Here is a 144,179-nt window from a genome sequence, read left to right on the forward strand (position 1 = left end):
GTTTTATGTGTACATATATGTTCAGAAGATGTATATATCCCTAAAAAGTACATGGCATGCTCTCATTTGAAAGCTTTCAGACTGCAAACACTTGGTATACCATTTTTCTGCAGCTTGTGCATTTCCATATAGTATTTGTGAATTCCAGCCACGATAGTGTGTGTTGCTTTAGCTGCTGCCCTGTTATTGCCAGAGTCCTATTCCAGTGTGGGAACAGACATAACTGACTTGCCTGGTTTCTTGTTGATGGCATTTCCCAGGTAGCACATAGGAAGATTTTGTCTTCCCAGAACAGGAAAGGCTCTTTACCACTTTCAAGTATAGCTAAATCTTTCAACTGACCTGCAGGACGTCCTCCCCAGTGCACCTTAGAACTTCCAAGGACAGAGACAGCGCGTCCAGCATTGAGATGTGGACCGAGGATTCCCTCCGAGAGGCTAGGGACACTCAGCTCGCCACTGTCAGAATGGAAGAGCCAGGACGGGCTGGCATCTGCTAAGGAGGATGGGTGGCTCTAATAGTTCTCAGGCATGGAGCTGGGGGTCACGGGCCAGGAGAGGTCAGTCTGACTAATTTCCCAGCAGAGCCTAGAAGACAGCAGGCAGGTCTAACTACCTAGAACAGTTTTGATGTCAAAGGTGGTGAGCTTGGGCCCAGACAGATAAATATCCTTTTTTTTTCCCTCCACAGAGAAAGGAAGAGCCTGTCTGGAAGCGGGGACTGGTCCCAGCACAGGGCCAGAAAGCCATCAGGGCCGCCATGCAGCCTCTCCGCTCTCTCGCACCCCCACCCACAGGGCTGGAAACTGTCTGAGGCAGCAGTAGCACACTAACCATAGTTTACCCTCTGCTGGGTACAGGTGAGAGAAAGGGTGGGGTTCGGGGAAGATAGACGAGCCCAAGGTAGCTTTCTGTGGAGGAAGTTTCCACTCTGTAGGAGGGAGAGGGGCTGGTTAGTTATAATCAATACAGTAATCAAAGTAGGAAGAGAAGGTGGTGGCCCAGGGCTGGGGCTTGGGGAAAGGAGGCTGTGTGGACAGCAGATCTGAATTTTTCTCTCAAGGCAAAGAAAATCCTTGAGAAGGCCCTCAAACCCCTCCCTGGGGAGGATCACAAACTCCTTGCTTACCTAGACAACATAATGATTTCTTTTTAGGAGTCGAGAAAACAGTCTTAAAATCCTTAAAGGCATGACCTAAATCATGCAAATATAAATACTTAAATATATCAAAATATCTCGATTATGAAATTATTCTTTTTCCTACAACTTGAAATGCAGGTCTCTACATAAAAACATAATTTGAGAATTCTATTTGAAAAGCTGTTTTCAGTGCTGGGAAAAACCTCCGACTGGACTGGCTGGCACTTATTTCTCGGAATGAAGACACATGTGGGTGTTTATAAGCTTTAATCCCTACAGAACCAATTGAAAGATTTCTATAACTGTAATTCTGGTTTTCTATGCAAGCTAAGCTATGCCAGAGTCAGTCACCACTTGTCTTCTCACAGGTAAAGTTACAGCAAGAGGCTGCAGGCTCAGTGTTCTCGGGAAGATGTCTCTGCATGATCTCAGTTAACCTGACACTATCTTCAGGACCTACCACAGGAAAGGGAAATCCTAAGGAAAACCAGTTCTCTTCATGTCTTTAAACATCAACCGTGGATCTGGGACATGTAGATCTGACGCCTATAGACCAGCACAAACAGGAGAACCACAATTTCTGACCACCTCTGTTGAGGTTTCAGTGTTAGAAGTTATGATTGAACCATAATAAAATTGTGTGTTAGTCAAGTGTAAATTATCAGTACAGAAAGGTGAAGAGCAGCTGGCGAAGACACTGACATCTACCTCAGGCTATACACAGGGATATGTACACCACACATAACCCACACTGCTATATACACAGGGGTATGCGTGCACACATGTACACCACACACACACAGTTACATGCACATGTATGCATACACACATACATGCCACATGGCCACATACACATGAATATGAATACACATAGGTACACCCCACATTACACACATACACACAATGATTATATGCACAGATATGCATACACACATCACATGACCACATACATCAAAAAGTGCACATTTACAATATACATACAACCTCAGAGAAAACAGTAAACGATACAAAGCAGAAAGTTACTGGGATATTTGAAACAGACTGGTTGGGTGTCTCTCCTATTCTGTCAACTTTTCTGTAAGGAACATTAAGAAGCAAAGTCAGTGGCCAGTGTTTGGAACTGATGGAGGGCAGAAGGCAGGGCATCAAAGGTGCAGAAGTGAAATACCTAGCCAAGCACACAGGAGCTCCCCAGGGCCTAGGACAAGTTTCAGTTCTGACACTGGTTAATGTCCTCTTGTGTAGGGATAAGCCCTCCCCTTGGGGGCGGGCTGCCCTCGGGCGTATGTTTACTGATAAATTGGGCATTAATTATACCGTGTTTCCAGAGCGGAAAGTGCCCTCTTTCTGGTCTGGGTTCTGAGAGCAAGGCCTCCTGCTAAGACACACCCAGCATCCAGAATTACAAGTAACGCTCCCGTGAGGCTGAGAGTCAAAGGGAGAAGTTTGCCCCTCAGATGAATGCAGCACAGGGCAAATCACAGACAACTGATCAGTGGGACAGATCTGACCATGATCAGATTCAGTCTGTCCAAACTGGGTGTGAGATTTTATTCTGCTTGCAGGCTGAACTCCACAGAGCTAAAAGAAGGTCCTGGGACACCTGGGACACAAAGGGCTACTTACGGTAAAAGCAGCAGCTACTGGCAGATGACTGTGATGGTTTCGGGAGCTCCAGGCTGCACATGAGTGGGGACACAGACAGATGGATTAGCACGTTAGTGAGCTGCACGCACCAGCGAGCTGTTACAGGAGAATGACGCTTTGGGTACCTGCTGCTTAGAGCAGGAAATTAGCAAATGCTTTGCTGAGGCTGGAGATTCTTATCTCCTTTCCTCATGTCACCCGCTGTAAAAACATCAGTGGAAAATGACCACAATGAACAGCGGTCAAGACCCGGAGTCAGGGAGGACTCACCCGGTGAGTCCTGGTAGTGCCATGCCTAGCGAGCGGTATCGTGCAGGCTGCCAATCATAATCCAAACACATGGGCATGTATCTAACGTGGGCAGGTTGCAAAGGAAAACAGCAGTTAGGAACAGATGGGTGGGTAGGGAAGAGTAGCTCATTCAAAATCTCATCATTGCTTAAGTAGAGGGTACAGGAATAAAGCAGGTCCCTTCCAAAATGAGACTGGGCTCCCAAAGGAACCTGGGACATGGGGAAGGGCTCTCCTGACGGTGTCGTCTGGTGTCCCCCTTGGAGCTGTGTCTTCTTCCCCAGATTGTCCTTTTCTCTTGCCCTCTCATGACACACTCCTGGCTGGTTGGGCAGCTTGCCCTTCTCCTTCACAGGCTTTCCTGTGCTAGGGGGTGGCCATTTGCACCTCGCCCCTCCCATTGCATTCAAGGCTTTACCGACAGTTCCACGTTGACAAAACTTAAACAAAGACCACTTTAAAAGCCAAGGTTCTAAGAGCCAAGCCACGGTGTAATGCTTGAACGTACACGTTTTTATTGTATTTATCTATTTATTGACTGCACGAGGGCACGAATGTGCAGGTCAGAGGATGATCTGCAGGACCCAGCTCTCTCCTTCCCTCATGAGGGGCCATGGAATTAAACTCAGGTTTTCAGGCTTGGTAGCAGGCACCTTCACCCACTCAACCATCTCACCCACCCAACCTTGGCTATTCTTAGTTCTTTATTTTTCTAAATGAATTTTAGGATGAGTCTAACAAACCCCATGAGTAATAACTTTCTTAAGGTTTTTTAAATGAACCCCGGATAACTTTGTATGTTACTATCCATGCAGTTTACATCAATGGGGTAAAATAATCATGAGAAAAACATCCTGCTGCTGCAGAAGTATATGAAACTACCCCCAGTGCACATTCACACGTGGAAATGTGACAGACGAGAGAGTGGCATTATGATTCAGTGGAGATAAGATCGTTTTTATTCATAGGAACAATGGCTAGATTCCCTACTTAATACCCACACAAAACTAAATTCCAGATGGTTAAAGACCTAGCTGACTTCATATGCAAAGCTAAGCTGTAGAGCTTCCTAGAGAAATTGGATAAGAGCATCTTTATGACCTCGGGGTATAAGAGATGCCAAGCACAGGCCAGAAATGAAAATAACAGTAAATCTGACTATTAAAATTCAATGATGAAACTCATCACGCTCAAAGTGAAAAGGCAAGCTACAGATTAGGAGACTGTATTTACAGCTCGTATCATTAGGCGACATAAATTAGCAAGAACAAGAAATGTTCTTTCTGTAAGAAAATGGCAAAGGACATTAACACAATACATAGGGAAACTTAAAGGGCCAGCAAACGTGTGGAAAAATAAAGACAAATTATTTCATGGTCAAGAGACTTGTAAGGATTATCAGGCAGTGCCTGTATTTGTGGGAACTACCAAAAAAGGAATTTTCAAAAGGACTTCCATTTAAAGGCTCTTGTGGAAAAGACAGGTGGCATGCATGAACAGAGAAGGAATTCCAGCAGAGAGAGAACTGCAAGAAAGAAACAGAATCGCTACAAGTAAGAAGTCTAGCAAGAGAGCTAATGAACTTCTGAAAGTAGATTTGCTACAGTTGAAACCCACACAAAAGATCCCCAGTGAGCTTCAGAGACAGCAACAGGAATCATCCCGACCTGAAACAGAGAACAGGGGGTGTGGGAAGGAGCCGAGAGGCAGACCAGAGCATCAACTGAGACCACATCCTGTTCTGGAGCATACAGACAACTGCAATCCCAGGAGAACACCAAAGAAGAAAAATCTGAGAAGATAAAGGTTGTGAAGTGTCAGAAGGGACCGACGACTGGCCAGATTTGATAAGCACTGGGTAATCGGTGGGATCTTCCTCCTCACTCCTGAACAAAGAACGCAACTAAAGCCTGGAGAGGGGCAAGGGATGTATCAAGGGATACATCACACTGGAGGGCAACAGAAACAGGATGCATAAAAGATACTTTGTTCAGTTGTCAGAAGCTTCCCGAAGTGACCTTCCAAAGAAGGACCTGCTGGCTATACACACTTCACGGGAAAACGGGAGGTACCTTAGCTCTGCCATTCTTTGTCTCTGCAGACTGTCTTCTGTCTGGTATGTCAGTAAATCTTAACTGGGCGATGAAGCAATGAACAAGAAAGCAACATTCAAGTGTAAGGCCCGCCAGCGCTGTCCCGTTAGCTTCATAGTGTAATAAGCCCCCTCGATTTCTGCTTCTGTACTTTCAGCATTTCACAATAACTAATTCTGATAATAATGATGTTAAATCATGCATTTAAAAGTTATTTTAGCAGTCATTTACTGACGGCCTATGAACTTCAATCTAGAGAGACTGAGGATAGCAAAGTTAACAGGATATATAATTCTTAAGGTTCTGGGGTGGGGAGATGGTTCAGCTTGTGCCTGCAGGGCAAATAAGAAGACTGGATATTGTAGTGGTATTTTATTTATGTTTTAATAAATAAAGCTTGACTGAAGATCAGAGGGTAAAAAAAAAAAGCCACTAGAGGCCAGGCAGAGGTGTTAAATACCTTCAACCCCAGGATTTGGGAGACAGAGGAAGAAGGATCTCTGTGAGTTCAAGGACACCCTGGACTACACAAGATCAATGCAGAAACAGATCCAAGTAGTGGCAGCTCATATCTTTAATCCCAGTACTAGGGAGTCACGTGCCTTTAATCCCATCACCATAGGGGAATATAAAACATTTAAGATGGGAGGAGACCGAGGCTCAGGGCTCAGTCTGCAGTTGCCCAGCCTCAGTAGAGGTAAGACTTCTCTAGTGGCTGGTTGATTTGCTTTTCTGATCTTCAGCTTGAACCCCAATATCTGTCTCCGAGTTTTTAATAATCGTGCTAAAGGATATGACAGTGTACACCTGCAATCCCACGAAGGGATTACAGGAGGTGGAGACAGGAAAATCCCCCAACTCTTGAGGACCAGGAAGCCTGGCTTACACAGCAGCGAAATGAGTGGAAGATGAGGACCAATGCCTAAAGTTGTCCCTTGAAGCATGCACGACTGCACACACGCACACATGCATGTAGGCAGGTGCACACACATACACTCACACAGATTAAGATTCTCAGAGTCTAACAGAAGGATAGTAACCTACACTAATATTTCAAATGGATGTGATGTTGCCCACATTTCTTAAAGAGCAAGTAAATGCATAGTAGCTTCCAGAAAGAACAAGGATTTTAGCCAAGTTGTGGAGCTGGATGAAATGCAAACCTAGTCCTTACAGCACATGAACTGTAATAAGACGCAGGCCAAGTTGCAGCTCGGAGCCTCAACTCCTTCATCTATGACATGGGGATAATGGATGTCCCACCCTGTTCTATCATGAGACAAATCAACAGAAAGAAGTCATGCAAACTGCTCAGAACAGCACCTGCCACCAAAATAAGAGCTGGCTGGTGGGTCATGAGGACAGCGTGTATAATTTTAGGTCCCAGAAATCTTAAAGGAGCTATATCCAGAAGGGGAAGGATTCTAGACCATTAATATTGTATCAAATATGCATTGGCCCAGGAAGTAGCAGGAGAAAGATGGACAGCCATGGTCCATGAGTTAACAGAATGTTACTGGAGGAGACAGCCACAAGGACAGCATTTGTGAGGTCCAAAGATGTTATCGTTACTCAAGTTAAAATAGCACTGAACTCCAAAACATGTGTCAAACACACAAGTGCCTTTGGAATTTAGTTATAAGGCTGTACAGCTCCAAACAGTGCCCTCGAAGACCTCAACAATAAACTAGTCACCCGACAGAACTATACATTTTTCTCAGTCCTCAAAACACTGGGCACACTCTCTCCATCTCTCATGTAAGCCTCTGTATCTATGCTTTGGAGCATTCCCCTTCGCGAGTTAAAAATAGCCTAGATGTTCACAGCCTCTTTTCTGTTGCCGTTGTTTTGACATGTCTTAAAATGCAGCTGCATGCAACAAACAGTTTAATTGTAAGTTTAAAAAAACTCTGTGGAAACTGCATTTTGGGTTACTCGCACTCAAGATGAAAAATGGCTACTAACTGTCTTTATAAGTAACGAGATGGGCTTGACTTTAATTTCAATGTTGATAACTGAGCTAGCCAATGTCTTCGGATAATAGTGGGGTTGGGAGTGCTAACCTCTTGCTATGGACAACTACAAACGGTGGACAAAATATTAAAAATACTTGAAGTTACCTGGGAGGTAGGATAATAAAGAATTATCAGGTCAAGGTGGGGTGGGGGGGGTTGTTGATGATTCCATGCATAAAAGTAAAAAGAAAAGTGACCCTAATGGCTCCTGAGGAGCCATTAAAAGGAGCCATTTCTCTGTCGTGAGAAAAAGCGGTACTTCTGCCAGCCTCGTGGTGTGAGGAGGCGCCAGCCGAGGGGGAAGCCAAGCCAACTTCCCTATTCTAGGCTGAGACTCTAAAGGGCTAATCCATGGGAATGCCACTGATCCCGAAGATAGGTCTTGCGGAGATGGCTACGCAACCTTACTGAATATGAGCCTCTGGTAGGGGAATCACCAGTAACAGGCTGTGACACGGCTGGAGACAGTAGAGACATCCAACACGAAGGTAGCTGGAATTCTAGGGGGGGAATGAAGAAAACCAGGCAGAAAATGTCCCAAACCGATTAAAGATACCATAACACAGATCCAAGATGCCCGCTGGATCCCAAGTACCATACATAAAATGAAACCATCGTATGGAACAGATTCTGTCATTCAAGGACAGTAAGTAGGCCAACGAATTCAGTGCAGGTGAAATGAACACAACTGGTGTCTAAGGAAACAACCTACTATCTATTAACAAAGGCAGAAAGATTTTGCTTAAAAAAAAAAATCCTGTGGGGAGTAGCCAGGGCTATCTATTTACCCAAATAGGTTCAAACACTTAAAAAAGAATGATACAATGTCAATCTTACCCAAGTTGAGAACATATTTAAGAGGACAGTGTAAAATCAATGGAAAAACATTGAGGAATTTTGAAACTGTTATTTCTCCTGATCAGCAAATACAATAATCTCTTAACCAAATGTTAACAAATCAAATCCAAAAGCATATAAAAGAGGTGATGATCAATACTCTTTTAAATACTACATTTAATATTACTAAAATAAAGAGAAAACCGTATCGAATTGATACAGAAAAAAAAATCTGACAAAATTCAACTCCAACCCAGGATAAAACTCTGGAAGAAAGCGCCTTAGGTGGCAAAGGGCGCTAGGAAAGCCTTATAGCCTTAGAGGGAAATATGGGCTTTCCCACTAACGAGGCCAATCCATGGACGCTTGCTTACTCTCGGGCCCTTACCACTCTTACTCAACGATGCACTGCAAGTTCTAGCAAGGAACAGAAACAGATGACACGTAGGTCAGAACGAAAGCACAGTAACTGCTCCCAGGAGACTGAGATCTGCTCACTAGAGGCACAGTTTTTGAGACTATATGTCTGTCTGAAGAAGCGGTCTTGTTATGTACCGTGGTACTTCCTTATGGACCAAGCTGGACGCAGACTCGGGACTCCGCTGTCTGCCTCCAGAAGCTGAGGATTACTGGTGGGCATGTGCCATCATGCCTGGCTCCCAGAGATATACAACTGAGCCATTTGGGCTACACCAGGGGCCAGGAGCACACAAGGCACACAACAGCAGCAGAAAGAAAGGCGTACAATGATCATATTCTGCTGCTTCTCAATGTCTGTTATCTGCCCTCCTGATTCTAAATTTATACAGAAGAGCAAAGGACCAAGGTCACTGAACACGATCTCACGGGAAAACAGGGGGAGCAGGCTGCATTCTGGTTAGCAAACTGATACAAGCCGGGCAGTAGTGGCGCGGGGCCTTTAATCCCACTCGGGAGGCAGAGGCAGGTGGATCTCTGTGAGTTTGAGACCAGCCTGGTCTACAAGAGATAGTTCCAGGACAGGCTCCAAAGCTACAGAAAAACCCTGTCTCAAAAAACCAAAGAGAGACAGAGAAAGAGAGAGAGAGAGAGAGAGAGAGAGAGAGAGAGAGAGAGAGAGAGAGAGAAAACTGATGCTATTATGAAGATGTGGGCGACCAATATGCAGGTATTCATCTATCTACACTTTTAGCACTACAGTCTACACATAATAATTAATCTCAGATTATAATCTAGACATAATCAATGAAAATAGTTATAAGAAATTCGTAAACAGAACACACATACACAAACACACAGAATGATCAAACAAACTTCATTAACATGAGTAACTCTCCCTCAATGGGCCCCATCAGAGACATACACCACACAAGGAAGATGATATGGCTAGCAGCCACATAAAAACATGCTGAGTCTTTTCAGAAGTCAGGGAAAGGAAAACCTATGAAAACTACAAGGACACATTGTCACATATCCACACAAATGACTGAAATGAAATAGTTTGACCCCCAAGGTCAAGCCAGGGTGTGAAGAAACAGAATCATGATTACTGGTATATATACAAATTTGCCAACTGTTTTGGCAAAGAGTTTGGCACTATCTTGTCGGACTAAGGGGATGAGTGTCCTGTGACTCAGTTCAACTTCTCTGTAAACGTTCCCAACAGCAGAATGGATAAACTGTGACATACACAGACACATACAAACATGGTTAAATCTCACAAAATTTTAAGATGTCAGATACACAGAGCATATCTGCATAACAAAAGTATCATTTACTTATGCATGCCTCCAAATTCAGGCAAAATTAGACAACAAAAATTAGATTAAATCTTCCCATTGGGGAACAGTTACTCTGTTTAATGAAGTTCATTTTATCCTTTTGTGTGTGTCTGTGTGTGTGTGTGTGTGTGTGTGTGTGTTCTGCTTTACGATTTTCTTATGCTAAGGTTAGGGTGATTGTCCTATATTGATTAGTCGACTGTGGTTTTCATTTTTTACACCTAGATTGTAATTTGATAATTCGAGGTTGGAATTTGGGGAAAATTGGCATTTGGAGGTATCGGGAGAAATGTCTTTGGAGTAATGACAGTATGCTACTCTGTGACCTGAAAGGGCCACCTTGGGCGCCATCTGTTGAAATAGGAGCGGCGAGGATGCGTCCCCAGCACCCCAGCCGCCTGCTAGCTCATGCCCGAAATAACAACACACAAATTGTATTCTTTTAAACATTGCTTGCCCATTATATCTAGCCTCTTCTCGGCTAACTCTCGCACCTGGACTAGCCCATTTCTAATAATTCGTGTAAGCACCCCAAGGTGCGCTTACCAGGAAGATTCTAACCTATGTCCATCTTGGGTCGGAGCTTCATTGCGTGTGCCTCAGAGAGCAGAGCTATCGGGAGAGCGGAACATGGCCTCTCTGCTCCAGAGCCCAGAGCTGTTGAGTCTCTCCAGGAGCAGAGCAGAGTCTGCCTGAGGAGTCTTACCTCACTTCCTCCTGTTTCTGCCTCCCAGGCATTCGGGATTAAAGGCGTGTGCTACCACACCTTGAAGTCACAGAGGTTAATCTCCCTCAGCCTCCCAAGTGTTGGGATTAAAGGTGTGTACTACCACACCCAACTACTCTCTTTCTTCCTTATTTTTACTTTTAAGAACTTTTAGCTGACAGATTATGGAGCTGAAATGAAATGTTACGTATTTTCTATATACATTGCTCACAATGAAAATATTACAGAGAGAAAGCCTGGAATCTGATTAGTTGGCCCTTCACTCTGAGCTATTTTAAAAGTAATGCTAAGCAGTTTACATAGAATTACCCACATTCTTCTGCTTTTCTGAAATAAAAAGGCTATTGTCAAAGGGCTGTGGAAAACCAACCAATTCAATAGCTAAAACTTTGGTCCCATCTCAACAGGCTCTAAAGGTAAAATTAATCAGACCACACCTAAGTTATTACCCGAGCCAAGGAGACACCATCAGAGAAAACAGAGTAAATTGGGCAGACAAGGTAACTCAGACAGGAAAGAGGCAATGGCCAAATCCTGAAGGGCTTCCCTCTGCTCTTTCTAAATGACATCACCAGAGCAGGATCGTCTCTGACAGGACTCTAAGAAGGAAGACTCTAGACTGGAAAGATGACCATGGAAAGGGCAGCTAGAGCTGTTTAATCTGAAAATAAGAAAATTCTGCAGGTGAGACAGGAAAATGGGGGTATGTCTCCTAACCTAAGAGAAGGAAGCCGGGTGATGCAGAACTGGGGAGGAACGAAGACTTCCAATGGAGACTGACTGGCATGATCTGACAACTCCAAAGAGGAAATCAAAACAGCACTGCAGCGGAGCGTGTGAACGCTTCGACGTGGAAATTTAACCATGGAATTAGGTCAGGCTGCTGGGAAGCAAAACAGCCAACCAAACCAGCTCCCGTACAGGCTGCATACTGGAGCCACTGTAAGCTGGTGACTAGCAACCTCAACAACTGCTTGCTGATAATTTGCTATTGATAAATTTTCCATAAAGCTCTCACCCTGTTCACACCCATCCTGAATGAATCCCCGATCTACCTGGAACTTACACATCCCTCCAAACCTGCCTCTCCCTTGATACTTCCTTATAGCCTGGACCCTAGAAGTCACCTTGACTCTTTCCTCTCCAATAAACCAGTAGCATAGCTAAGCCTGTGGTTCTCAGCCTGTGGGTCACGAACCTCTGAGAGCCTTTTCACAGAGGTCGCATAGCAGATAGCCTGTATATCAGATATATACATTGATTCCTAACTAGCAAAATTAGTTATGAAGTAGCAATGAAAATAATTTTATGGCTGGGGGGTCACCACAACATGAGGAGCTGCGCTCAAGGGCTGCAGAGTTAGGAAGGTTGAGAACCACTGCTCTAAGTAGCCCCATCTCTCCTGCCAGCAGCCCACTGCCTGTCACCTATGCTACCCAGGAGTGGTTCTAGTTGTCTGCACACACAGTGCTAGCTCCTTCACACTCGTAGTCACCGAGGTTTTAAAATTATATTCTAATGTCACCTCTCCAGTTTCAATGCCCATGGAGCAAAATGCAAACTCTTCTGAGAAGTCGTTCTGAAGACCCCTCATGGCTCACCCCTCCTACTGTTTTGGCCATCGCACCCCATGCTCCAAACCTTTCCTGCCATTCACTGAGACCTTTCAGGTGCAGGGGAGATCCCTCTCTTTCTTCCCACACTTGTCTGCCAAGGTATACCTCCAACCTTCAATGCTTTCTTACTTCTCTCTGGATGCTTGTCCTGACTTCTTTAGTTTGGTCTCTCTGGTGGTTTGAATGGTGGTTCCCATAGGCTCATATACTTGACTACAAAGTTCTCAGTTGGTGGAACTGTTTGGGAAGAACATCAAAGCGTGGTCTCAAGAGGAAGCGTTATCACTGCTTTGAGGTTTTAAAAGCCATTCCCAGTTAGCTGCTTCCTGTTTGTGGCTCCAGATGTGAGCTCTTAGTTACAGTTCCAGTGCCATGCTTGCCTACCTATTGCTATACCCCCGCCATGGTGAACATGGACTCTAACCCTCTAGAGCCACGAGGCCCAAATTAAATGCTTTCTTTTATAAGTTGCTGAGCTGGATAGTTTTACATCAACTTGACACAAGCTAAAGTCACCTGAGTGGAGGGAACCTCAATTAAAAAAATAGGATTCAGTAGCAGGGAATTTTCTCAATTAGAGATCAATGGGGGAGGGGCCAGCCCATTGCAGGTGGTGCCCGTCCCTGGTTTGGTGGCCCTGGGTGCTATAAGAAAGTGGGCTAGCAAGCCATGAGGAGCAAACTGTGGTCCCTGTATCAGCTCCTGCCTCCAGGTTCCTGTTCAGACTTCCTTGGATCAACAGTGCTGTGGAAGTGTAAGTCAAATCAACCCCTCCCTTCCATACTTGCTTTTTGCTCATAGTGTTTCTTCACAGTGATAGACAGCTGCCTTCTTTATGATGGTTTGTCACAGCAATAGAAAAGTAACGAAGACAGAAGTTGGGACCAGCGAGTGGGTGGGCTATTACTGTAACGGGCCTGATCATGTATGTGGCTTTTTGGAAGAATGTCAAAAACTTTGGGACTTTGTTCTAGGAAAGTATTACAATGCTGTTAAGTAGGGGCTTAAAGGGCCATCCTAGTAGGAGCCTGGAAGACAACAGTACTAAGATTAATGTGGTCTATCTATGGAGGCCCAGCTAAGAGGTTTCAGAGGGGAACACTGGCAACTCAGTTAGAGACCATTCTTGTGATATTCTGGCAAAGAATATGGTTGCCTTTTGCTTTTGTCCTAAGAATCTGCCTGAGGCTAAACTGAAGAGCTTTGAACTAATTTTGCTGGCAGAAGAGATTTCAAGGTAGCCTGATATTGACTTCGTCACTTGGTTATTAGTAACGATCCTTACGCAGGTGAAGAGCGAGCAGGGCACAAAGAAACACAAAACGTACAGTTTGAGGAGAAAAAGAGCACCAGGAACTTTAATGTTGTGTAAAGGTTTGTGATGAAAGAGAAAAAGAGAAAGGGAAGAAAGGGGGTGGCACCTTCAGGGCAAGATTCCATCCAGTTAAGTTTCCAACTTGCAAAAAAAAAAAAAAAAAAAAAAAAAAAAAGAAACCTTATGCAACAAAGAAAAGCAACAACAACAAAAATCAAAGTTTTTGCAAATCGTAACATAAGGAGGGGGCCCAGTTTCTTCCTCAAGTCAGCAGATAAACTGGGCAGCATCTGCTTCATGGTCTGACTTTAGCCTCATGATGCAGAGGGAAAAGGGTAGTGACCTCTTCCTCCAAATTTTTTTTTTTTGATTTTCGAGACAGGGTTTCTCTGTAGCTTTTTTTGCTTCCTGTCCTGGAACTGGCTCTTGTAGACCAGGCTGGCCTCGAACACCCAGAGATCGCCTGCCTCTGCCTCCCGAGTGCTGGGATTAAAGGCGTGTGCCACCACTGCCGGCTTTTTTCCTCCAATGTAAGAAAAGCCTCTGAGGCCAGGCCTGTGGCAGGGGAGTCCCTGAGAGGTCACCACGTAATGCTGTGACAGTGAAGCCTGGGTTGCGCTGCAAACTCCAGATGTTGGAGATGCTAAAGAGGTGGGACGGCCAAGAGGAGCTGCAGACAGGGAATGGAAGCAGCCCAAGGAAGAAAAAGTATGTTGCAGTCAGCAAGACTGCAAGGGTGGAAGCATCTAACCACCCCCCTCTTCCCGACATCAGACATGGAGCTTCAGAATTTGGAGTTTGCCCTACTAAATTTTAGTCTTGCTTTAATCCAGTGTTCCCTCACTATGTCCCATTTCCTTCTTTTTTGGACCGGTTATTTCTGTGCCATTGTATGTTAGAAGTATGTGGTCTGCTTTTTTAATTTACAGGGGGCACCCAGAGGCTCATGTCTGAATACTCAAGTACTCCCTTGGTGAAACTGTTTGGGAAGGATTAGAAGGTGTGGCCTTACTGGAGGAGGCCTGTCTCTGGGGGTGAGCTGTGTGGTTTCAAAAGCCCACAGCACTCCCAGTCTTGCTATCTCTGCCTCATTCTTGCACATCGGGATACAAGCTTCAGCTACGGCTCCAGCATCATGCCTTGCCCTTCTGCAGCCACTCACTGCCACAATGGTTGTGGTCTCGCTTCTGAGACAGAAGCCCCCAGTAAACTCCTTCTTCTACAAGTAGTCTTGGTCATGGTGTTCTGTTACAGTAACTGAAAAGTAAGCTAGTCTCTGTGCTGCAAGCTTCTCTAATATAATGTTCATTGTGCTTTGTCAATTTATTTGTATGCTCAGAAAGGAGGGCTCTGTTTATTCATTGTTATGGCCCCAGTACCCAGGCATCAACCCTGCGGCATAAAAATAAGTCATTCAATAAACAGAAACAGAATAAAAATAATATAAAATAAAAACATCTCTCACAGGAATGTGCTTCTTTTTAGAGTGATTAAGTATCTCCTATGTATTTTCATTAAAATTAGAAGTATACTTCATGTCCTTAATGAATACAAATAAAATATACACTAAGGAGCACTGGAAGATGTTAAAATAGAAAACCTTGTGATTGAGTAACTCTTGTATCTTTTTTGTCGTTTCAGGTTAGAGAGGTAGATGGGGAATTTTATTAGTCATGAAAATATCTGTGTTCCATATCAAAGAAATAGTATTAGAAAAGCTAGCCTAAAGGCAGGATGGATAAACAAGAAAACTATCAAAGTCTTCTGAGTATAACACACACACAGCATTCCATAAGGACACACACTAAAATATTCAAAATCATTACAGGTTTACAAAACAGAAAGTATACCCCCGAAAAGAGACTTCAAGACATGCTCAGTTGTACGTGTGTGTATTTCCTCTTAAAGAAAAAAAAAAAAAAGCCAGAGCAGCTGGCCTTACAATAATGAGAAAAAGGTATTGATAACTAGTCTTAAAAAAGGGTCTCAAATGCTCATTCAAGGCTCTATTCATTCTTCACTCAGAGCCTGGCTGTCAGGCTGAAAAGCGGCAGCGATTATGGCCGCATTCTACAGTCCAGTCATGGAGAACATAAATAATGTGTTCTTCATACCGCAGTGAATAAACAGGGTGCATTATCTGTATTACAAGGGCCTATGCATTCTTGACTTCATTAAGTTGCCTTTAATTAATTACAATTATTTATATCCAACTAAGAAATTTCCTATTTGTCATTTTATTAGTGCAACACAAAACCCTATCTTTCAATCAATTTGCACAGTGCTTTTTTTGTTGTTTTTATTGGTATATATACAGTATATATATATATATATACTGGTATATATGCAGTTCTTACCAAGTAAACTTAGCTGACATCAGGCTCAATAAGGAATTTAACTATTTGAAAGAGAAGCTTGAAGTAATTTATCTTATAGTTACTTCACTTTAGGAAGGTGGTCTTGAAAACAGATGGGATCATCAAAAGGAAACATAGTGGGGGTGGCAGAGATGGCTGAGTGGTTTGAGCTGGCGAGATGGCACCTCAAGTTCTTGCAGAAGATCCAGGCTCAGTTCCCAGCACCCACATAGCAGCTCGCAACTGTAACTCTAGTTTCAGGGGATCCGATGGCCTCTTCTGTCCTCTGTGGGCACCATGCACACAAGTGGTACACATACAAAACTACAGGCAAAACGCCCATATGCATAAAAAATATCTTTAAAAAAAAAAAACCAAGAGCAACAGTGCCACGTTTACTGAGGATGAAGTCAAAGCTGCACTTTGAAAGTAACTCAAGAGAATTCCCATTAAAACACAATCAATTTTGCTTTCTATACTTAAAAAAAGACTTCAGAAACTCAGATCTGAAACTTCAGAAACATTAATGATTGCCAGCTTTTGGCCAGAGCCACTCCTATACTTTCCATTTACCGGAATACACGGACATAAACACACAGACGTACACACACGCACACACACACTGATGACATCAAGACACGTTTCCCACCAACTGTTACTGAGATTAACAGAGAAAGAAATTTTAACAGGAAGGAATACCTTAAGAGTCGTGGGTAAGAGAACAAAAGCAAGGGCATTTCTGAAATGTTTATAATAATAATTTGAGTTGCCTATTGGCACCCTGCTGTCCTGTGAGCAGTCTATTTGACAGGCTCAATAGGTAAGAACCTGCTATGCAAAGTGTAATGAAGGAGAGCCGCAATGAAAGAATCAGAGGAACCAAAAGAGGAATATAGTTCTAGTTGTGACGACCAGAGAGTTCATAGAAACAGGACGTGAGACGGATGTGCAAGAAAGGGTAGGACTTCCCAAAGATAAGCTCAGGGGAGGCACTTCATCACTCACACAACACAACCCACATCAACACCGTTTGTCGTTGGGATTCATCTTGTCTGCTCACATTATTGTAAGTTATGGCGGACTATGGTGACAGCCTGACATGCCTTGTAAGCCTGAAGCTAGTGGCTATCCTGCTCTTAGGAATAGCTAGAGGGGAAGCCCCCTCCGCTCTACAGGCAATGGCTGCCCTCATGCCAACGTCACCACTGCAAGGCAGCACTTCTCCCCACCTCCCGACTCACCATTCCTGGGAAGAGGAGGGAGCGTCTACAGATGCCAAAGGGAGCTCAAGTTTGAAGCAGGTAACTAAAACTGTTGGCTGGATTTGGTGACATTGTAGGAAATGGGTGCCCCCAACACACCTCATTCTGTCTATGGATAGCCCTGCTGAATATGGAGACCAGTTCAGCCATAACAAGTGGTCCTTAGTAGCTTTCACTCTTCTTATGGAGACAGAGCTGACCTCAGACAATCTGCTTAAAACACTCTCTCAGTTAAGTAAGCTGAATGCCCTACACTAAAAGTTTGCTTTGACTCTACAATATAAGCTATACCTGGCTTCTTCTGTCAGGGTATCTCCCAGAAACAGTCTCAAAAATAAAAGAGGAGACTCCGTAACTATGATCAAATACACCTCTAGACTTTACTGACAAGCATGGCATCTACTCTACTACTAAAAAAATCACCAAGTTTTTTTTTTTTTGAGTTTCCCTTAACTGTTCAAAGCCCACACCATTATGTTTTGGTTAGCCAGCTATAGTTGATCTGAGTTTGGTGCCAAGAACCTAAGTAAACCTTGACGCCGTGGTCTCATCGGTGACCCTAGCACTTCGACAGAAGACGGGAGAAACTCTGGAAGCTTACAGGCCAGTGAACCTGGCACATGTAGGGCAAGCAACAAGAACCCGCCTTCTAAACAAGGTGAAAGAAGAGATAGACACCTCAAGCCATCTTCCGGCTTGTACTCCATGTACTCCACGGCATGAGTGCCCCCATACACATGCATACATGTGTGCAAACATATACAAAGACTATTTTTTTTAAAAATGCAAGTTCTAATTTTTTAATTATAATCACACTTAAGAAGACAGACTTTAACTGCCATATTTTAAGTTAAATTTGATACTATGTTTTCCTAAGGCTGGAAAGGAATCTTCAATGGCTTAAACTCTTGTCCTAAACCTGTGGTTCTCAATCCATGAGTCACGACTCCTTTGGGTGGGGTTGTTGAACAAACCCCCCCCCCAGATTTTGCACATCAGATATTTATGATTTACGTTAGGATGCATAACAGTAGCAAAGAAAATAATTTTATGGTTGGGGGTCACCACAATATAGGGAACTGTATTAAAGGGTTACGGCATTAGGAGGGTTGAGAACCACTGTTCTAAACAAAGCTATCAGAAAGACTGAATCAAATTTTTTATTTAAACCATTGGGAATTTTTTATACACAATTGGGAATTTTTTATACACAAACTGCACTGCAATAGCAATATACAATGATAAATTTAGTTCATCATTTTTGTTTTATAAACACCACAGGTCACTGGTTATTTGTTATATACCTCCCATATTATCCCGCTAGCGAGTGACTACGAATCACCACTTAGTTCCCAAAGTGCATCATGAAATAACTCACGTCAAAACTTAGATGCAAGACAATCAGCACTCACTGTTTGCTCACAAGCTCCCATGTCTGCGGTCAGGCTTGTTTGCCTGCTTACAATGTGCCAGGAAGCAAGCGACCCTGGGCCCAGCTGCTTTACCACGGTCTCTCCTTGGTGTCATTCTCTACAAGGTTGCTGATCCACAGGACAGCCCAGAGATGTCCTAGGAGGGAGGGGGGACGGGCATGGGGAGGAGGTCGAGGTGTAGGATTGGTAACTTCATTTTAGCCACATGCACCTTGTCAGAGCAAGTCTTTGAGACTCCCAGACTCGAGGAACACAATGCACCACTTGATAAAGATCTGGAAATTGAACTGCAAAATGTAGATACAAGCAAGGCCCAAGAGTGAGGCCACTTAAACAAAATAACTGACTTGCCTTAACTCCATTTGGTTTAAAGTTTCTGTTTGGTTTTGTTTGTGTTTTTTGAGATCAGACCTTACCGTGCAGCCCAGGCTGACTTCAAACCCTCACCTTTGCCAGTCTTCAAGTGCTGGACTGCGCTGCAGCCAAGCAGTCACAGCTGGTTCTCTCAGCATCTTTAAGACATTACCGTGCCTCCCTGTCACCTTGAACTGCTGCAAACACAAGCAACTCATCCTTACACAAACCTGTCAAGTGTGGTGATAAACCGACAATAAGGCGCATAGGGGACAAACAGCAATAGGAATGTCAAGATAATAATGAGCCGAATTATAATTGTATAACTTCAGAAAAGTATGGCATAAAAGTTCCCTTGCTTAGTAAGAGACAAGTTATATTTTAAAAAGCCCAGAGGACGTACACAGCTGAAGTTGTCCATGAACTCTTTCGTACACCACTTATGCGTTTAGAAGCAGCCTTATCAACAGATGCATTCACAGAGCGACACTGGGAACCTTTAAAATGAACCATTTATTACATCAGATTGTTATTCTCACATTATGTAAGTTACACGTATGCTTATTCTGAGTATCTCACATGGAAAAAATTTAAACTTCTATAGGCAAGCAAAACTGTACCACACAATATATAAGTGGGAAAGGGGTTCTGCTAAAGGTTCAAATAAGGCAAGTATTTAAAACAATAAAATGATAACCAAAAAAATTAACCATTCCTTAAGAGAATTCAACACTACAAGCTAAATGTTCTTTCTGTGTATCCATATAATCGAGGCAGTGTTCTTCACTGAGAACATCAGGAAACGGAATAAGGCTCATCAACAGACACAGCTGCCCTCGAGGTTTCCTTCTCAGGTGCTTTCTTCAAATTTAAAAAACAAATCACAAAGTGCACAATTAAGGTATATCAAAAACTGAATCAGCTACTCTAACAACGGCTGCCCATGCTTAATACTTAGTGGTTTATTGGACCAAATTATATTTTTTCCGGGAGTGGGGGGGAGAGAAGATAAGCCACTGTAAAATATTTAGTTTGAAATATATGCTAATACTTTTCATAGAAATCAGAAGTTATGGAGGAAAAGGGTTATTCATTATGAGGAAGAGGAAGCAAAACACTAGAATGACCAAACATCTTCAAAGAACAAGCGCCACAAGGACATGTGCATTCAGTCCCGCAGTCACAGCAACACGAGCAACCTTCTTACTCCAGCCAGTCTACTTCGTCGAACTCCGAGTCGTCTTCCGAGTCACTGTACTCCACGGCAATGCGGCGAGACAGGATGGTGGCAACGTCGTTCTCAATCCGCTCATGCTTAGCTTCCTGCTCACGCTGCTCTTCGACTTTGCGTAGCTGAATACCTGAAACAGCAAAGCCGAGCCAGTCAGTTAAAATCAGAATGCGAAAACCAGACACAGTCCTTAGCGATTAAAACTAAAGGCGTCTGAGGAATACTAATGGGAAAAGAAAAAGCAAACTCCACTGAAAATGAATCGGAAGGAACTGGGTTGGAGCTTTAAGTCTTCATCTGTAAATCAGGTCCTGAACCCCCAGCTATTCCTGGGGGTATCTGTACTTCTCTACCATGCTGTCATACTTCACGCTCATCTGTAACCAGATGACACACTTCTACCACCTCGAGGGGCAAATCACCTGCTGAACATGTCTTCTGCGGCCTTACTGTCCCCTGTACTTGAAGGAAAGGCGCTATCATTCTCTATTTTCTTGATTCCCGCTTAGGAAACGCTGAATTAACAAATGAATAAACATGATTGTCCTTGCTTCTAAGTGAAGACCCTTAATCCTTTAGCGGTATCTGGCGAAACAGATGTCAATTACACCCCAAATAAAAAACTTCTGCACTGAAAATATTTTAAGGAAGTTATTAACATACAGAGGGGGAATTTTTATTAAAATTTCTATATCACAGAAGTCCAATGCTGTAAGTTTCTTCTTTCTTTTTCAGACAGCCTCATGTAGCCCAGGCTGGCACGGGACTAGCCACAGCTAAGAATAACCTAGAACTTCTGACGTTCCTCACACCTCTAGCTCCCCAGTGCTGGAGTACAAGTGTGCGCCACCGTGTTCAGTCTTGTGTGGCACTAGGGCCAAGGGCTCTGTGCACGCTAGGCAAGACCTCTATCAACCGAACCACATTCCCAACTCCATGCTTTCTATTCTCATTCATCTTAAGAAACCTTACCAAGTATCAAAATAAAATAGTTAAATGTTTTATTTTTCCTGAAAGTCACTTAAAATATGGAAGTCCTGCTTCTAAAATCCCATTTGTACAAAAACATGGCCTCCTAAAAGTGTATAAACGAGGAACCCAACACTGTCCTAAGCATCCAGAAGATTTCCAGTGCTACCGTGACAACGCTTCCCACGGCTCTGAGGAGATTACCTTTCCATATCGCTTCCAGTAGCACGCTCCTTGCGTCACTGATCACAGGTAGGGTGGATGGATGACGCTTTGGCTCAGAAGCAGGTATAACTTGTGATGGGGGAGACGGGGGCATTAATGGAGCATGGGGACCTGGGGCAGTAGATGGAGCTGGATGTAGCCCAGAGGGAGGATGAGCAAGAGCTGCAACTGTGACAGGTGAGGATGGCCGAATGCCAGGTGGTGGTAGAGGAGGCGGCGGTGGGGGTGGAGGCAGCCCCTGGACTTCGCCTTGTGGGAGTGGATGAACCGGTACAGTCTCACATACTGGGGCAGCTCTAGCTACTGGTGGAGAAGGCTGGACTAGAGGAGGAGCAATGGGAGGAGGAGCTGGGTGAAGAACGCCAGGGGCGATCTGCAGAGGAGCTGGCGGTGGGGGCACTGCTGGGGCTGGCAGAGCAGTGGCTGGAGGGGGAGGTGGGGGAGGGACTGGCGGGGGAGGAGTTGAGGTCATCGAGGCTCTCAAGGAAGAAGTTGACAAGGCGGATGGAAGAGGTGGTGGAGGAGGTGGGGGCGTGGGGCTCACAAACACCGGTGTTCTGCCTGCAGCTGGTGACTGGGGGCGATTCTCTATAAGACCTGTGGCCGAGCTGAAATGACAGAGATCCTCAAAGTTACTGAGCCGGAAGCTAAAAGGAAAACAGCTGTAGGAACTGTACATGAACACCAGCAGCTCCACCAATAGGCCCATTTTCACGTTCCTATAGAAATTTTACACTATTTAACACTATTTCTAAAGACTGAGAGCTAAAAGTGTACAAGAATGTGTATCTATTAGAGAAAAGGAGATTTGGTTTATAATAACCCAACTTTCTCAACACCTCAACACTGTATGCGGCTTTCACGTCCACTCGGGAATTTTGAGCCTACTTTAGTAAGTAGTGTCCAACGCTGCACTGTGACAGCATTGTAAGTCTACAATGCAACCCTTCCACGCTCGGTGTCTGCACGCATACTTATGGCAATAGTGGCCTGCAATACTGGCTAATGTGATGACGGTGCGTTTGTACGCAAGCTGCTGAGGCTCACTGTATGTCATTTCACTGAAAGCAATGCCAGCTCATTAAAACCCACAAAAGGAAATTTACAGTCCCTTTTCTTCCTGAGGCTGGTATACCAAATAAGTCAAGTGATACGAGGCTTTTGTGGTCTGTTCTATTTTAAACTAAAAATGGTAAAGCTGGGCTGTATTTCGATTAGAAAACTTCTTTAATATGCCCATGTTAAAAATGTCTAAGTGTCTAACTGACCACATTAAAGTTCAAAATAGCTTTACTGAAATATTGCTGTAAGAAACTGCCTATTCTCTCTGAAGTTAATAAAATATTTTTCTTAATATCAAACTAACATCTTTGGCCTCCATATTTTAGACCTTTATTTTATGACGTTGTAAACATTCCTTTTTTCTTAATAAACTGTGTAAGATAACGCTAGTTAACAAAGCTGCAAGTACATGAAAACACGAATCTTTAAAGCAATTAGCTAAATGTCCCCAAGAGAATGAACCTGTTCTCATCAGAGGAAAGCAAACACATTTTCTATGCCAGAGGCTCCTTGTTTATGAACTTGTTTTGTTTCAAGCGGTCATTTATGGCCAGTCTCTGGCTGCTTCCACACAATGATAGCAGACTAGAGCTCTTGTGACAGAGACTACTTGTCCACAAAGCCCGAAATGTTTACCATTGATCCATTAAAGAAAAAGGGCCATTGGTGCCCAAGACAAAGTATGAAGAGGTTGCCCTGCATACCTGATACAGGTGGGTATGGGTTTTGCATCTCCTGCCCCATGCATTGGCGGAGGCGGAGGTGGCTCATGGGGTCTGACTAAGACCCTTTCCTCCGCTCTGGTCAGAAGTTCACTCATCTGGCTGAAGGGCAAGGCAGAGAGTGAGTAAGATCCGTCCATGTGATCCACGTATGTCTGAGGCCTTAAAGAAAGAGACAAAAGAACAGTGCTCTGTTAGAGAAATGAAATGTTACCTGAATGGTTTTTCTTTGGAGTGCCAGTAGTTTATTTCTGTGAATAATTTTTAACCAATGATTGACAAGTAAAATATAAAAACTGGAATTTATTACCACTTGGACATTGGTTTTCTTAAACTAATGGCTTCTAAAGGTTTTGTGAACAAAAAAAAACTTTCTCTGGTTCTAGCGTTCAGCAACATGAGATTTAGACAAAATCTTAGCTGAGCAACCAAAGATCTGTATTTACCAACCGCAGTGCATTCTGGGAACAGAACTGGATTAACAGATGTGCAGAGCGTGTCACAAATCAGTCCACTAACACTGGTACAGGCCAGACAAACGCCTATGTTTAACTGGAGCAGAAATGTGTACCTACAGACTTTTGTTTGTTTAATTTCCTTTCTTTCAGTGTCTTTTAGTAATATAGCTAATATTTCAGTTATGCCTCTAATACTGTCCAAGTGTTGCTCGTTTCTAATAAAATGAGAATGATAATACATATATAAATTCCGACAGAAACTTGAAAGCAGTGTGTTACGCTGGCATGTCACTTAGCTAGGACCCCTGGCCACTGAGAAAGAAACAGGACCTAGTGCACATGTCTGTAAGAGAAGGTAGCAATTCTGTCTGAAATTCCTGATATATCTGAATTTGGGGACTTGGAAAAAAACAGAACTGGTTTCATATGCGATAAATCAATACTTCAGAAATATTCCAGACACACTTTACTATGGCATTCAACAGAGTCTACCTGAAATATTGGGAGGAAGTCTCAGATAAAAGCTAAAACAAATCATAAAACTATCTTCTTTAAACATTTCTTTCTATAAATGGCAACATGAAGTCCACCTGTGGAAAGGACCTGCCGAAGGGGGTTGGGTTTCAGCAGGTTCAGTGGTTACGGTTGAAAACATTTCTATTACAACAGGGCCTTCTTCCAACTCCACAGCTTGGGAGCCAAGACTTAGACATACAGAGAGATATTATAAGTAAATCCAATGTTTAGCATTCATTCAGAAACAAAATAAAAGGAACCTTGTTTCAAAATGAGAGGCCGGGCCATTCGCAACTTCAATATGCTTGTGTAAGAGGTCAGCGTCGTCTTCGGCCAGCTCTGGACCCTGGGCCAGCTTCTGCCATTCTCTCCGCCTGTCATGAGGAGCTCTTGGCACTTTTTCGGGTTCATGAGGACGATCTAGATTTTTCTGCTATAACAGAAGTAATGAGACAAAGCCAAGTGGTGAAATGCCAAATACTTAAAAAGGGGTTATAGTAGTCAAGATGAAATTCTAGGGTCAATGCTTAAAAAGGCAACGCCAACACGATATAGAAACCTAGAGCCATGCTACCTGTACGTTCTGAGTTAAAACCGACCAGATTTCGCTGTAATCCCAGTTTCTCACCACGGTTTTACAACTCAATTTCAAGTCGAGGGATTAGATACAAAATGGTGTGTGTGCCTAGACTTAAGGCAGAAAATCCTCTGGGCGCAGACAAGTCCCTAACCCTTACTCCCATACCTACTATTAACAAGGGTCAAAGTTTACCACGGGTGACAGAACTATCAACTCCTGGTCAAATAACTAAGACGCTAAATTATCTGTATGGGAAGTGGACAAAAATTACAGTCAGGGGACACAGCATAGGAAAAGGAACAACAAATATCAAATGCCCAAAGGGACAAAGCAGGTAACACGTATGGCGAAGCCTGTCAGGTGTAAGACGGGGCATGCTGTGAAGTAGATAAGCAATGATTCACAACCCTTGTGCTTAGCAAACAAAACCTGTGTTCGGGAGCACTTTAGCTTGCCAGTCACCGGACTGCAAACTCCAGCTTGAACACAAGGGTACTGTCCAGCACGTAAGACTCTAACAAGAGAGTATTATAGCGACTGAGGAAAGCAGAGATAAACAAAGGCATAATGCAGACAGCCACTGTGCCAAGATACAACTTGTTCCTTCCTTCTTTAAAAGTCATTAGCAGGAAATAAGGCAGATTCAGGAAAATTTTACCAGACAGTGGAAGACGGCAGCACAACAGCCTGGCAAAGGAATTTAGTGAGGGCTCAACAACCTGTTGGAAACAGTTAGCACACATGGTGTTGCAGAAAGTGCTGGCTTGATTTCCCGCCTTTACTCACTTCTACATAATGTTCCTTTGTTACCTGTGCGGTGAAGGACTTTAAGGCAAGGGCCCAATGAAACAAGACCATCAAAGTGTGGGTTAACCAGGTTTCCCATGTGCAGCAAGACACGAATACATAAACGTAACGCCAAGCTTTTGAATCTCTTTAATACCTTTTGCTTTCTCTTTTCCTTCCTCTTATCCTCTGTATCTTGCAACATCTTTTCTTTCCACAGATCAAAGAAATACGAAGGATTGGTATAAAACTTCAGCCCTTCCTTCCCATCGTCCCTGAAATACAATATGTCCAACACCAGGTGTTAGGTGAGAGAGAAGACAATCAGACAAATTTATCACCGAAACCTGCTTCCCCTCACACCACGCCCATTATCCAGACTGTGACACATAGCAGGTTTCTGTCCTAGGCATGGTGCAGTGATCTTGACACTCGAGGCAATAGGGTCACGAGATCGTGTCTCAAAATGAATAAACATTGCCAAAACAAAGCACTGTGTATTTTTTATAAATAAATCAGAAACGAAAGCACGGAAGATGAAAAAGCAGAGCTTTCCAGAGCTGATACTGTAGTTTAAAGTGCTGCTGTGCAACAGCAAGGCCGCCTTTGCTGAGTGAGAGACTCCTAAGTCCTTTGAGAAAGGTTAATCATCAGAAATGGTTCTGCCGGAAAGCTAAGTCTGGAAAGCAGGCGCATAGCTTAGAACAGAGACCTCTGCCGTGTCCACCAGTGTTCTAACGAAGTTAGCATCTTACTAAACCCAAAAGCTGCTTCTCGGTTTTCAGTTCGACGTGAGCACTCACTTATATCCGTCAACCTGCCTACTGAACCGCTTCAAATGACAACTCGAATGTCATTTTCTCAGGACATGTTGTACATCTCAAACTGCCGAGTTAAAAAATCCTGTGAGAGAAGTCCCAAGAAACACTAATTGCGGACTTCACCGGAGTACGTGGAGGAAGGCATTAAACAGATACAGGAAGTGAAGAGAGACATATCAAGAACAAGGAATGCAACAAGCATGGTTGTGAGTACTGCGGAATTTTTAGCTTCTTTTTCCCAAGATTAGGAATAAAACGAGAAAGACAAGGGCAACTTTACTGACACAGTTCCACGGCAATCACTTTGCTGGAGGCTCTTCATAACAATTACTTGTACCTGTTGACCAGGCCCTGTCTTCTGTATGTCAGAGCCCGGGAAGCTCATCTAAAGGATAAATAAAGGTTTTCTGAAAGTAACAGGTAGATACGCCATTCTGTTGACTCGAACCAAGTGAGATTAAAACCATGTGAATCCAGCATTTAAAGCTGAAGTAGGAGAGAGGCGGTGGGGTTTCTGACTGATATTCTACTGACCTGTAGGGAGTGAGGATATTGAGCGGTGGAGGCTGCTCACAGACATCGTAAGTCTCCTGCAATGGGATGGGCAAAGTCTTGCGGTCGAAAAGCTGCTGATCTTGAATTGTGGAACTTCGGAAAGCCTTTCTCATCGTGATATCTTGCAAAGATACTAAAACAAAAATCCCAGATTCATTTTACTTTCCTAAGACAACCCAGCTGAATGACGTCTCAATACCGCATGTTTATTGTGCGCCTTCGGTGACGTCACCTGTCAGGAGCCAGTCTAAATATTCTATCATAATTATCCATAGCTTGCTCTGTCCGATCTTCTAGGGGAGTCTGGACACAACTTTTGTTTTCTCCAGCTCGGAGAGTCCTAATGATAAATTTCCAGTATTTCTTTTTCTTTGCTGGCCGTTCCTGCCCACCCCCACCCAACTTAAACTCTGTCCTTTTCTCTGTCATCTTTCCTACCTCTTCTATTCCTCACTAGCTTACAGTCAGAAGTACTAATCAGTGAAGGAACTAATACCCAGTGACAGTCCAGGCTGAACGGTGTTGACTTCTTGCTATGTATACTATAATATCACACGTGTGTCGTCTATATTAGTTTGACTTTAGTCTTATTTGTACTATAATAATTTCTACCTATGCATAAATTTTCGGGAGATTTTAGACTTTCTTGTACCTTAGTGTCCCCAGTAATTGGTACAGCACAATCACACACATGATGATTTAAAGCTAATTTCATTAACTTTTGTGCTGTCCAGCATATTAAAATAAGGTATGCACCAGAATACTGCAGTTCTGACACCTAGAGTGACTTCTTCACATTAAAAAGCTGGGCAAAGCCAGTATGATAGCGCCCAGCACTTGGTAGGTGAAGGCAGGAGATTTTGCCCCAAGTTCCGAGACAGTGTAGTTTATAGAGTGAGATTCTATCACAAATCAAAACTAGAAACAAAAGATGAAGATATCTGATATGCTGAATATGTGTGACCGTGAGTATACAAATGCTGTATACCACAGCAACGCCAGTAAGCAATCACAATTTACAACTATAGTCCCTAAAATACCATACCGTTTCTTACAAATAAAATCTAAGAACATCTGGATTCGTACAGCAGCGGTCTGCGGTCACAGAGGGACTGTGTTTTCAACAAGTCCACAGTCCCAGTTTGCGACAGACGCCATTTATAAACATCAGAATACAGTTTAGAGACAGGGGAAAGAAGCTTCCCCTCCTGCCATCAGAGAGTAGATCCTGTGTGGGATGGAGGCTGCCACTAATCTTCATTTCAGTCAACCTTGCCATCTCAGTGAACCCAAAATTGCTTTTCCATCTTTAAACACAAACAGCCAAAGCCAGAAAACACACAACAGGCTCAGCAAATGAGGCTAAGCAGAAACAGGACTGATCTGGTTTCGAGGCTAACTTCCCACAATCCACACACTGTTTCCAGGCAGGGCAAGGAACAGGGATCATTGCTGCTGCTCCCTCACTCAATTCATCAGTTCTAACTGGTGACCAAACAGAGCCTGATGGCAAATGCCCAGAGCCATTCTGGTAAAAGGATATAAAAACCATGCACAACAGGAAGTCCCTTCCTACCTCCAACTCTTCCCCGTCATATCGTACTGATAAACACAGCGCTGTGACAATGTCAGTATCTTATACTACCTCAACAGTGTTATAGACACAGTAAGTATGTCAGCTCAAAGTGTTTGCAAACAAAATTGGATTAAATATCATTGCATTCATTTTTATAGCTTTTTAGACATTTTCTTAATTACTTGGCAGTTCCATGGTTGCTACCACTTAAAGATAATTGAAAATACTTTTTTATCATACTCTGTAGTTTAATTATATGTTCATAATGTTATTTTCTTTGAATTCCCATTGAATTTCAAACCCCAGATTGAATCACAAATCTCCACAAAACAATTCCAATTATTCACATTCCAAACAGTTAAGTGTTCAGCTTTTAGATTCAGAATTATTCGCCACGCTTCAAATCTTTTAAAGGGGCTACAGAGAAAATAAAGGAAGCCATGTATAATCCCACCATGCTCGCACCTCCAGTCACATACTGGCATTGGTACTTTCACTTAATGATGGTGTTCAGATATTTACTAACATTTAACAGCATGAGAGTAACCAGAATGCAATAATATATGCGACAAACTGTCAGGGAAGAAAATCAATAAATGCAATACTTAAAAAGAAATAGCATTTTGAAATTAAATGTTATTTTTTGCTACACATGAAAACGGAATTTATACAGGAATTATTACATGACATACATTTGTAACTAAATGTTAAAAAAGAAAATGTTGATATAAATTATACTTGAAAGTATGTACGCTTATAATGGATTTCTCTACACTAACAATTAGATATATTTCAAGAATTTCATGAATGTGATTAATGTACACAAATATACTTAAAAAAAAAAAAAAGCTCTAAGAAAGACAACTTACGTGCAAAACACTCATGGGACAGAGAATTTGGACCAAGAACATAGGAACACTCTTACAACTTCACAATAAAAAGATCATCCAATTTTAAAACGAGGAGTTGAAGGAAAACAAATAGGGGGAAAGAAATGAATGGCTATTTCTCCAAGAAAATCCACACAGGGCTCTCAGCTCGGTGTCGTCAGTCCTCAGCGGAATACAAACAGATCTAAGAACACAGCGGAAGACGCTGGTCACTAGAGACCACTTCCTATGCCATCCACTCACAGGACATGCCCGGAATAGGAGACTCCACGGAGACAGTAGATTAGTGATGAGACTCAGGCGGCGTGGAGAAGGGATGTGGAGTGGGGCCTCTTTATGGAAGGTAAGAATGGCCTAAAACTGGCTGCAGTTACAGAGCCTGATTAATATGCTAAACAGACCTTGCTGAACTGTATCTCAGTTTTAATGAATGATGTGCGTTAAGATTAATAAATACTCATTACAGTATGCCAAAAGGAGTTGTTCAAGATATCCATCCTAACATTCTACTCTTTGCTTTAAAAAAATTTAATGTTCCCAATGTTTACATTTAGATCTATAACTTGAATTGATTCTAAAAATGTTGTTGAGCAAAAAGTTTGATGAGTATATTATGAAAAATTCACATAAATAGCTCTCTATAGTATATAAATGAAAATTATATTCTCAGTTTCATTTCTATTTATGGATTTATAAAAGAGCAATCTGTGCAGTGGTGGCATATACCTTTAAACCCAGCATTCAAGAGACAGAGGCAGGCGGAGCGCTGAGTTCAAGGCCAGCGTGGTCTACAAAGTGAGTGTACAGCTACTACCACCACCAGCAAAGGAACTTGTGAATTTTCAGTGTTTTGAGGCATCTTAAAAATTAACATGCAAGGTATCTACAGAAGCATAAAGCATTTTTTGTTAAACCACTAAAATTTCTACCATACTAAATAGCAATGTTTTTTTTTCTTAAAATAAACCTTATATTTCCATTTTATTCTTGGCATAGAACAATTTGGGGAATGTTCATTTAAAGCAGACAGTAGCAGCCAACTAAATATCAAGGTCATAGTTCAGCAATACTACAAAGTCACAGTAAAAGAAGTTACATCTAAACCTTTAGATTTCAGAAACTTTTTGCCGGAAGGTGGTGGTGTACACCTTTAATCCTAGCCCCTGGGGACAGAGGCAGGTGGATCTCTGTGAGCTCAAGGCCAGTCTAAGGAGCTAGTGCCAGGACAGGTTCCAAAGCTACACAGAGAAACCCTGTCTCAAAACACAAAGCCAAATAGTAATTTAAAAAAATATTTCAGATACTTTTCAAATAATTTTAGTTTCTCAGACAAAAAGCACACAAAAAAGAAGGGAGAAAGAACTTAAGAAAGTCTGATCAAAATAGCTTCATGCATGTCAAAAATCAAGAGATAAATAGTATACCCAAAAAAGTGTTTTATCTTCATTCATTCATTCATTCATTCATTCATTCATTCATAGAAATGGAAGTCAAGCTTACAGCGCGGCAGTGAAGGTCAGGGATAGACTAACAGATTCACACTCAATACTGTTCCTAAACGCACACTCATCTCCTCTGTTTCCATACGATGTAAAGGAAAATGCACCAAGAGCAGACTTACATTCTTCTTCTTTAGGGTCCAGCTGTGTGACACTGACAGACAGACGGTCCACGCGCTCTTGCAACGAGTTAACTCTGAACGAAAAACTATGTGCTTCATTGAATAATTCTCCAAATATGTCTTCCGCATACTTACCTAAGCAAACATGAAACACACCACAATGTAACAAACTGTGATCTCATTCACAACAAGCAGTTTCAGAGTTAAAAGTGCTGTCCTGTCACACAGGGCATTTCTCTGGGGCTGCCTAACACCTTCAACCCTACCCTAGGGCTCAGCAATGCAGGGGGGAGGGGCCGGGGAGAGGGGCTGGGACAACTGATTCCAAACCGGCCTTACTACATATGCTTGGTGACCTGAGTCTAAAATAGGAAGACTATTATGCAAAAACACATACAAATAAGGTATGTTTTCATTCCATAATCAGGGTAAATATACAGACTCTGCTAGAGTGGGATTTCAAGCCAGAGGCAGAATACAAGGCTATACTGTCTTAGGAAACACAGAAGCAACACTTTGGAGAGAAACATTATCTTCTCTTATTATAAAGTCTTTTAAAAATCAGCAAAAAGCTGAAATTCTTTAACTTTTCTAGTCATATATATCCTTATTACAAAAAACTAGAGGCCAAACGATAACCAGAAATCCCCTGAAGTTCACAAATTTTAAACAGAGGATGATATTTAAACAAATATGAAAAGCAATTTAAAATGCAGAGTAAAAACCGGGTGGTGGTGGCGCACGCCTTTAATCCCAGCGCTTGGGAGGCAGAGGCAGGCGGATCTCTGTGAGTTCGAGACCAGCCTGGTCTACAAGAGCTAGTTCCAGGACAGGCTCCAAAGCCACAGAGAAACCCTGTCTTGAAAAACCAAATAAATAAATAAATAAATAAATAAATAAATAAATAAATAAAATGCAGAGTAAGCTCAAATCTGTCCTTCATTTACAGTGAGGCACTCGTATCAATTCCCTCAACTGTCAAATTGGAATAATAAATATAAGATATATGTTATTACATGGCAGTTATATTTATAAGTACATTCGTATAAATAAATATTAAAAATAAATTTTAAAAAATCTAGCTCCAAAGAAGTTTTAAGGAAAGACGACACAGGCACCAAGAGTAACCCGGCACAAGTAAGATTCCGCAGCATTGGTTTAAGAGCCTATAAGTGAGAAAGGCGGCTGTGGGGTGGGACAGGGCTCAAGGTGTCCCCAGTCAGCATCCTGGCAGGTGAGAGAAGCATCACCAATGGGATAGAGATGCAAATGTTAGGGACACAGAGATGTGACTTACTACTTCATCTCTAAAAGTCATCAGTTTAAAACCAGGAACTTTCATAGATTACACGCCTGAAATTATAAGCAGGGTTTTGGATGAAATGCTGGCCAGTTTCTTGTTAGCTGGACACAAGCTAGTCATTTGGAAAGAGGGAGCCTTAAAACAGCCCCCCCCCCACACACACACACCAGATTGGCTGTGGGGCATTTTCTTGACTGATGATCAACAGGGGAGGGCCACACTCTGGGTGGTGCCACCCGTGGGCTTGGTGGTCCTGGGTGCTCTAAGAACGTGGGCTCGGCAAGCAAAGAGAGCAATTCTAGGGGCTCTGCATCGACTCCTGCCTCCAGCTTCCTGCCTTGAGTGATGGATAAAGTGTGATGCCATCTGGTAGAGTTGCGGGTTGCAACGAACCCTTTCTTCCCCAAAGTTGCTTATGACCCTGGTGCTTTACCAGAGCAACAGAAAACCTAACTACAACAGATACATTCACATTTTCCTGGAGAAAGGATCCGTAGCTTTTCAACATTAAAGAGTCCATGACACTCTCCCCGAGAAGCTTAAACGCCGTAACACTGATTGATAGCATCCCATCCATTCTCTATATTCCTCACATCTCGTATCTATGTCCCTTCCGCTCCTAAGAGGTGACAGATCTGACGTGAAGCTGATGTGTCTCTGCAATGTCATGATCTAGGGAACTAAGCACAAACCTGGACTCTGCCCCCCGTCAGTCGTGAGTCACCCATGTCAAGTCACTTCAACTCTCCCCACGAACACAGGGTTTTTGCCTATAGTCTTTTCCTTCTCAAAATATTTCATTCTTTAACGACCCATTTCAATCCGTACTTTAATTAGGAGGCCGTCTTAAATCAAAACCCACCTATGATTGCTTTTTAAAGACAGTTCCTGCAATCTACAGTTCATTTGAACGTTAATTATATGCCTTCTACTCAGAATGGTTCCTATACATATTTGAGATTCTTCAACTAAATGAGATGTTATTTTGGGACAACAGCCACAAATTTTTAACATTAAACAGAGAATTCAACTTCATCTTCCAATGGTCTGTCTACTTACTTTGTCTCACAAATCCAGCCTACCCAGTCCCTCTTCTACTTTCTAGCCTATATTATCTACCTAGAGTCTGTGGTTTAGACAGATGGCTCCCTGGAGGTTTATGTGCTGAAGGCCTGGCCTTTGGTGCAGTGGCAGTGAGATGGTGGAACACTACAAACTGGAGACCGGTACAAGGTGATTAAGTCATGGGGCCATCTTTCAGAAGTTAGCGACCCCTTCTTCAGTCAGCTGGTACCTTCCGTTTCTCCATCATATTCGGACACAACCAAGTGGGCCCTCACCAGAGGCTGATCATAAGGCTGCTCAAACTTAACTTTCAACTTTAAAAGGTATGACCTAAATAGATCTTTCCTTATAGGTATCCAGATTCAAGTATTTTGTTATAGCAACAGGAAAAGAAGTAATACACTCTGTTAACTTATTTCCACATGAGAGCAAAAACCAGACTTTATTAGCTCATTTCAGCAGTATGGACAGACTGTTTATACTGAACCACAGGAAGGAGAGCAAGACACCTCTTAGGTGATTAGAACTGTAATGGCTAAGAGACAGCAAAACAGAGAACAAGTTTATAGAAAGTGAATTTTAAATTTTCATTAATTATCTATTACAAAGCATAATTATTTTCTAATAGGGAAATATACACTGTTTACTGGAATAGAGATGTACTTTCATTGAGAAGTCAGGGGATGTCCCTAAACCACGTGGAACACTATAATTTATGGTCATTGCTCTGTTCACAAACAGTTTTTGCAATATCAGTGGTGTAAAATGGAAAATCAGAATTGTCAAGAGCTATTTTAGTTGCTTTTTGTATGTTTGTCTGCCTACCAGAAGCCGAGTTCTCTCACATCATGGCATGTTTAGACTCTTGGTCCCACATTCTGACGTCCCTAACACAAAACTCACAATACTGGCCTAATCCTATCGCTGGTGACAGCCTTACCTTGCTCTCTATATCTCTGACAATACGAAAATATTTTCTTATGTTAGCAAAACATATTTTAAAAGAGATTCTAAAGTCCCAAAACATAAACAGCTGAACGCCCCAGAAAAAGAAAAGAGAAGCAACAACCAAGCCAAGTCCGACCCTGGCTCTATCTTCCGCCCATCAAAGGCAGAGACAGGCGGATCTCTGTGAGTTGGAGACCAGCTTGGTCTACAGAGCGAGTTCCAGGACAGGCTCCAAAACCACAGAGAAACCCTGTCTCGGAAAACAAACAAACAAACAAACAAACAAACAAACAAACAAACCACATTTCCACAGCACTTTCAGTGACTCTAATCACCATGTGATGTACTGTTTTGAGAGATTCTGTTAACAGGAAGAAGAAATTACCATTAAAACTCTTGACTTTACACAGTGATTAAGTTCTCACGGTAACGGTAAGATCTCTGTATGAACGCCCTTCCTGCACAAGTACATTTTCTGAACACGGTAAGTCCAAAGCAAATTCTAGTCTGCAGTTCTGAAGTTGATATAAATACTTACTTAGGCTACTCAGCTGTCTAATTATATTTGCCAGGGAGATGTTGGTTACACATTCCAGTTCATTCTTAATGCCCCTGGGCAGCGCTGTATGGCACAAGTGCCTAGGATCAATGTTTCTTTTCACCAGTGGCATCTTGAGATCAACCGCTGTACCAGCTCACCTGTGACACACACAAAGAGAAATTGGTATTATTCTGCTGCAAGCGACACAGAGCGACACATTTAAGACTGAAGTTAGGCACTGTATGAAGACAACGTAATAGGTCACCTGACCCGAAGACACCAAACTCATCTGTTAACTATTTCTTTGCAATTATTAGAACGAACACACACACACACACACACACACACACACACACACACACACACAGAGACAGCATCCTTTTAAATCCTCAGATCAACACCCGCCCCGCAGGAATTCATACTGTTGTTATTTACCATCTGTACTATGTAAATGGTGTAAGGTCCTTGCTAAGGAAGTCTAAAAAAGCTGAGAACAGAGCACCAAGTTTATATTTCTACATACTGCAACTGTGCTTAACAGCTCACCACCTGAAATCTCATCAAACCTACCAAATCTTAATTAAAGTTCTGCTTCTTTGAATCAGTCTGTCCTCACTTGGCTGACTCCTATGTGGCGCATAAATTTAGCATGTAAGGGCTCGTCAAACATCGCGTCTCCCGATACAGTGGTTCATATTTCACTGACCAGAGAATATTAACTATGAATGTATAAAACTCGAGCATCATTAAGCAGTCTAGGTTACAAATCAGTCACTAAGAGATGCATCGTGATCAGTGTGAGCAACCGAAGTCAGTTTGTTGCGCTGTGAATATTGTTCACTCATGGACAGCAAAGCTTTTAACTTTGACGCCTTCTTGCCTGCCATCTTAAACACACACAAAGTTTTACAAAACGGTGGAGGAAAAGGGGAGCTGACAAAGACAGCGGAGCAGCAAACAACACGAAAGAAGATAATGCTGAAAACGCAATTCAAATATAATCTAAATGGCATAAAAGAACAAATGGCCAACTTGAAATGTCACTGCTGCCACTGCCCGAGAGACTCTGCAACTGGAAGAACTTAGCAAAGGTCAATTTATGGTCACAAATGAGAAATGTCTCTGTGACAAAGGGGAGGGAGTATGTTCTGCAGAGAGCAGACTCCGAAGAATTTCACATTAAGGGAGGTCTCAGCGCCGTGGCACTGAGGGAAAGGATCATCCACGGGAGGCTGATTCAAATGCAGCAGAGAGAAGCTGAGCATTTGCCAAGGCGCAGAGAAAGACGCTCACTTGGCTAACTGTGCTTTTGTGAGCTGCACAAGGCTCGCACTGTTCAAAACACTCGCAAGATCTTTAGTAGGAAATCTTTAGTGATTCTAATGGTTTAAGTTACACTTTACTTACATCCAGTCAATTTTACTTTGTAAAAAAAATCCTTATACTTTTTAAACAGCAAAAGAGTTCTTAATGCTTTCTGGCTGTTTTAAATGTGTGGGTGATGTGTGTGTATGGACGCAGACATGCACGTGTGGCCGGCAGAGAACTTGGACTCTGCTCTCCTTCAAGCAAGGGCTATGGGGATCAAACCCAGGTTTTCAGGGCAAAGCACTTTTACATGCTGAGTCATCTTGCCTTCAAGATACTGCTTTGAAGAAAACAAAAACAAAAACCAAGGAACATTAAAACATCATAAAGAGTATAATTCTCCCTCAGATTAAGATCATTTCCTGTAGTCTCTGTTGTGTGTATCTGTGTGTACATGTAGGCCAGAGGTCAATACTGTCTTCCTTAAACACTCTCCACCTTGGTTTTGAGACAGGGTCTCTCCCTAAACCTAGGGCTGGAAGACTCAAGGCCACCAGGTGCTCTAGCCCCAGGGACTCCTCTAGGTGTCTCCCAGCTGGTGTGCCTGCTACCCTAACGGTTTATGGCGATGACAGGGAGCTGAACATAGGTCCTTGTGCTCACGGAGAAAGAACTTTACAGACTGAACATCTCTCCAGCCCCATTTTTTTAAACACACGCGCGCGTGTGTGTGTGTGTGTGTGTGTGTGTGTGTGTGTGTGTGTATACGCGTGCGCACGTGCACACGACTCAGCCCCCAACTCTCCTCCTCGGTCCCTCCTCACTGTATTCCAGACACTCTAACCACCCTCCTAAAGTCCTGTCTTCACACGCTCCTCTGACTAGGCTGCCTTCCCTCTCTCATCCTCACATTGAGACTATACTCAGCACCTTCTCTGAAATCTCACTGAACTCCCCAGGAAGTAACCACCTACTTCTGATGTCCTCAACTTTGACCCATATTTACATTTAACAGAATTCTATGAAGTATATGCTATTTATTAGATTGGGTTACGTATTAAGACTTAAATGAAAAAGTTGAGTGAACCAAAATCTTGCCTTATCCAACTTGTATTCCTACTATCTAAACAGGTGAAGATCGGATGATCAATATATAAGTGGAAGAAAAAGCAAAGTCACGGCACGTAAGTGCAGAAACAATAAACTCCTTAGGTCACTGCGAAGGCAGACAAGCACACACACCTTCCTACAGCAATTACTATTTAAAGAGCCGAGGGGTTTTATTTGCATAGGAAAGGGATATATTAAGGAAAATGTCCTATAGCTGCACCACAGGATCAATGTTTGCTTGTTTGGGCGGCAATAAAGCAGGGATGTGACTCATTTCTCAGGCACCTTTAGACTCCAGATCAGAGGCTGAGGGACGGTAAACACATACCTTCTGATGGAAGATGCAGAAAAGGTTATGAAGTAGTTTCCAACGTTACTGTGATGATAAAAGGGAAATGGCGTTCAGTGTGTCTACAAAAGCGCCTTTGCATACTGTGAAGAAGCCTGTCCCTTCCCTTTACTGCACTTTTCACGCCATACTCATTCTTCATTTCCCTGTCTAAACTGCACTGACCATCTAATTCAGCTATCTGAATCGTAGCGATAAAAATGTAAATAGCGGCTATGAAAATGTCAGATTCCTAGTTTTAGAAATCCCTGCACCACTTTCAACATAGCACCTTCTGTCAGATTAAAAATAAAAATTAATTACCAAACAAATATGAGATCAAATTTATTTAATTGTTTTTAATATACTGCAAACGATATTTTATTTAAAAGCAATACAAAATTACATAGAATGACAACGTCTTTTAACAATGTTTGACTTGACTCTGAAGGGGATCTTTTATCTAACAAGAAAGTCAAAATACATTGTGCAATAACATAAAACAATTCATTTCTGAAATTGTTACACTGTTCCCCTACATCACAGGTAAACACACTACCATAGCAACCCCTACTTTCTCACTATTATATAACCCACACGGCTCTAAAGATAATCAGCCTACTGGAGATATAAAAACCTAAAACAAACCTCAGGTTTTTCAGATATATCTCCAATGTTCTTGGCAAATAAATTATCAACTACTGATGCAAACTTAATGATATGACACCTAAATAGACCAATTCTTAAATTCTTAAAAATCTTAACTTCTTAAAATTTTAAGATAGAAATTTTAGCTAAAATCTAAGCAATGTTTTTAATTAGAAAAACACACCTTTTATGAACACGTTTCTAAACCCTGTTGTAGGCTGTAATTTAAAATTTTAATTTAGCCGCAACAATGCTGAAGATAACAGGTTTACTAAAGTAGTAGATCAAAGAAAGCACAACTACAGAAACCCAACCTCGGCAAAATGTCTGACGGCGTTCAAAACTAAAGCTGCACTCTGGTGACTACATTACTAACTTTCTAAGTTCTTTTACGTCTGTTTTCTGTTGACTTTTAATGAGGCACACCTATGTATAAAAGCATAAAGCAATATATATATAAGCATCGAAATATACAAAGATGAGATACCACCATGATGGTGAAACTTTAGGGGAAAAAAAAACCACAAAAACAAGCTATACAAACTCAGAATTCAAAAAAACTAGCCTATAGAGAAGCCAGCCACAGGCCCAGCAGGGCAGCTGGGTGCCTGAAGATGGATGCTGAAAGTTAAAACCTTCCTTTTTAATTTGAACAGAAGAGGGGAAAAGATATGGGAAGTCCTTCTGTATACGTGTTGCTTTTATTGGTTAATGAATAAAGCTGTTTTGGCCAGTGGCTTAGCAGAATAAGGCAAGGCAGGAATTTCAAGGAGATAGAGGAGGAGAGAGTAGGTGGAGTCAAAGAGAAGCCATGTGGCCACCTTAGGAGACGAGACAGATGCCAGACAGAACCTTACTGGTAGGCCACAACCACATGGCAATACACAAAGATGAAAAGAAATGAGTTAATTTAAGATATAAGAGCTAGCCAATAAGAAACATGAGCTAATAGGTCAAGCAGTGTTGTAATAATTAGTTTCTGTGTAATTATTTCGGGTTTGGGTGGCCGGGAACAGCTGAGCAGCCTCAGCCAACAGGTGTCACTACAGTGAACAGGTATGTATTGGGGAAATGGTAGCTAAGAAGTAGCAGAGCGGTTTGAGCCCAGTGGAGAAAGCGGAACTGAAGACACAACGTTGGAGAGGAACTGGCTGATAGGTGCTGTCACCTGGGGCTCATGTGATGTCGTCTGGATCTGTGGCCCTACCACAAACCAGGTCTGTGTTGATGTCCATGGCCCGTGATACTTCGGAGGGCTATGCAGATGCCCATGGCCATGGTGATGTCTGAGGGGCATGCTGCTGCTAGGGCCATACTGATCTGAGTGGCCTGAGCTGCTACCTGAGGCCATGCTGACATTAAAGCCCAAGCTGCAGCCAAGGGCCATGTGTGGATCTGTAGCCTTACTGGAACCTGGGTCTGTGTTGAGGTCTGTGGGCCATGTTATTACCAGGGCCCTCTGGGGAGAGCTGGCCCTGACCCTTGCCTGAGGGGTGGTCCCAGCAGAGGCCCAAACTGACCAACTCAACTGGCACCCAGGCCCATATCCTGGGTTTGGGTTGGCACACCCCAACACCTACCTCATCTATGAGCCGCTGGATCCCGTGAAGGGACTGGATCTGTGGGACCATAGCCACAGGATCTACAGGACTCAGGGCAGCAACAGGATACCCAAGAGGAGTTTTGATGAGGGTCCAGTATTTATGGTGTGCCAAAAGTCACAGGCCTTGAACCAGACCAACAACTTCACAAGCAGAGCTGTTTGGAGCAAAGGGTATGTTGTACATCATACTGTAGTTCCCAAGGCCATTAGGACAAACGAATACGTGAGAGAGGGGTGGGAAAGAGGAGCTAAGTGTTTTGTTTTGTTTAATTTTCTTTTTTGGGGGGAGGCTACTAGAGTGGAGGGCAGACATGGAAGGACTGGGAAATAAGTAGGATTGGGGTGCATGGTATCAAATTCCCAAAGAATCAATTAAAAAATTATTTAAAAATAGCCTATAAAATTGTTGTGCACGGTTTTATTCTTTGGGATTTTTAAGGGGCCCACCACCGAGCTCCCAAATAAATCACACAGAGGCTTACTCTTAGCTATGAATGCCCGGCCTTAGCTTGGCTTGTTTCTTGTCAGCGTTTCTTTAAATTATCCTGATACATTTTCCCTCTGGGTGTTTCTTTCTTCCTTCTGTACCTCTTACTTTCCTTCTTACTCTGTGGCTGTGTGGGTGTCTGTCCCCTGACATCCTCCTCTTCTTGTTCTCTTACTCCTCATCTTCCTCATTTCTCCTATTTATCCTCTCTGCCTGCCAGCCCCACCCATCCTTGCTCCTGCCTCGCTATTGGCCATTTAGTTCTTTATTAGATCATCAGGGTTTTTAGGCAGGTAAAGAATCACAGCGGCTTCGCAGCATTAAACAAATGCAGCATAAACAAAAGTCCCACACCTTAAAATGACATTCCCCAACATAAAATTATTTAAAATGCTGAAAGGAGCACAATGCAAAAATACCACTGCTTAATGACTGCAAAATAATTAGAACCAGCAACCACTTTTTAGTTTAAATGCAAAAGGTCATGCATATACCCATATATTTAAAGAGCCCCCAGCTGGTGACAGTATTTGGGAGGCCACAGGACATTGGAACAGGCCCTGCTGGCAGAGGTGGGTCTATAGTCTGCCCGATCCTGGTCCTCTCTGCTTCTTAGTCCTCCACCACGTATTTCTGCAGCCACAGAACTGCTGTCATCCCTGCCCCACCAGACAAAAACAACGCCCCAAACCCCCAACCTCCTGTAGGTTACTTCTGTCAATACTTTGTTAGAGCGATGAGAAAGTACCCAACCCGTCCTGCTAACGCAATTACACGCGGAGCATAAGGATCACCAGCGTTTTACTATGGCATCAGCCGTCAGCGACTAAGTTCTAGGACTCCATCAGTGATCATGTCAGTCAAACAGGCAATGACCATTTCAGCTGTTTCTTAGTTAAAAAAAAATTACCATTATAAACAGACTTAATTTGCTTTAGTTTTCTCTGAGCCATCTCCCCACCTGAGAAAACCTGGAGATTAGAATGGATTTAATTATATGTAATAAAATAATTAAATAATTTGTTAAATGAAATAAAGAAGAAGCAAATAAAACAAGCTACACAACAATCCTAACACTGACAGTCTCAACCAATTCAAGAGAGCCGAAAGAGGCAGTGCAGACAAGCAGCAACTGCATCACCAGATCCAACTTTATTGATCCCATGTTACTCTTCAAGAAAACATGGATTTCTTAGGTTAATAAACCAGTACCGAAACTTTACAAGTCTATATTATTACAACAAGGTTATTTTCAGTAGCTTAAGAGATGTTACTTAGAAACTTGAGATGTCTGCACCACCTGAGAAACAAGATCAAGCACTCTATACTAAAAAAGTAGCATCTTGAGGCATTTGAGATAGTGCAGCCCCTGCACTAAAAAGGGTAAGGCAGGTAGGACCATGGTGAGTTCAAGGCCAGCCTGAGGGACAAAAAGAGTTCTCTCAGAGATGAGCCTTGTCAGGTAAATTTATTTACCTATTATGGCACCGACACCTGGCTCAACAACTCACAGATTATTGAACACCAATGACTCAGGGGCAAGAAAAACACAGGCTCTCTTTGGATTGATAGGATCTAGTATCTAACTATGTAAGATCTATTTCTTTCTTTTTGATATCTTGAGACAGAGTTTCTCTGTGTAACAGTCTTAGCTATTCTTGTAGACCAAGCTGGTCTCGAACTCACAGAGATCTGCCTGTCTCTGCCTCATGAGTGCCAGGATTACAGATTGCTCTCTAGCTGATCTAATTTTTTAAAAAAGATTTATTATGTATATAGAGTTCTGCCTGCAGGCCAGAAGAGGGCACCAGATCTCATAATAGACGTTTGTGATTCACTGCGTGTGTGCTGGGAATCGAACTCAGGACCTCTGGAAGAGCAGCCAGTACTCTTAATCTGGGAGCCATCTCATCTGCCCCAGGGTAGAAAATTGCATGGTGTATTATCACCTTTTAAAGAGCAAAAACGTCTTTCAGACTTCTGATACTAACATTTTATGTTACTTAGATATATGCAAATATATCTTTGCAACTCCTTATACAACATGAAAAGGAGGAAACTACAAAGCCAAGAAATTCTAAATAATATTGCTTAGTATGAAGAGATTCTTGAGCTCTTAAAGCACTGCCTGCTAGAAGAACTGTGTACTAACTGCTTCAAAAATACGCTTTACTTTGTTGATGATGTATGATCACAGCCATTTCTCTGAAGAAAGTCAATTTATACAAAACCCAGTTGATGCTAGTCTTACAGTGTGAAAATACTAACACAGGAAGCTTGCCTCTATACTAGCACCATCAAACTGAAAGGTTCCAGTTAGACCATATTCCACCAAAGTACGTTACCATAATCATAAAACACACTACAGTCACATGACATGCAGCCTTCTAAAAGGTTCAGAATACGCTTTTACAACTCCTGTCAAAGTAAACACTCAAACAAAACAATAACTAAAATAGAAACCCTTGAGCATCTACGAAGATGTCCTGGGTGAGAACCATTCTAGGCCAAGCTAAGTATGTGCTCAAAGAGGGGAGCTGCGCCCCTGGAGATGAGGAGGGGCTGGGAGCACAATCCGCTTCTCTGTGCTCTTCTGACCACGCTCCAGTTCTTAATAGTAAGATGACTCATACAGTGTGCACTTTACAAAGACATTTTCACAGTTCTTTATTCAGAGAATAAGTCAAATTTCACTGAAGAAACATAATTATTCTTTTTCCCAAGCCAAATGGAAAAACATGTAACTCTAAAAGCAGCAGCGTGTGCCCTCGATATCACAGAGTACAGACTGCCCACAGACTCCTGGCACGTGACTTCTGCCCGGACATGAGAAATTCACACTTGATCCAAACAGTTTGTCACCTTCAGGCCAGATCTCCTCTTGAGATATATTTCCAGATATTGGCTGTCTGTCTTTTCTTTCAAGTCTCTACTAAGAAAACTCAATATCATGAGCCCTATTTTCCTGCAGAAAAAAATAAAAAGTCTGGTCTTTACTGTTAACAACTCCGTCAAACAACAGCCAAGGCAGAAATGCCGTGTCCGATTTGTACAAACTCTCCACCTTTCTAGAACTGGTGGCACTAAAGCTGGCGCAGCCCTTACAACTTTTCAACAGCTAGGGCTGGAGAGGCGCTCAGTGGGTAAAGCGCCTGCTGTGCAAGTCTGAGGAAAGTTAAATTACAATTCTGGAGTTCCAATCTCCAGAATCCACACAGAGCTGGTGCCTCTGTACCCAGTGCTCCTCAAGTGAGACAGGAGCAGAGGCAGGGAGTCCCCACAAGCTGCCGGTCCACCAGCGGACTACACACCAAGGCCCCGTGGGAGGTGAGAACTGACACCTGAGGTCCTTGGACCTACATGCATACTCAAAGTGCACACATCAAAACTTTTTTTTTTAGCTGACAATCTTCCATTTTCTACAAATTTATATTCCCACCTCCCTCACAAACACTGGGAACACATTTTGATCCCTGCTTTATAGGTTGTAATTTAACTTTCCTCTAGTGTGGAACAAATTTACGACTTTCAAATACTTTCGCAAAAATTAACACTGAAAGATGCTTTTGCCACGGCCCAAGTTTCTATTGATTTAAATATAAAAAAAAAAACTTGGCTGGGGGGTGGTGGCACACGCCTTTAATCCCAGCACTCTGGAAGCTGAGGCAGGCGGATCTCTGTGAGTTCGAGGCCAGCCTGGTCTAGAGAGCGAGTTCCAGGACAGGAACCAAAGCCATAGAGAAACCCTGTCTCAAATCCCGACCCCAAAAACCAAAACCAAAACAAACAAGCAAAAACCATCCTGCCTTTGAAACACTTGTTTTCATAATAGGTCCTTATGGGATAATACAGTTTTCAGCCCTCACCTGAGAGCATTTTACTGCTTTCTCAGCTCTCTAAGAACCAAGACAAGTTAACTTCTTTGGACTCCATTTCTTATCTTCAAAATGAGGATGTCATCATCTCCCTCAAGGGATCTGACAGGACAACTAAATCAGTTATCACATGTACAGGTGTGGGAAAGTCCTTAGCGCACAGTAGGCACCCAGTAAGCACCGCCTACTCGCTCACTAATAAGAGTCACCCTGATGTTAGGAGACAGAACTGGTAGTCTCTCTGACTTCTGTTCTTAAATGAGAAAATGTGTGGACACATCACAGGACAAAGATGGCTTCCAAACACAGCATGTCGGGTGTACACGGGTATACTTGGCTCTCACAGAAGAGGGCAGAGATAAAAAGGAATTGAGGCCAGATTTCAGTTATGGCAAGAAGACGAAAGGCTAAAATGTAGAGAAAAGACTCAACATAACTACATGTGAGGGATGTCTGCTGGTCACAGAGGCACAAAATTCTCAAGAACAGAGTAGAGGGGTTTAGGAGGGCTCGAGAAATAGGTCAAATAAGGAGGCTCAAAGGAGTGAGCATTCAAGAGTGTAGAAGGTAAAAGGCAAAGGCTTGTTCTGCTGGCTGACTCAGATAAACAGTAAGGTGAGTCACGAGAATTATTTCTGGATCTTTTGACAGCAAAAGGATACTCGTGTTTATGTTAGGGTCTAAAGGTACACGCTATAGCTACGGCAATAAACACCCTTTCTAACTTTACTGCACACAAAGAACATATTTAATGAATGGCATTACAGGGTTCGTGCTCTCTGCTCCAAATTCCAACTCACTGTTGATTCATTTCACTATAACCATGCTGACTTCCTCCTAATTGTCATTCCTGGACTTGCTAATTACCAGGAAGACATGACCACATAAGGATGGTTTTATGCAGTGTTACAGAGACACTCCTTCGCTATCTTCCTGCCTATTATATGTTCCTGACATAATTTGTCATCTTAGCATTTTACTACAGTACAGTATTTTCTCCTATAAAAGTCTGGGCATTCCAACATGCACTTCTCTTCCTGCACATTTCCAAAACACAAAAGAAAAGTACTACCAACTATAATCCTCACTGTTAATAGTTTTCAGTTTAGAAAAGTCCATCTCTTTCTTTTTCTTTCTTTCTTTTTTTTTTTTTTTTTTTGTTGTTGTTGTTTGGTTTTTTGAGAGGGGGTTTCTCTGTGGTTTTGGAGCCTGTCCTGGAACGAGCTCTTGTAGACCAGGCTGGCCTCGAACTCACAGAGATCCGCCTGCCTCTGCCTCCATAGTGCTGGGATTAAAGGCGTGCGCCACCACAGCCCGGCCATTATATCCATCTCTTTCAGGACAGGAAGAAACATGAAAAGCTAGGGCAGATAATTAACTTCTGCAGACTACTAGACTCTCCTGGGGAAGTTAAGAAAACAGTCAAAGTTCATAAAAGGTGCGGCAGAGCTGAGACACAGATTTCCACAGCTGCACATCTGGTCGTTCTGCTCTTAACTGGCGACCGGTTCAGCCCCACTTTGCATTTCTGACAAGCCAGCACCACCCCCCCCACCTGAAGATTCCAGTATTTGGAGCTGCAAACAACGCTTCCCAGTTCACAGATGACTGTGGCTGCCACTCATCCTGGTACTTACAGAACTCTCTGAAGAAAGCTCTGATGTCTCATGGTAGCAGGTGGCAGAGGGGAGGATATGTTAAACCAAGCACAAGAAACATAAAACACTTATTCAAGTCTGATCTCAAAGCTGTCTCCAATGTAGGCTCCAGACAGGCATGCGTGGTGCCTTTGGGAAGCCCCAGGGCACAGTGGCCAGGGTTCACACTGGCCAGGCCATCATGTCCATCCACACTAAGCTGCAGAATAAAGAACATGTGATTGAGGCTCTTCGTAGAGCCAAGTTCAAATTCCCTGGCCGCCAGAAGATCCACAACTCAAAGAAATGGGGCTTTACTAAGTTTAATGCAGATGAATTTGAAGACATGGTTGCTGAGAAGCGACTCATTCCTGATGGCTGTGGGGTCAAATATATTCCTAATTGTGGTCCCCTGGACAAGTGGCAAGCCCTACACTCCTGAGGGCTTTCACGGTGCCCTCCTATACCCTACCAAATCATGTTCAGTAATAAATCTCACATCCAGTCTGCTTAAAAAAAAAAAAGAAACGTAAAACACAGAAATTTATTTGAAAGGAACATAGAAGCGGAAGAAAAAGAAAAAAACAAAAACGTACTGAAACTGTACACTGTAATCTGTGGCTTTCAACGAAGAACTAATCATTAGAAGAGTTACAGAATTCATGAAGAATGAGGGAGACTCACTGAGTCACAGGGTCCGTACACACGAACACATACGCAGTTTTAGTAAAAATCACCAGTTTATATCCTACCAGCACCCCAGCAAGAGTCTGCTGACATCCCTGCTCACACCTGACGGACGCTAACAGTCTGGCCAGTCAAGCAAGGCCCACTTCACCTTATTACCAAGTTTCACCTAGCCTGCCGAAGCCTTTTATTGCAGGCCGGGGAGACGGCTCGGTGACTAAGCAAGTGAGAGGACGAGGACTGGTGTATATAAACACCGGGTGAGCATGGCTACCTACTTGTAATTCCAGCTTCGGAAGGAAGAGACGGGATCTGCTTAGCAAGCACTAGCCGTGTGACATCTGAGTTTGGTTGCGAGAGTGTTTCAATTAGTAAGGCAGAAGAGCAACCAAGGTGGAGTGCCTGTGCACTGGGGGGGGGGGGGCAGCACAACAGACAGACAGACAGACAGACAGACACACGGAGGGAGGGGAGAGGAAGAGAGAAATACAAACAGTACGTGAATCAGTAAGGATGCTAGATTAGGCTCCATGGAACCCTGTCCAGTACCTGGCCAAGCAGCCATGATGAAGATGAGAACCGCTGATACTGGGGTAGCCACAGGCCACCGCCAGAGCCCAGGGAAGGCCTGCTATCAGTGAAGGGTGGTGACGTTACAAGATCCTTTCCACAGCCTCAGTTCCTTTGGTCACTTGATAAGGGACTTCAAACATTGATTCCTAGTGACATAGATGGTACTGAGCAGAGCCTGGTATTGGGCTGTGGCCAGCAAAGTGAGTAAGGGCCATTATTTACAAGGGCACATACACTTGGGGAGGGGTCTATTTCTTTCAATGGAGTGTCGTCAGCAATATGATCTTACACAGTTCTGATGTATAACCAAGTGCAATAGCAATAACCTGTATTACTTTGGGGGCCTTACCGAGGGGTACACACACTGGTACTGGGACTTGTTTTAATGGGTCACCGGCATCTGGGAGCAGCTCTCTATGTATGTGCAGTGGTTTGGAAAAAAATGGCTTCCACAGGTTAATATATCTGACTTCTTAGTCATCGGGGGAGTGGCACTATTTGAGAAAGAGTAGAAGAATCAGGAGGTGTGGCCTCGTAGGAGCCAGGTGCAGCCTTGTAGGAGAAAGTGTGTCAATGGGAATGGGCTTGAGCTGAAGAGCCAAACAACCTAGGAGTGGTGGCGTGAATTTGTAATCTCAATGCTGGGGAAGCAGGGGCCAGCGAGGAACTATGTTTTAGGAAAAAGGCATGTCTAAGAAGCAATGCCCAAGACTGTTTTCTAGCCTCTACCTACACTACCCCCCCTGTCTCCCCCACCCCATCAATTCCATAAACTACATTCATGAACCAGAAGCACCGTCTGAAACTTCTCCCAGGGACGGGGACACACACACACACACACACACACACACACACACACACACACACACACACACACACACCTATTCACCAGGCAGAGATCTCATGACAAACCATACTATGGATACTAATATAACTGTATTAGTCAGGGAGTCCCTGGAGCAACAGTTCTCAACCTGTGGGCCGCGACTCCTTTCAGGGTCAAATAACCTGGGCTGTCTAAGACCATCGGAAAACACAGCATTTTTTTCCAAGACTAGTTTAATTCATTTGTGATTGTCTCCAAGTGCTCATATTTCCCTACAAATAACATGACTTCGTTCTTTATGAAAAAGAAATGCTAAGGCCAGTTTGGGCTACACGATATCCTGATTTACCAAAAGAATATCACAAGTAATAAATACAGCATTCTAAAAGTTCTTTTCTTCTAATAATGGCCCCCTATTTCACCAGTTCTTATGGTTATGCGAAAAAAAAAACACTACCAAAAACCACTACCAGATGTGTTGTAGACTAACAACTGATTCTACAGATCAACAGTTGTGGTGGGGATCGCTTGTGCTCACGGCCAGCTGCCAAGTAGGTGGTAACTGGAGAATCTATAATGGTCCAGGTAGCATGGCCATTATCATTCTCCATGACTGTGTATCATCTACTTGGCTGAGACCTGAAGCATGTAAAAACATGTAAGGCATAAAGCCCAAGCTCAGAGTCGGAAAACGTAAGCTTCACTGAGCCTGCCGACCAAAGCCCTATGACAGGAAGGACCAAGACTTAAAGAACGGAGAAGCAGTCATCAATCTGCTTCTTGTGGTTTTACAATCTCCATAGACGTCTGTATCACGTACCATGTTAATATGCAAGGAAAATAAAATTCCTATTATGTCCCAGCCAGTCTTCTAAGTACTGTACTATATACATATTAAATGCATGTAATCTTATGCATTTAATTATTGTATCACATTTAATTGTTACACAAAGTCCTCAGGAAAGAAAGACTATTCCTACTACCTTACATGTAGGGCAATGGGAGTTTCTTTTCTGTTTTTGAGACAGGGTTTCTCTGTGCAAAAGCCCTGACCATCCTGGAACTCACTAAGTAGACCACGCTGTCCTTAAACTCACAGAGATCTGCCTGCCTCTTCCTCCTGGCTGCTACAATTAAAGATGTGACCCAACTTGCCAGGCTAGAAATGGACATTTCTAAAGCTAGTAACTAACCCCAAAATAACATTATGTACCAGAATTAAAACTGTAAATTGTATTTTCTAGGTCTTACTTAGGTCAATATTTGTCCATGACATCAATTTATTTCTGCAAGATCCTGGCAGTCATATACCTTAGCTTTGCAATTCAATTCTTTGTAGTAATTTCATAAAGCAGCTTCTCAATGTTACTTTGGGAGATAAGCTTAAACCTCCTTGTCTTACAAACCACACATGATCAACTTAAATGAGAAGCTGCTTATATGCCACAGGAATCACCTTGCCCAAGCCCAACTATGGAAAGTGTATTGGCTTTTCAGTGAGTATAATTCAGCAAATCTCCACTGAATGCCTATTGTGTTAGTCACTGTGCTAAATACTGAAGACGCAAAAGGATAATCTTGTCTCATGAAATTTTTTTTCACAAGATCGCCTCCTTAAATCATAATATAAGGAAATATTAATAATATAATTCCAGGACAATTTCCGGAGCCTAATATTTGAGTTGAAGTATTTTATTTGTGCATTTAAAATCTGTAAATGCTAATAACAATAGCAATTTTAACTTGACTTATTTACTTTTTATAAGTGTCTTACCTACATGTATGCATGTGCACCCCATCATGTGGTGCCCATAGAGACCAGAGAGGGTGCTAGATCCCTCGATACAGAGTTACAGATTAATGTGAGCCACTGGGTGGGTGCTGGGAACCAAACTCGGGACCTCTGCAAGAACAGTAAATGCTCTCAACCACTGAGCCATCAAGAACAGCAATGTAAAAACATTTAATCACCTGTATATATAACATAATCCACAAATGTATTACCTGTGGGGACATACTAGTTATTCTTGATTCTTTCTTCTACTCATTATCCACATTTAGGTACCATTAAGTTGACTGTACCTTCAAAGTCAGTATCAAATTCCTTTATTACTCTCTCCCATCGCCACAATCAACTGCCCTGGATCAAGTCACTACTTCTTGCTCAGACGAGACTCAGAGCCCATTTGGCCTCCCTGAGTCCATTCTTGCCTTCCTAGAGTGGCTACCAGGAGTCTTCACAGGCTAGTTCGATCGTGTTTTCCCTGTTGTCCTGGCTGGTTTTATGCCAAAGTGGCACAAGCCAAAGTCATCTGCAAGGAGGGAATCTCAACTGAAAAAAGCCTATAGGGCACTTTCTATTTAGTGATTGAACTAAATGAGCACCCAGCTCATTGTGGGTAAGGACACCCCTCAGCTGGTGGTCCTGGGCGCTGTTAAGAAAGCAGGCTGAGCAAGCCAAGAAAGGCAAGACGGTAAGCCGCATCCCTCCATTGCCTCTGCATCAGCTCCTGCCTCCAGGTTCACATCTTGGCTTCCCTCAATGGGCAGTGATTCAGGGTGTACGTAAGGAACCCTTTCCTTCCCGAGTTGCTTTCGGTCATGATGTTTAATTACAGCAATGGTAACCCTAAGACCTGTGTTTAAAATTATACAGCTCTTGGCTGCACTGTAACGTGAATGTAATCCTTTGTTGTTGTTGTTGTTATGTAGCTTTCTTTGTTGTTCTATCTTCATTAGAGTGTAAGTTCTAAACGGGTAGAAACCACGTCTCATTCATTCCTATGCCAACAGTGAAGCACAGTTTGACTGTGTGCGCTGTGTCTCCATGTGTACAATGGAGAGTGTAAAAATAATTTGCATTCCCTTTTTGGGCAGCATCCCATAGTTTATTCTCCAAGAAGAGCGCACAGCGAAAGAAGAGAAAATTAAATTTACCAAAGAAAACGAAAAGGAAAGTTACCGGGTTAAATTGCAACCATGAAGCTATTTATCACAAGTGCCTGCACCCGTCGGTCTGGGCAATGACCTGACTGAGGCATCCGAATAGCAGATCGCTCCTGAGACCCGGGGCTCAGCCTGTCCCTGCCAGGGGCTTTGCCCATCAGGCTGCTTCTCCACGGAGTTTGTTCCAGTACGCAGAAATGGGATTGATGTGCAATCATTTAAAGAAAGAAAGTGTAGGTTCAAAGACAGAGTTACATCCTACTTCTAGCAGGGAGGTAGTAACTATACTAAAACAAAAATTTTAAGAATGGTTGTTTCCAGGCAGTGAAAAGAGAGAATTTCTAAGGTCTATGAAAGAAAAGCAAGTTTTTATGAAATGAAACTAGTTTAATAAGCCAAAATAGCTAATTTTAGAAACTTATCAAAAAATAGCATAAAATGGGGTATTTTCCTAACTTTATTCAGAAATGTGTATTTTTTAATCTTGAAATATTATTGATTACTGATTATATCTATTTTTCTCAGAAAATGAGGTACTTTCTTAAGTTTATTCAGAAAGGTATATATTTTAATCTTATGAAATATTGATTGCTGTTGATTCTATATGTATTTTCTTTTTTGGAAAATACACATTTACATGTAGTAAAAGTAAAAACATCTCATATTTCTAGCAACTCAGAGATTAACAGTTTACATTTTATCTGACAAGTGTTGTAGGTTGGCTATATTACTATTTAGATATTTGTATTCCATGGGAATCTTGGGGTTGTTGTTTTGGAATACTTTTAAACTTTGGTAATTTTATATCGGTATATAATATAACCTGATCATAGTCACCCCAAACTTCAACCTTCCATCAATCAATCCCCCACCTCCCCAACACATCCTACCTATATCTCTTTTGTTTTCTTTTGAAGGTGTGGTCTCATGTTGCTCAAAATGGCCTAGAGCTCCCCAATTAGATCAGGCTGGGCCTGAACTGCTCCTGCATCCACCTCCTCAGACATACACAGGCCATCATTCCAGGTTAGATACACATTAGAGTCAAACTAAGGACACAGGACAGGAGTAACAACACAGTAACTCTTCTAATCGTTTTGTTAAATGAAAGAAGCCAAACACAAAGCTATGCATTTCTTCTACATAAAGGAGCCTGCAGCAGCAGCAAACAGGTTAACTCCGCTTAGGGAAGGGGTGGGACGGGTGGGAAGAGCAGGGAGAACACAGAGACTGCAAAGTTCTGACGGTGCCTTAGCTCCATCATGAGGATGGACTCCTACATGAATCTCTAAGCCAAAACGTATCCAACTGTTCAGTAATTGGTCAATTACATTTCAGCAGAACTCTCAAAAATCCGTCTAATCAAATACAATCAATCACTCCAACTAAGGAAAACATTCGTGCTATGAAATACTATTTCCTATTACCTACAAATAAAAGTGATCTAAGGTTAGTACTATTAAATGCCAAGTTGACAGTGTATAAGGAGGCACAACGGTTTTTAAAGAAACTCTCTAGAAATGCAAGCATAAAATCTTGGACACAAACAGACTAAAGCAAATTCAGAGAAGCACAAGCCAACCAAAGCTTTGCTCCCCACCCTCTGTCAACACATTACAATCCTAGGCCCGGCTTGAGAACAAGTGTGGCTGTACGGTGGAAAACGGTGCGGTTAAAGCCTTTGTTATCATTACTAAAAACAATCTACGTATAAAATAGTAGGTAAGCTGCTGATCTCTCATGACACACTTATTTCAAAAGTACAACATTTCTCCTCAGACACCATTTCTTGTGGTGGTTAAATTTCAGGGCAGTTCCCCACACCTATCTAAGCAGTAAGGATTAATTGTCCTTTCTTCCGCACCGCTGCCCCTTTGCTGAATCACTGCCATCAGCATAATGCTCAAGTGATAATTTCACCCATCTCAAAACAAGAAAACGAGATTTCTTTCGGGCTGACATCTGTCCCTCTAGCCACACCTCATCTGTTCTCCTGAGCGGCAAAATTCCTTCGCAAGTCACTTGACTTCTCCAGTTCTGATTTAAATCTGTCCACTCCGACTCTGATTCCCAGGACTGTAAGAGGTCGTGTCGTGCGAGCTGATTTAGCTTCTTCTCATTTGAGATAGGTGTAGCTGCTCGCTCCTCCGGGACACTGCATGCTGTCCTCCCACCCCGGTCTCAAGGCTCCATCCCTCAGACATGGTCTAGGTATTTTATCCTTAGCAGTACCCACGTCCCGGTTTTCTTACCATCAGATACACTTCAACCCAACATTAAAGGACCTCCATGCTTTCCGTTCATCCTCAAGTATCAGTCAATGGTATCTTACGTAGTGTTCGTAAGACAGATGAAAATCAGGTACAAATACAAACAGAAAAATCAAATTAAGTGTCTTAATTTTCTGAAGCACAATTAATAAAAAAAAAAACTCAGAGAGAGAAAATGGGGTTCAACCCAAAGGTCAGAAAAGCAAAGCGTCAGCCACTGGCTCTTACCTCTACCTCAATCCAAAATGGCAGCGATCCTGCCTCCCGGAATCTCAGAATGAGACTGAGAGCTGTCTCTTCCCATTTTATATTCCTCTCCAGGGCTGGGATTAAGGGCGTGTACCACTGGAATTAAAGGCATGCACCGCCCGGTTTCTTTGGCAAACTAGTGTGGTTTCTGAGATTAAAGGTGGGTACCTCCACTGCCTGGTCTGTAAGGCTGACCACTGGGGCTGTTTTACTCTCTGATCTTCGGGCAATCTTTATTTATTAAAATACAAATGAAATGCCATTACAACTTTCAATACTATTACCACCTTTCAAGTTTTACATGACTAGTACAGAGTCACACAAACTTAAAATATTACAGTTAAGTAATGAAAAGCAAAATAAATACTTTCTTTTTAAACCGATAGTTTCTGGACCTAATCCTCTCTCGCGGGCTTACTGTCTTGTTGTTCTCACACACCACCCTCTCACAGGGCAGCCCAGCCAGTGCTCAACTTCAGTGGCTATGCCTGAGGCTGGGATTACACGTGCTGCAATTACAGGTTTGAGACAACACGCCCAGCCCATAGCAGGCTTTCAGAGAGGGAATTTAATGAGTGGGCACACACACTTGCCCCTACGCAGGAGGTTGAGGTAAGAGGAGTCAAGGAGTCCGGTGCGAGTCTGGCAACACAGCCAGGCTGTCGAAAAGTAAAATTAGAGGACTGGGGTGATGGCTCCGTGGGTGGAGTGCTTGCATCTGACGGGTCTCCAGGACCCTAAAGCCAAGCACGGAGGTGTGTCTGTAAGCCTGGAACTTCAGGAGGTCATGGTACTAGCTAGCCAGCCAGTCTTGCTGAAATGATTCGTTCCAGGGCCAGTGAGACTCTACTCCCTCCACAAAAGGCTGGGAGTGATAAAGGAAAATACCCAATGTCAACATCTGGTCTCCACAGGAGCACACAAGGGCAAGCAAGACCACACACACACACACACAATCAGGGAATTCAGAAATCCATCTCTATTATATGAAATATATGCTAAATTTCATGTTCAATTTATGAAAAAGTAATATCATTTGTCTGTACTTAACATTTTTTTAAAATTTTAACTTTTTTTTTAACACTTAAAAAAAATGTGATCTGTAGGAATATGTGCACATGAGTGCAGGTGCCCAGAGGGGCTAAAGGCCTTGGATCCTACTGGGTCTATGGATGCTGGGAACTAAACTCATGAACTAGGTCATCTGCAAGACCCGAGCTAAGTCATCTTTCCAGCTTGTACATTTTCTTTTTAATGCTAAGAAAGAAACCAAAGTCTTTATGTAGAAATCTACTGAGAGCTGGGTGGTGGTGGCGCACGCCTTTAATCCCAGCACTTGAGAGGCAGAGGCAGGCGGATCTCTGTGAGTTCGAGGCCAGCCTGGTCTACAAGAGCTAGTTCCAGGACAGGCTCCAAAGCTACAGAGAAACCCTGTCTCGAAAAACAAACAAAAAAGAAAGAAAGAGAGAGAGAGAAAGAGAGAGAAGGAGGGAGGGAGGAAGGAATCTACTAAGAGACACACTCTGGTTCATGTCCTTCTGTGACAATAAAACGGTGACTTTTATGATACTCGATTACTATATATGATATTCAAAGTTTATTTTTACAAGCAGAGAGAATATATTTCTAGCAGAGCAATCCATAGTAATGAGTGATGCTCTTCATCCCTCTATGACTCTTGTACTTCAACACGGCTGGTGCTATTTGCTGACTAGAGCACACATTTTAGCATTCAGACGAGACAAGGCTTCCAGAAGTGTAACCCTTCTCCCTACGGCTCTATGAGCACCACTTTCTGTTCTAAAGACAGAATAGCATCTTTCCCCCACTCAGCATGCCAAGTTCCCTTGTACACACTTGAACAGTTCTACTTTCCAGATTTCCATCTTAGAACTGGCCCCTTTCAACCTAAATATTCTACACTATTCCTGTTTCCTCGTCGTTAAACATCTGGCTTTCCTGTGCTCCTTTCATTCTCATTTTCAAAACACCGGCAGAGTTTCCTCTGCTTTGCTTCCTACTCTCTACTTTTGGGGTTCTCTTCAAAGATGGACATGGGGCCTTCACCTGGGTTTATGTAAGAGCAGTCAATCACAACGTAACACGTCACATCTTCTCCAACCTCTTCAAGATCCTTTTTTCCCTCCTCCTCCCATGTTTTAACCATTTACTCCCTGAGGCAAATTTTATTACATGCCAGGTCTTCATACTCTTCCCTTCTCTGTGAGTCCATCTGCTCCCAGACCTCGAACTACCAGATCTAAATTATTTGTAGAAAAGCAAACAAACAGCTCAAAAAAAGACATGTCACTATTCCAAATGAATAGACCCCAAACCAAATTCCAAATTCACCATCCCTGACTTTCCACTCTCTCCCCAAAGGAAACGTACTATTCTTCCTTTGGCATTAACTATTTATAGTAACAATACCATATCATTTAGGCTATGATTATCTTTAAACTAAAGCAAATTTAAATTAAAGCAAATATTAGATTCTCCTATTAATTCACTCAAGCTTTCGGTACGTGATGTATACGTGAGACAGGACTGGCACGTGTGTACAGCACACGTGAAGGTCAGAGAACAACTTCTGGGAGTGGGTTCTCTCCTTCCAGTGCAGAGTCCAGATCAAACTCAGGCTGTCAGGCTCAGGAGGCAAGGACTTTCCCACCGAACTGTCACACCGGCCGTCAGTCAGCTCCTGACTGTGTGCAAACCACAGGTAAAATAGCTGCAGTCTGTCACTGTGACGGGATTTCCTCTGTGACGGGATGACTGCCATCACAGTGTGAACTGGAGTTGCTCTGATGATCTACAGAACACCTGAGCCCATAGTCAGGTCAACAAAATACGGAGAACAATAGTGATGGCCCATGCTACAATACAGAAGCTGTTAGCACCATCTTGGGGGGAGGGAACTTGGGGGGGAGAAACTCAGAAGACCCTCACCTGAGAGACGCCAGTCACCACTTCTTCCTTCCCTAGCTGCGGTTGGTCCTGGGTGTCCTGGAGTATATAGGAAATGGAAGGCCGACTGGGCACTGGGACTGGGGATCAGTTTCATAAACTTACGGTTTGTCACCCACTTTCCAGTAAGTAACCCCAACGATCACAGAAAGGGAATTTAATTGGAACCCATTCTTGGGTCTGTCAGGGCTCTCCTGGGGTGAATAACTGTTTACATTTCTCCAGAACTCAAGTGACATTCTCATTTAAATCTTTTAATGGTAAACTGACCTGGTATGCTGCATATAACCTAACTCTGGAACTAATTCCTAACAACCATTTCCAATATTGCAACTGAGTAAGGGAATTAAAATAATTCTGTTTTCTTCTCTATGTTGACAGAAAGCCTGAGTCAGAAATAGATATAAGACATTGATATTTGGCAAGAATTATGAAACTTCTGTCATGGTCTATATTTAAAATTTAGTTCCTGCCTGGAAAGGTAAGAGTTCTATCTTTTCAAAGTTGTGAGGATTACATCAGCCGTGTAAGAGACGCAGCACATATCAAAACACAAGTTTTCTAGAGTCAGTGGCGGGGACCTAATGCAGACCCATGAAGAACACCAGGTACCAGGAAATCCACACCTAAGCATGTGGTCCTCAAACTGCAGAAGGCAACAGGAAGCCGGAGCTCAGCTCAGTGCTAGAGCGCTTACCTACCTTGGACAAGCCTTCAGGTGAACCCTGAGCACTCATTAATTAACTAAATTAAAATCTGAAAGGCATGGGAAAAAAAATCCTGGAGAGGAAAACTATTTGACTTTGGACAGACCGGTTCGACTTACGCTGGACATGTCTCATTGTTAGCCATTCAAACAAGAGGCAGAATCACACACTTCAAGGTTTTGTTGTTTTTTTTTTTTTTTTTTATTTTCGAGACAGGGTTTTTCCGTAGCTTTTGGTTCCTGTCCTGGAACTAGCTCTTGTAGACCAGGCTGGCCTCGAACTCACAGAGATCTGCCTGCCTCTGCCTCCAGAGTGCTGGGATTAAAGGCCTGCGCCACCACGACCAGCTCATACTTCAAGTTTTGAAAGAACAAAACTACCAACTTGAAACTTTGTATTCACTCATTCCAAAGTGAATCAATTATTGTCTCAGACAAATAAAAACCAAGGGAATTTGCCACCAGTGAATATGCCCATCAAGAAATGACAAAGCATTTCTGCAGAGGGAAAAAAAAAATATTAAAACAGGCCAGATTTACCTAAGGATAGAAAGGGTGTGAGAGACTATAGGAATAAATAAACCTTTATTCATATTTTGGTTTTTTCGAGGCAGGGTTTCTAGGTGTAACAGTACTAGCTATCTTGGAATTAGCTCTTCTAAAGCTGACCTCAAACTCACAGAGATTCATCTGCCTCTGCCTCCTGAGTGCTGAGATTAAAGGTGTGTGCCACCACTGCCCGGCAAAATAAAATCTTTATAAAGATAATTATTCTTTCAAAATAATACATCAAGATATTGTGCGATCTCATTAGAGGAAATGAATGGCACCAGCATTATAAAAGACAGGAGAGAGGAACTGGAAGCAGAAGGTATCTAACCCAACTGTTAAGTAGCATAATTGGGTTTATATGTCGGCTTAGAGTACCTCTAGATGTATCCAAAAAATCTCGGCAACCATTAAAAGAAAGTTTTAAAAAATATAACTGATATGTTAAGAATGGAGAGAAAAATAAAACCAAATAAAATGTTCAATTAATGTCAGGAAAAATAAAGAGTAAGATTCCTAAAAAGCAAAGTATAAGAGCAATGAATATAAGCTAAAAATATGATAGCCATTAACCCAAGGTCACTAATTACTTTAAGTTAACATGAATGCTTCAAATACACCAACTAAAGGAGATGTTCACAGAATAAAAAGTAAGGTCCAACTACAAACTCTTGACAAGAAATGTACTTTAGATAGAAAGGCATAGGTTAAAAATGGAAGGATGGAGAAAAATTTGGAAGAAAAACAAACTCACCAACCTAAAATTTTGTATTTATTTATTCAAAAGTGAACAAAGGACTTTTTCAGACAAATAAAGACGAATGGAATCTGGCCCCCGTGATAGACTTGATAGACGTGACAAGACAAGTTCTTTGGGGGAAGGAAAGCGCTAAGCATGGCCTGGATGCCAGCTGCGCCAAAAGGAGGCCTGAAATGCTAGACTTAACAAAGGACACCTCTGCATGAGGGGGACCCTCAGGAATTCTAAAATGTACCATCATAAGATAAAGGGGTACCTTTACTAAAACAATACAACGATCTTTTTCATGTACATGTTTTTCAGAACAGACCATCAAAATACACGTAGCAAAACTGACAGAAAGCCAGCAGAAAGGGCTGGATGTACCAGCATAGTAGGAACTTCAGCATGCCTCACTTAGTCATGAACAGACCCAATGGGCAGAAAAATAAGTGAAGATATGGTTAAACTAAATAAATAACATCAATCAACTGGATCGAATGTAAAGCACTTCGATTTGCGAACAGAATATACATTCTTCTCTAGCTCACGTGGTTCATTCACTGAGAGAGATAATATTTTAGGTCGTAAGTACACTTGGGAAAACTTCAAATCTGAACTACACAATATATGTTCTCAGAAAACAAATCAGATTAAAGAGAGCATAAAGGTAGACAGAAAATACAAAAATATTTGGAGATTGAATACCATAGTTCAAGTCTCAAATGAAGTCTTTAAATATTCAGAACTAAAGGAAACTATGTTTTCAAAAATCTTTTGAGAGACCCCCCAAACAATGATAACCGGGAAATACAGGGAGTCTGGCCTGGAGGCTACACCTGTAATTCTAACATCTTGGAAGAGGAGGCAGGAAGGTTGGGAGCTCAGGGAGAAGGAGAAGTGGGAAAGGAGGATCTTAACTCACACTTCCAACTCTGGCAACTAAGTAAACGTGCCTGCAGTAAGGGAAAGAAACTAGTGAAGAGGACAGAAATCAGTACAATTAAAAACGGGAAACCAAAGAGACAGGAATCAGCGAGGTCACAGAAGCGTGGTCTGAAAACATCAATGAACCTGGTCAATTTCCAAGTCTATCAGAAAAATTTTATTTTGGTTTCAGGAAATGGTTAGTATTTATTCTCCACTAGGATACTAATGCTTCACTTCTTTTCACTTTCTACTTAATTTGTTGGCATAAGCGTGTTATAAAAATTACCAAACATGGACAAATATAACAAATGGACAGAAGACATTTCTGTTAAGAATTAAAACACAAAACTCCTTATTTTCATAGACAAATCTGAAAACTAGCAAATAAGCAAAAGTCCCAAGAGCCTTCTTAACCTCTGTGAGAACTAAACTAGCTAATCTATATTCTGACACAAAAGCTGTTTCTTTTAAGCTGATTTAATCAATGCAGAAGCATCAGTCAATTAGAGTACTCAAGAGAAAGAATAGCAAAAAGCCAGGTGACTATTTGATACATTCAAAAAGATCTGTTGAAGGGTGGTGGTGACCCACACCTTTAATCCCAGCACTCAGGAGGCAGAGGCAGGCTGATCTCTGAGTTCGAGGCCAGCCTGGTCTAAAGAGCTAGTTCCAGGACAGGCTCCAAAGCTACAGAGAAACCCTGTCTCGAAAAAACAACAAGAACAAGAACAACAACAACAAGAACAACAACAAGAGAGAGAGAGAGAGAGAGAGAGAGAGAGAGAGAGAGAGAGAGAGAGAGAGAGGAAGAAAGAGCAGAAAAACAGCTCTGCTGACTTCATTATTCAAATTCAAGAGACATAAACATCTAGCTCCACGCTGCAGAGTTGCTCTAAGAAATGATACTCCTGACAGTCTAGAGTTGTAGGAAGTAGGAAGAGAGGGACTGGAAATCACATTCTGTTGAAATCCACTCCATTTTTATTAGTCATGTGACCTCCAACGAACTACCTTATCTAAGACAAAACACTTGGGTAGCTGGCAACTATCTAAAGTACAAGTCCAACCAATTCATGCAAAAATAAAGACCTATAACAAAGGCACGGAACAAAAACAGCATCTTTGGTGAATTTAATCTCAGGACCAAGGACAAATACACTGTCCTACAGGAAACTAGCTGCCCCTGTAAGACCTGGGTCCTGAGCAGCCATTTGTTTACCTGGTCTACATGGCAAGAAAACAGTCATTAGGTGTCTCAAGAGTTTGTATCTTATAGCCTGGACAATTGGGGAGAAAACAAATTTGCTCTCCCTTTGGGCATCAGGGACCGAGGAGAAAAAACAAACTCAACAGATTGTGACTGGTATTCCAACGGCCTCCTTCAACAGTCAGGTCGGATCCAGCCATCAGACTGCCTTAAACCTGCCGTGGGTTTAAACCACCAGACCCGAGGCCCATCACTTTGTAGAACCAGGCTCTTCTAGACTAGCTCCTACCAAGCAACACGCCTGGGCTTAGCACTCCCTCGGCCCTTGTTTTACATAAAGAAGAAATAATTGGTTTAGCAGAAGGCTAACAGCAACTACCGGATTAACCAACTGCAAGTGAGCAGAGGATAGGCCGAAAGGTCCAAATGACGTAGTTGGGAAGAACGAGGAGAAGGCAGTTCCCAAGACAACCTGGGATTCAGCTGACTTCACTCTTCCACAAAATCCTCACGAGCACCAATCTGAGAAAGCAAATGTAAGAGGCTCCATGAAGTGACTTGCATATAAAGCAAGCATAACGTACTTCCTTCCCGCTTCAGAGAAAATGCTATACGTTACCTTTGAATATCATTAATCTCCAATAAGTTCATTAAAGACCTGCAAATACTCCCGTTTAAGTGACAAACAGACAGTCCGTGATTCCTTTTCTCACAACACCCAGCGCTTTCCACTCGCAGCAGATCAGTCTGCAGAAATCACGTCCACTCACTCCACTGAGCTGAAACCAGAAAACAGGCACTAGGAACATAAGAATGAAGCAGGGGTGGTGGGGACGGACAGACAAACAACAGAATGCATCGTCTGCCTCCAACCCTACCAAACCTCTATTAAGGCATGCCATGTGATTATACTGAGCTTACTTTAAAACTATCAAAATTAATAACATAAGAACTAAATTAAACATCGTGTTTCTAAAAGGAGGCGTATGAAGAAAAGTTTAGAACTATGTTATTTTCAGAAATAGATCTAGAAGGAAGAAGCCCCTGACGAGAGCACAGGCAGAAATATTAGGAAGGGAAAACGTCTCACGAGAAAGGGGGGTTCCCCAGATTCTTTTAAGCACCTTAAGCAGGGACCCTCAAGAAGTAAAAATCACAAGAAGACCCTCTACCCCTCCACGTGCCCTAACATCTTGCCCCATAGGAGGTGCAGCAACACGAAAATTACGAAATATCTTTCTCTTCCTGTTCGATGGACGAAAGAAGGCAAGCTCCTGAAAATGCTGTCATGGGCAACGAGGGCAAAGAATCGCCAAATATCACTATAAATACTTTATTTTCGTGTATTTATAGTAGCTGTTAGCATAATTTTTATAATTTCCTAGAAATCTGTAACTACTGGCATACATAATCATGTAACTGCAGTATATTAGGCGCTGAATAGGCTATCAGTGGGCTGTGTCTCATCACTAAGCACACGGCTTCTGAGAAAGGCATTCTAAGCCAGTGGTGATTAATCCTCACCGGGAACTTGACTGGATCTGTAATCACCCAGGACACAAACCTCTGGAGGGTCCAGAGATGGATAACTGAGACCCACCCTTCATGATGGTGACTCCATTCCAGCCACTCAGATCCTGGCTGAATAAAACAGAAAAACCAAGTGGAGACCAACATTTCCCTCCCTCTTTGATACGGGGTTCCCTCTACACCTCTCGTTCCTACAGTCAGCTGCTGCACAGTCTGGCCGCCATGCTGCCCCCGCCCCCACCACGCCACCTGCATGGACAGCATCCCTTCAAACTAAGCAAAATACATCTTCCCCTCTTATAAGCTGTTTCGATTAATTCTTTAAACTCTATCTCAGGAATGAGAAGGGGAACTACTACAAAGTCTTACCACATGGTATGACTTTATAATGCAAGGAAAAGTTAAGACTACCAACCCATAGGAATTCAAGATTCAAAATTAAGAACAGGAAGTATATAGCTCAGCAGTAGAGTGCCTGGCACATAGGCGGTCCTGGATTTTATCCCAAGCACTGAGAACAAAGAAAATAAAATAATGGAGAAGAGAGAAAATTGAAAAATTATAATCTGCATGGAATAAATAAAAACATATACTGCTTAGTTTTATGAGGTTCTCTCTTGAAGCCATTTATTTTTAAAATCTGTTACATAAGCAAGCACAAGACTTCATTTATGTACATCTTTTTAATTAAGCCTCACTGGAACACTGAAGTCATAAAGAAAGATAATTTCAGAAACGAACGTGTTAATGTCCATTTTCAGGAAGCACACCGCAAGATCATTAGCATTTTCTCAAGTAGGGTGCCAAGATCCACATCATCCGGTATCTAGTGCTAGCTCTGGAACATGTGGTACGGGTACTATAGCGGACGTTACAAAACCCTCCAAACATATCTTTCTCTTTAGAGATAACACCGCTTTATTAAATAAAGTATTCACTAAATCCTGCATCCTGCATTGGGTGGCTGCTCCTTCTGCTTGCTGAACACAGATGAATCCCCTGCTATTTGTTAAACGCAGAGCTACCGCCTTTGGATTTGTGACGGTAAGCCACAGAGTAGTTCTTATCCCCAGAGCTCAAAAAAGACCAGAGCTTTTCTTTAGCCAAAAAAAAAACAGAAAAAAGTTAAATTTCAGCTCTTTATATTTAAGAAAACATGATAAAAATGCAATCAAATTCATTTCAAAAAAATAAAATCAGCTATACAATGAACTGTAAAATGAATTGTAAGATTGTAGAGACTTTTCATCTATATAACTTCCTCCCACAAAGTAACCAAAAGTCTCGATTGGAGTAAAGGCTTTAAGGATACAGTCTTTCCACAGTAGTTTTTGCTGTGAAAATGAAAGAGCCAATCACTTAATAAGGAAATCAAATATATTCTCTACTATTAAAATGAAGATCAAGCCTTGGAAAAGATAAATTATTCTTAAAACTAAACAAAAACTAGAGATTATACCATAGTAACGCATCGTCTCTTGATATACTGATATTTATGAACCCTAGTGAAAAAGCTGCCCTACAGGAGGTTATCTTACAAGTGATCACCATTATGAATCGTTAGCCAATATTTTCTAATCAAAAGATCGTCAACATTTCCTAGACTCTGCGAATTTAATTCAATATTCTACTTGTTACCAATCACTTTTATCAGTACATCTGTAATTATTACATGTAGGCGCGCAGTCTAAAATTAAAGACCACGAAGAAATAAGAAATTCCTCCAAGTTAAAGCCATCTTGCCAAAGCAAAATCAAATGTAAACCAGCCATTCTCAGGTGCCATGGAAAAACATACTGAGGCATTTTCATGATTCAGCAATGAAAATACTTAAAATGAGTTTAAAAGTATGATGAAAATATCGTCTCTGAATTAATGCATAATACCTTGTGGGATTGAGTACTGCTCCCATCTACACGTAAGGAAAGCAAGGCAAAGATGTCCATTTTGTAAACTGCAAGGTCTTTCCTAGTCAAGTAATGATTCTACACCATCAACATATATATGTATGCCGCTGATCGCAAGTGCCATTAAACAATCACTGCATCTTCAAATTCCTGCATGTATGTGTGTAACCCCATTTTTATCAAAAGAATTAACAAAATGAGCTTAAGCACATAAAGATGGGAAAGAAAAAAGGAAAAAGAGACGTTTCTGGCAACTAATTTATTTTTAAATAATAGTATTTAAAAGGTAACTAATGTTTGTTTCTTACATTTCAAAAGCATATTTCATCCTTAAGGTAAAGTGTGCAAAATTGGATCTATTTATCCATGATCAAAGTTAGGAAAAAATAAGGAAAAAATTTATAACTAGCAATAAAATATACTGTAAAAATAGCTAACTGAAAAGTAAAATACAAGTAAGTCAGGGAGTTAAGAACCTCCCCCCGATTTTAAATCCTTCCTTTCATTCAAATGAAGGCTATAGTTAATAAAATATTCTACAAATATTCAAAACAAAATTTTGTATTAAGTGTTTTATTTAAAATATTCAGAATAAATAAAAATGCTTTTTAACAGAAACTTGGATCACCAGGGATAAACTGCTCCTGCGAGTTCCAATCGGGACTGCATTTGTAATTGTGTTATGCCGCTATCAGCAATCAGAAAAATGAAAGTTTACCAAATTAAATTTACAAACATCAACGCAGTGAACAAGTAATTAAATTAATCACACCGATTACTGAACAGAAACAAGACTTCGCTAATACGTGAACGTCAAGAAAAATATGTAAATAGACAGGCACGTTTTATATAGTAAAGGACAAGGTTAGAATGAATTGTATTTAAGTACCTATCCCAGCTAGGTATTAATCAGTTAGTCAGTCACAGAGAAGGTCGAGAGTGTTCGGATCGGATGAGCTTTCTTTTCACCATTATTCTAGTTCATCATCCGCGAGTGCAAGAGAAGGTGTCAGAGTACGGAAGCTAGGGGGCACGCTGTAGCTAGGGGAAAAGAAAAATGGGAAAGGTGCAATGGATGCTGCATAGTTGAATAATTATCTGGGTGGCACAATGGGCGAGTCCTGCCGACATCAGAGCCCAGGGAACGTCTCCCTAACTCTGTCCGAGGAACCTCCCGATTCCCAGTGAGAAGAGCCGGCAACCGCTTTGCCTTCCTTTTCAAACGGGAAAATAAAGGGATGCCTGCACTCGCTTTGCCGTGGTCGTGCACAGGGAGCCGAGGCGCAAAGACCGGCAGCCAGAGCTCGCTTTTCAGACCGGCTGGCACGCAGGGCGAGCCGGGGCTCCGCGGTGGGCTGCAGCCTTGGCCGGTGCCGAGGCTAGAGGGCGGAGCGGCAGGGTGGGAGCCGCGAGCCCCGCGCCGCAGGTGAGAGCCGCAGCCGCTGCACCCGGAGCACCCTCGGGCTGGTCCCCGCACCCGAGATCCCGCGCCTCGTCCTCCACGCGCAGCCCGGGCTGCTGGGCGGCGGGCGCGGGGGAGCCCGGGATGGGGGCGGGGGCGGCGCGCCCATCATCGCCACCGCCGCTGCAGACCCGGGCTCACACGCACGCCCCTCTCGGCTCCGGCCGGTGGAGAACAGTTCCCTTGCCAGGACCCGGGGAAGAAAAGGGACAAAATCCTGACAGACTCGTGCTCACCGTGAAACCGTGGGGGGCTCGCGCCTTACCCCTTCTTCATGCTTCGGCGGCGGTCGCCGGTCCCGCTCCGCGCTGGGACTCCACCGAGAGCCCCTCGGGAGCGTCGGGCTGCGGGGTGGAAGCCGCGCCAAGCTCTGGCTGAGACGCCGGGCCGCCGGGAATGCCACCGGGGGCGCCCACTGGTCGCCCGAGCCGCGGTGCGCGCGACGCGCGAGCGAACAACACCGCGAGCCGCCGCTGCCCTGCGCCGCCCCCTCCCCGCGCGACGCTCCACAACCGGGCGCGGAGATCCGCGCCTGCAGCAGGGGGAGCCGCGGGGCGCTCTCCGCCTCGCCCCACAACCTTTCCCCGGAGCTGAGCCCGGCGGGTCCCAGGTCTCTGGACTTAAGATTTGCACTTTCCGCTTGAGCCACGCAGGTCGTAGGGCGGCGTGGCGGGAGATTCACTCTCCGTGCAATTACTCGTCCGTGGGCAAGAGGACGGAGCTTCCCCCTGTCCTCGGGCTCCGTGGTATTGTCCAATCCGCACTTTGGGGGAGGGGGCCGGAGAGAACGATGCTGGGCTAGGAAAAGGGGGAAGATGCTATCCAATTGAATGAACCATCCTTTGTGGGGCGGGGTCGAAGGCTGACCCCCCCCTCTGCCCGACTCCGCCTCCTCCCTTCAAACTACATTTCCCATGGTGCATTGCGCTTCCCGCCCCGCTGCACGCCGGGAGTGGAGGACTTCGAGGCTTCAAAGGTATCTCTGAACAGGGTCTTTAATCAACGAGGTCCTGAAAGTTATATGTAGTTGTAATTTCCTTGTGCTTCTCTAGATAAATGTTTGCAAACCTCAAGTCCTTTCCCGGTGATAGTAATAATCATTAAGTTTTTTCAAAGAGGTTATAAATGATTTTTTTATTAAAGAAGGTAAACAACGTGTTTCTTGGCTATCTGTCAGGACCTGGGAGTCGCTGCTTCTTCCGCCCTGGCCTGACCACAGCACAGAGGATCTGTTGCAGTCATGTCCGCTGCGATTGCAGCTCTAGCTGCTTCGTATGGTTCGGGTTCAGGGTCCGAATCGGACTCGGACAGTGAGGGCAGTCGGTGTCCCCTGCCAGCCGCCGACTCTCTCATGCACTTGACCAAATCACCTTCCGCAAAGCCCTCTCTGACAGTGGCGGTGGACTCGGCTCCGGAGGTGGCGGTTAAGGTAAGTGTTTTAGCCACTGCTGGGTGCAGGAATCGGTTTCAGCTTCCAAATGGCCTGTCTCCGATGAGGTGCTGGTTTACGTGGGCGCTGAGAAGTAAGTTACCAGCGCTTACACGTCTTCCCACATCTTCCTCCTCTACCCTCTACCTCTTGTGTTTCCATCACTTAAAAGTGGTCCGGTAGGGGAGGGAAGTTTGAATTTTAGGTTAGGACGTAGCCTTGTTAGAGCAGATGTAAGTTCAGATAGCTAAAAGTGGGTCAGGACTTCCTAACTAGAATTTGTGCCATCACTGGAAGTGAGCCCGTGATCAGGCACTGTTTTGGTTTTGAGAAACTAGTCTCGAGTCCTGGCTTCACCACTTGCAAATTAATTACACAGCTTCCTCTCTTGTATAAGGGAGGTAGCTGTTTAAAAACCTAACTATATTGAGAGATTATTGTAAAGATTAAGTTATAGGGTAAAGGTTATATAGCACCGAGCCTAATGATCTAAGATAACGGCAATCCATGCTAGCTATTGTGATTATCGATGCTAAAACAGTGAGTGGGGAAAGGACATACATTTTAGGAAGTAGCATGCATGAGCATAATGGAGAGCTAAACGGAAAAACCCAGCTATGTAGTTTTTGACTGAGTATGTATTATTGTCCAGAAACAACAAGCCTGAAAGTCCCAAACGCCAAGAAAACAGTGCACACAGGAATCATTCTAGTGGGTGAAGCAGCCAATTAAATGTGAGCAAATAAAGTCATTACAGATTGGATTGAACACTGGGAAGGAAAAAAACATTTTAAAGAATAATATAGAAATATGATTTTTGTAGAATGCTCAGATAAGTCTTGGGGGGGGGAGTCAGTTCAAAAAAAAAGTGAAGTCAAGTAAGCTACAGCAAGAGTTTCCAAGCTTAGGTGACTTGCAAACCTAGGAAGGCAGAGACTTGGTGTGTCTGAGGTTGATGTGTCTTAAACCCAGTGAGAGCATCCGTCAATCAGTAGTAAGCTCCATGTGGATGCTCGAAGTGGGGAGAGGGAACCTGTACAAAAGTTCCTTCATAAGATGTCCCTAGGTCTTGTTTGTCTCTTTAGTCTTCTGCAAGTTTTGACAAACCATTTATGAAACTTTGCTGTTGTTATTTTTTTTTTTTTTTTTAATAAGGACATCTGGCATGAAAAAATGCTGGGAATTCTATCTTTAGAGCAAAACAGAGCTCTCCTGAGGGCTTTTCAGCCTCCCTGGTCTGTTCCTTAGAAAACTCAACTGTGGGTGCTGTGCCTTCTCCCCATCTTTGTCGCACTCCCCCGCAGCTCAGTGCACACACCACCCCACCACCCCACCCAGCTCAGTGCACCCATCTAGCCTCAGCTTCTTAATTAACTACTTGCTGGGGATGATGTCCTGGGCCTTCCATTTATCAAGCCCTGTCAAAGGGCTTGGATCTCTGCATCAGTAACACTGTTATAATCCCTCTCTCTCTCAGTGCATTTTTCCCTGTGGTTTGCACTGTGCTCTCCTCAGCCTTTGGGCTCCCCGATCTTCCGCCAGCCCCTTCTGCTCTACTACCCTTATTTCACGTTTCCCTCCACATATTCTCTCATATATTTTTTTAACCACAACATGTGCTCTTTCCCTGCGGCTCATGGGTGACCATTACGAAGAGGACATAGGCACGAAACGAATCAAGATTCCAGCATTATTCATGTCTACCCACATGGCGACTTGGATACATTCCTTAAAAACTCGGAGCCAGTTATTACTCATCTGTCAAGTAGTTTTAGCTACCAGTGTTCAAGAATGTGAAGCAATTTTAACTGTACCAAATTCACACTGGTTAAATGCCAGCCATCCTGGTAAACCATCCTAAACTCTTTGCCAGCTTAAGCTCTAAATTAAAAAAAAAAAAAAAAAAACCCTCATCCAAGATGGTTCTCAGGCTCCTCTTGAGTGGTGTGCTAAGAGTTCACTTTTGCATTCTCAGTTCGATGATCCACACATCCTGGTTAGTTGTTCAGCTGGTACTTCCGCTTCATTAGGCTTCTGTTCTGTTTTTCAGATCAGTTTCATCCTCTCTGATTTCCTTCCACAGCCTCCACAGCACCCCTGTTTCTCCTAGGCATCATCCTTGACCTTTTCAGCCATTGCTTTCCCCGCTGTAACTGAGTGATATTTATCAGATTTCTCGTTCTGCTGCCGACGCCACCATTTAGTTCAGATTCTCATTTCTTCTAAAACAAGAATAACTTTCTGTGTGCTTCTTTCTTTTTGTCTCCTAGCTCCATACCCCCGTCTTTCTACCACAGTACAGTTAGAATGCTCATTCTAAATTCGGATTTCACTGTGTCACATCCCTGTCCGAAAGCATCGTGTTGTCTCTTAGGTAAATACTGAATTCTTTATACAGCCTGCAAAGCCTGCCATCCTCCCGTTCTGAGTTCTCTAGGAAGCCCCACAAGTCTAATTCTCTTTCCCAGATTCCCTGGCCTCTCATCTCCGGAACTGTGGTCCCCGAGCCTCAGTGTACATGTTCCTTCACCTGTCTGTCTTCTATCTGTAGTCTGTATATCGATTTATCGTCCTATATCCTTTGCCTTATCCCACTGGCATCACTTACACATTTCTAAATTTGTTTCTGGGGCCCAGAGAATGTTGTATCCCCAATGCTTTAGGCACAGGATTAAGGGAAATTTGGAAGAGACTGTAAAAACTAAAGAAAAAAGTCTTGACAAAGTATGGACATTGAGAATCGGATTCGGAGTTGAGCAGGCAGTGGTAGGGACTAAGTTGTCTTGAGAGCTTGCTTAGTTCAGTCTCTAAGGAACTGGTTCGGTAAAAACCAGGTGGAATCAACCTCAGAGGCGCCAGAGGTTCAGTCCGAGCTGGGCTAGATCCCCGGCTATCTGGGTTCTGTCGTAAGAGATGAGCTCTGTCTACCAGCATTTGCTTATATGCAGGGGAAAGAAAAGATGATGTGTAGGAAATGTAACTGCACATGATTAGCAGACGATCAGGGGAAGAACTGGGAAGCATGCAAATACACATATCTGCATTCAACTGATTTTTCTGGTGACTGAGAGTATTTGGCCAAAAATAAATGTGTGCCCTGCTGTATCACTTCTTTGGGCCAGGGAGGGGAAGGATGGTGCACATCACAGAACCCATGTGACATCAGAGCAAGTTTATTCCCCGGCTCCCTAACTCGCCACTCTGGCTGAACGAGTAAGCTCCAGGTTTAGTGAAAAACCTGTCTCCAAAAATAAAGTGAAGCAGGGTTGAAGAAGACACTTGACACCAACCTCTGGTCTCCACAGGCATGTTCCCCTGCACACAAATGTGTAAACATGTACCACACACAAAGAAATTAAAGTTTAAAAAAAAACGGTCGCGTAATAAATTGGGGATTAACAAACTTCAATAAAGGGCCAAATTCTAAGTCTTTTACATTATTGACCATGTTCTCTGACAGGCCTTTCTTTTTCCTTCACGTCTTTGTAATCAACACTTCAAGACTGTGAATGCCATTCTTTCTTTGTTAGTACAAAATATAACCTGTAGGCTAAATTTAGCCCATAGACTGGAGTTTGCCAGCCCCGGTTCTAGACCACACCACAATGCTCAGTAACAAAGTCACATGACACAACAGTCCCTAACTTTAGTGTGTCCTCATTAAAAGCTAGGCACAGAGATAAAATTTTCATGTAACTATGAACTTGCCCTTGAGCCAAAGAAAAAAGTTACAGTAAGGTATTTGGAGATATTTGGGCTTGTTTATTAGTAGGCAGGACCTCAAGTATCCCAGGCCGACCTCAGTCTAGTTGTGAAGCCACGGACGACCTTGAACTTCTGATCCTCAGAGCTGAGGTTGTAGACTTCTGCCCACACCTTGACTTTGTGTGTGCTAAGGAAGCACTCTTATCACCTGAGCGACACCCTCACCTTCTAAGCAGCACAACACCTTCAGTTTTGCTCACACCCCTTGTTAAGATGCTGTTGTATGGTGTGTGCACACATGTACCCCACAGGGCAGCCTGGATGGCAGTGGTCCTTGCATCCTATCTGCAAAGATCCCTGCTAGACTGTCTTCTAATACAGTGGCTGGTGGTGGCACGGGAGTCCACGTCTAGTTAGTGCTTTCTTGAGGGGTGTTTTACTAGGTTTAGTTTACTTAGCTGGGAATTTCTCTTACCTCACTTAAGACATTTTACCTACTCAGTTGTTATAACAGACCAGCTGTCTTTCTAAGAGTCTAGTTTTCCTTGAAAGTGCTTTCCAGAATGATTTTCTTTTCTTTTGGCAGCATGTAGATATCCACCACCCCCTTTCATTTTATTTAAAGTATGCTTTCATTGTGTTTCTTGTGGAATGGATATGTGAATTTCTTTTCTTTCTTTTTTTTTTTTTCACTTATAATTCTGTTGAGTTTCTTTAGCAGGAGATAGATTACTTCAGATTGTGAATCTTCAGTGTTTCTGGGAAGTTCACAGCTCTCTTTGCTACTTCCTTCTTTAGCCACATTCCCCTGTGGTTCTGGAACTCCATCTCCATCTATTTTTGTTCGCTGTTATGTAGTAGTGATTTAGTGTTTGTTTCTGTTAGACTTTTACTATAGCATTGTTCTAAAGCCGGCGGTGGTGCTTTAATCCCAGCACTCAGGAGGCAGACTCAGGCGGATCTCTGGGCGTTCAAGGCCAACCTGGTCTACAGAACTAGTTCCAGGACAGGCTCCAAAGCTACAGAGAAACCCTGTCTCGAAAAACCAATATATCATTGTTCTGATTGCATATTAGAAATCACCACTTTATACATGTGCTATGCTAGGTTAGGTATGGTGGCACACGCCTGTAATTCCCACACCTAGATAGGAGAATCGTGGTTCAAGGTCATCCTGAACTTCATAGACAAAAGACAAAACATAGATTGTGATAAGCCTTATGGTATTGCGAGAATTATTATGCTGGCAGAGGCAAGTTTCAGAAAAAAAAAATTATTTATTTACTTTATAGTAAAAAAAAATTAAAAACAGACATTTCAGACAATGACTATGACTTTTCCCAAGTGGATTCCCTGTTCAGCATAGACAACTTGAGTAAAATGCAAATTCTGCCTCTTACCTCTGTAGCATGGCTTTCATTTCTTTTGGGGCAGAATTTCTTATATTCATGAACTTCAACTAAATTACTCTTCCCTCTACATCTGTTAAGGGCCAAGCTCAGAAAATCTGTATATCTAAATTTGTTTTCCTTTACCTCATCCTTCCAAACTCTTAATTTTGGGAAATTTAGTCATTTCTGATTTCTGAGAGAGAAATATGTCATAAATTGATAAGAGCTCCATAATAATGACTAAAATTTCTGATGCGTTTACATAGTGTTTTCATGTCTGACTTCTTACATATACACTGGAAGGAATGTAAAGAGAACCTATCAGTGGAAACTTGTTTAGCCCGAAATGTTTACATCAACAGTGATAAACTGTTTAAATTTATTTGACCCATAGTGCACCCTTCAGTTACTGACTTTAAATCTTTGTGACTAATTGAAACTGGATGGAAATCCTTTGTGATCCTATGGTAATTCTAATTGCATGCCTAATTGGCTCTGGGCTCCTCCTGAGGTTTAAACAAGGCCGAGGGACTGTCCACATTTTTCTAGTTAAATTTAAACCTTTTTTCCTCTGGAGGATTGTTCAGTTCATTCTGTAATGTAAATGTAGCCATAATAAAAGCTTATATCTTACTTGTGATGTTTATTGTTGTTATTATAAAAGGTTAATTTTTAAAATTGCACTTTATATTTAAAAGGTACTGTCTCACCATACCGTGTTCAAAATAATTAAAGATTAGGATCTTCTATTAAGTGGTCTTAATAACTATACCATTTAAAGCCCAGCGAGGAGATGGGAGTGTGCCTAAGCCACTTGTTCTTTTAGATAGTTTGTTCTAGGGGTTGAATATTAAGAGGGGATGGTATTTAATTTTGGTTTTGTGCCATTTAAGCAATGCCCTTACCTTTCCAGCAATGGGTTTGACATTGCCTCAGTGTTAGTCTACTCAGGGAAAAGACGTATGCATTGGAAAGTATTGTCTTTGCTGCGGTTACTAGAGCTCTGATGAAACACCATGACAGAAAGCAACTTTAGGAGGAGAGGGTTTATTTCACTCATAGGCCCATATAACAGTTCATCATCTAAAGCACTGAGGGCAGGAACTCATTCAGAGCAGGAACCTGGGGCAGGAACTGATGCAGAGGCCATGGAGGGACGCTACTTACTGGCTTGTTCCCCATGGCTTTTTCAACCTGCTTTCTTATAGAACCCAGGATCACCAGCCCAGAGGTGACAGACCCATAAGGGGCTGGGCCCTCCCACGTCAATCACTAATTAAAAAAATGCCTACAGATGTTATAGAGGCGTTTTATCAACTGAGGCTCCTCCTCTCTGACAACTTTAGCTTGTGTCAAGTTGGCATAAAAACAGCCAGCACAGGTATTAAATGGTTATGTCTTTAGTTCTAGCCTTCAGCTCCTCCTGTAAGAGTCTTGTAAGGAACATTCCCACTCACACCCACCTTCAAAAAGAGAACCTCTAGCTCCCCAGCGCCCAGCTCCCTTTCAGTCAACACTCTGACTCCGGCTTGAGCCACAGGCACCTACCTACCTTCTAATTATTTAAATTTTTTCTTTTTTTTTTTTCCGTGCAAGGGCAATCTGACTGTCCTTTGTTGGTTCACTGATGGCCAGGGTTGACTCTGCTGAGCTGGCTGGCTAGGCAGTTGTCCCCCTCACACTGCACACTGGGAGAGATCCCCCTCCATCTTGGATCAAGGCTATAGGAGTAGCCGTGCTCCCTGCCAGAACCTCCAGACAAGCTCTCAAGGTCCACCCGACCTTTCTAAGGGGAAGCTCATCCACAACAGAACAAGGAGTGAGGATTTTGAGCGACAGTAGTGGCCAGCGCTTAGCTTCTCAGGCCAGCGGTTCACCAGCCAGCATCCCGTGACGGCACAGCTGTTTCGTAGTGATGTTCAGTCTCGGGAAATTGTTGTGCGCCCTGGATCGGTCCTGTAATATGATTGGCTTTGGACTGTGATTCCATCTGCCTGCTCCTCAAAGCTGAATTGCTAAACCTTTTAGAAACGCATAAGAATTCAGTACTGTTTCTCTAGTTTGAGATTTCTGTTGCTTACAGCTAAGAACCCTGACGAATACACCTAGTTAGTAAGCCATCACCTTTCTTTCTTCCTTTTTCTCTTTCTTTCTTTTTTGGCTGGGGGTTGATTTGTTTTTAATGGCTACTTTACCCTTTTTTCTTTCTAACTAACATTGGTGTTTATTGTGCCTGTCCGTTGGGGGAAGTGCGTGTGGAGAAGTTAGAGGACAGCTTGGGGACGCGGTTCTCTCCTCCTACCTCATAGGGCCTCACTCAGGATCACACTTAGGTCTTCAGCTCACCTTTGCCTTCTGAACCATTTCCTGGTCCGCCTATGATTACTGTAAACCCACCCCACCCCCATTCGTGTTAGTTTTAGTAATGTGTTGGAGGGAGAGACTTAGTCTTGCTATTGACTTAGCTCACAGGATTGATATGAAGATCATAAGAAATAAGCCGGGGAAACAGCTCAGTTAGTAAAGTGCTTGCTTTACAAGCACAGGACCTGAGTTAGGGCCCCAGAACTCACCACAAAAGAAGCCACTTACTGTCAAGCACAGGGCTAGGGAAGGACAGACAGGGGGCCCTGGGGCTCTCTAGGGCCAGCCTGGCCTGTGGGCAAGCTCCAGGCCAGTGGGTCTGTTTGACCCTTTCTCAAAACAACAGAAAGATGAGCAGCACCTAAGAAGTGAAACTGGAGGTTGCATTCTGCCTCCCACCCCAAAAGATTATCAAAATACTGTGTCTACCCCATTATTAACACCTTAGTGTTGTTAAATTCCATTTGTATGGTATTTGTCTTCTTATAGCAAACTGCGTATTTGTTTATTGTATGGGTTGTTGTCTTTCTTACCCACTAGACATAAAGTCAGGCAACTTTGTAAAACTCTGTAACTATAGACAGGCAACTCTGTCTGTTTCCTTAGGCCTAGACTGTGTCTGATGCGGAACAGGCACACGGTCAGGATCTGCTGAGTGTAAATCTGAGGCTGCCGCCCATGCCTTACCACCTTAACTACATAAAGACATTAAGAAGATCGTTTTTTGATTGCCAGCATCTCCTGGGGGTCTTACCTATTACCCAAAATAACAAAGACACTAATGCTTCCAGCCGTACCCTGGATTCTGCCTCCCTCTTACCTCTTCTTGGATAGCCATACCATTGATTATCCCCTTGTTCTTTTTTCTCTTCTTTTTTTTTTTTTTTTTTTTCTATGTAGACAGGCTAGACTGAACTCCGAATCCTGCCATCACCGCTTCCCTGTGGCCGGCGTCCAGGAGAGCTGCACCCCCTCCTACTGCTGCCTCGTTGTCCTGCTACCTCCACCCTCCTGCCTAGCCCCTTTGTCACTTCCTTCCCTCTGGCACTGGGACTGTTTTTGACTTGGTTATTCTTTTTGTTTTGTTTGGTTTTTTGAGACGAGGTTTCTCTGTAGCTTTTGGTTCCTGTCCTGGAACTAGCTCTTGTAGACCAGGCTGGTCTCAGAACTCACAGAGATCCGCCTGCCTCTGCCTCCCAAGAGCTGGGATTAAAGGCGTGCGCCACCACCGCCCAACAACTTGGTTATTCTTAAGGAAGGAAAAAAAAATGTCTTCAGGAACTCATTCCACCTGACATCCCATCTCTTGTGGGGTTTATTGTTGTTTGCTTGTTTGGGGTTTTCTTTTCTTTTTTTTTTTTTAACTCTAGAAGAGTGAGCTCATGGCTGTGTTGCTTTGTAAACCCTCATCTTCAGCAGTGTTCTGTCTGGCTGAGGTGGTGCCAGATCCAGTGACAGTTACTCAGCCTTATTCTACATAATTTCTCTGTGGATTTACATTTTCTTTCATCATTTTAATTTAGCAAATATTTATTTACATATGCTGCCTCCCCTGGACTTTTACAAGGCCGTAAGTATATAAAATGTAGCTAAAAGCCAATTGCAATAAATAATGCATTACAAATACTGTGAAAAATAAAACATTCCATAAGACTACAGGCAGAAAAAGACAATTTTCCTTCCTGTGGCAGGAGGAGGGGGATGGGTGGGAGTAAACAAGAATGTGACTTGTTAGCACATGACCAAGGCAACGCCTCTGATACCAGGTGGTCACAGTGCAGGTGACCGGAAGCATCAAAGTACTTGCTGTGTTTTAAAGGCACCCATAAATGAAATACAGCAGAAGAGGGGTATGCATTTATTAGGTGGCCTTAGACCAGGTGAGATACATAGGGCTGTGAGGAGGGACGGCTGGAGAAGTGTCCGCTGGGAGGAAGAGTAGCTCTAGGTGCCTGATTGGTTAGTCAAGATGGGTCATGGGGAAACCTCTTTAGCAGAGCATTCAGTGTGCTGACATCTATACTTAATGAAAATCTCTCGGCCAGGAGTAGGGTCTGGACTGGGGAAATAGAGAGGTGGCAACTGCAAGTCATGAGAATGGTAAGGTAAAGAACTGGACTGTGAAACTAAAGAGTTTCAGATGGAAACTGGTAGTGTTGTTTTTTCTACAGTCTAATTGTTAGCTTCAGGAAATCCCACTGTTTGCAGAATTTATGCTGTGACTTTGTGTTGTCTGTGTGTCTTGGGAATGAACGTATCCTACCCTCATCAAGAGGCCAGCCGAACAAAAATGATGCTATTGGCGTGGTCCTAGGTTGCCTGTGCGTTTGTATGTACAGAGTCACCTTGTAGCTTATGTTTTAGTTGCGGGCGGCAAGAAAGCTTATGCCAGGTGATGGCAGCTGTAATGGGGAGGGACAAAGCAATGGAAGGGAAAGGATGTAAAAAAAGAGAACAACCTTGTGGGCGTCCGGGGAAGGAACTTTCTGAGGAAAACCGAGAGCCTCACATGTGCTAGCAAGGCCCTACCACTGAGCTACATCCACAGCCTCCCTCGTGAGCTTTTACTGGACTTTCTCTAAGAGTGGAGGCTGCTTGAGTATGGGCTAGCGTAATCTGACCCGATTTTGAGGAACAGCAATTCCTCTGTGTGACCTCTGTATGGAGGCTGTAAGTGGCAAGGGCAGGATGTGGAGGCTGTTGAAGCACCCAGGTAAGTGGGTGAAAGGTGCTGTTTGGACTCTGGATGTGTGTGGAGGGAAGTTTGTTGATGGGCTTTTTATATACGGAGGGTGGAACACAGTAGAGAGTTTGGGGTAACTCCTGAACAACTGAAGGAGAGACCTAGACGGACTCATTTTGAGAGGAGGCCAGGATTTACAGGAGGTGGCTGTTAAGACACCCGAGGAGAAAAGATGCCAAACCTAAGATTGGATATACGAGTCTCTAGAATTCAAGGGAGGGGGCCCAGGCAGAGGTAGCAATGTGAGAATTGATATGTTTGTAAGTGGAGGAGTTAAAAAAGAAAGACTATTAGTGATTCTCGTTAACCTGTGATTACTAAAGAAGGTAGAAATATTGACGTGGATTATAAAATTTTACATTAGGAAAATCCAGACGCAGCCACATTGTTTCCTTTGTTTACACATCTAATAGGGTTGCTAAATTCCACAGGTATGTCTCTTGTCTCTTTTGAATGTGGAACTAGACAATCAAGAAGAGTTAGAATTTTTTTCTCTTTTCTATTTTTATTGGAAAATATTTTTCATACAATATATGGATTATAGTTACTCTTCCCAGATCCTCTCCACCCACTCAAATCCACACCCTTTCTTTCTCTCTCTCATTAAAAAACAAACAGGCATCTACGTTGTGAATTAATCTTTTTATATACAGTAAATATGTGTCACTCTGATTGGTTTACTGAAAAGCTGAATGGCCAATAGCTAGGCAGAATTTCTGGGGGCAGAGGGGTGCTGGGAAGAAGAAGGGGCTGCCACAGTATGCAGAGGAAGCAAGACATGCAGGAGGAGAAGTAGCAGCCACGAGACATGTGGCACCACGCAGAAGAAAAGAAATGGGTTAATTTAAGTTATAGGAGCTAGTTAGAGACAAGCCTGGGCTATTGATCAAGCTTTCAGAATTAATAATAAATCTCTGTGTCGTGATTTGGGAGCTGGCTGGTGGAACAGAGAAAGATTCACTATACATCTAAAATAATAATAAGATTAGATAAAATAATATAAAAACAAACCACAATAGGATGAAATAAATAAAAGCACAAGAAACATACAGACCCAGAAACACACATTCACACACACAGAAATCCCATAAAAACAAGACCAGAAACTATAATATACAAGTAAAAGACCTGTAAGGTTTTTGTTGTTACTGTGTTGGCCAACTACTGCTGGGCATGGGCCTGCCCTTAAGATTGGCATGTGTGCCTAGTGAGACTTCATTGGAGAAAACGACTTTTTGTGAGTGGTTATCAGTTGGAGATAGCGTCTGGGTTAGGGATGGGGGCTTCTCATGTCCCTTCTCAGCACTGGGGCCTCCTCTGGCTTAGACCTGGCAGGCCCTTCACATGCTGCCACGCTCTGTGAGTTTATAGTGCATCTGTCCTGATGTGTCTAAAAGGCCATTGTTCCTTCATGTTTTCCATTCCCTTTGGCTCTTCCTATCTTTCCACCTCCTCTTCCTCAGCGTTCTGAGTCCTGAAGGGAGGGATTTGGTGGAGACATTTAGGACTGAGTGTTCCAAGGTTTCTCACTATCTGTACATTGTCCAGCCGTGGGTCTCTGTTCTTGTTCCATCTACTGCAAGAGGAAGCTTCTCCGTTGACTGAGCAAGACACTGGTCTATGAGTATAGCAGAATGCCTATACATTCCTTTAGCAGAACAGCAGTATTTGGGTTTCCCCTATGACCGTGGCCTATCTAGGCTCAGGTTTTTGGCTATCAAAGCTTTGCCAGGCATGCGTCCCATCTCATAGAGTGGCCTTAATACCAAGGAGATAGTGGTTGGTTACTCCCATAACCTTTGTGGGAAAAAGTTATTAAAAAAATTATTATAGCCTTCATTTGAATGAAAGGAAGGATTTAATATTGGGGGGGCGAGTCTTAAGATACACTTACACAGTGTATCTTGTAGACAGGTCACTCACTATTGTAGATTGAAGGATTTGTAGCTAGGTTGGTGTGTACCTTCCTCCTCTGGTAGCATGCGGAGTTCCTTCCCATGCCATGAGCACTAGCCAGTAGGGGTGAAGACTCCAAGTCAGCACCAGCTCAGCTTCTCCCTGTCCAGTGAGTTGTGGTGATATTTTGTTTATGATCTCTAACAAATAAAGCTTGCCTGAAGTGCAAAGTGCGGAGGCACTGTTAGCTGTAGAGGCCTGGCAGTAGTGGCACTCACCTTTTATCCTAGCACTCAGGAGACAGAGGCAGAGGATCTCTGTTAGTTCAAGGCCACCCTGGGCTACACAAAATTGATCCAGTCTAAAAGAGAAACAGAGTTCACACAAAGGTGATCCCAGCACTGGGAATCCCACACCTTTAATCCCAGCACTTGGGAGGTGGAGACAGGAGTGATATGGCTGGGCAGAGAGAGGAATATAAGGCAGGAGGAGATAGGCGCTCAGAGCAGTCAGTTAATCTGAAGCAGTCTGAGGACAGAATCGCCTCTTTGGTCTGCGCCTTGGTAGAAGTAAGACCTCTCTAATGGCTGGCTGCTCTGCTTCTCTAATCTCTCTCTGAGCTTTCACCCCCGAGTTTTTAATTATTAAAACTAGTTAGAATTTGTGCTACAGTGAGTTATATAGGTGTTGTCTTCATCAATAGGGCCTTACACCAGTTTGTGGAGAGCAACCAGTAGTCTTGGCAATAGCCTGAGGTTTTGGGGGGATTTCATGAAGCTCCTTTCACCAATAACTTGATTAGATTTAGCCCATTCCTGGCACTGGAGGTTTCTTTTGGTGGCTTGAGATGTCTAAATTTTTTCTAGCTACATGCATTTTCCTATGAATTTCTTGATTTTTTTAACAGTTGAGTAATATTCCATTGTACAAATGTACTGTATTGTCAGTCATCTATCTGTGTCCAGTTTCTGGCAATGATGAATAGAGCAGCAATGAGCCTGGTTGAGCAAGGGGCTCTGTAATAGGATGTTGGGTCTTTTGAGTATTTATCCAAGAGAAGGGTAGCTGCATCTGGAGGTAGCTAAGATGCCCAGCTTCCTGAGGAACCGCCATACCAATTTCTATAGTGTCCGTACAGGTTTGCACTCCCACCAGCAATGAATGAGTGTTCCCCTTCACATCCTCGCCAGCAAGGGCTGTCATTTGCTTTATTGATAATGGCCATTCTGACTGGTCTAAGATGAAATCTCAGAGTAATTTTGATTTGCATTTTCCTGATGACCAAAATGCTTAACATTTCTTCAATGATTCTTAGCCATTTAGGTCTTGTGTTTTAAGAATACTCTGTTTAAGTCTGTACCCCATTGTTTATTTTTAATTGAGTTGTTTTCTTAATGTTCAATTTTTTGAGTTCTTTATATAGTTTAACTATTAACCCTCTAGTGGATATGTAGTCGGTAAGACTCTTTTCCCATTTTGTAAGCTGTTGCTCTCTCCTAATGATGGTACCCTTTGCCATACAGAAGAAGCTTTTCAGTTTTATGAAGTCCCATTGATTAATTGTTCTTAGTGCCTGGGCTACTGGTATTCTTTTCAGAAAGTTTTTTTCCTGTACCAATGAGTTCAAGACTATTCCCATTTTCTCTTCTATCATATTCAGTGTATCTGGCCTTTCATTGAGGTCTTTGATGCCTTTGGAAATGAGTTTTGTGCATGATGATAAGTGTGGATCTATCTGCATTCTTGTACATGCCTCAGTACAGTCTGACCAGCACCAATTGTTGAAGATGCTGTTCCCCTGCCGCCCCCCCCCCGTGTGTATTTCTGACTTCTTTATCAAAAATCAGGTGTGTCCCTGCATGTGTGGATACATGTCTGTGTCTTCATTTTATTGTTTATGTTGATACCATTGTTATTACTGTAGTTGTCAGGACAATTTGAAATCAGGGATGGTAACCCCTGCAGCCATTCTGCTGTCCTGGGTGTTTTGTGCTTCCATGTGAAGCTGAAAATTGGCCTTTCAATTTCTGTGAAGAACTGGGTTGGTCTTTGATGGGGATTCATTGAATCTGTAGAGTGATTGCTTTTGGTAATGCTAACCGCTATTCTTACTATGTTAATGCTACCCCCATGAGCATGGGAGATCTTTCCATTTTCTGACATCTTCAATTTCTTGATTTAACGTCTTAAAGTTTCTATCACACTAGTCTCTCATTAGTTTAGTTGGAGTTACCCCAAGCTGTTTTTATTGAGGCTTTTGTGAAAGCTACTGTTTCCCTGATCTCGTTCTCAGTCCATTTGTCATTGGTATGTAGAAAGGCCAACTGGTTTTTGCACTAGTTTTGTACCCTGCTACTTTGCTGAAAGTGTTTATCAGCTGTAGAAGTTTCCTGATAGAGTTATGTATACAATCATATTATCTGCCAACAAAGATACTTTGACTTCTTCCCTTCCGGTTTTGTCCCCATAATCTCCTTCGGTTGCCTTATTGCTCTCTAGCTAGAACTTCAAGTACTATATTGAGTAGAATGGAGAGAGTGGACAGCCTTTTCTTGCTCCTGATTTTAGTGGAATTGCTTTGAGTTTCTCTCCATTTAGGTTGATGCTGGCTTCTGGCTTTATAGAAATTGCTTTTTATTATATTGAAGTATGTCCCTTGTATCCCTAGTCTCTCCAGGACTTTTATCATGAAGGGATGTTGAAATTTACCGAAGGCCTTTTCTGCATTTAATGAGATGATCATGAGATTTTTATCTTTCTGTTTGTTTATGTTGTGGATTACATTTATCAGCTTGTGTATGTTGAATCATCCCTACATCTCTGGTATGAAGTCTACTTTATCATGGTAGATGATCTTTTTATGTATTGTATTTGGTTTGGAAGTATTTTGTTGAGAATTTTTGCATCTCTGTTCATAAGGGAAATTAGTTTGTAATTCACTTTGTTGGGTCTTTATGTGGTTTAGGTATAAGGGAAATTATGGCCTCCTAAAAAGAATATGCTTAATGTTTTGATTATTGTGTATAATTAGGATCTTTTTCTGGCTCGGTCTTTTTTGTGTTCTACCTTGATAGGTTTGTTTACCTTGATAGGTACCTTCTTCTGTATGTTGAGGAAATTTTCTTCTCTGGTTTTGCTGAAAATATTATCTGTGCCTTTGACCTGGGTTTCTTCTTCCTTGATTCCTGTTTGTTATTTATAGAATTGGTCTTTTCATTAGTGTCCCAGATTTCCTGGATTTTTTTTTTTTTTTGCTTTAACATTTTCTTTGACTGAGGTATCCATTTATTTTATCTTGTCTTCAGTATCTCAGATTCTCTCTTCCATCTCTTGTACGCTGTTGGTGAAGCCTACCTCTGAGGTTTTTGTTTGAGTTCCTAAATTTTTCATTTCTGTTTTACCTCAGTTTGAGTTTTCTTTAGTGATTCTGTTTCTACTTTCATGTCTTGTAGTGCTTTCTTCATTTCATTCAATGTTTGTTGTATTTTCATGTATTTTAATAATCGATTTCTTCATATTGTCTTTCAGGACCTCTAACATATTCATAAAAGCTATTCTGAGGTCCTTGTCTTGTGCTTCAGCTCTGTTGAGTTTCTTAGGGCTGCTGCTATAGGGTTGCTGGGTTCTGGCGGAGACGTTGTACTGGCTGGTTTGTGTGTGTGTGTGTGTGTGTGTGTGTGTGTGTGTTTACTCTGATGCCTACGCAACTGGGTTTGGAATAATTGTGATTCTAGGTGTTAATATCTGCACATAATAAAACTCCAGATGTCCAGAACAAAAAAAGAATGTTAATACCTGCAAGGGGAAAAGACCATGTAATGTAAAGGCAGAGCTATTAGAATTACACCTGACTTCTCAGTGGAGTCTAGGTGGGTGTTCCATTTCTTCTTTTCTGGATTCGAGGAGAGTATGGCAGCTGCGGGTTGATTGGTAGGGGTGCTTCTGAGACCCTTTCTGATGGCCTCTGGGAGTCCTGGGTAGAAGGTGTTTCTAGATATTGGGGACTAACCCGAAGGAATGAGCCTGGGCTAGAAATGGGGACTGAGAGGGTCCACTGTGAGGAAAACTGGATCTGCCACATTTAACATAGTCCCCAGGAAGTAGAGGCAGAGAGGACGGACAGGCTACCTTGCAGGCAGTCTCCTATAAGGCTGGAGATGAGACTAGGGACTGGAAACGGAGGATAGGAAGTAGTAGGAAGATGGTCTACCTGATTCCCAGGCTGCAGAGGCCAGTGAGTTCTGAAGTAGAGAGTGCCTCTGGGTGTTGGCGCTGACACAAGGTGATGGCACAGGAAAGCTAGATCTTCTTAGTTTAAGTGTTTGGGTAGTATTAACTTATTTAGTTAATAAAGTTAGTATGTTGAAAAATTATGTATTTTATGTCTAAAATTGTGTATATTACATATATGTTTCATTGCTCTTTGTTATGATTATTAATGCTGTGAATCTAAAGTAATAGTCATAAAGTCAGTATTTAGGTGTTCACAATGCTGACGTGATTTCGCTGTAATATACAAAATATATACTCACTTAGCAAGTTTGTAACATTCATTTGGCTTTCTTTTAGGAAGATTTGGAGACTGGAGTTCACCTTGACCCTGCTGTCAAAGAAGTTCAGTATAATCCTACCTATGAGACCATGTTTGCTCCCGAGGTAAGCAGCAAGCCTATTGAGTATTGCGATTAATGCAGAGATTAATGCAGGGTAAGTGGGTGTTGAATTCTTAAAAACTTTTCTTATCCAACTATGCTACTCTGAGTTTTAGAGAACGTATCCTTCTAGTCTCCAAAAACCTAAATAGTTTTTATGAGAATTCTTCTAAAAGTCTGCTGACTGCACATCTGCCTGCATGCAAAAGGCTGGTCATACGGAATTGTCTTTTGAAAAAGGGAATCTGAAAATATCTAAGTCTTCACTGTGCACTTGATAGCCTTCCCTCAGCAGTGATAAGGTTTATCATTAATACCCAGTGTATTCAGAAACTGTCCCAAATGCCTCTCCAGTGTCACAGTCTCATCACACTGCTCAGCGGGACTCTTCCTCCTTTCGCAATGTGAGAAATACTAATAGAGACAGTGGGGAGGACGAAGAAAGATCATCATGTCCACTCAGAGTCTTTGAACAATGTCCATTAAGAAAAGCTTATTTTAAAAAGTAATATCCTTAGACATTAAAGTGGAAAGGCACTTGATTGACTTCTTTTTGTAAGGTATGCCCTCTACCCCTGCTAAAAAGACTTGAATAGCAGGATCTTTAAGGCGCACGCCTCTAATCTTAGCACTTGGGAGGCAGAGGCAGGCGGATCTCCGTGAGTTCAAGGCCAGCCTGGTCTACAGGGCTAGTGCCAGGACAGGCTCCAAAGCTACACAGAGAAATCCTGTCTTGAAAAAAACAGAAGAAGAAACATCTTAAAGGAAGACATGGGGAGCTGTAGCTTCTTGTATCTTGGTATTAAATGAGGTCCTTTTAGTAGCTTTCTTTGCATGGCACACAGACACATCAGCGTGCCAGAGCTGTGTCATACTTCACCTGTCTCGGTTCCTATGGCATCGGAACAGTTGCCTTTGAGATGCGTAGCACAGTCAGTGCCATGGTGTCTGCCTCAGACACCACAGTGCTCCAGCTGTTCTGTCGAAGCACAGTACACCAACATCTGTTCAGGTCCTTGTGTGTGCTGCACCTTCTTCTGTTGTCTCTTAGTCCTGCCCTCCTGAACTCTGGAAGCTGTCTCCTCTCTGTGAGTAGCGCTCAGCCGGCCCATTAAAGTGCTGTTCATGTGTGCTTCATGGTTTTGCAAATGAAAAGAGCCTCAGTGAAGTCGTGCTCATTTGCATTCAGAGGATGAGAAAATGTGAGTGCATTGTGGTGTGTACCGCTTTGATGTCAGTTTGTTGTCTATGAGATCTGCTGTTTTTCTGAATTCTGAGTTATTATTAACTGCAGTATTGCTATATAATTATATTTTCGAAAGTTTCAATCAAAAGACTAAATGTGAATTAGTTTTGTGATAATATTGGCAAGCCAATTATCCACTCACTGTTTCCATCCATCCTTCCTTCCTTGTGTTAAGGAATCGCCACTAACATGTAAATGTGTTGATGTTAGGCAAACCACATATGTTATGGTTTAAGAAAGGGAGTGATGCTTGGAAACAAATTTAGAATCTTTAATAATTCCAAGGAAGTGGTAATCTGTGTGTGCTATAACAAATGTGAACTGTTTTATGACTGGAATCTGAATCACTTGACCAGGTCTAGGAAGGTGTCACCGAGGACTTTGCTAGATTCAGTTCAAGTCCCTGTATGTTGTAGAAACGGTGTATAACCCCTCCCCCCACCTAGTGCTTGGCAGAGGGTGTGTTCTGTGTTTTCTTAACCACACAGACACTGGAATGGTCCCTGAGCCTCTAATGTGTTGTTCACAAGTTTGGGGGGGGGGGCAGAGAGATTTCTGTGAAATTTAAATTTGAAGTGGACAGTACAGTCTAGGTTTAGAAGGTGAAATTTGAAATGAGACTATGTATTTATTAGCTTTTGTAAGACCTTGGATGTTCTTAGTTTTCTCACAGTTAAAATAAATGTTATGTTATCTCTACTTTATTGTATTATAAGAATACAGGAGTTAATGCATGGTGCGAAAATTGAATTTTTAAGAGAAGATGTCTGGTTAGGGCTTGAACGATAAAAAAAGCAGAAAGAGACTAATGGGTGAGATAAAACTACCATTGATTTTTTTCATATACAGAAATATTAATATACTTTTGCTCCTTTTGTCCTTACTTAATCTATGAAGTAAGTATTATTTTCTAGAACAGAAACCAGTCTCTGATAGACAGCTGTCAGGTAGCGTTCTGTGGGACTCGAGCTCAGATCTCTATTAACTGTCTATCAGTACCTTGAAGCCATTTGAAGGCCCCTGTGTAATCTGCATGATACACCCTATGACTTTGTTAATTCTAAAAGTTAACCAAATTGCTTATTTTGTAAAATACCATTCCTCCATTGCAACCAACAACTTCTCCTTGCTGGTCTGCCTATTAATACAGAATTGTTTCCTCAAATTATAGACTGAAGTTGAAATGTAGTGGACAGTGTTTTATATCAGCAGCTTCCTGCCTTGAGCTAGATAAATCCCTTTTTAGGTTCTTAGAGATAAATTATTTATTAGTTTCTTTAAAATTGTATTAAATTCACCGGACTCAGGAAGAATTCCAGACCCCTAAACTAGCCATGCTTTTAGGGGAAATATATATATACATCTAAATCCAGAGAACAAATGCTAGTTGCTATTTAAAAAAATCTAACAATAGGAACTACTTAAATATTAATGCTTTACAAATACTGCAGCTTCCCACTCTTCCGAGAAGATTGCGCCAAGGTTGGCAGCAGCAGCAGCAGCAGCGAAGTGTATATAAGGAGTGGTCAGACTTCGCTTACATCTCACAAAGTGATTCTGCCAACAAAACTGCCATGATCTTTTCCAGATTTGTAGAAAACAGTTCAGTTAATAAATTCTTACTTTAAAATATGTTTATAAATTTTGTGCATTAATGACACCATGAGTATTAATAAAAATTTAGCAGTGGCTATATTAGTTAGTGATGTGGGTTTTCCTTGTGTATATATACTTATAGTTGTGATGTTATGTAATCTACTTTTACCAGTATGCATTTTCTTAATAACAGTGATTGAGTCTCCTGAAGACTTCTGAGAACCTCTTCCTTTTCTTTTTTTTCTGGGCAGTGTGTGGGGCATGTTGTTTGTTTGGTTGGTTTTGGGTTTTGGTTTGGTTTTTGGCTTTTTTGACAGGGTTTTTCTGTATAGCCCTGGCTGTCCTGGAACTAGCTTTGCAGACCAGGCTAGCCTTGAACTCAGAGATTCGCCTGCCCCTGCCTCCTAAGTGCTGGGGTTAAAGGCATGCGCCAGCACCGCCCAGCTCGAGAACCTCTTCATGTAATAAGCAGATCTCTGAGACTGATATGCCAGCATCTTCTTATTAAAAATGTTTCTCCCCCACTCTATACGGCACCACTCACAGAGGTTGGAGGCTTCAGGCTGCTTCTCTTAGAAGCCATTGTCATTCAGAAAGCTCCATGGGGTGCTTGACCTCTGATGTGAGTCACCTATTCAGACCCTGCTCCCCTTGGTACTTAGTTCTGCCATCCTGCTCTCTTTGGTGTGGTGGCTGCTTTTGGATGCCAACTTGACTACATCAGAATTAACTAAAACACAAGTGGCTGTCAGGGTTTTTTGCTTTTCTTAACTTGCTCTCTTTTCCTGTATGTGTGTTGAAATATGAAGCGGCGGGGCTGCGTCCCCAACACCCCAGCCCCTTGGCTAGCTCATGCCCGAAATAACAACACACAAACTGTATTCATTTAACTGCTTGGCCCATGAACTCTAGCCCTTACAGGCCAATTCTTGCATCTGGACTAGCCCATTTCTAATGATGTGTGTAAGCACCCCAAGGTGCGCTTACCAGGAAGATTCTAGCCTATGTCCATCTTCATTGCGTGTGCCTCAGAGAGCAGAGCTATCGCGCGTCTACCCGGGAGAGCTGAGCATGGCGTCTCTTCGGGAGCAGAGCAGAGTCTGACCTCACTTCCTCTTCCGCCCAGAATTCTATTCTGTTTATTCCGCCCACCTATCTTTTAACCTATCAGGGCCAGCAGTTTCTTTATTGCTCAGCCAATGAAATCAACAGATTGATATGACACTCCCACATCATATGTGCTCACTCTGGCTGGCAAGTCCATTCCTCCATTGTCATTAGAGCCTACTTTTGTGGGATTGTTGTGCGTACTGGTGACGTCGAGACAACTCTTTCATTCTTTGACCTTCTTTTGATGGAAAGCCATTGTTGTACTAGCTTGACCACAGCCTGTAAGCCATCCTAATAATTCATGTGTGTGTGTGTGTGTGTTCATTCTATAAGTTCTGTTCCTCTCGAGAACCCTGACATAATACTCAACTCTTCAGTTTCACACATTACTGATATACAGTATGTATTTTTCTGGCTCAGGCTTATCTCATTTAACACAGTATTCTCCAGGCTCATCTGTGTTGTCACAATTATATTTTTTTTTATTAAAGATTTCTGTCTTCCCCACCTCTGCCTCCCCTTTCCCTCCCCCTCCCCCAATCAAGCTCTTAATCATTTTATTATCTCTAATTTTATGGCTATTTCTGTGCATTATAATAATTTCATGAGTAAATGGAGTTATCAGCAACTTCCGGCCGACTACATTGTCTTCCCTGTGGTTCTACCGATCTGCAGATGTGGCTACAAAGTCCTGTGTTGTCCATATAATTTTTCTTTATAGTTTGCAATGAGTACAATTTAAAACTTGGTTGAAAATTTGGGTATTTTAAGCAGAAATGAAAGTTTTCATTCTGTGGCAAACTTGTGTTGGTTTATTTTCCTCTAATGCAAAAAAATATACTAGACAAATAATCTGACAGCTAAATTCATAGTTTTTCATGCATGGTGTATAGAGAAGACACAGTGTTAAGGAGAAGCAGGAATTTGTATTTGTGGCTTTGAAAATGTATCATAGAAAAAGATGGTTCTAAAGATAGTAACTTGATGTTCTAATGTCAAAATATTTCATCAGGATCAATTGAGTGTTCCAGTGTTCAGATAAATGCCTTTGTGTGCCGAGAGTGATAGTGTGTGCTGGTAATCCCAGCAGTCGGGAGATGGAGGCAGGATTATTGCTAATTTGAGGTCAATGTTGGGCTCCATGCAAGTTCTAAGTCAACCTGGGCTATATTGTGCAACAAATAAAAGAATAATAAAGAGAAAAGTATTAAACTCATTCTTCCCTAAGTGTGAACACTCATTTGACTCTTCATAAAAACAAGCAAAAAGTAAGAACTTTGAAAAGATTGGCAAGAGTTCCAGAGCATCTTGGGCTACAGAGTGAAACTTGTGTCAGAGTGTGATATTCCAGGATCTTTTATAATAGCATGACTGAGTAGGGGTTAACACTGCAGGTTGTGGCTTTTCTTAACTCTTTTACAGTTAGACTTTACAGTTGCGCGCGTAGGGAAAGTTTTAAGGTAGCGAGGCATTGCCTCAGGCTTGGACTAGCCTTGGTTCTAGCGGGTTGATAAGCATAGCACCCCACTGTAGGTTTCTGTATGTATAGCTGAGCAGAGTGCCTGACTTTGGAAAATCATTCTGGAAACACCAGCCTTTTAAACCAATAGGTCACAGTGCCACTGTTTTGTTTGAGAATGTTAATTCTCTGAGTGGAGAAGTTCTATTTACATCTGTGGTGTGTCTTCTGGGGGACTCTTTCAAATACTTCATTTTTAGTTTATTTCCCATCCTGTGCCTCCACTAGGATTCTAATTGATCTTTATTTGATTAGTGATATCTGTCTTTTCTGTTTGCCACGCACGGTGGCGAATGAAGAGGATTCTGAGTCTCTACCTTTGAGGAACTCATAATTAGTGAAAAAACATGCTTTTAAAAGAAAAAAAAATGTTTTCCAGTGCAGTCATTGACAAAAGATCACCCCAAACCCCAAGTCACAATTTAGAAAAATGGATAGTGATTCTCAGTTACCCAGAGACGTGCCTTCAGGTTAGACTTCCTGCAGTGCCAACATCTAACTCTTGAAATAAATAGACACATGTGAACTTCTGGGAGCTGCGCTCTCCTCCTGTCCCAGGGGCTAATCAATCATTGCCTCATTCCCCTGGTCTGTGAGGCTGGCATGGTCCCTGATGGTTTAGAGTGGAAAATGCGTTATATGGTGACTTCAATAACTGTCTCTCCCTTCCTTATAACATTGCAGTTTGGACCAGAAAATCCCTTTAGAACACAGCAAATGGCTGCTCCTAGAAATATGCTTTCTGGATATGCCGAGCCGGCGCATATCAATGACTTCATGTTTGAACAGCAGAGAAGAACGTTTGCTACATACGGTAAGTGGGGATAAAACTTCAGCAGTCGTAGTTCGGCTTTACAGAAAGCATGAGTAGTGTATGCCGTCATTCATTTTGTCTTCTGGCTTTTTAAGTTTATGGATCTGGATTTCACCAAAGAGGTAGTATACCTTCTTATGCACAGCTATAAATACTGAGTGGGAAGTGACTTTGAATATTGAACTCTTATTTTTAATCCTCTATGAATTTTTTCATACTATTGTCTGTGGTCCTAAGACTAGGATGTTCCTTGTTATTGTACTTGGAGATGAACATTTGTTATTAAATGTCTATCACATGCAGATGATTATTAAGTTGATAAGTAAAAATATAGTATGAAAAATTGTATTCATTATCTTATATACTACTTAACTTTATTCTGTTTCTCAAATCTTATTTCTTAAATATTTTCTCTTAGTTACTAAAGGCCAGTAGAATAGTAACAAAGCCATAGTATAAAATAACTTCATTCTCTCAGTAATAGAATTTTTTAAAATTAAGCGGTTACAGAAATAGTTGTGAAAAGGATTTGTCCTATATTGTTGGGTTATGTATCATCATGCCAGGGATGCAGTCAGTGAAAACTGACACCAGCTGGGGATGTAGCTCAGGTGATAGGTTACTGGCTGAGCCTATAGGCCCTAGGTTCAATCACCAGTGCAGCGCATCTTAGACGTGGTGTGACTTGTGCCTGTAATCTTAATATTCCGAGAAGTACAGGGCCTAAGAATCTGCAGTTCAAGGTCATCCTTGGGCCCACAGTGAGTGTAGGCCAACCTGGGTTCCATGAGATCCTGCCTCAAAAACAAACAAGAAAATGACAAAAAGACTGCACACTGCTATAATCACCTAGAAGATTTTGTTGATACTTCTAGTATCAGTAAAGGGTTACAAATTCACTTCGTACCCTTTGCCTACAGTAATGTGTGCACCCTAAAAACTAAGTCATGAGAGATGGGGATATGGCTTAGCTAAGAGCACTTTGTGCACCGCGCACACACACACACACACACACACACACAAAACCCAAAAACTTAGGAATTTATATATTCTAGCCTATACTAAGACAGACTTAAAGTTTTTGTTTTCATAAATTTTAGAAGGGGCCATTTCAATAATTTAAATAGTTTAGTCTCCTTAAAGTAAAGCAGGATTAAAAATAATAAATAATAAATTATGCTTTTATTAACATCTACTTTTCAAGTTTCTTTATAGGAAGCATAAGCATTTACAGCTATTAAGTTTGCCTAGTTTGGAAATGAACTTGTTTGAAAATAAACAGCCATTGTGGTGTGTTCATGCCTTTAATCCCAGCACTTGGGAAGTAGAGGCAGGCGGATCTCTCTGAGTTCAAGGGCAGCCTGGTCTACAGAGTGAGGACAGGACAGCCAGCACTATAGAGAGAAACACTGTCTCAAAACGGGGAGGGCATTAAGTTTTCTTCTGTGTGGAGAAGGCAGTGGATTAAGTCAAAGACTGTGCTAGTGAGAGCATTGAAGACATAAAAGGTGTGCAGCTGCAATAGAGGAAGAGCCTGGAAACTAAGACAGCAGATAGGTGTAGGGAATTAGGTCGGTACGATAAAAAACCAGGCTAGCTCAAGAATAACAGCTATACTTTAATGGTTAAAGAGGGGAAACTCACACTATAAGAGTGGGAGGTCCGACCGTGCAGAGAGAGCGTGCACCTGGATCTCTCAGTTTTTCTTCCTAGTCCAGTTCGCCACATCCCAATTAGCTGTGATTGGTTAAAAGAGTTTCCCCATCATCTCCCCCTTTTGTTTAAACAAGATGGATCCAAACCCAATATAACTATATACAATAGGAACAGATACCAAATATAAAATTAAAAACAATAAACAATATTAAGCAAGGAACACATAACAAAAGTTTTACTAAACTTTCTATTTCAAGGAGTCTAAGAAGTGTATTGAAATTAAGCTTGGCTAAATCATGAGGAAGGTAACTATAATTATCTAATCTTCAACTCCATCAAAGATCTGAGAAGGGAAACAATATTACTTGAGTAAACAGGAAGTGCCACTACTGGGATATAGAACAGTATCAGGCCTACCATCTCAGTGAATGTCTGGGGTAGATTTCTACTCCATAGTGCATTTAGTTTATGCTTGATGTACCACATGTACTGTGGTCTTCCATGGTCTGATGGGACCCAGGAAAAGAGGTCTACCCAAACGCGCTCACATTGGTTTTCCCAAGTTCACTACTACAGTAAACGCTTGGTCTAATCAGTCTTCATAATAGTCCAGCTTATTCACAAGAGATCCCAGATCATCAGTTAGTCTGTGTTCACAGTCATTTTATATATCAAAGATTACAAAAACATCTTCTGTTATCCCATAGTTCAAATAAATTATTATACAAACATTGAAGTTCTCTAGTATTCTCGTAGGTCTTGAAGCTTCTTTTTCGTTGTGAGTTTTCAATGGAGTTTACTTTTTTTCCAATTGGTAGTCATTCTTGAAATGGATATAACACTGATGTTATCCTTATGCCCTTAAAAACCTGAAGTCACTTGCGGCATTTGAGCCTGTGGTTTCAGAGATTCGACTCCAAAACCACTCTTGAGATGTCAAGCTCTCTCCTCTGACTATAATGGTGGAAGAAGAAAACTGTATGCAAATGAGCTAATAGCCAGATGGTTGGTTCTATTCTGGTATATTGTAAGGATGATTTGAACTCCTACATCCTTGGCCTGTTTTAAAGTTATACTTCATAACAATTCTTTTTTATATTTCCCCAAAGAAATTTAGTCTTCAGCTGCAAAGTTAAAAATAAATATTAAATCCATCCACCAGTCTGTGCCCTTTCAGAAGTGCAGTGGTGCTTTTTCATGGCTGCCGACATGGTTGTAGGCCATACCCTGATGATCTTGCTCGGCCTTATGAATACGCTGGATTATTAGGAAGACCAATTTTTATCAAACATTTTTTGTAATAACGCATCCACTCAAGAAAATTCTAATTTGAGTGTGCATATTTTTTTGGTCCCCTTTGACCAATGAAGAACACAAATACATGCAACTGTGTACGGTGTTACTGGGTGAAGGGTCGTATTCCTATGCCAGCAGATAGCCTTACTCCTCTCACCAGGAACGTCAGGAATTGCTTTTAAAAGCAGTGTTTTAAGATTGGAAACTGCCCTTACTAAGAAGGATATCTTCCAAATAATAGCTGTAGCTTATATATAACTTCTTATCCTGTTTCTTTTCGGTTTAATAAGTAATGTTCTAACGGTAGTGTCCATTATCAAGAAGGAAAAGGAAATAGCTTCTAACTTTCTGGACACAGAAGGCACTGTAATTTAACCTCTGCGAGAATGTGTTCACAGCTAGGAAAGCTCTTAGTACTGCAATGACTGTTTGCTAGATTCACCCTGTGAAATACTGCTCGCTCTAGTCTCTCGTGATCCAGCCCGACCTGTGGGGGAAGGGTTGGAAATGGACGTGGAGCTCAGAAAGGAAGGCCTGGTCCTTAGGGAAAGGAAACTAGGAAGTGGGTGCTTACAGTAAACGAGCTATAAAAGGGGAGTTGGCCATTTGCACTTTCTGCTTTCAGGCTATGCACTGGACCCTTCACTGGATAGCCACCAAGTATCCGCTAAATACATCGGGTCTGTAGAAGAAGCTGAAAAGAATCAAGGTAATATATTTGAAGTAGGTAATTATAACGAGTGTCTTGCAGTCACCGAACAGTAGGGAAAACTAGTATTTTGTTTAGTTCCTGATTTTTTTTTAAGGTCGAAGTAGCAGAGCGGAAGGGGTTAGAGCACTAGTTCAGAACCGCTACTGTTCACCGCTCACGCCGGCCACTCGTTGGTTGTGTCGTCTTGTCAGGAATATGACAGTACTTACCTTTTTTGGTTATTTTAAGTGCTTGGCACCATGCCAACCACTAGAAATCGTTCTATTACAATTAATGCATAGGTAAACTTGGCAACTGGCCTCTCAGCTGTCAAGCTACTTTTTAACAGGAAAATTCTATACTAGGTGTTTGTTGAAATAATTTTTGACAAATTGCTGTGATAGCAGATTTTTAATGTCTTTTAAAATATATTTATGTTTGTATTCACTTAGTAAGCATGACAAACATCATAACCTAAATGACACCTTAGTACAAAGTTCATCAGACTATTGATATCTTATTTACAAAATGTGCTCATTGCATGAGGATAACCCTATATTAGGAAGCTGCTTTCTTAGTACGGGATAATTAGTACTGTAGTCGAATTTTAATTTGCTTTGTTGTAACACAAAGCCCAATGGAAACTGCTTTGAGTTCATATAGATGGACCTTTTTCTTTCAGTTAGACATTTACTCCACTGTGTACACACAATTAGATTCTTAGTCAGCTTTTGACCATGACGTTCAAACGTTTCTTTCTGTTTAGTGGGTACAAACAGTATGCAGCCTTCACCTACTGATGAAATCAAAAGCATCATCTTTTGTAAGTCTGTTTAAGATTGATGACATTAGAGGCCAAGAATACCAGATTCTATGAAGCATTGTTTAATTTGTATTGTTGTATACCCATGAAATAAAAATAAAGCATTAAATGTCTATGGTAGTTTAATTCCATTTTAAAATGATAAATCAAAGTTTATTTTTGTTTTTAGAGTTGCTGGGCGTCATGATGCACACTTATAATTCCAGTTAAGGCTATCCTGGGCTACATGAGAACAAAAACAAAACGAAACAATACTGGATCATTAACAACACAAAACTGAAAAAAAAATATTGATTTTTTTTATTATTATTAAGAAGGTGCCTGAGCCAGGTGGTGGTGGCACACTCTTTTAATCCCAGCACCCTGGAGGCTGAGCCAAGTGGATCTCTTGAGTTCGAGGCCTGCCTGGTCTACAAGAGCTAGTTCCAAGACAGGCTCCAAAAACTACAGAGAAACTATGTCTTGAAAAAAAAACAAAAAGAAAAAAAAAGGTTTTTGGACCCAGCAGCAACTCCCCAGCTTCCCAATTTCCCCACACATCACTCTCCCCAGATCTGTCATGAGTCTTTAAAAGCCCAAGACCAGCAACCTGGTGGTCCCCTACCGCCTGGGACCTCAGGAGCTGTTCTCTCCACTTCTTAAGCTAAGTGATGATAAACTTCTCTCTGAAACTAAAAGCGAAACCAAAGAGTCGTGATACCATTGTAAGTCCTTTAAAGAGTGTTAGAATTTGAAAAGCATCCCAACATCTTTTCCCAAAATACTGAATTTCCTCTTGTCAGCAAGAGTGGGTCTCTATGGCAGTTTCAGACAGATTTTGGGTTGGGTTGCTCATAATTACTTTAGCCAAGTAAAATCTTACATACTGGTATTTCTAAAGAACATAGACTTGCTCACTTACTGTTGATGTTTATTGTTAATGTAGGTCTAACTGTATTTGAAACTGGTCAGAAGAAAACAGAAAAGAGGAAAAAGTTCAAAGAAAATGATGCATCTAATATTGATGGTTTCTTGGGACCGTGGGCAAAATATGTGGATGAAAAAGATGTGGCCAAACCTTCAGAAGTAAGCATTGATGTTTTCAGCGTCAGTTCCAGTGTGTGCTCTGTTTTTGTCAATCATATCTGTGTTGGTAAATGTGAGATTTCCCTAGAGGACCCATGACTCATCAAAATTTCTCAGCCTTAGCTGACTGAGAAAATATAAAATTTCTTTGCTTTTCTTTGCAACAATATTTGTATCTGCCTTTTTTTTTTCTGCTGTATTTTCCCCGGTGCTCTTTTGACTAACATAGATTATGGAACCAGTTTTTAATAAAATTAGCCCGTAGCCCAGTCTCTGAGAGCTGGGCTCTGTTCTTGGTTCTGGAGCATAGTGATGGACAAGATAAAGGAACTCTTGTCCTTAGGAATTGGTATTCTGGCTGTTGCTTACGCCCGTATATAAATTAGTAGCATGGGTATGCTTCCAGCTCACTTTAGGTGCCTTATCTTGACTTGTTTATGTAGATAGGATTTGCTGTTTGCCTGTCTTCCTCTTCCCAGCTCTCCCCAAAAAAGTTGATCTGAAATCTATAATGTTGCTTATGTCCTCATGACGATGTAAAAGCAACTCGCTGCAAACAACCCTGTCTTAAGCTCAATGACCTCTGATACCAGATTTTCTGATGGCTTGGCTTTTCATTTGTATAATTAGCATAACACATTAAATTTATTTCTGGGTGTTCCAGAAGTGTGAACTTTACATGTGCATGTGTATAAAATCAGTTTAAAAATATTGCTAGGCATGTGTCTAATGTCAGCTTGTGATCGGTATAAGAGGTAATCCATCTCTATCCTAGAAGTATTTGTAAACCTCCTTATAGGGAGTGTATGACCAACAGTCATATTCAGGCATTCATTCGAAAGTTCTCATCTTTGTTTCCTTAGGAAGAACAAAAGGAATTGGATGAAATCACAGCGAAGAGGCAGAAGAAAGGCAAACAGGAAGAGGAGAAACCTGGGGAGGAGAAGACAATCTTACATGGTAATGAAGTTCTCACGTCTGTACTGTCATGAAAATCTACTGTGTTTATTTTTGTTCCGTATAATGCCAGTTCTTCTCACTGTTGGCTGCTATTATGTGACTATTATATTAAGAATAATTTGCATCCTACAGAAATTAACATAGACTTTATATGAATGAAAGAGGAAATGTAGTATGATTAAAGATAAGCAAAGATAATTTTTGTGTAAGTATCAGTGGGTATTTTAAAAAAGAGTAAAGAAGAAACTTGAATGGTCCGTCAGTTTTTTCCTAAAATAATGCCTTAGGTGCATCAGTTGTTTAACCCAAGCCAAATAAGTGTCCCTGTATCATCACTGTCATAGAACAAATTGTTTTCCATAGGAGTAGATGTGAGATTACTAGACTTATGAATGTACCCTAATGTATCTGTTCATTAAGAATTAGTTTCAGTTGGGGAATTCCATAATGGTGACCGGCTTAGAGAATGATTCAGTCCTGGCCATGCTGCTTTGCCACACCAAGTGCTTAGGGTTCAGGAGGCCACTTTTAGCTTCACAAACTTGGGTTTTATGTCTAAGGAGTCTGGCAGTGCTGTGTGCTTATCCCACGACCACTGTAAGCAGTGCCTGGCAGCACTGTTGAGCACCTAGCCTGTGCCAGGCTTGCTGCCAGCTTCTGTAGGTACACTCTGTAATTTAAGTTGGCTACTTAAATTTGGTTCCACTCCTGTCTCCTTTTCCCCTGAGAACTCCCTCTGTGACCCGTGGCGTGTACAGTCGTTATGTGAGACTGCCGTACAAAGGAAACATTTACCTGATCATTACAGAAAATTTTAAATTTTGATATATAAATTTTACCATTCTTCTAAGATGAAAACAAGTTTTCACAGTAATGAAATCAATGTTCTCCTTTATTTTTACATAAGAAATAAATCTTGGTTGAATGATACTGCAGGAGGTAGAACGCATTTTAATGTTTTTCAGACTTGGTCAATATTTAACTTTATAGTCATCAATGCTGAGAACACCACTTTGCATGAATACCTAGTACAAAATGACAGGCGAATATTTAGGACCATTGCAGAGATTATTTGAAATTCTGTCCTAATTCTAAGCCAGAAGTCACTTAGTAATTTCCAGTGAAGCTCAAACCAACCACTGAAAAAGCAGCTTTTTAAACCAAACAAACATGGTCCAAAGGTATACTAATTTGGATGCGTATACGGTAAGGATGATCATAGGGAAAATGAAAACCTTTGTTTTCCAAATTAAACTATTGTGTGTCTAGAATCGCACAAAGCTTCGTACAGTAAAAGCACTGCAATGATAGCGTATGATAGTGTTAAATCGGAGCCGAGAGTCCTTTCAGCCGCAGTGATGTTACAGAGGAGACAGCATGCCCAGTGCAGAGCGCACATGTGGTATGTCCCAGGCTGCAGTGGACCTGCTGGAGTGGTACAGTACAGCTCAGGAGGCTCCGCTGGATACATCCCAGCTTCCCTCCTTATGCATGTGGTTATAAATTTAGATTACAACAGGCCATGAGTGGTCTAAGCCGCCCATGTAACTTTTCTTGTAAAGTTTGCTGTGAAAATGGAGAAAGGCAGATAGAACAGAAGCAGATGGTAAAGTGGGAAGGTGGAGAACGGAGAGCTAACACTTGTTCTCTGTTGGCTTCGCCTTGGCTTGTTTCACTCCAGTTCTTTAACAGTGACTCTGAAGACCTAAGGGTTATCTTTCAATCCCTCGTGGTGATTGTGTTGCCGTGAAGTCTCTGTTACTGCAATGTGTAGCCAAGCGAGAGAGCTATAGATCTTATTAGAGGTCTCATACCTCCTGGGTGTCTAGAAACTAAAACACTGTCTTTCATGGTAATGATAGCTGGGAATACAGGAGCTTGATTTCGCCAACCCATGATCTTAGTGTTTACCGTCATCCGCGTGGAACCCATGATCTTAGTGTTTACCGTCATCCGCCTGGCATTCCCTCTGTCTCAGTAGAATGCTAGATCTTGGCATTTGCTACTGCTTTAAGAGTACAGATTGCATGACTATGACTTACGTTTATTTATGGCTGTCTTTTGACTTTTTTTGTTTTAGTTAAAGAAATGTATGACTATCAAGGCAGGTCCTACCTTCACATACCTCAGGATGTTGGTGTTAATCTACGGTCGTCTGTGCCACCTGAAAAATGTTACCTTCCCAAAAAACAAATTCACGTGTGGTCTGGACACACAAAGGTAAGGCGACTGAGTGTTCCCACAATAAAACACAAAGGGAAGCCAATGTGGAACTTCAGCTGTCGGTCAGGAAAGTCAGGACAGGAGCCTCAAACTCAGGGTCAATGTGAGATTGGCTTGGCAGAGTTCTCCATGGATTGGCCACCCAGCGGTCTTCAAGGCCATCCAGGTTGCTCGTGACGTGAGCTCTGTGGGTCAGTGTCCATCCTCCACCCTGTTGCTTGTTCCGTCCCCCAGCTTCCTGTGCCATCTGCCTCCTCTTGGCACCACACGGTGAGTGAAGGGCAGATGGCAGCGAGTCTGCTGCTTAGCCCCAGTGACTCCGCACCAGACCAGAGGTGCTCCTTGCTTCCTAATCCAAGGCAATGTTTGTATTTTAAATTATTTTATTTAAATTATTTTAGAACAACACAAAGTGGGATATTCGCACACTCTAGAGGCTGATACTGTTTGTCAGCTGCAGGGTTCCAGCTGTCGGTTTCCAGAGCTTTGCCGAGAGCAAGGAGCCTCAGAGAAGAAGGGCAAGAAGTGGGGCAGGTAGCAGTTTTGACTGGCTCACCATAAGGAAGTGAAATTTAAAGTTTAAAATAAAAAGACCTCAATAATTTAGTGTCGAGATAGGGCCTCTTGGAACACTGATAAAGGCTATTCCGGAACATGATGTTTGGAATAAAGAAAAATAACAAAGTAGGTTGCTTGCACTATCCTGTCTCTTTGAATGCTTCAGGGCAGTAATGAGGTCTCTTTTCCAGGGTGTCAGTGCGGTCAGGCTGTTTCCTCTTTCTGGACATTTGTTGCTGTCTTGCTCCATGGACTGTAAAATTAAGGTGAGTTTTCAGGAACCCAGTGGGAATGCTGCAGAGCCAGAACTTTGGGGAGGTCTGTCTGAGTAATCAGAAATAAATTGGGATTGTTAGGCAATTAGAATCTAATTGTTTTCTGTTAAGCCCTATGTATGTAGCTGTTTATGGCCTGCTTCCAAACTTGTAGAGTCAGACATGGCTCTGTGGTCCAATTGGCTAGGCTCTTTTTAAAGCTCAGACAGCTGATTAGGATGTAATCCAATCACTTTGGCACTGGGCACATAAATATTGAATCAGGAATAATGCATTTTTTATCGAGGTTATGGACATGTAACTGAGTTTGTTCCTCAGCCTGACTGAGGAAAGAAAGGCTGCAATGGAAACCTTATGTCCAGAGAGTAGACGGTGTAATTTATCCTTTTCTCCCGACCACCCGGACACCAGCTAGAAGCACCGCCCTAGCCTCTCCCGCCCTGTTCTCGGGCGTCCATCTTAGCCTCTTCCCTGCTGTAGAGTACATGGCGGGAACAACAAGCTGCCGCTCTTGTCGACTCGAATATAAAGGGAACGTCTTTGAAACCTTAGGGTTTAAAGAATAGTTGGTGTCTCTGTGGATCATTGTGGTGGTTCAGTAAATCCCAGCCCTGTAGTATTCTTGTAGCTTGGAGAGTCAAATTGTTAAGGCTTTATTTATCCTTTTTAAACAGTGATAAGTATTACCAGTATATAAAGTCGCTGCATTTGTTGGGAGCAGTCATTTAGACATTTGTCTGTAATAGAAACGCTTTGTCTCTGACTAAAGCAGTTACTCAGAAAACTCCTAATTTTCTTTAACTTTCATTGAGATTATGATCTTCCCTTGGATCAAGAAACAAAGCAAAATTGAATGTAGCCCACACCTGTAGGCATTTAGTAGGTACCTATGATATGCAGGGGGATTATAATATAGAAGGTTTGAAAGCCCTGGCTGTCTCACGGATGTAAGTAACCGTGACGCAGGCAGGCACAGGCGCACATTCCAGCTTCAGTGGAAGCATGCCTGAGCAGGAAGGCCAGGAATGGAGGGGCCAGGGAGAGTTGAGTCTGCTTGGGGAAAATGAATAGAAGGAGTCAGCATGATGAACTCTGAAACCTACAGCAGGGTTGTGGTTGCCCAAGCATAAAATAGACGAGGAAAAAAGAATTCCTGCCCCAAGCAAGGGAGCAGGTCCCAGAGGTCCTTGTCGGCCATGTTCAGGACCTGAGGCTTCTGTCTGGTTGGCATTGGGGGACCAGAAAATGCTTCCGATCTTAGAGCACTAGCAGCATTGGGGAATTGAGGGAGACAAGAGTGATGCTAGTTTTGAAGTCTTTGTATTTCTCTGCTTTAGATATGATGAGGATTATGAGCCATAGATAATATTTTCATATAGATTCTATATGTTATTTCAGAATAGTACTTTTTAAATACTTGAGTATGAAAATGGTACATAACAGCAGTTCTTATAACACATAATTCCTTTACAATTAGTTTGTTACAAAAGTAAGAGCTGTTCTTCACAGAAAAATACGTACAAAAAAGGTAAGAAAATAAAAATACCCAGATAAACTCCATGTATAGCTAAATCCTCTTGATACTTTGATGTAAATACCTCTTCAAGTATAAAGTGTGTGTGTATCCCAAAAGTATAACTCAAAATGGCAAACTAGTCAATATTTAGTAATTAAATCCATTGTGCCTACAAAAGATGTATATACACACATAGCTAGCACAGGACTGTTGTTATTGATAAAAACTTGCATTAAGACTGATATCCCCAGGGCTAGTGGCTTAGAGTACATGAGGTCATGGGTTCAATTTCTAACATCGTATAGAAAATATTTACATTTTCATGTGTTTTTTATTTTCTCCAGCTATGGGAAGTTTATGGAGACCGGCGCTGTCTAAGAACATTTATTGGTAATATTTCTTTTTCTCCCTGTCTATAAATCTGTTTAGGAAAGCTTTTGCAAGAGAGATAACATCAGTAGCAGAAATTTTACTGCCCTGACGTGAAGGAAAACATTCTCAGGTCTACTGAGCTGAGTCATGAAGGAGCAAACTCTTAGGTAGGCAGAGAGGACTAGGAAGTGAGAGGGGCAGAAGCAAAACTGGTATGAGGACGTGTTCTGCACTGTGTGGGAGCACGTTTGGTAACTGTTCCAGGGTACAGCAGAGGGACAGAGTGGATAAAAGTGGAAGCGGACCGGGCTGTGGAGAACCAGCTGAGCTAACAGTGAAGGAGACTGAATCCTAACGGCAGGGAAGAGCCATTGGACAGCCCTTTCTGGAAAGTAATGCGATTGGAACTATACAGAGATGATGTGGCAATCTGGAGTAGACTTTGATAGGCAAGCCTAGAAGTAAGAAAATAAATTTATACACTTATTTTATTAGTCTCTCTTCAAAACGGCGAGAGTTTAAACTAAAGCACAGAGTCAGAAGGAAGAATTTAATAAGATTCAGCAACAGGATATGAGTGACAGACGGCGGGGACCTTAGACACCTCCCGGCTGGCCATTCAGCAAGGAAGGGAACGCAAGGTTTGGGACTGTGAGTCCGAGCAGCTGTGAAGATGTCCAGTACGCAGTAGCCATAGCTTTAGAAGGATGTTGGGAGCTCGCAGCTGAAGCATAAGGAACAGTGGACTTGAGGATGAGAAGCGGACCAAAGGGAGGCCAGGCTGTGCCAGCAGAGCCTGACAAACTCTTCTGTCCTTGTGGCCTCTTGTTACTTTTTCCAGATTTAACTGTACCACACTGAAGTGCTGTGGGCCACAGTGGCTCTGTTTTTAGATTAAAGTGGGAGTCTGTTCTCCCATGCTCTGCTACGGTGTGGGCTCTCTGTGCAAACAGATACCGAGACACCGCGCCAGCACCCAGGACTTAGAGGGAAACCGTCACTTGTGTCCAGGGGAATAAAATGCCCCTCAGATGCAGCGGGTTTCCTCTCCTCTGCCTCACCCATACTGCCAGAATTCAGGGGGGAACTGGGATTCTCTACAGACAGCCCCTCTGCAGGGGGGGGGGGGGAGGACTGCTCTTGCCATGCTCACACTTGCTTGTTGCCATGGCGCTGCCGCTGCACCCGCCTAGCTGGAGTTCTGTGGAAGGGGTGGTTCTGGGGGGCAGCCCTCAGGTGACAGTTTGAGTCTCGTACATTGTGTGAAATCATTTGTGTCTTGGTCACAGTGAGAAACGGGCATGTTTCTGCTTTTGTTTAACGACATCTTAGTTCTCTCAAAAACTTTGAAAAGATTCATTTGTCTGGCAAGGTTTGACGTCCAGGGAAAGCGTAATTAGGGCCCTGAAATGAATTTAGTGCCAGGATAACATCTTTTAAGAAATAGAGGTAACATCATGGTTTTGAATCAATTTTTATGGAATTAAGTAATGTGATATCAGAAATAGGCAATTACTGGATAAGGGCTGCAATCTCCTGCACTTGAGGTTTGGAACACTTTGTTTTTACTTCTAACATGGTGAGCAATATGGAAGGGACCCCCCCCCCAAAATCTCAGCTATTTCTGTCACTGGCAGTAATTAGAACTTTAGATCTCAATAAATTCTTGGCTGGTTAGTCGTCAGTGTGTGCACTGCATATTAAAAGATGCCACGACAAATTTTTAAAAATTGCACCTTTCCCCTGAGTTCTTAGCAAAATGTAACCTGTGAGAACCACCTGCAGAGCCTCGTGAAGGAAGACAAACTGTCACCCCAGAGCCTGTGTGCGCAGACGGGGCTGGGGTGCAGGCTGGCAGCTTCCATGAGGTCACTGCCTCGTGCTCCTCGGTGGTGCTTCTGCCGGGAGCACTGATCTCACCACAGCTTCTGTGGCTCTGCTTCTAGGTCACAGTAAGGCTGTGAGAGACATCTGCTTCAACACCGCAGGCACCCAGTTCCTCAGCGCGGCCTATGACCGGTACCTGAAGCTCTGGGACACCGAGACGGGTAAGTGTGCACAGCTTACTCTCCTGAGCGAACAGTCCGTGGACTCGGACGACTGGCCCTCTGGTGAAATGGTGCCTTCTCCAGCTGCTGCTTCTTGTTATTGAGAAGTCAGCTGATAGCACAAGTGTGTGTGTAGATTGACGCTTGTCTGTATAACCGGTGCTTTCCCTGGGAGGCGTTATCCTCGCCTGCAGACATGTTGATGGACAAACACAAACCGTCTGTCCACTGTCTAATGATCTCCTTATTCCCCCACATCTCCTAGTAAAGGCGTTGCATAGATCAGAAGCAAATTTAACTTAATTGCCCAAATTAATAATGTAGATCTGAACTCATATGGGCCGGTTTTACTTAATACAGTGATATTAATTATGTCAGTATTTTGTGGTGGTGTAATTGTGTATTACTAGGAAACATCTTGTAGAATCAGGAATGAAGGTGCATAGCTACAATCCCAGCATTCAGGAGGCTAAGGCTGGAAGACCTTGAGTTAGAGACCAGCCTGGGCTACAGAGCATGACCCAGTCTGAAAATTTAACAAACAAACAAACCAAAAAAAAAAAAAAAAAAAAAACTGTGGTTTTTGCCAAGTTAATCATAAGAAATAATGCTTACTGGACACTGACTGTGCTGAGCATGTGCTGGTATCTGTAATTTGACTTTAGCACGCCCCTACGAGGTATGTGCTAGTCTTGCATTGCAGGTGAGGAACTGCCCATCAACATAGGCTTCTCCGAAGCAGGTCGAGTAAGTGGCAGAATTGGTTCAATCCAAGGTCTGACTCCAGCCCAGGTTCCTCACCTTGCTTGTCGGTGGTTCTCAGTTCTGACTACACATTGCCATCCTCTGGAGCTGCTCCTGCCTGGGCTCCACCCTCGCGTCAGTGTGTAGACTGAGCTAGTGACCTCACGGCTAAAAGGCAACCATCCTACAGCTCTTAAAAATTAAGATACACAGGGCAGGGAACCCTGATTGCTCTTTGGGCTGACGAGAGAGGGGGACTTGATTGGGGAAGGGGGAGGGAAAGGGGAGGCGGCGGTGGGGAAGAGACAGAAATCTTTAATAAATAAATAAATAAATAAATAAAGAGTTAAAGGATAAAAAAAATTAAGATACACGTGAAGTGTTTAGTGCACAGGTGTTCAGCAATTTTTTAAAATAATAAACTTGTGCAAATTTGTTTTAGACACGTCAAGAGCAAGACATAGAACACTGCAGCGTGCGGTGAAGTCTTATGCCCCTTCCTAGTGTGCACCCACTTCCAGCAACCACAGAGCTTCTGTCACCACAGGCCCCATGCCTGTTCTTAACCTTGTAGATAGGATCACACCGTAATCTCTCTTCATTTCTAACTCTTCACCCAACTTCACATCTGATACACACTCTCCTGGCTTATACCTTAATGTTTTCTGCTGCTCATAATAGTCCATGCATTGATGTAATTAGATCTATCTCTGTAACTAGTGGTGCATTACTTTGGGGAAAATTGTATATGCTAGTGTGTGTGTGCATGCATGCGTGTGTGTGTGTGTGTGTGTGTGTGTATGTATGTGTGTGTTCACCTTATTTCTTTGATTTCTTTCAATTGAACTGAGGGCTGACCAGTTTTGCCGCAATGGCTGGCCGGCAAGCTCCCAGGATCCATGTATTCTTGCCTCCCAGTGTTGGGTTTACAGAGGTGCAGAGCCGTGCCTGCCCCTTTACAGGATGCTGGTGATCAAAACTCAAGCGCTTACACTTGCACAGAAAGTATTTTTACCGATTGAGCCATGTCCCCAATTCCTGAAAAAAGAAATTTTAACCATTAAAAATCTATGAAAACTACCATTGTAGGGGTTTTAAGCAAGCAAGCTGCCCTTCCTCAAAACTCAGTACGTCATGACTTCTAAGTAGATCTTCACACCATTGTCATCCTTTAGGAGTGAAATTTATTTTTCTTGTTTAATTTGACTCTTTGGTTTAGGGCAGTGTATATCAAGATTTACAAACCGAAAAGTACCCTATTGTGTCAAGTTCAATCCTGATGAAGACAAGCAAAATCTCTTTGTGGCTGGGATGTCTGACAAAAAGATCGTGCAGGTAGGTACACCTCTCTCTAGTGTATCTGTTAGGACCGATGAAGAGAACAGAGCATCCACCACTGATGCTTGCTACTTTGAGGGTCCTCGCATGTGCTTAGAAGGGAGCAGTCAGTTCATGAACATGGGGCACTAGAGTCTTTAGGTTCCCAAGTATAGTCTGCTGTTGTTACAAGTCCTCACCTGTCTGTACCTTCTCTGCTCTCGCTGCGCAGTGGGACATCCGCAGCGGAGAGATTGTCCAGGAGTATGACCGGCATTTGGGAGCTGTCAACACCATTGTGTTTGTTGATGAGAATCGAAGATTTGTGAGTACGTCTGACGATAAGAGCCTAAGAGTTTGGGAATGGTGAGTTTCCATCGGTAAAATGTCTGACTTTCATAAAACAAATAAATACATTAAAAAAAATAAAATTTATAGCCAAAGTCAAAGCCTGATAATATGCAGCTATTTGCTTATTTTTCCATCCAAAGTGATTTGATTATTTAAGTGCCCACAATTTGGAAATTGAAATCTAAACATACTGTCCTTCACAGTCTTTGGAGAATCCTTCAAAGTGCATGGATTTGAACTGCCGGTTTTGTGGTCGTGATAACTGTCTTAGCATGGCTTTACACATTCTTTTTTCGTTTTATTTCTTATTTCGTGTGTGTGTGTGTGTGTGTGTGAGTGTTGGCTTTGTTTCCCTGCATCCATTGGAGGTCAAGGGCAGCTCTGCGGAGGCAGTGCTTCTTCCCTGGTGGGTCTAGAGCTCACACTCAGGCTTGCACAGCAGCCTTTCCTGCCAGGTCTTCTCGCTGGCCCTCACACTCTTTATTAGGTAGCGTACTGGTCTTTGCAGAATGACAAGCAGGTGTATGATGTGAGGGTCACACATAATATCCTGGCCTCCGAAGAAACCCGAGCTTTACCGCCTGCTATGTAATCATTCATGCTGTAAGTTGCCCCCTTTCATCAGCTTTAAACAGGCCTTTGGCTTATTGAATATAATCAGAATGTATTGAATACTTTTTCCTTTTATCCAAAAAAAAAAAAAGTTTGTCTTAAGTAAAAAAAAATACTTAAGCTGATTTCATTAAGTATTATGATTGCTTTATGATTTAGTTGCAAATAAGTAAGTGGTAATCTTTCTTTTAATAAGAAAGTCCTTGGGTGGAACCTGGCTTGTCTTTATAGACACAAAGCACAGCTCAGTGGAGACCACAGCCTTGCAAGGACTCAAAAGTGCACCTTCCCACCCACCCCAAGAAGTTGTCATTTAAGAGAAAGCCAGCAGCCTTGAGCCCCAGCCAGGGTTTCCTGTTCAGACTGACTCCCATGGAAACCTGAGTGGGCTGAGTAGGCCCTCGGCATTGTTAAGACAATCGAGGTAATTTCAGATTTAATGCAACTTGCACACCAGCAGTATATCCTTCAAGATTACCCCCAAGGGTTGACTACTTTGTATCTAATCTTAACCTTCAGCTTCATCCTTAGGGGTCATGGTTTGAAGCTAAAGTCTGTCATCCAAAATGGTGCTTTTTAAGAGATTTAGCTCTCAGTGGGAGAGTGTAACACCCACAGTGAAAGAAAGGAGGAGGGAGGCTGTTTTCTACAGAAAATATGATGTAAACACCAGTGTTTTTGTTTGGATGGTTTGGCTTGGTTTGGGGCAGATGCACATGGTGTGTGCGCACTTGCACATCCTGTCCACTTGTGTGCAGAGGTCGGAGAAGGATGCCAGGTTGTCTTCCTCTCAGTCACGCCTTGTATTACATGGGTGCTGGGGATTTGAACTCAGGTCCTCACATTGTACAGCAAACACTCTTAGTAACAGTCTCCCCAGCCTGATACCAAACTGTGTGTGTGTGTGTGTGTGTGTGTGTGTGTGTGTGTGTGTGTGTGTGTGATAGACAGAGAGATGTCAGTGGTTTGATTTTGCTTAAACAAACATTTAATAACAATAATAACAGATACAAAATCAGACATTTGTATCTCTAGATGCTGTTCCAGCTCCATCACTGAAAGCAGAGTAGTGTAAGAAGGTGGTTAATATTGAGGTGCTGACCCAGTTAGAGGGCTTTGGGTACTTGTATTTTCTCAAAATGCTTTGATTAACTTAAGGTGGCCATGTTAGGATCTTGTTTCCCTCTGGACTCCTAGGAGAACTCTGCTGAAAGGCACACTGCTCTCTTGTTGCCAGTGATGCCGTGCTGCATGTGTGTGTGTGGTACCACCTGTTATCATATTGACTATATATTAATGTTATTATCATTAATGACAATGAAGATGCGGAGCTAGCGCTTCCTATGTCAGTCACTAGGATATGCATGTCATACAACCTCTTTCATGTGCAAAGCCATCTCATGAGATAGGTGTGTTTATGTGGGGTAGGAGCCTTTTTCTCCTTCCTTCTGTATAAGGACACTAAGATAGTTTAAGTGATCTACCTAAGGTGGTACAGGACGTGAAAACTCAAACGACAGGTCAGACTGATTCCAGAACTTGGATTTGTGGCTCTGTGGCTAGGAGAGTGACTGGGGAGACTTGCGGAGAGGAGTAACTTGCATCTGCCTACAGAGAGCAAACAACTCGGGATCTCCTGCAGCCTCTGCTGCAGTAATCGCAGGGGATTCTGGCGCTAGCACAGGAGAAAGGGCCTTAAGCTCACAGCAGGACTGAGCCCAGGCGCAGGAAGTTCCCTGCACTGGGGCTTTCTATACAAGAGGCATTTTCCCAAACTTACATGTCCTCCACCTCATTGTAGAACAGCACCATAATAGAGGATAAGAACCAGATGGATGGGTCAGTGGTTGAGAGCACCAGCTGCTCTTCCAGAGGACCCAGGTTCAATTCCCACCGCCTACATGGCAGCTCAGAATAGTCTGCATCTAGATCCAGGGGATTGGATGCCCTCTTCTGTCTTCCATAGGCACCAAGCACACATGTGGTGCTGATACATACATGCAGACAAGACGCCCACACACATAAAAATAAAGACCTAAAAGAAAACAACCAAAGGAAGCTGGGCTTTCTTTCACAGTGCTATACAAACAACCGCTAATGTCCTTGAGAAGGAGAATTGGGGTACGGTAGATACCAGCAACTGTGGCCTGAGAATCAGTTGAAAGCCTGATAGTAGGCACAGCAGTTTTGTTTTTGTCTTTAATGAAAAGTATTTATTTTGGTAAAATGTTTTGTATTGCTGTTTATCTTTTAGTTTTAAAATGCCAGACTTGTTAGCTGTATTGATCCATTCATTTCCAAACCAGATGATCTGAAATCAGCTCCATCTTTGTTACAGTTGAGTCACAGTATCTAGTAGGAAAGTGATTCTGTGTTTATGACATTTAACTATGCCTAGCAGGAATTTTTGCAGAAATATGAAGTTCCAAGGGTAGTATAGATTCAGTTCTGTTCTTGAGCAGTGGCTCTCAACCTTCCTAATGCTGTGACCCTTTAACCCAGCTCCTCATGTGGTGCTGACCCAACCATAAAATCACTGCAATTCTGCCGCTGATATGAATCATAATGTAAATATCTGATAAGCGGCCCTGTGAAGGGTCACTTGACTCTGACCCTTGGGAGCCGCTGCTCTAGAGCTGATTGTACCTGGAGTCCCTGAAACAGGGCATGAGTACTTTTGCTGTGTTTAATAAAGATGTGGACCTAAAATATGGTTGATTAATTTAGAAAGTGCTCTTTCAGTCCATCTTATAAAAGTCACTACATACTAGTGATAAATACAAAGGTGGGGGACATGAATTGTCTTTAAAAACTTGGAGGATCATTCTGAAAGTCGCTTCCCGTCCTTCCGTGGTTACAGGAGAGCCTTTTCCTCTGGTCATCTGTTCCTTCTGGATGTTGGGTAAATGAGAGAGAAATCCATACATGAAGTGAAGTGTGCTTATTTTCCAGTTAAGCAGAGTATCGGCAGTATTGAGCCGTACACTGAGCCTGCGCTCTCTCTTCTCCCCATGCTGCTCGTCAGATTCCACGTCCCGGTCCGTTTGCTCCACCGTGTCCAGACCCCTTTCAGAATTTCCAAGTAATTTTTATTAAAAAAAAAATGAAAACGAAAAGGTACTTAGTACAATTTGGTTCTCAATTTAAGTGAATACTTCAGAATTTTGTTTTATATTGAGGCATTTTTATCAGATGAGGTTTTCACTGTTCTGTACTCTGCTTTTTGTCCTGGACTGTACACTTTAAAAATACTTTACATGTAAACTGAAGAAGCTTGGTACCAAGCACTTAATCTCTGCGGCCTGGGTCATTTTTCTGGGTGGATGAAGGTAGCACACGGGTCCCTACAGCTCTCTCTGCCCCCACACTCGCTCCCACCTGCTCACGAGGTAACGAGGTGAGGTCGGCTGGCGGATGAAAACGCTCCTCACAGGCTTGCTCAGACACCCTCTTCTGCCTCCCGTGGTACCTTTTAAGATGGGTTCATCACTGAGGGATATTTAGTAATAAGGGCCAAAGGTTAAGTCTCATAACTAGAAACTAGAACTACTGACAGCATTGTAATTTTCATGGAAAGCCATTTGTAAAATAAAAGCTTTTTCATAATAAACTCCATCCTGGCAGTTCAATGAAAAGCAAGTTGCTTGTATTTGGGTACATTTGGGTAATTCTTCTAAATGTGCTTTGGTGAATTACTCATTCTAACATGTATGCTATTTTCAATTTTTAGGGATATCCCTGTGGATTTTAAGTACATAGCAGAGCCCAGCATGCACTCGATGCCTGCAGTGACTTTGTCTCCAAATGGTGAGTTAGAACACAGAATGCGTTCTAAAATGAGCTTCTAAGACACAGAGTAATTGCTGGATTCATAGGAACTGGAGAACTCTGTGCAGGGAATCAGGATGTTGCCGTACTTGTGTAAGGAAACCTTTTCAGTAGCAGGAGTAATTACTGGTTTTCATATGTGAATCACCTCACCCACTCTCTTGTTTTGAAAAAAATAAAAGAGTCAGTGATTTACAGTTAACATTAAGGATTTCTTGTTGAATTAGGAGCGGCAGGGCTGCGTCCCCAACACCCCGGCCACTTGGCTAGCTCATGCCCGAAATAACAACACACAAACTGTATTCGTTTAAAGAACTGCTTGGCCCATGAACTCTAGCCCTTACAGGCTAATTCTCGCATCTGGACTAGCCCATTTCTAATGATGTAAGCACCCCAAGGTGCGCTTACCGGGAAGATTCTAGCCTAAGTCCATCGTGGGTTGCAGCTGCCTGGGAGAGCTGAGCATGGCGTCTCTGCTCCAGCAGAGCTGTCGGGTCTCTCCGGGAGCAGAGCAGAGTCTGACCTCACTTCCTCTTCCGCCCGGCATCCTATCCTGTTTATTCCGCCCACCTATCTTTTAACCTATCAGGACCAGCAGTTTCTTTATTGCTCAGCCAATGAAATCAACAGATTGATATATGACACTCCCACATCAATTTCTGATAGTTGTTTTTTGTGTGTTAGTTTTTAATAATTTTCCTTCCAACACAAATCAGGTTCAATAAATCATTTAATAAGAACTTTTCTTTCAAGGGAATAGGAAATTTTGGTCTGATTCTTCAAAATGAGAACATTTTAGTGATTTTCCTATACTAGGGTTTTTAAAGCAGTTTTACAGCCCTGTTTGACACTCCATGTGAGGAGTTCTCGGAGACAATGGGAACACGGGAGTGGGGTCCAGTGCTGTAGGTAAAAATGCCTCTTGCCCAGTGCCTGACTGGAGCGCTCTTCCGGTGCCAGAGGAATTGCTTTTCTGCTATTAGAAAGCACTTGAGCACAAAAGTAATGAAAGCTAATATATGTAAAATCAACTTTAAAAACTAGTGAAATCTTCCTCTAAAATAGCCACTTACTGCGTTTTACAGGGAAGTGGCTCGCATGCCAGTCAATGGATAACCAAATCTTAATCTTTGGAGCCCAGAACAGATTCAGATTAAATAAGAAGAAAATTTTCAAAGGTCACATGGTAGCAGGCTACGCTTGTCAGGTCGACTTCTCGCCGGACATGAGGTAAGTTAAGCCTTCCTGCTCACATGTGATGGGATGCTACAGTGCTGTTCAGTAGCAATACTTCACAAACCACTGGGACCTGTGTCAGTGCTCGAGGACTGGGTACCCTTTCAAACTGACAGGGCAGTCATAAAGGGAAGAACAAGCTATGGAAATTACATGTTGGCTTTTCTTCAGGGTGTTCATCAGTCTATAATACTGCTTAGGCCTATGCCTTTAACTGTTACCTAATCCATTCCTGCCTGTATCGCTGTGATTGTCTCTCTGTTTTTCTGTGTCACTGTGGTTGAATGGATACCAGGAGAATTCCCCATCACAGTCTTGGACAGAATTCAATTTGCCTACACTGAAAACAGAAATGTAGCTTTTGGATATTTCTAGGTCACAGGAATGAAATTTCTGCATTCACTTTCCTCCTCTTAGTTAAAAATATATAGGTAGAGGAATTCAGATATCCTGTGACTTTCTATATTTAGCCTGGTAATTAGGCCTCAGATTCCTATTTCTGACTCAGCCTTCGACATGTTCAGAGCATATTGAAGCTGAAACTGTTGAAAGTTCACTGCAGCAGTGTACCTAACATGCTCACTGGCTCCTGAGAGACACGTTCCTCTGTGCACTCATCCTGTCTCCTTGGTGAAAAATAACTTCCTAGCTCTTAGGCTGGCAGCCTATCGGAGGGAGGGACTGGAGATGGCCAGCGGCAGACTGCGCGTGTGCTTGTTCTTCTGAGCTCTGTACCTTCACATTTCTTAGGGTGAAAACACGGGCGCTGTCTCTCCATCCGTTTCACCAGGTTAAGGTGGGCGAATCATTGTGATGTGTTTTCATTCTGTTGCAGCTATGTGATTTCAGGAGACGGAAATGGAAAACTAAACATTTGGGACTGGAAGACCACAAAACTCTACAGTCGGTTTAAAGCCCACGATAAAGTGTGCATAGGTGCAGTGTGGCACCCCCATGAAACGTCCAAGGTCATCACGTGTGGCTGGGATGGCCTCATCAAGTTGTGGGATTAATGGGATTAGTCCTTTCACAGTCTGGGATCATTTTGGTCCAGTGTCATATTTAACTATTTAATTATTAAAATGTGTTGGATGACAATTTGATTTATAGGTAATCTTTCCATATATGGACTTATGAAGTTGGCCAATGGTTTTTGTTAAGAGCGCTGTAAATTTGCCTCATATGAGTCGGTTGGCAACTTCATTTTATTCTTTACAGATGCTATTTATGTGAAGAATGACAGCTGACACTCGACAGATAGTTACTCTTGGCAGGCAGTTTGCATTTGTCCCTGAGGTATCACTGAAAGGACCATTCCGGGGCCTACTGGATAGGGGACCCTAGAGGAAATGACATAGATGATGCAGGCACCAGCCCTTACCAGTCCACCCGGAACGGAAGGAAAGAAAGGACTGGTGCAGTTTGATTACTCAAGAAGGCGGAAACACTCAGAATTACTGCTCCTATCATTTTCATTGAATCAAGTTCGAGGCTTTCGGTTTCACAAGTTCCATTATTTTTATGGCCTGTGTTGTATATTTTTACTTGTAAATGAGTGACCTTTATTGGCTGCAGCATTTCTCTGATTATTAAGCAATGTAAAATTAAAAAGCAGCCCACAGTTCCTTTTTTGACTCTCTTCCTGATCAGGGTGGCCAGGACTGTATAGATACAGTATAAAGCAGAAAGTAAGGTGGAACTCTGGTGAACGAGCCAAGGCTTTGGATTTTCCTGAAATCACTGTCAGTACGGACATGGCTGCGCTCTCAGAAACCAGGGTCCGAGGGCTCTCCTCCACCACCCTACCAGCGAATCCCCTCTGGCTGAGCATGAAGGCATGGTCCAAAATACTGCCTTGCAATTTCTTTGAAGTCAAGTTTTGTTTTTGTTTTTTTAATTACTCTGATTTTGCTTGTGAATACAAACAGTGAAACTTTTAAATGTTAGAAAATATTAAACCTCCTTTGAGATCTTTGTAAAAACATTGACTCTGTAATAAAATACCCAGAGTCCCCAATTTAAGAGGCAGTAACCATGTTGTTTTCTTTAAATCACATCGTGAACTTTGCACTGCCAAGCCATCGCCAGGTCTGTATCTTCCAGGAAGGGTGGCATATGGGAGGAAGGAATCCACGACCTTAAAAACGCGAATGACTGGAGTGTGGTGGGGAAAGACTGCAGTACCGCATGTTTAGAATCATAATTTTAGAGTCCCCATCTCTCTTACTGTGTTGTTGACTGTTTCTAAGACAAGTAACTGTACATAAGAGTTTTCTCTTTTTTGAAAAGACCCTATTTTTGAATAAAGCATTCTTTTTATAGAAAGTGCTACTGAAATGTCCATTGTGTCCTTTTTAGTCCTAAGTCTGTAGACACCAGGTCAGACCATCTTCAGACTTGAGTGACATTGCAGGTGGGCGTATTTACATGTCAGTGGTTTATTCTAATCACATGAGCAAACACAACTCAGCACCCTTGAAGCATTTAGGGTGTATAGACATGCGGGATTAGAGTGCACAGACAGTGCACAGACCGTCGGGCTCTTTCCCAGCATAGAAAACCTGAAAGCATAGTGTTGCACACTGTGAGTGCTCGCACACCGAGTGCTCACACACTTGCACACTGTGAGTACTTACACACACTGAGTGCTCGCACACTGAGTGCTTGCACACTTGCACACTGTTGCACACTGAGTGCTCGCATACTGTTGCACACTGTGAGTGCTCGCACACTTGCACACTGTGAGTGCTTGCCTTTTGCCTCATCCTTACTGCAAGATTTTTGTTGCACCTGAACGTTAGAATTGTTGAACTGGATTCATATTTAAACACTGAAGCAGAGGCTGGACTGACAGGAAGTTCAGGCAAACAAGCTCTTTCCAGTGAGAAACATTTTATTTTTGTGTGTGTTTTGAAACAGAGTCTCATGTACCTCAGGCTGACCTCAGACTCACTGTCTAGCCAAGGATGTGCTTGAATTAATTCTCCAGCCTCTGTCTCCCAAGTGCGTGGATTACAGGGATGTACCATATCTGGCAGGAAGTGACTACTAAGAAACACATTATGGGGCTGGCCAATAACCTTAAATTGTTTATAAACTACCAAAGAGGGAATTTTGACAGTGAAATGTCACTCTCTGAGCGACAGCCATTGAGATCCTAATACCAGCACCAATCGCAGACATTCCTTGATCAGCTGACTGAACTGTACCTTTGGATTGTGTTGCTTGCTGTGATAGACAATAGTGGATAGTTGAGGGGGCCACGTTAAGTTCTGGTGCTGGAATGGAACGTAAAATGCCAGCCAGACCCTCCAGCAGTCTTTTGTTGTTGTTTGATTGGTTGGTTTTGGGTTTTGGTTTTTCAAGACAGGTTTTCTCTGTAGCTTTGGAGCCTATCCTGGAACTAGCTATTGTAGACCAGGCTGGCCTTGAACTCAGATGTAACATGAGGGGCCTGGCTTGCTGTGGAGTTTCTGTCCTGCCCATTTCCCACAGTCGTTAAGCCCCAAAGAAAATCACACAGAAAGTCTACACATTAGATATAAACTGATTGGCCCATTAGCTCAGGCTTCGTATGAGCTCTTCTATATTAACCCATTATTCTTATCTTTGTTAGCCACGTGGCTCAGTACCTTTTTCAGCAGGGTAGGTCACATCCTGCTTCTTTGGTGGTCTGGGCAGGACTCAAGAGAAGAGCTTCCTTCTTCCCAGAATACTCCTGTTATCATCGTCCCGCCTCTACTTCCTATCTGGTTGACCCACCTATACTTCCTGCCTGGCCAATCAGCATTTATTTAAAACATGATTCACAATTCTGCCGCACCAAGAAAGATCCCACCTGCTGTGGCTCTCAGCGGGAGACCTGGGGAATACAGCTGCCATACATAACAGTCACATTTTAGTGTCTCAGGCTGCAGTTGAAAGCAGTGTTGTGCCATAGTTTTACTGGCAGCACCCACGGGCCGTGAGTCATAAAGTAGCTGACATAATAGAGTATAGACAAGGCAGGTGCAAAGGAGCCAGTAGGAGGCGGTATCCGTCACACATCAGAACAAAATTCATGTCATGAAATACATGATCAGTGGGTAAATAAACAGAGTGAACTAATGGAAGATTGAATTACAGTGAAAATATAGACACACATAAAATTCCTGGGAAACTTTCCTTAAAATGGAGTATTCTTGTTTCTAACTCAGACTAAAACTTTAGGCAAGCTCTCCAAAGGATCTTCCAGCAAGATTGCACTAATGGGGAGAACCATGAAATTAGAATCACAAAATTATCTAGGACACTCAAAAATCTAGGCTATTTGGGATAAAGAAATTGGACAGCCATATGGCTACCTGTATGCATGTAGGCACATAGAATATGTGCTCGGTATTACATCTTTTATGTGCACCGCTACTTCGGTAATCGTGGAAGCAACGTTCCTTGTTTTACCCAGAACTTAAGGAAAAGGAAATGCGCACTTTCAACCGAAAGTCTTGAAAAGGCTTCGTTTTCAGTACCGTGCATGCACCATTGCCCTGGTCTGCCTTCTGTGGCTGTGATAAACACCATAGCCTAAAGCAACTCAGGAGCAAAAGGCTGTTTCCACCTGACAGGTTATAGCCTCTGGTCAACTGAAGCCGAGGCACAAGCCTGAAGCAGGAACCACAGCTGCTTACTGGCTTACTCCCCAGCCTTGCCCAGCTACTTCCTTTGGTCTTACAGGGTTCAGGCTCACCTGTCCCAGTGATGGCACCGCCCACGGTGCCCCACAGACACGCCTACCGACCAACCTGAAGGAGGCCATTCCTCAGTTAATCCCTCTTCCCAGCCACATCTAGGCTTGTGTCAACCTCACTAGATCTAATGAGCACACACACCTGCCTTGGCTGCCTTTAAATCCTGTTTTAGATCCCTGCTCTCTTACTGCCAACGTTTTAAACTCAGGGGTTTAACTCAAATCTCAACCGTTTGTTTGTTTATTTGTTTGTTTGTTTGTTTTGTAGACCAGGCTAGCCTTGAACTCACAAGAGCTCCACCTGCCTCTGTCTGCCTAGTGCTGGGGTTAAAGGCGTGTGCCACCATGCCTAGATTAAACATTTTAGAATTTATGTTCTTTTCAAAATTATTTTGGAGATTATAACTATTATCATTTATCCCTTCTCTTTCTTCCCTCCAAGTCCTTCCATGTACCCCTCCCTGCTCTCTTTCAAATTCGTTGTCTTCTCTTTTATTAATTATTGGTGTGTATTCCTAATGCAGAAGTACAACCTGTTCAGTCTGTATGCTGTTACCTGTGTTTACATTCTCAGGGCTAAGTGTTTGGAAGTGGGTAACCTATTGGCGTGCTCTTCCCTGAGGAAGATGCCTGTGGTTCTTTGTCCAAGGTTGCAGCCTCCAGAGGCTCTCTCTTCAAATTAGCATGCCTGCGGCTGGCTAAGCGCTCCACTGACACTCTGCACTTCCATCTTCCGAGTTTCTGCATTAACCGTCCTTTAGTGCACAAAGCTACTTCTCTGTCAAGATCTGAGAGCTGCGTGTTGAACAGATGCAGAGATGCAAATTTAGGGGGCAGTTTGATATCACCCATTTACCAAAATCCAAGCAGTAGGTTCACTCCTGGGACCTATGAATTCTCCAGCTATGACTTTGGAGTACCCAGCATTGACTTTTTCTTTTTTTTCCCCTCATGTGGAACAGGTCTTAAATCCAATCAGGAATTGAGTGGTTACCCCTACAATGCGAGTGCCACTATTGCACCCATAGGTGTATCTTGCCTATTATTGTAGTTCACAGAGGTTACAATTAAAATTTGGTGACCCCCCCCCCACCACACACACACAGAAGCCTGGCTAACACTTCCCAGTGCTATGAAAGATGACAGCAGGAAGTTCCCCTGTCAGTACCATCTTCTCATGGCCTATGACCAGAATGTGTGGTGATTGCAGCAATAGGGTCTTACCACCAAGTTCTGTTGGGCAACCAAGAGCAATGACGATAACCTGTATTGTTTGGGGAGGCTCCAGGACATCCTGGCCAACAAATCAAGGAGAATGTATATTAACCAGTTTTCACTAGAGCACCTGTTCTCAACCTTCCTAATGCTGCAACCTTTCAATGTTCAACCTTCATGTTGTAATGACCCCTAAGCATAAAAGTATTTTCACTGCCACTTCATAACTGCAATTTTGCTACTTTTATGAATCATAATGTAAATATCTGTTTACAGAAGCTCTCAGGCAACCCCTGTGAAATGGTCATTTGACCCCCCAGAGGGGTGGCAATCCACAGGTTGAGAACCACTGCTCTAGAGGAACAGAAGCAAAAGAATGAGCGTAAATATTAAAAGATTTTTATTATTAAGTCAGCTTTGAAATCATAACAGCTGAATCACACCCGAGAGACTGAGAACTCCTAAGTTGCTTGGTCTTTGAAGCTGAGTGACTCAGCAATCCAAATCTCGCCCAGAGCCTGAAAGTCAGCCATGGAAGCCTGGAACAGTGGCTTTGATATCAGTGAGGGAATCGTCATAGCAGCCGTAGCAGCGCAGCATAAACTCACTCAGCAGGGAGAGGCAAGACCAAACCACCAGCAGACAGTGTCTTCCTTCTGCCATTCCCCTTTGTGTCTGCTGCCCGCGTTTGTGACAGATCTTCCCACAGTCATTTAGACAAATCCTCAGCTTCTCAGGTTCCCCATACAGGTGAGTCCAATCTTCCAGGCACCCTTACTGTTATTTATCCTCTTCTCCACCCTCTCCTCTGCCCTCCCCTCTCACCCCTCTCCACAGGTAAAGCCCCCTCTGTATCATTTCCTCCCTCTGTCACCTGTGTTCTACGACCTCCCCTCCCTTACGGTCTCTCTTCCCCTTCCTACCAATAGTTCCTCTCCAGTTGCCTGGCTTCTGCTGGTCTTCCAAATTACTAAACACAAATCTCAAGATTGGACACTATGATCAGCATATGAGCGAGAACTCATGTGATATTTATCTTTCGCTCAGCATGGTTTCCAATTCCTTCTATTTACCTGCAAATTTCATGATTTCATTTTTCTTTAAAGCTGAGTGAAATCCTGTTGTATATAGGAACCACACTTTTATGCAGCGGTTGGGCTGGGCATTTTGGTGGTTTCCATGTCCTTGTGTTTGTGACTAGAGGGGCAATGAACAGGGATGAACGTGTGTCTCAATCAAGCACTTTGTAAGTGCTCGGTAACAACATGCCCGCTGGCTTCATCCTGCACAGTATGGCCCTGAACCATTCCCATAAAGAGTTCAGATATCCAATGCCACTGCCTCATCTTCTAAAAGATGTTCTAAGGTCCAAATTGCTCATAATAGAATTCATATAAGGAATTTTGATGTTCATACATACTGTCCTGTGTTACATGTTGGGTATTTCCTCAGATCCATCTCCAGATAACTTTAAATTCTCTTTGGTTATATCTGATCTTTTAAACCCGTAAAATTTCTCAATTCAGCCCCTATTTTCCTTTTCTGAGAGGTCTGTTTGCACTTGTTCATACGCCTGGGTTTTTTTTTTTTCCCCCATAGTCTCTTGTTTTCTTGAGGTTTATATAGTCTTATGTTTTCAATCATGAAGGGTTTATATTATTCAGTCTTTTAAGATTTATTTTAGGGGGCTGGAGAGATGGCTCAGTGGTTAAGAGCATTGCCTGCTCTTCCAAAGATCCTGAGTTCAATTCCCAGCAACCACATGGTGGCTCACAACCATCTGTAATGAGGTCTGGTGCCCTCTTCTGGCCTGCAGGCATACACACAGACAGAATATTGTATGCATAACAAATAAATAAATAAAAATTCTATTAAAAAAAGATTTATTTTATTTCTGTGTTTGTTTACGTGTGTGTGTGCATTCTGCTTGTGTACACATAGTTGTGATCTACCCTGTGTGAGTGCCCTGAGATGAACTCGGGCCCTCTGGAAGAGCAGCGTATACTCTTAACTGCTGAGCCGTCTCTCCAGCCAATATTCTACATTCTTAATGATGCTTCAGAAGGATGAGAATTCTTGGTCATCCTCAGCCTGGGCTAGAGGAGACCTTGTCCCACCCGTCTGCACTGCCTCCTCCAAAAAGGATTGACGTTCAGTTATCTCAAGTATCTGAGCTAAAACTCCCAGGGTTTTGTTGTCTGTTAACTCTACTTCATAGTGACCCGTTCATTTCCTTTATTGTGAATGGGTCTTGCTCTCTGAGGAAATTTTTAGTAGCCGGGGCTACTGAAGAATCCCTTCAAAGCACGTTACCGAGACAGTCTGGAAGCAGAAATAATAAACTAGTAGCTCCTATAAAGCCCACGTCCTACTCTTAGAACCCTGAGTTTATGTGCCCCAGAAAGGCAGGCATTTCTCCTCAGGGCACTTCTGCTTCCTGAGGAACCCTCAGAATTGGTTCCCTCTTATCTGGCTTTTCTTATTGCATAAGCATACTCTATCCTATAATTTCCTTTCCTGGCGAATGCCTCAGTCCAGGCAAGCTTCTGTAACAAAATGCATTAGGCTGAATAATTCATAAACAGCAGATGTCTTGCTCAAGAACAAGCACGAGCATCTGGTGCAGAATCGTTCTCAGGCTCAGACACAGCACCTTCCTGCTGCATCCTCCTGGTGGAAAGGGAAGCATTCTCCCAGAGGCCTCTTTTCTAAGCACCCTAATTCCAATCATGAAGGCTCTACCCTCATAACCTACTCACCTCCCAAGCGCCTCAACTCCCTCACCATGGACCAGTGACAGGTCCCTGCACAGTTATGACAAGCAGCCTCAGGACCCGCCTCAACACTCTGGCTAGCTTCTCTTCCCTTTGTCTTCTAGCTTACTTGTGACTGGGCATTGGGAGCATAAGATATGAAAGTGGTATAACCACTCCTGGGTGGGCATATGTGAGAAATGAAAGTCCAAGTGCAGTCCCCGTGAGAAACCAGAGATGTAGCAATTGCAATGTTACTAAATGCATAAGAAAGTATTTCTATAGGATTGAGGTGAAATCAAGGAAACCCCCAACCCAGGTAAGGCCTCTGGCTTTGTGTCTCCCCTGACTGTTCTTCTGCCTTTACCCTGCGTCTTATTACCTGCTGAGTAATGTCTGTCTCTCCCAGAAGACAGTACGCTCCAGGAGAGGAAGGGCCACATCCGCAGCCTGAGCTCCAGTGCCTATCTTGAACCTGGAACCTGGTCAATAGGTATTCATTGGATGTAAATTTCAAAGGTCCTTCATCCTTCCTTTCTTCCTTCCTTTCTTTCTTTTTTTATTTTTTTTCAAGACAGGGTTTCCCTGTGTAACAGTCCTAGCTGTCCTGGAACTAGCTCTCATAGACCAGGCTGGCCTCAAACTAACAGGGATTTGCCTGCCTCTACCTCCCGAGTGCTGGGATTAAAGGCATGCACCACCATCGCCTGGCCACGTCATCATTTCTTACTGAAGATTTCTGTCATTAAAATTATTTTCAATACTTTTGGAAATTAGGTGAGGTGTAGGAGAATAAACGCAAGTAAAATAGTCCTACACTTGCTCAGAATTGAGTATAATGAAAGGTTCTGTTTAGGGGGGCTGACTCACAGACCACAGTCCTCTGCACAAACGGGAACAGGAACCGAATCCAACAGCCAGGCAAGAGAGGAGAGATTAAGAGGGTGTATGAGTGCGCACCTTTTTGGTACCCAAGGCCACGCCCAGCCTGGTCCGGCCTCTCACAGCCCATTGGCTGAAGGAGGTTCTCCAGCATTTTTTTCATCCTGTTACTTTATATTTGGACACATCTGTCCTTTTGCTGTTTGTTACACTGAATTTGTAGTTTTCATTCCTGGTTGAAAGACCTAACCTGGAGACCTTCTTAGCATTGACCTCGGGGAAGTGAGAGCTAATTAATGGCTGAATTGGATAAATATGGCAATAATGGAGGTTCAGTTATTAGAAGACTGATCTAAGAACTGGGATAGTCAACACAGTCTCCCCCTCCTTTCCCATCACTTTTCCTCCTTTGTACTAACTCCCAAGAACCCATCATTTCTGAGTCAGTATGTGAAGAAGGACGCTTAAAAGAAATCCCACACTAGCTCAGAATTGAGTATAATAGAGGGTTATTTATTTAGGGGTAGACTCACAGATCAGAATCCTCTGCAGGAACGGGGAAACGGAAAAGAGGCCAGATGCACACTTTACATCGGCATATACAGTATAAGAGGCCACGCCCAAGTGGGCGGGTAACTTAAAGGCTACTAGCGATAGGAATTCCTACAAGTATGAAAACTACAATAGAGTGCATGCAATCCACGGTTGTGCAGGAGCAGTTTTTATCTTGTGAGAGAAGAAAAGTTAGGTGATATGAAGTCATTTCTATCAAGGATAGGGACATGTGTGGTGTGTGTGTGTGTGTGTGTATGCACACACACATGCGCAAGCACGTGTACATCCTTCCTATCAAAGACAGTGGCATATATATACATATACACACATATGTATATACACACATATATGTATACATGTGTCCAGCAAATCTACTGTTCACGGTGATGGAATATCATCCTGTGTACACTAGGGCCTGCGTATAATTCATTTTAATTTAAATTTGGCCAAGTATAATGCCTTAAATTTACAAACCCGCCACCAACAAACTTTACATGAGATGAATATAAAGCTACTTGTTTTTTAAAAATATTTAAGATTTTTTTATTTGTTTGTTTGCTTTTTGAGACAGAGTTTCTCTGTGTAGAGCCCTGACTATCCTAGAACTTGCTCTGTAAACTAGGCTGGCTTCAGACTCAAAGAAATCTGCCTGCCTCTGCCTCCTGAGTTCTGGGATTAAAAACATGAGCCACCATGCCTTGTTAGGATTTATTTTTATCTTTTTTTGTATGTGTTGTATGCGACTATGTGTGTGTGTGTGTGTGTGCAGATGCCAGTGTAGATATGTGCTTTTAACATCACTCTGGCTCCCGAGCATTTTTAAAAATACATTGATAATGTAGCATTTGTCATAATTGGCCAAGTATGGCATTAGGCCTTCTTGATTTATTTTTCTTAAGAACACAAATACAATAAAAGTATCCCAATTTTTAAAATAACCCCCAAATCTAGGAAGTTTTAAGACTCTGGGTGATGGCCTCACAAAGTTCAGGTACCTCTCCCAGCGTAAGCTACTTAGCATAAGAAAATGCCGGCAGTCAGCTAGTATGAACAATTATTGCCTATCTTAAAAGCGACTTGGGGAGGAAAAGGTTTAATCTCAGTTTACAGCTTTCAGGTCACACTCCATCTCTGAGCAACGTCAGGACAGGAACCTGGAGGCAGGAATTGAGGCAAAGGCCATGGAGGAGTGACACTCACTGGCTTGATCCTCATGGCTGGCTCAACCTGCTTACTTACCGAGGACCACCAGCCCAGGGATGGAGCCGTGCACCATGCACCATGCTGGCCCTCCCCATCAAAGAGTCAAGAAAACGCACTACGGACTTGCCCATGGACTGACCTGATAGGCCATTTTCTCAGATGAGGTTCCCTCTCCCCAAATGTGTCAACAATACACCAGTCAGCACACTGCCTAAATGAAGCAAACCTGAGTTTATCCCCAGAGGACAGCTGCTCCAGCCGAGCGTGGAGGTCCCCTTGTTGTTTAAACTCTAAAGCTAGTTTCAGCCAGCTTTGCAAAACCCAAGCATTTAACATGGAGGAAAGTTACATCTTGGACCACATCTACCAAGACAGTATATCCAAGGCAGAGATGCTGAAGTGAACGACAGATTTGGACCACATCTACCAAGACCGTATATCCAAGGCAGAAACGCTGAAGTGAACCACAGATCTGGACACTCCGTAAATCCATGAAATTACTTTTCTTCTACCCTGTTGTAAATATTACCGGAGTGCCAGTCAATTCTTGTGTAGGTTGTCCCCTTTTCCCTGGCTCCATTCATCTGAGCGCACCAAACAGTTGGCAACTATTTATCCCGTAGCCTGTTACAACGACGTGTAACGTGCAGGAAGAGGAAGATGCTTCTCTTCAACACACACACAGTTCGTCTAAGTCCTACATCCTCCTATATTCTTCACGTGAAAAAGTGCAGGCTTTTTGAAGTAATTTGATATTTATGGAATTCATGTTTTCTGGATCACTTATGCAACACTATGCTGGTGTTGATTAGGGGACGCATATCACAGATGTTCACATCCCGGCTCATTTATTTGTGGGAGAGAGACGAGCTTTAAGCACCAAACCTGGGAGGAGAGAACTATGCACCGCGACACACAGGAGCAAGAGCGCCACCGGGCCTCGAGGAAGCCTTTCTGGCTGCCTGACTTACACTACAGAGAAGTCACCGGGTCCCCATACTCCCTCAGTAAACCTTCACATGCTTATTTAAATTAAGTCCAAGTTAAGCACATCCGCATGTTCAACCCAACCGTCACCAATTTGCATGTCTGTTTAGATGTGTTTGCTGGGTCTCCTCCTTCAGCTAACCAGGGCAAGAACCAGCTTTCCGGTGTAGCGTCTGATATCCGCTGCACTGTGCAGGGAGTGGAGCATGCTCCCCGTGGGAGCTGACGGGGACTGGAGATTCACATTGCATCTATGAGGTGAGTTATCAAAATACCGGCCATGTAACCTCTCGGCTTCTGTACCCTTATACCTGGAAAACGCTACTTCCTCATTGGATTGTTGAAGGAAAAGGGAAATGACTGATACGTACAGCGACTGGCCCCTCTGTAAAGCCCCCACTAAACATAACACTTGATTTTGCTGCTTTGCTTGTTTGATGTATTTTGTCTGTGTTGCGTTGGTGGGTGGTAGTGGTGGCTTTTGTTTTATCTGTCCCTCACGAGCCGCTGTGTTACCCCTCCTCTGAAATCAAACACCAAGGCTCCAGTAGCCTGCCCTACTTCTCAGAGCCAACACCAGTACTTCCGCCACACTGGAGGTGAGGTTGTAGGCAGTAGGTTGCTCCCGAGTGGACGTTTGGCACTGCAGTCGCATCTGGGTGTGACAACGTGGAGGGTGGGATTGTTGTTCCTGCCCTCTGGTGGCTAAGCATCCAGAGATGCTGTTAAGCATCCAACAGGACAGGCCAGCCTTCCCACACTGGAGGATTTATCCTGCTACAAATGCTAACACTGCAGAGACTCTGACCTACATAAGTACAATCAGTTCTAGAGACAGGGAAGCCATAGCAACCATCAAAAATCCATTGTAAGTATTAAACTATCCGTGAAGAAAACTAAGCATAAATATCAGAGCCATTGCACAGGCTGCCTGTTAAGTGGGTCTGGGTGGCGGCTCTGGGTTGTTTTCAGCAGTACATCCTTTCTTGCTTTCTTCATTTATGGTGTGATGAAGCCAATATTCTACATCACTTGTCGAGAACCTCCAGCGCCTTAAATCTCCATGCACTGCAAATCTTGCTATAGGTGTGTATACATGTAGGGGTTGATCATATTGGACTCTTACAATATAGTACACTCTATACATTGGCATATAAGAATGTTTGCTGTGCATACACTTCAGTGCATAAAACTATAATAAAAAAAAGTCTGTGCTCTTTGCTCCCAGACCTCCGTCATCATGGGTCGCATGCACGCTCCAGGGAAGGGCCTGTCCCAGTCGGCGCTGCCCTACCCCCACAGCGTCCCCACGTGGCTGAAGCTGGCGTCTGAAGACGTGAAGGAACAGATTTACAAACTGGCCAAGAAAGGCCTCACTCCCTCCCAGATAGGTGTGATCCTGAGGGACTCGCACGGTGTGGCCCAGGTCCGTTTTGTGACTGGTAATAAAATCTTGAGAATCCTTAAATCCAAAGGCCTTGCCCCTGATCTCCCTGAGGATCTCTACCATTTGATTAAAAAGGCAGTCGCTGTCCGAAAGCATCTTGAGAGGAACAGAAAGGATAAGGATGCTAAATTCCGCCTGATTCTGATAGAGAGCAGAATTCACCGGCTGGCTCGTTACTATAAAACCAAGCGGGTTCTCCCACCCAACTGGAAATATGAGTCATCCACAGCCTCTGCTTTAGTGGCATAAATTCCCTTGTATACACGAGCAATAAAATCACTTTGAATAAATCAAAAAAAATCTGTGACAAAATCCAAACAAAGCCAGACTAAGGTCACCTTTCTTCAGAGACAACACCACACAAACTCACAATACAAACCATTTTAGACGACACATGGATCCTTCTACATTCACGGACAGTTGAAATACACTAACGAGGCCAAACCAATGTCACCGACCACAATTTTGTGCTTAGTTCCACAGGACGCGAAGGGTGTTTACGGCGGAGCATGAAAGAAGGAACCAAAGTCCGATGAAGGCATAAGTCACGAACAAGGCCACACCAGTTTGGAGTTATGATTAATAGGGTGTTATTTATTTAAAGGGGAAAACTTACAGATCACCGTCTCAGACAACAGCCATCTGCACAACCAGGAAGGGAGTGTAGTCTCCGGCGGAGCAGGAAGTGAAGAGAGCGAGCAGAGGAAATAGCCGCTTTTTTTAAAGGGAGGGAGACCACGCCCCAATGGGCTGGTATCACAGCAGCTATTGGTTGGAGGGGCGGAAGGACCTCCCGCAACACCCCTTGAAGTTCTCTGATAGAGCTTGGGGTATCTGAGTTCCCAGAAACTGGAATCAGCAGTTCTTAGGAAGCCAGAGCATGGCCTCAGTCAAGGTTGAGAAAGAATGGCCGAAACCCATAGGGCGTAAAGAACAGTTTTAACTGGCTGGACAAGAGAAACCTTGAGGGAAGTGAGCTAAGGTTAAATGAGGGTCCCAACTTTAAATGAACAGTGCGGTTTAAAATCTGATCAACCGAGTAAAAGTGGAAATGAATAAAATTTCATTTTAATGTAAACTTGTGAGCTATAGACACATAATGAATTTTAAGGAAACCAGAAACCGGCACAGGCGGGATATTTCTACCCTCCAAGTGAGAGTGAAGAGGACACACCCTCCATCTGTCAAAGGCAAAACAGAAAAGTCTCAGTCTGGGGAAGCAGAGGTGTTCTTCCTGCTGCTGTTGTTGTTAAGCTCAAGGCTTCATATACTGCAGAGACAGTAACACAGCCCCTGCCCCACGCAGGTAACACGCTAGCTCCATGACCGGAAGCACGGACGCTGCTATCTGCAAACACTGCTTTGTATAGCGCTACTTCCATCTTGTGTTCACCCAGCTCAGCGTATAACAGCTGCTGGCATTGAGAATGTCCTTCTTCAGGAAGAGCTGAGGCTTCGATAAGTCCTTATAGGTGTGGAAAAGCCGGAAGTCCTTCTGCTCCAACTCCTTCAGGAGGCTATACCAAAACCTCACCACACTGCTCTCGCTGCCACTGACCTCAAAGCCCGGCCAGTGGAGATGAATCTCAAAAATGAGCTGGCCAATCTGCTCAAGGACATCTTCCAGAATAAGATTTTCTAGAACTTTCCATTCTGCACTTTCCAGATCTGCCTTGAGAACGTCAATCTGTAACGAAGCAATAAAATGGGATGCTCAGCCTTGGTTACGAACTATACCACCTCCATATCATATAATTTCATACCATACCATATTATTACACCACATCATATCATGTCATCATATCATACCATATCATCATATCATATACCATATCATATAATATCATACCATACCATATTATTACACCACATCATATCATTTCATATCATACCATATCATCTTATCAACCTCCAAAGGCAGCAGAATTTTTAAATTTTCAGAGTTGGAAGTCAATTCCAAGTGTCTGCTTTAAAAATTTTTATTAGGGTTGGAGAGATGGCTCAGAGGTTAAGAGCATTGCCTGCTCTTCCAAAGGTCCTGAGTTCAATTCCCAGCAACCATATGGTGGCTCACAACCATCTGTAATGGGGTCTGGTGCCCTCTTCTGGCCTGCAGACATACACACAGACAGAATATTGTATACATAATAAATAAATAAAATATTTTAAAAAAATTTTATTAAATATTTTTCACAGAATATATTTTGATCATATTCTGTTTCCTCCCTCAGTTCCTCCAAGATTCTCCCCACTTTCTACTCAAGATCCAAAAAAGACAAGCATCGCATGTTTTCTCTTATATGTTGATGCTAGTTTTTAAGCTTTAGATGTGTGTGTTTCAATCTGAGTAACCACGTCGCCATCAGTGACATAAATTTCCAACTTTACTTCATATTGTTAATGAATACAAACAACGAAACATTGTAATAGACGGAGTCACACTTGGCTTCTTGGTTACCACTTCTTCTTGGGTAGGCTCTGTTTGCTAACGGCAAGCAGAGGCGCAGCTCCTTTAAGAGACTTCCTGACTCAGTGATAGTGGCAAAAACCATGAGGCTCTTTTAAGACCCTGCTACCAGTATTGTTTTTCATAGCCAGAACCTGGAAACAACCTAAATGCTCCTTGACCAAAGAATGGATAAGGAAAATGTGGTACGTTTACACAATGGAGTACTATACAGCAGAAAATAATAATGACATCATGAAATTTGCAGGCAAATGGATGGATCTAGAAAACATCATATTGAGTGAGGTAATCCATATCCAGAAAGACAAATATCACATGTACTCACTCATAAGTGGCTTTTAGACATAAAGCAAAGAAAACCAGCCTACAATCCACAATCCCAGAGAACCTAGACAACACTGAGGACCCTAAGAGAGACATACATGGATCTACATAGGAAAGAGAAAAACACAAGATCTCCTGAGTAAATTGGGAGCATGGGAACCATGGGAAAGGTTTGAAGGGGAGGGAGAGAAGGGAGAGGAGCAGAGAAAAAAATGTATAGTTCAATAAAATCAATTAAAAATACATTAAGAAAAAAAAAAACAAAAATAACGAACCAAACAAACAAAAAAAAGGGGATCCTGCTACTAAACACTTAACTGGGTTTTATGAGCAGCTTGTGGCATGCTACTTGGTGGCAACATGGAATCAGAAACTTCCCAGAGTTGAAGTGGTAATTATGACTCCAACAGGTATCTCCACCATGAAGCTAGCACCTCAGAACCAAGGAACAGCATGGAACGAGCCACTAAAACCAGGGCTTTGGTACTAGCCATGTTGCTTAGCAGTTTAAAGGCTCATGTGGTCAGAAAAAGATAAAGATACACAGTAAGACAGATTCAGATGAAGAAAAAAAAAACCTCTAAACAGTTTACAAATGTGTTAAAAAATATGTGTAGGCTTAAGAAAGAAAAGAAAAATAATAGAAAAAAGTTCTTAAAAAGGAGTAGAGTAATAAAAACATAATAAGCCACATAAAGATGGAAAATACACAGAAAGTCTGGATACTGTATGTTACTGTGTTCTCTTTAAATTTTTTCACTGTTGATGAACAAATGGTAACTGCTGAAAGAATTTGATTATGGGAGCTGCTAGATTAAATCAACCTATGTATTTTAAAAATATCTCGACTTAAAAATTTAAGTCAAAAGATAGGTTACATTGGTAAAGAGGCTCTACTTTTATTCCACAGGAAATGAGAGGCTGCAGATTCATTCTGAGTTAAGAAAAATCAGGTTTGATTAAGGAAGACCCCCCAAGAAATCTCTTATGGGAATGGATGGTCCAAATGACCCAACATTTCAGAGCACCTCTGTCATAGTTCCCTCTGAGTTCTACATCCAGAACAGTTTCAAGGCTACTGACTGAGATGGCTCAGTCACACAAAATATCCCAGTCAGGACTTGACCATAATTCTAAGTTTCCTCAGAGTCCATAAAAGATTGCCAGTGCCCCCAGTCAACAGGGAACAGTCTAGAGAACTATGCCCAAATTCCTAAAATATTGTTTAAGAATGTTGGTTTTCATTTAAGGGAGGTTAGTTACAAGTTGTTATTGGTCATAGTCATTTTTTTTATAAACGAAAAAGGGGGATATAATATAGAAATGATGGAAAAAGGGGTAGAATTTTGAGTCTACTTTAACCCAAAAAAGCAACTGTTGATCTCAAAATATTTTACATTGGTATGAATTTTAGTTTATTGATACAAATTTAAAGTCAATTTCATTATATTATATATATATATATACTCTTGTTTAAGGTATTAGGGTTTATGCAACTCCTTTAAAAATGTAATGTATAATTCAGAAATAAAAAATAATAGTCATCTAAATAGTCAAACTTTTGTTAGGTATCTTTTCAAGGTCATACACAAATATATTTAGATAGATGATCTTCAAACACTTCAAAGACCTACAGAATATGGCATTTAACATGTTTAATAACCTAAGACTTTTCATGAAAGTGAGACATGTCTGATCCTGGCAACACCAATCCACTTCAGAGAAGATGATGTGCATTGAAAAAACTCCATATGGAGTTTACTTTCTTCATGGCAAAAGTTAGGCCCTGGGCAAGAAACTGCCCTTGCCTCAGCTGCTGACAGTACACTGGCCAAATTGGACAAGTAGAACACAAAGGAAAGTAACTGATCACTTTGCCAAGACAAGGAAGGACAGTCCTTCAAAAATTGTGCTTCACAGAAAAGTCTGTCAGATATGCTAGACCTGTAGGCCAGAGTTGGATGCCCCAACTTTGCAGAGGAATCCAGGCAGCTTGAAGTCCCTCCCATTAGGCAACTGTTCACCCTTCTGAGGTCTTTGATGAAGTTGAAGACTAGATAGCCAAAGTTCTAGTTTTTCTTAATTATGGTAAAAGCTAAATTAGATGTGAAACTTTAAACTTGCCAAGATAGGATAGATAATAGAATATTTTTTTTCTAATTTTGCCAAATACAAATGGACTCAATAGTCTTACTTAATAACTGTTTTGTTGTATATAATTTTGCTATGTTAAGGCTAAAACCTTCCTTTTTAATTAGACAAAAGGGGAAATGCTGTGGATTTGCTCATTGTTAAATAAAAGCTGATTGGATGATAGCTGGGCAGGAAGAGATTGAGTGAGAAAGGCAGACTAGGAGAATTCTGAGGAGAGGAAGGGCAGAGTCTGGAGATGTTGGCCAGATGCAAAGAAATAAAGATGGGCTTGCCATACTGAGAAAAGTCACCACCATGTGTCAGAGCTTAAGTAAGGAGTATGGGTTAACTTAAAATGTAAGAGCTAGTTAACAATAAGCTTGGGCATTTATAAGTGATATAAGCCTCTGTGTGGTAATTTGGAAAGCAGCTCCTGGATATTTGGGACCAAGTGGCTCTGGGACAGGAAACTTCTGATTACAATGGACTCTTGTGCTTTCTGCCCAGGGCCAGCAGATGCCTAAGGAAGAACAGTCAGGATGCATTCACCATTGTGCCCCATGTCCTACAGTCTTTCCCCACCATCTGCATGCCACTCCAAGGAGCCCAATCAAGTCTGCTAGCATGGTGGTCATACAGAGGGAAGGACAGAGGGCCATGCCTGCAGGATCCTTCCCACAGGGGTCATCCCCTGGAGTCTTCATTAGAATTTGATGCCTAAGAAAGAGATTTAGGGTTTCTGAGTATTGGAATCATCATTTCATGGTTTCTTTAAAAAATTACAGCCTAGAATAGCATCCTAAAACAAAACAAAACAACAAGCCATGAAACATCTCCTATTTATTAAATGACAATTACTTCCCTGGTAAGATGGAATAAAGGAAGACAGGATGGGAGGGATTACTTTTGCAATTAAGTTATGAATCAGCTCCTTTCTGCTGTCTTTGCACAAAATCCATTGGAGTTACAGAATCCCCACCACCAGAAATAAATGGGTATGGCTCTGTGGCAGAATGATTTCCTAGAAAACATGGGGCCCCTAGTTCTCATGCCCAGCACCATAAAAAAATATTACCAAGCTACCAAGCTAAATAATTCTCTTTGCAATGTTCATTTACTTATATATCAGCACTAATGGAAGATTAATTCTGTTAGTGACTGTGGTGGTTGGAATGAGAATGGCTTCATAGGCTCATATATTTGAATGCTTGGCCATCAGGGAGTAGCACTATTTGAGATAGATTAGGAGGTGTGGCCATGTTGGAGGAAGTATGTCACTGGGGGTGGGTTTTGAGGGTTCAAAAGTCCAAGCCTGGCCTAGTGCCTCTCCCTGATGCTTGCCTATCCAGAGGTATGTTGTAATAGGAGTGGCGGGGCTGCATCCCCGGCACCCGGCCACCCACATGGCTAGCTTATGCCCCGAAATAATTACACAGAAACTGTATTCTTTTAAACACTGTCTGGCCCATTAGTTCCAGTTTCTTATTGGCTAGCTCTTACATATCTATCTAACCCATTTCTAATAATCTGTGTAGCCCACGAGCTGGCTTACCAGGAAAGATCTTAACCTGTGTCTGTCTGGAGTGGGGAGAATCATGGCGACTCCCTGACTCAGCTTTCTTTCTCCCAGCATTCTGTTCTGTTTACTCCACCCACCTAAGGGTTGGCCTAGGCAGTTTCTTTGTTAATAAGAAATCACTCCCACATCAGAGGTAGAACTCCCAGCTCCTCCAGCACCATGTCTGCCTGCGTGCCACCAAGCTTCCTGCCATAATGAGAATGGACTAAACCTCGGAAACTGTAAGCCAGTCCCAATTAAATACTTCCTTTGTAAGAGCAATAGAACATTAACTAAGACAATGAATGACCTTAATTACCATTTATGAAAACAGACTCAGTCACACAGCTTGGAGAAGCAGTGTAAAATATGAGCAGTCTGTGTATCATCACATGCACATGTGTGTATGTGTGTGCATTTATGCATGAAAGCGTATGTGAATGCATGTACGTGTGTGTGTTTGTATGTCTAAAAACATATGTGTGAAAGTCAGAGGTCATCTGGTGTCTCTGCATCTTATTTTTTTCTCTATCTTATTTTTTAAGATGAGGTTGTTTGTTAAAGCTAGAGTTCATGTTTGGGGCTAAACTGGCTGGCCAAAGAGTCCAGGAATCATCCTATCTGCACCCCAAGGATCCCCTTCACCCAGAACTGGGATTATAGATACCACCACACCCAGTATTTATATGGGTGCTGGGGTTGTCGACTCAGCTTGCAAGGCAGGCACTTTCGCAGCCAAACCATCTCTAGCTTCCCGTATGTTCTAAGCATTAAAGAGCACTATCCTTCCAGTAAGCCACAACAGCAAAGAGTAGCAGCATTCCAAGGAGCCCTGGCCTTAGAAAGCCAAGTGCTGTTGGGAGACTGAATGTGGGTGAGTGAGGTGCTTGAATCAGTATCATTGGATTTTCAGAGCACTTTGTAAAATGGGTAATTTTGCCCCATGGAAGTCTGACGACATCAGACACAATGCTTGCTGGAATGGAAGGAAACATTCAAAGGAACAGAGGCTGGAGTCCCAGGCACTTTGGCTCCCCAGGAGGCTGCTGGCCAGAGTCACTACGATCCGGCTCTGCAGAATTGAAACTGTCTTTGCGGCTTTATAAATGTGGGTGGACAACACCAAATCCAGACATGTTCACCCTTTTCTGCCAGTGCCGTCCGAACGGTAGGTTTTCCAGACGGTGTTACCATGTGCGAGTCCCACAGCCTTGGAGGTGGGCATTCTTTGAGTGCTCTCAGAGTTGCACGGAGGAGAAAAAGCATAGACATCACATATAATTGCCACAAGAAAGTGGGCTTTACCTAATGTCATGAGACCTGCAACACACGCTTAGCACTCTTTTTGGTTCTATTTTGTTTTGTTTTTCGAGACAGGGTTTCCTCTGTGTAATAGCCCTAGCTATCCTGGAACTAGATCTTTAGACCAGGCTGGCCTCCAACCCACAGAGATCCACCTGCCTCTGTCTCCTGAGTTCTAGGATTAAAGGAGTTCCACCTCTGACCCGCTACCCTTGGCACTCTTGATTAGATGTCCTGGAGCCAAGAACAGAGAGGTCTTAGGAAAGTCAATGTCTGCAAACTGTCTGTGGTCAGTGGTTTCAAAACAAATGGAAAAGGTGAAAAACGACATTTTTCTTCCTGAAAGTAGCTGAGCAAAGATAAGTCCACGGGAATATGGGCCAGGATAAATTAATTCTAATGAATTAGACCCAAGGGAATTAACTCCCTCTATTTTACATTTCAGCTGCATTGGCATGCCTATAGCCTTGGTTAGTTAACTTGGCAGTTTGGGGCAGAATCCTCCTGGATTAAGAGTAATTAAGTTGTCAAAAGAAATATTTAATCAAAATTTCACAAAATGTCCTAATTGGTAGAGAATGCACCCAAAATTCATTGATCAGCATGTGTTGTACTGAGTCACACAGCCAAGAATTTCTTAGCTTCCTTGCAGACGTATTTCCCCCACAGACTTGGGTTTTCTGCGAGTTTGGACACGACAAACAACAAACACAAATCAGAATGTGAAAAGGACAGGGTAGGGTAGGGAGGCAGCACAGCACAATAGAGTAGACTGCTTAGCAAACAGGAGGAGGGAAAAACAAAACCAAACAAAAACAAAAAAAAAAACAAATAAGGAAGTCAGGAGTGGGTGCCTGGGGAGGCAGGCTAAAGTTCATTAGCTTGACATCGAGCTGAAAACTCTACTGGTAAAGATACAACAGAATATATCATATATTTTCCAGACAAATTCTAGAGGTGTATTTAACCTGTGTATGGGTGTTTTGGCTGCATTGTCTATGTGCACCATAGAGGTCAGAAGAGAAAATTAGAACCCTTGGAACTGGAGGTGCAGATGGTCGTGAACAGGGATGCTGGGGACCAAACCTGGGTCCTCTACAAGAGCAGCGAGTTCTTTTTACTGCTGAACAATCTTTCTACTCCTCACCCCAACATATTTAAATAAATTATCCACCAGAAGGTTGCCTATAAGCAACCAGAACAGAACCAAATACAGTTAAATTGAAGCAACACATACTTGCTTCCAAAATGCAGTTCTTATTCGCTAGATAAATATGTCTTCTAAAAACAAACCGTATGCTAAGTATGACAACACCCCTACCTTCTCTGCCCCAGGGATGCAGAGTCCCTGCTCACTCAGCCTTCCAGCGGTGTGGACTGCAAGTCGCCCACCGCTCTTCCAGGCCTCCCTCCTGAGAGCACAGCCAGCCGAAGCCCAGTGAGTAAAGCCGTATCTCCTCTCCCATGATGCACTTCCTTTTGCTGGCATTTCGGAATGTCCCATTACCATGAACAGTTTTGCAAATGTAATTTTCATTATCACCGCAAAATGCAGACAATATTATTGTTATTATAAAGCACTAAAGGTTTCTGGGTAAGATATGCCACATTTAAGATTCTAATACCAGCTTGGAGCAATTATGGCACCCCAAATCATGCAAATGATTGTATTTGGATAATCAAGCACCAAGCCTAACATAGTTGGGTTAAATAATGTTTCTGCTGAAAAACAAGTAAGTGACAATGTCTAGGAAACTCTGGAATAAGTAATGACATATTTTTGGTAGGAGGGTCTCAAAGAGGTTGGAAGAAACAATCTGTCTGGTATCATTTCAAAGGTACTGAAGAGGTCCTAGTGTCAAATATCATCTCCTTTCCTAACACCGCAAATACCCAATAAGTTGCTTTTCACACAACTTTCTGAAAAGAACTGAGAATTTTAATTTTAACTGGATTGAAATGTGATACCTTCTGGCAACATCCTCACTAAGGGTACAACCCTAAGCCTGGGCTGATCCACCCGGATCATGGCTGATCCATGATCCCTCTCCAGGATGACATGAAAGGAGAGAAGGTGGGCTGTGCACCTGAGTGAGCTTTGTAGGTTGCCGTAGCAAAGAGCAACAGACCTAAAACTTGACGTTTGTCATCTCATCGTCACAGCATCTGAAAGTCCATGTTTCTCCCTAGAGGGGAAACTGGTCCTACCTCTCTCCAGGCTTGGCAATGTTGCATTTTTAGCCATCTGTGTCACCTGGTCTCTGCTTGTACCTTCTCACGAGTCTCTGTGTGCCTGTATCCGTGTCTGGGTCCAAATTTTCCCTTTCATAGAGGCTTCAGCCATTTGGGATTTGAGTCAAGCATGCTCTCTTATGATTTCATTTTAGGTAATGTATCTGCAACAACCATATTTCCAAACAAGGCCACGTTCTGAAGTGCCGGAGAAGCAGGATTTAACTGGCAACATTGCTCAAGGCAGCCACAGCAACGGTGCTTTTGCAAGATAGTATGGACTCAGGAGTCACTGCTTAGACAGCAGGGCCTGTTAAAGTCAGCCAAAGGTAGCAACTATCTAAGGCAATTATGACTGTCACTCTGCCAGTCACGACATCAGCCAACAGTGGCAGCTTCATCCTTGCTAAATACCCAAACCAGGCAAATCAAACAATCTTGAAGGCCAACCAAAATCACCATGGAAACATGCCCATATCTCATTTCCCTGGTTCTTTTGCCATGCAAGCAAGTAAAACCTGCTTGGGGCACTTTCCCACTCCCAGAAGCCATCCCTCCCTGTCCCTCTGTAAGTAATCCTTCAGGTTCACAGAGTCCTTTTATCTACAGGTCTTCGTCTAAGCTTATTTTTTAACAGGTCTCCCAGCGGGATGAGCAGATTTGGCTCATGCTGGCTACCTTTGAAGAGGGCAATAATGGGAGCTATGCCTTTCAAGTAAAAGCCTAGTCTGGATGTCAAAATTCCTTTGCATTCTATCAGTCAAAACAAACCACAAAGCCAACTCAGAGGTTAGAAAAGACAATAGAGTCTAGCCACAGAGGGAAGAAGGAACAAGCATGCTAAGGGGCGGTGGGGGGGGGGGGTGGAGCTGTTCATGGCCACCTTTGCAGACGATTGGCCCCAGTGATTAAAAGCAATTGTACTTCATGCAAATCCATAAATGAACTATGGTATTGTCAATGTTGGCATCGATACGGATGTTTAATAGACATGCGCAATCAAGGTGTTGTTCAGTTTGGCACACCTGGAAAGAAGAACTGTTGGGGTATTTTCTTGATGGCTATTGATGTGGGATACCCAGTCCACTGTGGGCAGTGCCATCCTTATGCAGGTGTGTCTGAGCTAAGTAAGAAAGGTAGCTGAATATAAGCCTGTGTACAAGCTAGTAAGCAGTGAGCCTCCATGGTGTCTCCTTCAGTTCCTGCCTCCAGCTCCTTCCCTGACTTCCCTCAATGATGGCGTGTAACCTGTGACCCTCTCCTTCCCCAAATTCCTCTTGGTCAGTATTTTATCAAAGTGACAAGTGGCAAACTGGCACAATTATTGTTAAGGAAGGAACATTAATTATAAGTGACATTTGCTCATAGAATCAACTTTTCTTGGACCTTAACAGAGAACCTGGGATACCCAACGAATTAGGATAACTGATAAAACATGGAGGAGAGACAGGGACATGGTGACACACTGCTGCATCCCCCATCACTCTAAAGGCTCAGGCATGAAGAATGGAGGCTTGAATATACAGCTATGCTACATTAGCAAGACCCTATTTTGATGTTTTAAAAAAGAAAGAAACCTAAGAAAGGCAACCGAAGCACGTTTTTATTTAAGTGGTTAATTTATTTTTTTTGTATTTCACAAGTAAAATGTTGGAAGGGCTATTTGACAAACTAGTATCATCTGCCAATGCTACAGACATTTTTAATAAGAACAAAAGCATCCGCTGGTGGCCCTTATAATCTAGGCCAAGTGTCCTGTTGCATAGCAAATAGAGGCAGATTTGGAAAACATCATACTTGGAGGAATAAACTGTTATCTTTAAATTACCACTTGCTTGATAAACAACACCATGCAAACATTTTAATGGCTATTGCAACTGTAAGGGATTTACAGAATAAACCCTGCAGCTCTAGCTCCAGGGAGAACAAAGGCGATGAAACAATATGCCAATCAGTGCTCTTCTCTGGGGCTTCTTTGATCGAGGCTTTACAATAGGTACAGTAGAGAGTTGGGACAGGGACACAAGGGAGGGTGGCTGTGCATGCTGAGTTAGAGTCAGGACAGTGGAACGTATTATCCCAATCAAGATGATCTTTTAGAAAAATTAGATTGTCCTAAATTGTGACACAGGGGAAAGAATATTAAACATGAATAATTTGTTAGTCTAAGTGCCATTTAGTAAGTGGCAGAGGCGGGCTTTGGGCAAACACAGTGAAAATCAGATGAGATGAAAACAACAACTAAGTGTGAGGAATACATGTGATTGATGGAGACTGTGCTGAGGCCTCCAGAGAAGGGCCTTTCAGAGCCACTCTGAGATGTTCAACCACAGCCACCAGCTTCTGGCCTCTAGGCACCATGTTGAGAGCACTTCTTAAGTGGACATTACATTTCTGCTTTGATAAAGCTTCATTATATTTATATTAATAATGCAAATATGATTTATTAAAAAATCTCAATAAATATTCAGAGATAGCACTTCTATTATACAAATTTAAAATGAACTCTGTGTGTTGAAGCAACAAGTGGAAGACACATTGACTTTGTCTTTTATTTTTTATTTTTTTTTTGGATTTTCTAAGACAGGGTTTTTCCATGTAACAGCCCTAGCTGTCCTGGAACTAGTTCTTGTAGACCAGGCTGGCCTTGAACTCACAGAGATCGGCCTGCCTCTGCCTCCTGAGTGCTGGGATTAAAGATGTGCGCCACCACTGTCCCTCTTTGTCTTAAGTACTTTAGATGTAATCTTAAACCAGCAACACTGGTCTCTTCAACAATTTGGAGGCTACGAGCATGCTAATTCCAAGTCATCAAACAGTCTTGCTCCAGCTTGCAAAGAACTCTGATAGTTAGATGTATCTTTCAAGAAGGAATATTTCTCCTAACTACACAATTGCAAGCAGGAGCTACTAAGTATGAGAGTTAAGTGTAGGCTTTGGCCAATTTTCACATCCTAAATTGTGGCTTAGGGGAAAGGATGCTAAACCTGAAAAATTATTCAGACTAAACACCATTTAGTAAGTAGGAGGTAGGTTAAATGCTAACATTTTGTTTTTACAAATTAAAACCCAAGCACTTGTCATATTTGTCACAGCCGACGGGAGTCAGTGTCATGGTCAGCAATGGCGTGGCCTCCGATCTTTCAGATTAATCTTCAGATACATACGTCATATGAAAGTTCACAGTACCCATGAAAAACAAAGGACACTGTGCTTGACAGTTTCATGTCAACTCGACACAAGCTAGAGTCGTCTGGGAGAAGGGAACCTAGGGTAAGAAAATGCTTCTATAAGAGGGGCTCAGAGACAAGCCCATTGGGCATTTCCTTAGTTAGTGATTGATGGGGAGGGCCCAACTCATTGTGGGTGGTGCCATCCCTAGGCTGTTGGTTCTAGGTTCTATAAGAAAGCAGGCTGAGCAAGCCATGGGGAGCAAGGCAGTAAGCAGCACCCTTTCAGGGCCTCTGCATCAGCTCCTGCCTCCAGGATCCTGCCCTGTTTGAGGTTCTGTCCTGACTTCTTTCAATGATGAACAGTAATATGGAAGTGTAAGCCAAATAAACTCACTTTGGTCATGGAGTTTCATCACAGCAATAGAAAACTAAACAAAAACACTCACTAATCACAGGAGTTCTACTCTGGAATATTTTAAATTCTACAATCAATCCTATGATGAGTTATATCCACCTTAGTGTAATCTACTTGCCTTCAGTGCAGATTTGTGTGTACGTAATTGAACTGTGAAATTACAGATGAGCACAGTACTAAGCCACTCTTCTGCCTTTACAGTGGGTAAGCAGGACAGCCACAGGCTTTGGGGCACAGGGCTGTGGACAAGGCGCTAAACCATATGGAACCACGTTCTTTTTTTTTTTTTTTGACCTTTTTAACTTTTATTGTAACAGATATTCATTAAGACCTTATGATTTTTTATATTAAATTATACTATATAATATATTATTTGGTTGATTGATAGTTGTCTCAAAGCTACCATACAATCTCTGTGACACAAACACTGATTATTCCTTCATTCCAAATAACTTGACAAGCTCTGGCCTAAGAATATGTACAGCGTAGTCATTTGTGAGTAAAAAGACAGAAATCCAAAATATTTTATTCAATAACACATAAAGTCTGGAAAATCAGTTTATAATGTAAAACAGATATGGCTGAAAGTGAAATTCATCTAACAAAATAAATATTAAATGTATGTATAATACCTAGATTTTATTTTTATTGTATATAAACATCAAATTAAAGTGATAAAATTACTTTTCATATATTTTCCAAGACTATTGTTGGTAAGAAAAAGAGCTATGGTAGAGCAAACACATGAAGTAAAAGTAGTAATGAACTCAAGAAAATTGCCAAAATTTTAGGGAAAACAATATTTTTCATAATTTGACAAATACCATTTAAGAGTTCTGAAAGTTTTTTCAAGCTTCTAAAGTGCTTGCAAAAAGTACATCAATATATGTAATAATAACAAGTTTTTTAAATACTGATAACAAAATGTTTCTGATGTAAAGTACGTATATATTCTCCAATTTTACTGTTCTTGAATAATGATAAAAATTTCACATACGATGCACAAATAAAATGTTTAAAGCTTTTTAGAAACTAATTTCTTGTAAGCATATACAGTAATCTTAATTTAGTTCAGCAAGAAAAATGTCGTGTCAGACAGATATGCTTTTAGCACTAATTTAGGCTAGTTTTTATGTAGGTTTGTCATTCTAGAATTTAGTATATATGGTAGCTAGAATAATGACTCCCAAAGAGAACAACACCCTAATTGTTTGAACCTGAGTCTGTGGTACTTTACATGGTAAAAGAGAATTGTCAGAATATAACACACTGGTAAGTGGAGGGCAGGAAGTAAATATGTGGAGGGATTGCTAAAACTAAAAACCATTTAAGTGGTTCTATGGAAACCTAATACAGTAGAAGCTTCCTAAAATATATACATGTATAAAGGTAATTTAAATTGCCAAGTAACAGGGGAGATAGAGGCCCAACTAGGTTCTCTTGTCCTGATGCTTCCAGTGCTAGAAATTGGTTATATCTGATTGATTGCTGACTGAAGATGCCCCACAGGAAATCCCAACTAAGATAGGATTATTGGTCACTTTCTGCAGATAGTAAGGCCCTATTGCTGAAAACAAACACATACACATTTCATTGAATATGAGGAACTCAAGCTGGCACCTATCCAAAGCATCCACCCCTACAGACTAGTGTTCATGTACTTACAGTAGAGAAGGTACTCTGAACATTACCAGAGGAGAAATGTAAGCACCAAGACATGGCCACAAAATGCACTAATGCAACAATGTCATAGGTCTTATAGGTATGACCCATCAATATCTGATTGTATTTAAAGGTCACTCCATGACATAGAACCCATTCCTGATACTTCTTGAGTGATCAAGAACCCGAGACCAACTAGTCCAGGTACATAGGAGGAACGCAGAAATTACTTTTCTGTCATAAAATGACTCCTAATGACATTCTGCTATACTCAGAACAGGGCCTTGGTCAGCCATAATCAGAAAAGTGTCCTCCTGATGTAAATAAGAGCAATAAAGAGACCCATAGTTGGACAATGTGAAGAGTATGAGAGACTTTGGAAAACTCAGCCATAAATTAGATATATCCATCAAACACTTCCCCTCAGGGATCAGGCAACTCTGAAATTGACAAAGCTGTAAGACTGTAAGAGTCAGAGCAGATCGATAATACCAGGAAACAAGGCCTTCTAGACATAGCAAGAAGGCCCACACATGAGCGCACAGAGACTGTGCCATCATGCATAGGGCCTGCATGGATCTGCCATGGAGGTATAAAAGAACTGAACAAAGAGGTCACTAGTACCCATCCTTAACCCAGAAACTATCTCCAGTTGATTGCTACTTGCAAATGAAAAATTAATTCTCTCCAAAGAATTCTCACTAGGTACACACACCATTCTTGAAGACGTGTCCTACGCTCATCAGTAGATAGCCAACACAAAATAAACTCATTGGCAACTCTAGAGGTTCTTTGTCTCATATGTTTCATTTCTTTTTTTTTTTTAAATCTTACAGATCCTTTGCACATATATTATGGCTTCTGGCTTTCATGGTAGTCCTACATATATGAACCTCTATATCTCTGCTTCTATGTTTCTAGGGCTCTTTTGTTGCCTTTTTATACTATTTGTTCATTTGTCTTGTCCTATTTCACTCTTTGTTAGACTTATCTCTGTTTTATTATTTTTATTTAGATGCTTGGATTTATTTTTTCTAGCAAAAGAGAGAAGGGTGTTCACTTGAATGGGAAGGAAGGGAGGGAGAATCTAAGAGGTGTTGGGAGAGGGAAAACTATAATCAGAAGATGTTTATGAAAACATGTTTTGCAACAAAAGAAAATAGGAAGAAAAAAGTGTAATATTTCTTAGGTGAAAATATTACATTAGATTGTCTGTAATGTAAGGACTGGCTAGAAAGTGCAGAAAAGAGTCAGGGAAGTCTCAGGCAATGAGGAACATATAACTGCTAAACTATTAAATATGTGTGTGAAGGATGGGGATATGTGTCGAGGAAAATCTCCTGAGGCTAGATATAAAGGGATACTTTCTCACCTAGAGTTCCTGGAAGAGAAGTTACATTAGAACAAAAAGGCCAATTTTGAAATTTTGACATCTTGAACTATTAAATTAACAAATATGTGTTGTTTTAAGAAATTAGTTCAGTGGGAATTTGTAGCAAGAATAATAAATACTAAAGAAGTTTACAAACAGAAATTACATGTTTCAAAAAAGTAAAATGCTTTTTAAGTAAATGTAACAGAAATTCTGTCAGTTATTTAAAATTATATCTTCTAACCTAAGAAAAATTCAGTGGTTTTGCTATTATAAATTCTCCCAAAAGTTTCCCCAAAGCTAACAAGGAAAATAAACTTAATTAGATCCCCTTCAAGAAAGGAGGCTATTGTCTTGGTGGAATAATAATATATCAGAATGGTATGGCAAATGAGATTACTTACAGACCTACGAGCTCCCTAAACAAGTAGTTTGAGATTGGTTTTTCCATCATGCAAAATACTGATTGATATTAGAAAAGTTTAGATACGACAAGATATAACTGACAAATACCACTAAGAAAGCATCTTAGCATGACTCTAATAAATAAGCATTTGTTTGGTCAGTAAGAGTTTGCTAATATTTATTGGCATATGTATATATTAGCTAATAATAATAATATGTACACTAATATATAAATCTACTGGCTTATAAAAGGGGTGAGTGTTTGTTAAATAACATTTCCACCTCTAAAGATTAGCTTGTAATGACTTCCTAAAGCAAAGTTATGCATTGGTTTCAAAACTATCTTCTCCTACTAGAAGTTCCACGATGTAGTTTGTAGCCGGCTGTTATTGTTGATTTCCTTCCTCTTCTGGTAGTGTGCAGAATCTTTTCCACCACCCTGTATTCTAGTCAGTAGGAGTCAAGCTTTTAGTTAGTCACTACCTTTTATTCTATGTGTTCATTGGAACAAGAAAGTGTTATTCTCAGCAACAGTGCCTTACCATCAGTTTATAGAGAGCAACTAATAGCCTTGGCAATAGCACAGTGTGTGGTGTTTGAAAGGATCCATGGGACCTCTTTGATCAATGACACAATAAGTTGTGACTCATTCTAGGCAGTGGATGTTTTACTTGAGACATAATATGGCTAGTTACAGCATTGTCTCCTCCATTATATGGTGCATCTATTTAGATTCTGTTCATAGATGAATACATTTTAGGAAGTTTCTATATTATCAGGTTTCTATACGGCTTTTCCAAAAGGCCTTTAGTGTTAGTTATACCTGCCATATGTCCTGCTCTCCCAACACTCTCCCCATTTACTCCTATTTTATTTCCTCCTATTTTTCCTTCCTTGGGAGATCCCGTCACCTACCTCATCCTTTACTAGGTACCTAATCTCTGTGATTATTCAACTTGTAGCACACATAACAAAAGCTTAGAAGATAATATCCACATTTGATTGAAAATAAACAATACTTGTCCTTTTGAATCTGGGCTGCCTCACTTAGGATGGTTGTTTGTAACTTTATTTACCTTAAAATTTTATAATTTTCTTTTTTCTTAGCACTGGAACAGTAAATTGTGTGAAACTGTCATGTGAGGAACATCTGGGGGGCTTCCAGTTTCTGGCTATAATGAATAGAGCAGCAATGGACATGGATGAGCAAGTGTTTCTGTAGTAGGGTGAAGTTCTTTGAGTATATATAGATAAGGTACAGCTGTATCTTGAGGTAGACCTATTTTCAGAATTTTGAGGAACTACCACACTAATTGTCATAGGAGTTATACTGGTTTGCATTCCCATTAGCAAAGAGCAAGTGTTTCCCTTTCTCTGTACCCTTACAATTCTTTTGCATGTGCTCTTCCAGCTTGATTTCTGCAATTTGTTGATGATGCTGTCTTTAATTCAGTGTGCAATTTTGGCATGTGCTTGCCATGCCAATGTAGCCTGGATGTCAAGACTGGCTGGGGAGCCGGGATTAAGACACAGAGGCTTCTTTCTTTTCAAGTGGAAGAACAGCAACCTTTATTTTGCCCTGAGCTAGAGCCTTTATAGCTTTACTCAGATGGCCCAGAGAGATGCTGAGCAGCTAGAGGTCAAGATCAGGACATTGTGTACTTGGAACACTTCTGTGGAAAGCCACTGGCCAGAAAGTACACAACATCCTTGTCAATTACAAGCTGTTGGTCAGGGGGAGTGAGGGCAGCCAGATCACAACATGTGCTCTCAGTTTTTTTGTTGATCTTGGTCATTATGACTAAGGTAAGATGAAATCTCAAAGTAGTTTTTTTTTATTGAAAAAAAATTCTGCCTCCTCCCTGCCTCCCATTTCCCTCCCCCTCCTCCCACTCTTCTCCCCCTCCCCACACTCCTCTCCCCCTCCCTCTCCAGTCTAAAGGGCAGTCAGGGTTCCCTGCCCTGTGGAAAGTCCAAAGTCCTCCCCCCTCCATCCTGGTCTAGGAAGGTGAACATCCAAACTGGCTAGGCTCCCACAAAGCCAGAAAACCCAGTGCCATTGTCCTTGGCTT

General features: G+C 42.4%; 4 protein-coding genes across 5 annotated transcripts; 2 read left to right on the forward strand and 2 right to left on the reverse strand.

The window, feature by feature from the left end:
- Positions 1-19,341: 19,341 nt before the first annotated feature.
- Wasf1 (WASP family member 1) lies at positions 19,342-65,743 on the reverse strand. 2 transcript variants are annotated; one of them, XM_050120566.1, is made up of 9 exons: positions 65,497-65,743; positions 34,714-34,874; positions 30,860-30,994; positions 26,752-26,905; positions 25,554-25,671; positions 24,291-24,460; positions 23,039-23,218; positions 21,252-21,880; positions 19,342-20,208 (listed from the first exon to the last, which is right to left on the reverse strand). In XM_050120566.1, the coding sequence occupies exons 2-9, from the start codon at positions 34,844-34,846 to the stop codon at positions 20,051-20,053; spliced, it is 1,677 nt and encodes a 558-aa protein (XP_049976523.1). In that variant the 5' UTR covers positions 34,847-34,874; positions 65,497-65,743; the 3' UTR covers positions 19,342-20,050. The 2 variants fall into 2 exon arrangements, with proteins under 2 accessions (XP_049976523.1, XP_049976522.1); XM_050120565.1 differs by having other exon boundaries at positions 24,291-24,463; positions 65,497-65,741.
- Positions 65,744-66,220: 477 nt separating this feature from the next.
- Positions 66,221-113,624, forward strand: Cdc40 (cell division cycle 40). Its single transcript, XM_050120531.1, has 16 exons — positions 66,221-66,236; positions 66,438-66,689; positions 83,358-83,444; positions 89,596-89,725; positions 93,303-93,386; positions 95,117-95,256; positions 96,120-96,216; positions 98,297-98,436; positions 99,189-99,263; positions 101,133-101,178; positions 103,107-103,208; positions 105,172-105,287; positions 105,502-105,635; positions 109,963-110,039; positions 111,146-111,290; positions 112,132-113,624. The coding sequence occupies exons 2-16, from the start codon at positions 66,501-66,503 to the stop codon at positions 112,307-112,309; spliced, it is 1,740 nt and encodes a 579-aa protein (XP_049976488.1). The 5' UTR covers positions 66,221-66,236; positions 66,438-66,500; the 3' UTR covers positions 112,310-113,624.
- An 11,213-nt stretch (positions 113,625-124,837) lies between these two features.
- Positions 124,838-125,358, forward strand: LOC126487602 (40S ribosomal protein S13-like). The gene has a single exon (XM_050120517.1). The coding sequence runs from the start codon at positions 124,858-124,860 to the stop codon at positions 125,311-125,313; it is 456 nt and encodes a 151-aa protein (XP_049976474.1). The 5' UTR covers positions 124,838-124,857; the 3' UTR covers positions 125,314-125,358.
- A 289-nt stretch (positions 125,359-125,647) lies between these two features.
- Positions 125,648-134,337, reverse strand: LOC126487626 (probable methyltransferase-like protein 24). The gene is made up of 2 exons (XM_050120557.1): positions 134,170-134,337; positions 125,648-126,751 (listed from the first exon to the last, which is right to left on the reverse strand). The coding sequence occupies exons 1-2, from the start codon at positions 134,335-134,337 to the stop codon at positions 126,437-126,439; spliced, it is 483 nt and encodes a 160-aa protein (XP_049976514.1). The 3' UTR covers positions 125,648-126,436.
- Positions 134,338-144,179: the final 9,842 nt, after the last annotated feature.

Source organism: Alexandromys fortis, unplaced genomic scaffold (genome assembly GCF_014885135.2).
Source record: "Alexandromys fortis isolate MF-2015 unplaced genomic scaffold, M_Fortis_MF-2015_v1.1 scaffold_175, whole genome shotgun sequence".
Taxonomy (NCBI): domain Eukaryota; kingdom Metazoa; phylum Chordata; class Mammalia; order Rodentia; family Cricetidae; genus Alexandromys; species Alexandromys fortis.

Coding starts and splice junctions, on each gene's coding strand:
- Wasf1 (XM_050120565.1), bottom strand. CDS start 34,846: ATGCCACTGGTGAAAAGAAACATTGATCCTAGGCACTTGTGCCATACA. Junction 25,672..26,751: donor AATATCCTCACTCCCTACAG/GTCAGTAGAATA, acceptor ATTGTATTTCAG/GGACGATGGGAAGGAAGGGC. Junction 23,219..24,290: donor GCCTCTCATTTTGAAACAAG/GTTCCTTTTATT, acceptor TCTTTCTTTAAG/GCCTCAGACATACGTGGATC.
- Cdc40 (XM_050120531.1), top strand. CDS start 66,501: ATGTCCGCTGCGATTGCAGCTCTAGCTGCTTCGTATGGTTCGGGTTCA. Junction 95,257..96,119: donor ATGTGGCCAAACCTTCAGAA/GTAAGCATTGAT, acceptor TTGTTTCCTTAG/GAAGAACAAAAGGAATTGGA. Junction 103,209..105,171: donor GCTCTGGGACACCGAGACGG/GTAAGTGTGCAC, acceptor TCTTTGGTTTAG/GGCAGTGTATATCAAGATTT.
- LOC126487602 (XM_050120517.1), top strand. CDS start 124,858: ATGGGTCGCATGCACGCTCCAGGGAAGGGCCTGTCCCAGTCGGCGCTG.
- LOC126487626 (XM_050120557.1), bottom strand. CDS start 134,337: ATGCCAGCAAAAGGAAGTGCATCATGGGAGAGGAGATACGGCTTTACT. Junction 126,752..134,169: donor GCATCCCTGGGGCAGAGAAG/GTAGGGGTGTTG, acceptor GCTTCGTTACAG/ATTGACGTTCTCAAGGCAGA.